Source organism: Bufo gargarizans, chromosome 2 (genome assembly GCF_014858855.1).
Source record: "Bufo gargarizans isolate SCDJY-AF-19 chromosome 2, ASM1485885v1, whole genome shotgun sequence".
Classification (NCBI taxonomy): Eukaryota; Metazoa; Chordata; class Amphibia; order Anura; family Bufonidae; genus Bufo; species Bufo gargarizans.
In genome coordinates, this window is record NC_058081.1 from 219618811 (window position 1) to 219762989 (window position 144179).

Here is a 144179-nt window from a genome sequence, read left to right on the forward strand (position 1 = left end):
AAATGAATGGATCTGCATCTACAGCTCATCTCTCATTCTAGGAGCTGAGCTGCAGTACGCTGGCAGCAGAGACTGCACAGTGGGCATAGCCTTCTGGTTCAGCTCCATACCCTGTATAGTTTCCCGCACTGAGGCTGCCCAAAACAACTGATCGGTGGGGATGCTGGGAGTTGGACCCCCACGATCTCATATTGATGACTTATCCTGAGCATAGGTCATCAGGACTGTGGCCCAACCAATTTAATAAAATCTCTGTATGTATCTGTGTGATGCTGGAGGTATACAGAGGTACAGAATGAGCACATAGATTTATATACTACACAGATCCATAATACAGCTGCATGTATGAGCACTTTTTGTCATAAAATGTTTTAAATTACTTGCAATCCAATATCAATATTTGTAAATTACATATTACTGTAATACTATCATAACATTACTATTGTCATTTATTATTTATTTATCTATTATTTTTGATTCAACCTTTTGATGCAAATCATGCATTGAGTCTTTTACTGGAAGGTTCAAGGATTGCTCTGTGAATGTGATCTCAATATGTATGAAGAATATGAAGAATGCAAGGTTTAAAACATTCACTTCTTCATTCCATTAATGCAGATGAAAAGTGAGCGACGAGGTGAAAATAGAGTTTCAGCTTCATCTGATATCAAACAGCTCATCGTCTCTATTGCTATCCGTTTAGAGGAACATGGACAGCATTCATCTCCTCTTCTTTTTCTGTAGACACAGTAGTCCTCTGCAAGAATTTGCCTTTCCCAGTGGATTTTATCCTCCTAAAATAAGAATACATAATAGAAACAACATTAACATTATAAAATATCCCACGGCTGTGGGGTCAGCAACATCTGAGCGGTTGTGAAACTACAACCCTTAGCATGTTCCATTCACATCTATGGGAGTTGCAAAAACAGACAACCATGCTGGTACCTGGAGCCCTCTTCTCTAAGGTAAGTCCCTTGTTTGAGAAGAGTGAATTACAAATGTCTGCTAGAAAGGAATGAGTGAAATCAATACTCTAAAGAGGTTGACAGGCCCAATACCAGTTGTATCAGTCTGCAGAATTTGGAATTTTTAACTCTATCATTTCCAAAAACACATGGCTTGGAGAGAAGATGGCTGGTCTTCTCTCCTATTGATTCCACTAGCCTCAGCTATTTAGTCTATGTGATGTCTCAAAAAAAACATGTGCTCAATAGAGATGTGCTTATAAACAAAGACCCTTTTTTTGGCCCAGAACATATTTGTAAATATTAATAACCAATAGCCAAATGCTATAAAGTTCTGTTTTTGGCCTATTATTTATTAAAATATAACTTTTATTATGGTCCTGTTTAAAATAAAATAAAATAAACAGAAAACAATGTGTGTTTATTTACAAACAAAGCCTAAGGCGATCCTTAACCTCTTAAGGAACCTGCCATTTTTCACCTTAAGGACCAGGCCATTTTTTGCAAATCTGACCAGTGTCACTTTATGTGGTGATAACTTTAAAACACTTTACTTATCCAAGGCATTCTGAGATTGTTTTCTCATCACATATTTTACTTCATGACACTGGTAAATTTGAGTCAAAGTATTTCATTTTTATTTAGAAAAAAAAATCCAAATTTACTAAAAAGTTTGAAAAATTTGCAATTTTCTAAATTTGAATTTCTCTGCTTTAAAAAAAGATAGTGATACCTCCTAAAATATTTATTACTTTACATTTCCCATAAGTCTACTTCATGTTTGGATCATTTTGTAAATTACATTTTCTGGATGTTAGAAGGTTTAGAAGCAAATCTTCCAAAACCCACTTTTTAAAGACCAGTTCAGGTCTGAAGTCACTTTGTGTGGTTTACATAATAGAAACCACACCATAAATGGCCCCATTTTAGAAACTACACCCCTCAAGGTATACAAAACTGATTTTACAAACTTTGTTAACCTTTTAGGTGTTTCACAAGAGATAAAGGAAAATGTAGATGACATTTCAGAATTTCACTTTTTTGGCAGATTTTCCATTTCAATCCATTTTTTTCTGCTAACAAAGCAAGGGTTAACAGCCAAACAAAACTCAATATTTATTGCCCTGATTCTGTAGTTTACAGCAACACCCCATATGTGGTCGTAAAGTACCGTACAGGCGCAGGAGGAAAGGAGCGCTATATGGTTTTTGGAAGGCAGATTTCACTGGGATAATTTGAACTTGCCATGTCACATTTGAAGACTTCCCAGATGAACCCCTAGAGTAGAAACTCCAAAAAAGTGACGCCATTTTGGAAACTACTGGATAAGGTGGCAGTTTTGTTGGTACTATTTGAGGGTACAGGTAACATAAAATAGCTGTTTTGGCACCGTTTGTATTTTTTATTTACAATGTTCATCTGACTGTTCATGTTCAGTTTTACATAATAAAGCATTTTTGAAAAAAATTTTTTTCAGTGTCTTCATATTCTGAAAGCCATATTTTTATTTTATTTTTTTTGGGCGACTGTCTTATGTAGAGTATCATATTTTTTGGTATGAGATGCCGTTTTGATTGGCACTATTTTGGGGTGCATATCACTTTTTGATCGCTTGCTATTACACTTTTTGTGATGTAAGGTGACAAAAAATGGCTTTTTTTACACACTTTCTATTTAATTTTTTTTTACGGTGTTCACCTGAGGGGTTAGGTCATGTAATATTTTTATACAGCAAGTTCTTACGGACGCGGTGATACCTAATATGTATAATTTTTTTTATTTATTTGAGGCCTCATGCACACGTTGTTCTGGTCCGCATCCGAGCAGCAGTTTTTGCGGCCACAAAAGATGCGGACAGCACTCCGTGTGCTGTCCACATCCATTGCTCTGTTCCATGGCCCTGCAAAAAAATATAACCTGTCCTATTTTTGTCTGTTTTGCAGACAAGAATAGGCATTTCTACAATGGACCGCCTGTTCCATTCCGCAAAATGCTGAAGGCACACGGGCGGCTTCCGTGTTTTGCGGATCTGAAATTTGCGGATCGCAAAAAACTGAATGGTCGTGTACATGAGGCCTAAGTTTTACACAATAACAGCATTTTTGAAATAAGAAAAAATCTCCATATTCTGAGAGCCATAGTTTATTTTTATTTTTTGGTCGATTATCTTAGGTAGGGTCTCATTTTTTACGGGATAAGATGATGGTTTGATGGCATTGTTTTGGGGTGCATATGACTTTTTGATCACTTGCTATTACACTTTTTGTGATGTAGGGTGACAAAAAATGGCTTTTTTTACACCGTTTTTATTAAATTTTTATTACGATGTTCACCTAAGAGGTTAGGTCATGTGGTATTTTTATAGAGGCGGTCGATACGGATGCGGCGATACCTAATATTTTCACTTCAACTTTTGGGGTCTAATCCCCTTTACAATGCATTACAATACTTCTGTATTGTAATGCATTGGCTGAAGTATATTACTCAATGTAATACACTTACAGCCTTCCTGCCTTTTAGTCACGGGTCAGAGCACTAGGGAAGGGGTATGGGTGTCTGAGGGAGACTAAGTGCAGCTGATGGGGTTAACTGCAGCTAATATTATATATTTTTTTCAATTGGTCTTTATTAGAAATGTTGTACCGTTGTCTTGTCAGCCTTGAGTTTCTCTAGTAGCAGGAGCTGATGGCTCCTTATCTCTGCTCTCTGACCTTATAAACACCACCATAACTAAATCCTTATCTTACTGATAAGAATGTGGCTCAGGCTACTTTCACACTGGCGTTTTGGCTTTCCGTTTCTGAGATCCGTATCAGGGCTCTCACAAGCGGCCCAAAACGGATCAGTTTTGCCCTAATGCATTCTGAATGGAAAAGGATCCGCTCAGAATGCATCAGTTTGCTTCCATTCAGTCTCCATTCCGCTTTGGAGGCGGACACCAAAACGCTTCTTTTAGCGTTTTGGTGTCCGTCTGACGAAACTGAGCCAAATGGATCCATTCTGACACCCAATGTAAGTCAGTGGGGACGGATCCGTTTTCTCTGACACAATCTGGTACAATAGAAAACAGATCCGTCCTCCATTGACTTTCAAAACGGATCCGTCTTGTTAAAGATAATACAGACGTATCCGTTCTGAACGGATGCAGGCGGTTGTATTTTCTGAACGGATCAGTCCGTGCAGATCCATGACGGATCCGCACCAAACGCGAGTGTAAAAGTAGCCTTAAATAAGGGTTTGTAACCTTTTAGTCATTTAGCTATAAGGGTTATTAGATGACTGGCACAAAAGATGCACACAACTAGAAAAACTGTTAACCCTTTGTGACAGAACGATTGAAAAAATCTTTTTTAGCTCAAAGTGAGTAAAATGCAATTTAAAAAAATTCCCCTGAATGTGTACATAGCCTTAAAGTTAAAGGGTCTATCCAGGGAACATAATCCTTTTAAAGGGGATCTCTCCCACCTCCTTCCCATGCCCCTCTTAGCAGTGATTGATGAGCTGCTCTGTATCTGCATACACAGCAGCCAGCCATCAGTCACAGAGGAGAAGGAGGGGGTGTATACCTCATGCACACAGCAGACTTGTAACTATGAGTCTTCTTTCTTTGATCTATCATACAAGATACTTGTGCTGCTGAGGCCAGTGATTGGCTGCAGTTATGTGTTGTAGTCCATATGACAATAGGCCCTGCAGTCCTGGAAACAAAGACTGGCGAGGAGCACCAAAATGGTGGTGCTGCAGCGGTATACTACCCGCAACAGCCAGAGGAATAAGTAACACAATGCATAGTGGTAAATTAATATAAAGAAGCATGTCTCTCACTGTAATACTGAACATGTCTTTCAATGTAATACTGACCATTGTGCTATTTTGAAGATTGCAAATATCACCATGATAGCCGTAATGGCGCCAACAGCAACATTAACACAAATAGTATATACACCTGTCGTAGAAAACAAGCAAAGGTTAGTAAAATCTAACCCAGGACCAGAAATTTATAACGAGTTATTACAGTTTTACGTGAAAGTCGTTCATTGACCCAAGACACAACTTGTTTTTCAGTTTTCAATTATTTTTTTTAATAAAAGATGGTAACCTAATACAAATGTTGACAAGTGTCCATTAAAGGGGTTGTCCCACAAAAAATATTCCACAGTTTTCAAACCAGCACCTGGATCTGAATACTTTTTGTAATTGCAAGTAATTAAAAATGTAGCATAGCCACTGAGTTATTCAATAAACTGTATCTGTATAGCACCACCTGCTGTTTATTCTTTTCTTATTTCTTTGTCCTGCTCACTGAGAAGGTCGCACATGCTCAGTTTAATCCTTCCACTGCCTCCTAAGCTGTGATAGGGAGAGCTGAGACACGCCCCCTGAGCTGCAGCAGAAAAGACACTCCCCTTGAGCTGCCAGCTTGATATAAATGTAGCAGAGCAATAAATGTGGAGATCTCTGGATCCATGTGAGGTACAGGGCTGGTTCTAGCTTTGTTAGAAATAGACTGTCATGTATATGACATGTATTTGTCATGTATATGATTTTCATTTTTTACATTAGTCATGGGATAACCCCTTCAAGCAATATGCCTAGATGTACTAATCACTCGAAAAAGGGGTGGGGATAGGAAGGAAGGGGTATGGCTTCACAGCAAGAGGCATGGATTAAGATGCACTTTTTGAGCCCAAATTGTGCCACAATTCTGGCATAAGATCCTGTCTCAAAGTAAGCCAACCAATAGTTGGTATTGAGCTGGACAACACTGTCTAGCTCTGCAGCAGATTTATCATCCAGCCCGGGATTCGAAATCTGCCCCTATGGGCGTCCGTCATATTAGGTGCCACATTGTATCTGTGTTTTCTTTCATTTTCATTCACACAGCACTAGTAACAACAGATTAATAGCAGTACCTGCACATGGTGTGACTTCTGCTTCATGTGACCCATCACTTTTTACAGAACGATTGTCATTCCTCTCGGTGCAGTTAATTCCTATATTGTAAGGCCAGGGAGCTGACTTGAACGTTTCTGTGAATACATATAACTATATACTGTATATACTGTTTGTATTGTCCTGCCAGTAAGAATCAACATATGAGAAATGGCTTTCTTCTCACCTGCACTAAACACATTACACATTTTGAAAAATAAGATTAAAGTAACACCAGGGGGCGCAATTCCATGTATGTAATACCAGAAATGGGAGCATAAAAAAAAATAATTACTGTAGTTGAAAATGTGCCATGTAATAAATAATCGTGAGACAACCTATCTAATGATGATATATTTTTAGCTGCATACTTACTGTTGATACATCCATCAGATAATTGTATCCACGCACTGGCATCCTGACACTGTAGAACTCCATGGCTTGTGTTTTCGGCATGACCATCACATTCAAAGATGTAATTAAATTCTTGGCCTACTGGAAATGTTGACTCAGACAAGTCTAGTTTTGCATTCTTTACAGTTGGTGGTGGACCACAGTAATCTAGAAAACACAAATGCCATACTTTTACTGGACGTAATTTACAGTTTAATCCTATACAATTAGAATTATCATTAGAATAACATGCAGATTCTAGTGGATTTGTATATATTTGATAGTTTATAACTATTCTGCCTGTATATAATCAATGCTTTTTATAAAAATGGTAGTGCTATGATCAAGACAAAATAGTCGTACACATCAGATAAATGGGACTGTCTGACCATTTAATGCAGGCATCCTCAAACTGCGGTCCTCCGGCTGTGGCAAAACTACAACTCCCAGCATGCCCGAACAGCCTACAGCAGGGATGCTCAACCTGTGGCCCTCCAGCTGTTGTAAAACTACAACTCCCACAATGCCCTTCTGTAGGATGATAGCTGTAGGCTGTCAGGGAATGATGGGAGTTGTAGTTTTGCAACAGCTGGAGGGCCGCAGGTTGAGCATACCTGGCCTACAGGTATCGGCCTACAGAAGGGCATTGTGGGAGTTGTAGTTTTACAACAGCTAGAGGGCCGCAGTTTGAGGATGCCTGATCTAATGTGTATGGGGGTTTCCCCTTTCTGCCCTGCCATCTGCCATTGGGTGTCCCCTATACACATCAGATTGATGTTAAAGTGCCTGACTCATTTAATTTTCAGGAAAATAAGCCACTTTAAGAGGTTTCCGCATAGACTTTCTCCTCATTCAGGACACATGCAGGCTTAGGCAAGCCAAGCTTGCATATGTATGGAGGAGTTGGGAGGGACAGTGGTCGGTCAAGCGAGTATTCAGCTGACAGCTATCTGTGTATGGCTAGCCTTAGGGTCCTTTTAAATGCGCAAGTCGAATTTTGCTAGTTTGCTACATGTATATATTGCAATTATTGAGGAGTGTGTATGTGGGGGGAGGGGGGTTCTTACAAACAATCTAGTGAGCAAATTCTTACAAACAATCAGGTGAGCTAATTTTGAACTAATTGGATTCATTACCAATTTCACAAAACGTCATCCTCCAAACCAATCTGAAGTTTTAGTGATTGTTTTTTCGGACTAATTGCGGAAAAAGGGCGCCCAGTGCCATTTGATTGTGAATATTGGTGAAGAAAAACATGAGGGAGAAAGATCACATGGATGATCACATGACACTAAGAGGAAGTGGGAAGAGGGTTTAGCCTGATTGGCTTAGAGGCTGATAGACAGTCTGGATCAGCCAATCAGGGGGCAGTAGGCAGACAGACTCTTATGCGAGCAATCTAGATGTACTAAGGAGACTATAGGGAGAGAATATGGAGATATATTGGGTAGATATATTTTAGGGCATTTGATCAGGGAAAGCTTTGAGGGAGTGAGGGGCTTGTTACCCATATGTATAACTGCAGCATAAACGATATCCCCCTGATATTTATCTTAGAGCAGATGCTCACCCTGATGCAACAAGGGACAGTGGGAGAAGAACAGCTTACGTGTTTTGCTGGCTGCCCTGTAGCGGTCCCATGGGAGAGGAAGTGACGCATGAGGAGCTGCCACTGGAGGAGGAGTCACTTGTGCAGGTGGACAAGGATGATGATGACACTGGCCATGATGACCAATCGTTTTAGTAGAGAGTGGAGCCAAAAAGAGCTTGCTGGTGAGAATGGCAAGCTGTATGCTTGCTTGCTTACGTACTGACAGGCGTACAGTGGCGTAACTATAATTCTATGGGCCCCAGTGCAAACTTTGGATTGGCCTCCCCATTATAGGTTTGAATTTTGCCTGCTTCAACGCTGTATATATTTCATTTTGCCACCTGACTGTATATACATGCCATGATAACGTGGCGGTGGAGAGAGTATGGGGATATGCGCAGCCGCACTAGCATTTATAATGCAAAGCAGAGGGGATTGGCTGAAAGCACTTTTGCCCCCCCCCCCCACCGGGCCCAGTCGCGGTCGCACCGTCTGCGACAGCGATCGTTATGCCCCTGCAGGCGTATAATTCACATAAAGCAATCTGATGATTATTGGATAGCCATTCTATTAGACCCTAACTATCAAGGCAAACTAGGGGAATGTGGCTGAGGCCGATGAATAGATCCGCCCTTGCTGATGGTGCTCCATCATATCACTGCCACCATCTGCCTGCCTACCATCATGTTCCGTACCATATGGTTTCTGTAGTTGCCATCATGCCATTGCCGCTGTCTGCTTGCCTACCATCATTGTCTGTATCGTATGGTTGCTGCCACCCTCATGCAACTAGTGCAGTCTATCTGCCTACCATCATGTTCCATATTGTATGGCTGCTGCTGCTGCCATCATGCTACTGTCTGCCTGCCTGCCTACCATCATATTCCTTACCACATAGCTGCTGCCATACTGCTGCCACCACCATCATGCCATTACCGCTGTCTGCCTGCCTAACATCATATTCCTTACCATATAGAGGCTGCCATAATACTGCCACTGCCATCATGCCATTACTGCTGTCTGCCTGCTTACCATCATGTTCTGTATCATATGGCTTCTGTCGCCATCATGCCACTACTGTTGTCTGCCTGCCTACCATCATGTTCTGTACTGTATGGCTGCTGCTGCCACTGTAGCTGCTACTCCCTGCTGCTAATCTCCCTACTGCCACTTCCATTACCTCTATACAGCCGCCACTATAACTACTACCCTTAAACAGCAGCACACACATCTACTGCCTTGTCTGTTTCACGTTTGGCTGCTGCCACTACTGCTGCGGCCTCATGCCACTATTACCATACCATTTCCACATCCACACTGTACTGCTGCTCCCAATTATTATTATGATCTGTTTGCATTTAGATTCTTCAGTAACAGAACTGTCTCATAATTGTTGTGTCACTATTGCACTGAAAAGTGGTGGCATCATAACAACAGGGACCCTGCCTTGTACCTCTAAACCTTCACCATCAAGTGCACCTCAACTGTCAGCAGGCAGGAGAACCGCAGAACTGGAGCGTGCTCGGAAGGGAAGGGTGCACCCCCTCAATGCACGGCGGCCCAGGAAGCTTCAGAACCAAGAGTATAACTACTACACCCATTCGGTCACCCACATTCATGCTTCTGCGACCTGGTTGCTGTATTTGTGAGCCTCTCTCCCTTATAGGGATAGGGCTGCAGTAATCCATGATTTTACCAAGCCTTAGGGTCCATTCACACGTCCGCAAATGGGTCCGCATCCGTTCCGCAATATCTGGAACGGGTGCGTTCCCATTCATTCTCTATGGGTCCGGAAGAGATGCAGAGGGCACACTATGTGCTCTCCGCATCTGCATTTTCGGAGTGCGGCACTGAACTTCCGGGCTTCGACCGGGAACTTCTGGCCTGTGGCTCCGCTAAAAAATAGAACATGTCGTATACTTGTCCGCAATTGTGGACAAGAATAGGCAGTTCTATGGGGAGTGCTGGCCGGGTGTATTGCGGATTACGGACGTGTGAATGGACTCTTAGCTCTACTACAAAATATTAACAATATTATTATTACTACCTCCTGTTGGTATAGTTTCATTCATAGTATTTGAGACTTCACAGTGAGATGAATCATTTCCGATCTCTGTATTTGTGGTTGTGCTGTCAGACCCTGCAATACAATCAGTAGATACAGTCAATGAGAATTCAATCTATGACGTCATTTATTACTACAAAACATAAAAATAATATGGTACTTCACCTCTTTGTGCACCTTGAAGTACATGTACATCATAGGTATGAGGCCGGTACAGTTGACACCTGCCTATTGCAGCTGGCATCAGAGGTGACCTTCCCTCAGTGCAATCACAAAGTGCCACGTGGTTGTCTTGGCGGTCAGAGCCTTGTGAAAGCCCCAAGACCTGCCATGTTAGAACTCCTATTATAGCTGTGTTTGACATGGGTGTAAGCAGCTGTACTGTGTGTTCCAGAACTGTGTTTGTTTGGTGTGTGTAGCAGTGCTACGTGTATATATGTCAGCTGTGCTTGTCAAGGGTTGTATGCAACTATGCAGTGTGTATGTCAGCTGTGTAGCAGAGTTGTGTTTATTAGGTGTGTATAGTAGTGTTTGTTTGCATATATGTCAGATGTGTAGCAGAGTTGTGTTTGTCATGTAGTGGATGCAGCTGTGTAGCAAAGCTCTGTTTGTCAGATGTGTATTCAGCAATGCTGTGTGTGTTAATGACCTTGACCCCTCCACTTCAATAAAGGGAATCTGTCACCAGTTTTACACTGTCCTCACTTTTAAATCCTAACAGCTCCAGCATATGCCAATGAGTCCCCATAATTATGAGCTATGAGCTCATGAAGCTCATGAATATTAAGGACTCTTTATTATGCATTGGAGCCAGTGCAAGATTTTGGCAAAATGGCTGGGTCAATTAACGAAAGTGACCCAGCATTGTGCTAAGGGGATCTATCACTAGTATATGCTGCCCTTAGTTAATACACCATAAAACTGGTTATAGATTCCCTTTAAACCTCCAGGGAAGAGTTAATAAGTAGAATTTTTTTCAAAATTATTGTTGTCTAAACCTGGGGTGCGTCTTATAGTCAGGTGTGTCTTATAGTATGGAAAATACATTATATAAGAGGGGCACTTGACACCTAATTGTTTATACTGTAGAGGACACTGTGGCTGCACTCACCAGCCGGAGGGTGGGGGTTGAGGAAGAACAATGTCCCGCCACTCACTCGCCAGTGTAGGGGAGAACGGCTCCTGCTACATTCAGTCAGCGCCCAGATTGAAGCACTGGGATGTGTGGGCAGTATCAAGCAGGGCAGGGAAAGAAAGAAGACGTCTCACCAGAATTCATTCCACTGTGCATTCAGCAGTTTAGCTGAGAATGGCTCCTGCTACACTGACCTGCGCGTTTGGCTCAGCTGCTCCTGCTTCACCAACCTGTGGCTGGCCGCTCCTTCTGCATTCAGCACCTACATCGAAGCGATGTTCAGTAATGTATAGCATGATGTCGGTGCTGCAAGCACAAGGGGGTCCATGCTTAGTGGCTCTTGTGCCAAGCGGTTCCTGCTGCCTAAGCGCAAGAGAGAGGGGAATTCCACCAGTGTCTATGAAAGTAGATATTAAAAGGGACTTCCAAATTGGTTTGTCCTGAACATTTTGTGTATTCAAATAGCTGATGCCTAGACAGATTATAGTCAGTGCCCTAGAACAAGAATTATGCCCTTAAAGGGGTTGTCCGGGTTCAGATCTGAACCCGGACATACCCACAATTTCATCCAGGCAGCCACCCTAATATGAGCATTGGAGCATTTCATGCTCCGATGCTCTCCTTTGCCCTGAGCAGGGAAAAGGCATTTTTGGAGCCCGGTGACGTCACCGGTATTAATTAGTGGGCTTTAGCACTGCCCTAGCCTGTTAAACAGCTAGGGCAGTGCTAAAGCCGGTCCATCAGAGCCGGTGATGTCACCGGGAACACTGCTGGGCGAAAGCCTCCACCTAGCAGTGTAAAAACACAAGCACAATAGCCCTTGCCCTGCGCGATCCAGTGAAGGGCAAGAGAAAACATCGGAGCATCGGGGGCTGCCTAGGTGAAAATGTGGGTATCCCCTTTAAGTGGATGTAGTTTTATATCAGTCACCATCCTGGGAGGGACTATCTTCTAGTATTCTCATATTTCTGGACTTTTCTCATTTTTTGCTACCAGAATTTCTGGACTATAAAAGACAACTACGACATACCATTCAAAATGGTACTGTATTAGCATGGCCTAATTCTATGCATCTGTCCAAATTCAGTTGGGCACAACTTAAAAAGCTTGGTGTATGTTTGGATTGTAACTTAGGAAGTCTGAAGAATCCTCTAGTGAATACTTGTGGGACGTTTCCCTTTAAAGGTTTTTTTTCCGATGGCCTGTCCTCCAGGAAAGGCCGTCAATATCAGATCAGTAAGGCTCCAAAACACTAGTCAAGCATTTGAGAGTAGAGTAGAGTAGAAATTGGCGCTGGAGGAGCTACACAGCTCCGCCCATTGTGTAGTGGTTGGAGCTGGTTACTGCAGCGCTGCTCCCTTTTGAAGTCAATGGGAGCAGTGGTGCACTAGCCGGCTCTGTACACTACACAATGTGACTAATCCCTCATGAAATAGAAAATTCATACTTACCTCTGGCGCTGCATGGGCATGGTCACGTGCTCCGCTTCAGCCAATGACTGGCTTCAGCAGTGATGTGCCACTTGTGCCACATCACTGCTGAAGCCAGTTATTGGCTGCAAAGGAGCCTGTGACCATACATATGCAGTGCCAGAGGTAAACACTTCGGAGACTGGAACATGGACACAACAGAGGCAGCGATTGGGACCAGAGTGGCAGAGAGAAGTTTAGTATGAACTTTCTGTTTCAGGAGGCAATTAAAGAAGTCATTATTGTGGGAAAACTGCTTTAAGCATTCTCTCCGGTCTGCCGCAGTACACATGTTTTATTATGCACTCACAAAGAAGTAGAAATGACTCATCCTAAATTAATAACTTACTGCGGCAATAGCAAAACTCTGATATCCACCTATTATTTCCATTAGAATTATCACACGTGTAGGTCAGATAGTTGGTAATGCCAGCAAAGTGGTCTGGATCACAGTTGTATGTCAGTTCTGTACCAGCCAGAAACCTTTCAGCAGTCAGGTTTGTGATGGCTGAGTCTGGGGGATAGTTACACATTTCTGTTGAAAAGGAAATACATAAAGACTTTTATTTAGTCATGCTTTTTCATTTGATTATTATTATTACCATTATATATGATCATTATCATACAGATAAGGTGCAATTTTTTAAATGATTGCATTATACTCATTTTGGGCTAAAAATACTTTTTTCAATTGGTCTTTATTAAAAATACTAAGCCGTTCATTCACAGGGTTAAGTTTTTTTGTAGCTGTGTGAATGTATTTTTTTGTGCCTGTCATCTAATAAACCTTATCTCTCAATTACTAAGAGGTCATGAACACTTATTTAGGCCATGTTCTTATCAGTAAGATAAGGATTGAGTTTGTGTTCATAGGTCAGAGATTAGGTCAGCTTAGCTGCCCCACAGAGCAGAGAGAAAATTCAAATCTTGGTGCTAGAGAAACTCAGCCCTGAACAGAGAAAAGAGATCCACATTTTTAATAAAGACCAATTGAAAATATGATTTTAGCTCAAAATGAGTTAGGGCTTTTTCACACGATTGATTGATAATGCTGCGTGCCTCTCTGTGATCTTTTTACTACAAAAGCACAGTGAGATAAAGTTGTCAGCGTGATTTTGTAGTAAAAAGATCAGAGAGGCACGGAGCATTATCAATCATGTTAATGCTCCGTGTCTCTGCTGTCCGGAGCGGGGCTTGGCACTCTTTCACGCAGCAGATTACCCGCACAGAATCCGCTCGTGTGAAAGAGCCCTTAGGGATCCAAATGTTTAATAAAGACCAATTGAAATAATGATTTTTGGCTCAAAATGAGTACAGTGCAATAATGGGAATTGCCTCCAAAGGTGTAAATAGCCTATGTACCTGTCATTCTCGAACAGTTATCAGAATAAAGCTGGATTTACACAGGCCCACTGAGTGGCCGATTGTTGGGACGTGTTCCTTCCCGACAGTCGGCTGCTCATTCAGTGAAGGAGACTGCTGTTTAGACAGCACAATCTGCTGCCCAGAAGCCATGACCGGTGGAGCCTGCATAAACAACAGGATCACCCGATAAATGCTCATTCATGGGGTGATCGGTGGCACATTTACATGACCAGATTGTTGGAAATGACCACTCGCAGGAACGGGTGTTCCCGATAAAATGGGTAATTTTCGGGCCGTGTAAATGCACCTTACGAATTTTGGTGCAAATTTACTAATCCTGTCTAATATTTAGACAGCCTAGACTTTAACCAGTCAAATTTATCACATTGGCTTACTTTATTTGATAGCATTGGTGCATCTTGCTTGAAGGTAGCCACTTATGTCTAACTTTACAACATTTTTTGGTTGTTTTATGTTGCGTAAAATTTTTGCCACAGCATTGGAGCACACAGATCCATTTTAAGCCATACCCTTTCCTTATAAGCCATACCCCTTCTATAATGAGGCACAAAAATAGTCTAAAAACAGACAATATTTATTGTGCAAGGTAATGCTACTTTCACTCTAGGGTTGGCTTTCTGTTTGTGAGATCCGTTCAGGGCTCTCAAAGTGGTCCAAAACAAATCAGTTTTGCCGTAATGCATTCTGAATGGAAAAGGATCCGCTCAGAATGCATCAGTTTGGCTCAGTTCAGTCACCATTCCTCTCTGGAGGCGGACATCAAAATTCTGCCTGACACAATAGAAAACAGATCCATCCCCCATTGACTCTCAATGGTGTTCAAGACGGATCAGTCATGGCTATAGAAGACATAATACAACCGGATCTATTCATGACGGATGCATGGGGTTGTATTAATGTAACGGAAGCGTTTTTGCAGATCCATGACGGATCTGCAAAAAACGCTAGTGTGAAAGTAGCCTAAGTGTACCAGTGTTCTGGTGCACATTGAGACAAGAGTTTTATCTCATTAGTAAATCCCCCCTACTATGGTGTACTTGAGAAATAAAAGTATTTCTGACCTACTGTATATGTTACATGCATGATACATTTTGAGTTTAACTTTATTTGGCCATGAATCTGCTTGGAAGATCATTCAGGATAAGAGAGAGTAGGGATAGAGACAGGTTTCAGATGGAGTTCACTGTGAATGGGACAGAGCAACTTGCAATGTATGTGATAGGAAATGGGAGCAAAATTTGTAAGATTTATTGGAAAAATGCTTTTTTACACCAAAATAAGCACAGTGCAATAATAAGCTAACAAATTCATAGCTGTCCATATCCTTTAAGAACATTAAAAATAAGATTTTATGTTGAGGACATTATGTGGGGAATTTACCAAAACTGGCGTTTTATACCCCTGTCTTAGTCTAAAGTGCACTGCGGTAAGATGCAACAAATTTGTGAAATGGTCAGTCTACTTTCAAAAAACCTTGCATAAATCAACAGTATAGGGGATATAATAATGGTTATAATATACAGTACAGACCAAAAGTTTGGACACACCTTCTCATTCAAAGAGTTTTCTTTATTTTCATGACTATGAAAATCGTAGATTCACACTGAAGGCATCAAAACTATGAATTAACACATGTGGAATTATATACATAACAAAAAAGTGTGAAACAACTGAAAATATGTAATATTCTAGGTTCTTCAAAGTAGCCACCTTTTGCTTTGATTACTGCTTTGCACACTCTTGGCATTCTCTTGATGAGCTTCAAGAGGTAGTCACCTGAAATGGTCTTCCAACAGTCTTGAAGGAGTTCCCAGAGATGCTTAGCACTTGTTGGCCCTTTTGCCTTCACTCTGCGGTCCAGCTCACCCCAAACCATCTCGATTGGGTTCAGGTCCCGAGACTGCGGAGGCCAGGTCATCTGGCGCAGCACCCCATCACTCTCCTTCATGGTCAAATAGCCCTTACACAGCCTAGAGGTGTGTTTGGGGTCATTGTCCTGTTGAAAAATAAATTATGGTCCAACTAAACGCAAACCGGATTGAATAGCATGCCGCTGCAAGATGCTGTGGTAGCCATGCTGGTTCAGTATGCCTTCAATTTTGAATAAATCCCCAACAGTGTCACCAGCAAAGCACCCCCACACCATCATACCTCCTCCTCCATGCTTCACGGTGGGAACCAGGCATGTAGAGTCCATCCGTTCACCTTCTCTGCATCGCACAAAGACACGGTTGGAACCAAAGATCTCAAATTTGGACTCATCAGACCAAAGCACAGATTTCCACTGGTCTAATGTCCATTCCTTGTGTTCTTTAGCCCAAACAAGTCTCTTCTGCTTGTTGCCTGTCCTTAGCAGTGGTTTACTAGCAGATATTCCACAATGAAGGCCTGATTCACGCAGTCTCCTCTTAACAGTTGTTCTAGAGATGTGTCTGCTGCTAGAACTCTGTGTGGCATTGACCTGGTCTCTAATCTGAGCTGCTGTTAACCTGCGATTGGTCTTCCTTTCCTGGGGCGGTCCGCATGTGAGCCAGTTTCTTTGTAGCGCTTGATGGTTTTTGTTACTGCACTTGGGGACACTTTCAAAGTTTTCCCAATTTTTCGGACTGACTGACCTTCATTTCTTAAAGTAATAATGGCCACTCATTTTTCTTTACTTAGCTGCTTTTTTCTTGCCATAATACAAATTCTAACAGTCTATTCAGTAGGACTATCAGCTGTGTATCCACCTGACTTCTCCACAACTCAACTGATGGTCCCAACCCCATTTATAAGGCAAGAAATCCCACTTATTAAACCTGACAGGGCACACCTGTGAAGTGAAAACCATTACAGATGACTACCTCTTGAAGCTCATCAAGAGAATGCCAAGAGTGTGCAAAGCAGTAATCAAAGCAAAAGGTGGCTACTTTGAAGAACCTAGAACATTACATATTTTCAGTTGTCTCACATTTTTTGGAATGTATATAATTCTAGTGTTAATTCATAGTTTTGATGCCTTCAGTGTGAATCTACAATTTTCATAGTCATGAACATAAAGAAAACTCTTTGAATGAGAAGGTGTGTCCAAACTTTTGGTCTGTACTGTATGTTATTAGAGAAAAATACATTTTTCTACACGTCATAGCTCTTTTTCATCCCTCATCCATCTTCTACTCTAACATTAACTCTGAATTCTCTGCTTAATCCATCTTGTATGACAGATTGTCATCTTACTCAAGGATCACATTACAGCTGCCTGTAGAATGCTATGGAAGAGGGTAGAGAGACACAGATACAGAGGCTGTAGCAGCTAATCTTGTTATATCTCACCCAAGGTGTTTTATTCACATCAATATTGCTAAGTACTTCTCAATAATGTCCTATATTCTGCTTTTGAGTGAGTGAGAGAGAGATAGGAGCAGAAGCTCCTGCTTTCTCCCTGCGTAGTCTTTGGGAGACATCATAGCAGTTAATCTATACCAAGTAGTTTTGGGACAGCTGGGAATTAGTCATAGAGCATGCAGAGGGGAAACTGCTAAAAGATTTGCCTTTGCATGGGGCATAACAATAAATCTATACTGGCTGAAATATGATTAATGATAATGCAAAATAAAACTGACTCTCTAGACTTCTTTTTTTTAATTTATTTTTAATAACTTTCTTTTTTGGATGTAAAAGGCAAATGGCATACATTTGAGAAATCACATTGTATGCAGTATACAACTATGTCTCAGGCATATCACATAATGTACATCCTTTTATAGCATATGATTACATTTGAAGAAGATATTCATGTCAGTTCTTATATCCCCCCCCCCAACATCCCCCCAACTAGACTTCTTTTTGTTGAAAAATTGTAAATTACATAACAATGTAGGCTATATTTGATTGTTATATACAAATCCAGATAGTCTCCAAAGTACACTGTCCACTTGGAAATCAATCATCCACTGTCCAGAAGATTTCAACCACACCATGTGCTGTCCACATCCGAATGTCCATTCCGCGGCTCGGCAAAAACGAGGACATGTCCTATTCTTGTCAGTTTTACAGACAAGGATAGGACAGTTCCATAGAGGGATGGGCGTACTGTCCGCAAAATGCAGAACCCACACAGACAATAACCGTGTTTTGAAGATCTACAAAAACAACACAGGACTTGTGCATGAGCCCTAAACAGTTGTGATGGGTGCTGTGGGGCACCACATGGCAGGCTCCAAAGTAGCTGCTACAGATATGTCCATATATGCAATGCATAATGTATTCGCTACTGGCTACCAAGAAATAGAAATTGTATATGTTCTTGGGACATCTTCGAATAATCATGGGTATCTAATACTGGGAACCAATGAAGTTTGAGTAGAGGTGAAAAACCTGCAGTCTCTGGGCTGCATGCTGGGAACTGTTCCAGATCTTACTGAGTGAATACTTATATTTCCTTTACGCTGTGCAGCAGCAGGGGCACAAACCTCACAAGCTAACCCAAAAACACTCTTATTATATTCCTTTACTGGTCTCTGGTTATCACCAGATATATTGGCATTAACCCCCTATCTGCCCTAGAACACCAGGGATACTGACAAGAACTCTTTCACTTCCCTAGACCACCTGGGATGCTGATAATTTCCCCCTTCATTTTCATCAGCAGGGATACAGACATTGACTCTTCCACTGCCCTAGACTTTGATTCTGTAACTACTATTTATCTGGATGCTAGGTGGTCTTTCATGTCTGGCAGCTTAAAGGCAAATCATTAGAGTGCTGCATATTAATATTTATTATGCAGCATTAATGAGATGGGGGGGTTTATAAAGCTGTGAGTTGTGAACAGTGCTGGCTTCATACGAACAACTGGAGCTACATACAAGATACATTTTCAGCACTGTCATAATAATATATCTATATTAGGGACGCTCAATTTGTGGCCCTCCAGATGTTGCAAAACTACAACTCCCAGCATGATCTAATTGCTGTAGGCTGTCCATGCATGTGTCACGGCTGAGGATGGGGAAAACCCTCAGCCGTGCAATGCCAGAAGATGTTAGGCTGCTCGGCCAGGACGACAGGATTAGGGAGCAGGTCACCTCCTAAAGCGTCCCTAACCTGACCCTAACTCCTAGCTGCATGGGCCGACCTTTAAGGTAGGAGGACCCATGCTCAGGAACCTCGGATCCCTAACTCACCCTCCGACCGGTCCCTGAACTAAGAGTCAGGGTAAGACGGCCTATTCTTTCTGGACACGGAGGAACAGGGGTCTCACTGGCCAAGCTGCAGGGAAAAGGGGGAACACTAACAGTCTTACGGATATGGCAGGTGAACTGAACTAGTTCCACCTACCTGCCACAGCCTTGCTGACTGGATCCCTGTGCTGGCAAGCTGATGTCCACAGAACATGAAATGAACCCAGCAAACACATATCCACGCACAGGAATCCAGATCCATAAGCTGCACCAAACAACAAAGGAAAATCCCAACTGAACATCACGAAGACATCACACATAAATATGACATAAACTTAATGTGACATAAATCTTATGACCACAAGGGTGGCCCCCACTGGCAGGTGGAAAACACAGGAGGCTGCTCCAGCTAAGCATGGCTGAAGCAACCCTCAGACATGTGCTAAACACTGAGGCTTTATAGGCCCAAGGAGCCACACCCAACAAAGACACCCAGAGCCCACACACACTGGCAAGGGAGTTAACCCTTCCAGCACCAGGGAAGGGAAACACAAACTTAAAGGGAAAGTGTCCAACCCAAGAACACACTGTGGCTGTTGCCGCAGGCAACGACATGGGTGGCAACCATGTCCTGGGAGTCAGTCTGAAGGCCGGGACACTGCCACCACATGTACACGTCCAACCAAACGTTGCCACGGGCAACCACAGTGAAGGGAAGATGTCAGTGCACACCACACATAACACAGAGTGCACACCAGACATACAAAAGTGCATACATACACGCACACAACTCCAAGGCAACCGCACACATACCTGTTGTCCGCGGCAACCGCACCTGAGGCAAACAGCAAAATGCCTCCAGCTGCGGTTGACACAACAACCCAAACCGCGGGCAACTGTATGCGGCTCCCAAGGAGTCACGGCCATAAACATGGTCGTGACAGCATGCTGAGAGTTGTAGTTTTGCAACAGCTGGAGGGCTGCAGGTTGAACATCCCTGATCGATATGAAATGAAGATGAAGGTAAAAGATTACTGTGTCTTTAATAGTCACAAACCGAGATGGAAGTATCACAACATTATCTTAACCACTTCACATCCGGCCATTTCCCCCTTCCTGACAGCCATTTTTTGCAAATCTAAAGTGTCACTTTATGTGGTAATAACTTTAAAATGCTTTTACTTATCCTGGGCATTCTGAGACTGTTTTCTTGTCACATGTTGTACTTCATGACAGTGGTAAAATTGAGTCAAAAAGTTTCATTTTTAATTATAAAAAAATACCAAATTTATCAAAGATTTGGAAAAAAATCATCAAATTTCAATTTCATCTTTTATAATAGATAGTAATATCTCCAAAAATAGTTATTACTTTACATTTCCCATATGTCTACTTCATGTTTGGATCATTTTTTGAATGTCATTTTATTTTTTGGGGACGTTAGAAGGCTTAGAAGTTTAACCCCTTAAGGACCAGGCTCATTTTCACCTTAAGGACCAGGCCATTTTTTGCAAATCTGACCAGTGTCACTTTAAGTGCTCATAACTTTAAAACGCTTCGACTTACCCAGGCCGTTCTGAGATTGTTTTTTCGTCACATATTGTACTTCATGACACTGCTAAAATTGGGTCAAAAAAGTTAATTTTTTTGCATAAAAAAATACATTTTTTACCAAAAATTTAGAAAAATTAGCAAATTTCAAAGTTTCAGTTTCTCTACTTCTGTAATACATTGTAATACCCCCAAAAATTGTGATGACTTTACATTCCCCATATGTCTACTTCATGTTTGTAGCATTTTGGGAATGATATTTTATTTTTTGGGGATGTTACAAGGCTTAGAAGTTTAGAAGCAAATTTTGAAATTTTTGAGAAATCTTCAAAATCCCACTTTTTATGGACCAGTTCAGGTTTGCAGTCATATTGTGAGGCTTAGATAATAGAAACCTCCCAAAAATGACCCCATTCTAGAAACTACACCCCTCAAGGTATTCAAAACTGTTTTTTCAAACTTTATTAACCCTTTAGGTCTTCCACAAGAGTTGATGGCAGATGGAGAAACAATTTTGAAATTTCTATTTTTTGGAAAATTTTCCAATATAATCAATTTTTTCCAGGAGTAAAACAAGGGTTAACTGCCAAACAACACTCAAAATGGGTTGCCCTGATTCTGTAGTTTGCAGAAACACCCCATATGTGGTTGTAAACTACTGTTTGGCCGAACGGTAGCACATAGAAGGAGGGGAACACCATATGGGTTTTGGAAGGCAGATTTTGCAGGACTGGTTTTGTTTATACCATGTCCCATTTGAAGCCCCCTGTTGCACCCCTAGAATAGAAATTTCAAAAAAGTGACTCCATCTAAGAAAGTACACCCCTCAAGGTATTCAAAACTGAGTTTACAAACTTTGTTAACCCTTTAGGTGTTCCACAAGAGTTAATGGCAGATGGAGAAACAATTTTGAAATTTCTATTTTTTGGAAAATTTTCCAATATAATCAATTTTTTCCAGGAGTAAAACAAGGGTTAACTGCCAAACAACACTCAAAATGGGTTGCCCTGATTCTGTAGTTTACAGAAACACCCCATATGTGGTCGTAAACTACTATTTGGCCGAACGGGAGCACATAGAAGGAGGGGAACACCATATGGGTTTTGGAAGGCAGATTTTGCTGGACTGGTTTTGTTTATACCATGTCCCATTTGAAGCCCCCTGTTGCACCCCTAGAATAGAAATTTCAAAAAAGTGACTCCATCTAAGAAAGTACACCCCTCAAGGTATTCAAAACTGGGTTTACAAACTTTGTTAACCCTTTAGGTGTTCCACAAGAGTTAATGGCAGATGGAGAAACAATTTTGAAATTTCTATTTTTTGGAAAATTTTCCAATATAATCAATTTTTTCCAGGAGTAAAACAAGGGTTAACTGCCAAACAACACTCAAAATGGGTTGCCCTGATTCTGTAGTTTGCAAAAACACCCCATATGTGGTCGTAAACTACTGTTTGGCCGAACGGTAGCACATAGAAGGAGGGGAACACCATATGGGTTTTGGAAGGCAGATTTTGCAGGACTGGTTTTGTTTATACCATGTCCCATTTGAAGCCCCCTGTTGCACCCCTAGAATAGAAATTTCAAAAAAGTGACTCCATCTAAGAAAGTACACCCCTCAAGGTATTCAAAACTGGGTTTACAAACTTTGTTAACCCTTTAGGTGTTCCACAAGAGTTAATGGCAGATGGAGAAACAATTTTGAAATTTCTATTTTTTGGAAAATTTTCCAATATAATCAATTTTTTCCAGGAGTAAAACAAGGGTTAACTGCCAAACAACACTCAAAATGGGTTGCCCTGATTCTGTAGTTTGCAAAAACACCCCATATGTGGTCGTAAACTACTGTTTGGCCGAACGGTAGCACATAGAAGGAGGGGAACACCATATGGGTTTTGGAAGGCAGATTTTGCAGGACTGGTTTTGTTTATACCATGTCCCATTTGAAGCCCCCTGTTGCACCCCTAGAATAGAAATTTCAAAAAAGTGACTCCATCTAAGAAAGTACACCCCTCAAGGTATTCAAAACTGGGTTTACAAACTTTGTTAACCCTTTAGGTGTTCCACAAGAGTTAATGGCAGATGGAGAAACAATTTTGAAATTTCTATTTTTTGGAAAATTTTCCAATATAATCAGTTTTTTCCAGGAGTAAAACAAGGGTTAACTGCCAAACAACACTCAAAATGGGTTGCCCTGATTCTGTAGTTTGCAAAAACACCCCATATGTGGTCGTAAACTACTGTTTGGCCGAACGGTAGCACATAGAAGGAGGGGAACACCATATGGGTTTTGGAAGGCAGATTTTGCAGGACTGGTTTTGTTTATACCATGTCCCATTTGAAGCCCCCTGTTGCACCCCTAGAATAGAAATTTCAAAAAAGTGACTCCATCTAAGAAAGTACACCCCTCAAGGTATTCAAAACTGGGTTTACAAACTTTGTTAACCCTTTAGGTGTTCCACAAGAGTTAATGGCAGATGGAGAAACAATTTAGAAATTTCTATTTTTTGGAAAATTTTCCAATATAATCAGTTTTTTCCAGGAGTAAAACAAGGGTTAACTGCCAAACAAAACTCAAAATGGGTTGCCCTGATTCTGTAGTTTGCAAAAACACCCCAAATGTGGTCGTAAACTACTGTTTGGCTAAACGGCAGGACATAGAAGAAGGGGAACGCCATACGGTTTTTGGAAGGCAGATTTTGCTGGACTGGTTTATTTACACCATGTACCCTTTCAAGCCCCCTGATGCACCCCTAGAGTAGAAACTCCATAAAAGTGACCCCATCTAGGAAACTACGGGATAAGGTGGTTGTTGTTTTGGGACAATTTTTGGGGTAAATTAGATTTTTGGTTGCTCTATATTACTCTTTTTTGAGGCAATGTAACAAAAAAATTTAATTCTAAAATTGTTTCTACATTCGCTATTTAGTTTTGTGGAACACCTAAAGGGTTAACATAGTTTGTAAAGTAATTTTTGAATACCTTGAGGGGTGTAGTTTCTTAGATGGGGTCACTTTTTTGGAGTTTCTAGTCTAGGCTACATCAGGGGGGGCTTCTAATGGGACATGGTGTAAAAAAAAAAAACTGTCCATCAAAATCTGCCTTCCAGAAACCGTATGGAGTTCCCTTCGTTCTATGCCCTGCCGTGCGGCTATATAGCCATTTACGACCACAAACTACAGAATTGGGGCAATAAATGTTTAGTTTTGTTTGGCTGTTAACCCTTGCTTTATTACCGGCAAAATGGATTTAAATTAAAATTTTGCCCAAAAATAGGTGTTTTGGCACCGTTTTTATTTTATATTTTTAACACCGTTCATCCGAGGCGTTTGGTAAAAAGTTATTTTTATAGCGACGACTTTTACGCACGCGACGATGCCCAATATGTATGGCTCTCAGACTTTGGAGACACTAAGCAGGCATCCTAAAACTGCGGCCCTCCAGATGTTGTAAAACTACAATTCCCACCATGCCCTGATGATGGCTGTAGGTTGTCTGGGCATGCTGGGAGTTATAGTTTTACAACATCTGGAGGGCCGCAGTTTGAGGATGCCTGCACTAAAACTAATATTTTTTGGGGAAAGAAAAATTGTTTTCGTGTCTCCAAAGTCTGAGAGCCATAGTGTTTTATGTTCTCTAGTGAACTGTTGGGGATTATAAAAATTTAGTACTCCATGGAAGTGTGATACTCCCTGAAGCAATCGATAATGCAGAGGCCCGGATGATCGGGGCATGTGTCACATTGAGTTGTGGTGTCCTTCCGTATCCCCCTCTTGTGACACACTCTGCACTTTTTTTGGGTTCGTCCCTTCTTTCCAGTATGGGGGACCACACCTGGAAAGTGTTGGCCAGGGACGATCCGGGCGCCTCCAGTTCCCGAGGTACTCCGGCCTGCTCTTTCCCAGTCCGAAAAGATCAGGTCTTTGAGGACTGCCTCATAGAATTGGAGGAATGTCCCTGTGCTGCCAGCGCTTCGGGATAGTACAAAAGAGTTGTACATGGCAACCTGCACCATGTAGACCGCAACTTTTTTGTACCATGCCCGGGTTTTGCTCATGGCGTTATATGGCGTGAGGACTTGATCAGAGAGATCAACTCCTCCCATATACCGATTGTAGTCGACGATACAATCGGGCTTGAGGACCGTTGCCGCGGTACCTCGCACAGGGACTGGGGTGGTGCTGTTACCGTGGATTGTGGACAGCATAAGGACATCCCTCTTGTCCTTATACCTGACCAGCAACAGGTTTCCACTGGTAAGTGCACGGGTCTCACCCCTGGGGATAGGTACCTGGAGGGGGTAGGCAGGGAGGCCGCGTTGATTTTTCCGCACGGTCCCACAAGCGAACGTGGATCTGGCGGCAAGGGACCTGAACAAGGGAATGCTGGTATAAAAGTTGTCCACGTACAAGTGGTAACCCTTATCCAGCAGTGGGTACATAAGGTCCCACACGAGTTTCCCGGTAACACCCAGAGTGGGGGGACATTCTGGTGGTTGAATCCGGGAATCTCGCCCCTCGTACACACGAAATTTGTAAGTGTACCCTGAGGTACTCTCACAAATTTTGTATAGCCTCACGCCATACCTCGCCCGCTTTGTGGGAATGTATTGGCGGAAACTGAGTCTCCCCTTGAACGCAACGAGAGACTCATCAACCGCGACCTCCCTTCCAGGTACGTAGGCCTGCTGAAATGTGGCCCCAAAGTGATCGATGACCGGCCGTATCTTGTACAGCCGGTCATAGGCAGGATCACCTCGGGGTGGACATGCTGCATTATCGGAATAATGCAGACATTTCCGGATGGCCTCAAACCGGTGACGTATCATGACCATACTGTACAGTGGGGTCTGGTACAGGATGTCCCCACTCCAGTATTGCCTGACACTGGGTTTTTGGACTAGACCCATATGCAGCACGAGGCCCCAAAATGTCCTCATTTCGGCTGCACTGACCGGCGTCCAGCCACCGGGTCTAGCCAAAACTGAGCCTGGGTTTTGAGCGACGAACTGTTGGGCGTACAGATTCGTCTGCTCCACCATCAAATTCACCAGTGGGTTACTGAAAAAAAAACTAAAAAAGTCTATTTCAGTAAACCCCACTGTGGGAATCTGGATTCCAGGATTGCCAGCGAAATCCGGAATCTCAGGCTCAAAGTCCACTGGGGGACACCAGCTAAGTTCATCGGCAGGGGGCTCCGGTGAACTTATTTGGTGGGCCGGGAAACCAGTACGAACCCCAGGGCGGCTCGTACTAGGGTGGGCCACAGGATCCCTAGCATGTGTGGCCCCTGGCTCCGCCTGGCGGCGTCTCCGCTGCCTTGGTGGCTCATCGTCATCCGATGATGATGAGGAGGATGCGGATGACAAAAGGAACGTGGGGTCATCCTCATCCTCACTGGGGCTCTCAGAGTCGGAGGCAATCTGGGCATATGCCTCCTCGGCCGAGAACACCCGGCGGGCCATGGGTGTGTGTGTGTGCGTGTGTATGTGCGTGCGTGTAAACCTTTATTCTATGTGCGTGTGTGTGGGGGCACGGGTGTTCACGTACTAAAAAGTCCAGGCAAAAAAAAGTGTTAGGAAAAAAAAAAAAAAAAAAAGTTCAAACTTGCTGATCTGCGGTTCAACGCTGATCAGCGGTCGGTGGGGTGGTGGGGCGGGCGATGCGCTAACAGTGGACGGACGCTAAAAAGTGCCGGCCAGTCAGCGCACGCAGAAAAAAAAAAAAAGTGGTGGTGGGGGAATGGTCTGGTGGTGGGGGGAGGGGGTTGGTGGGGGGGGGGGGGGGCTGGTGGTGGGGGGATGCGGGGGGGGCAAGTGGCAGGGGGGGTCTGGGGTCTGAAAGTTGAAAAAAAAAAGTTTGGAATAAATGTGCTTTTTTTTTTTTTTTTTTTTTCTAACTTTTCCCTTCTATCCCTGCCTAAAGGTGCCTCTCCCTCACTGACCCTAACCTACCTGGGTGGCGATGGGTGCAGGAGGGTGATGGATGCCGATTTAGGGGGACACAGGAGCTGGTGCTGGACGATGCTGCACGGTCAGGGTGCTGGACAGGAAGAGGAGGGGAGAGAGGAGCGCAGGAAGTTTGAATCTCGCGCCTCTCTCCCCTGCACCAATCAGCACCCTGGACAGCGGCGTTCAGCACCAGGGCCAGCTCCGCCTCTGCAAATCCTCGGACTGCGATTGGTGGTGTAAAATTACGCCACCGATCGCAGTCTTTTTCCGGTTCATCGGGTCACAGGACACCCGAATGGACCGGAAACGCAGAAAACCGCAGGTCTGAATTGACCTGCGGTTTTCTGCGATCGCCGATACGGGGGGGTCCAATGACCCCCCCCTGCGTTGTTACGGGATGCCGGCTGAATGATTTCAGCCGAAATCCCGTTTCGATTAACCCCCGCGGCGCCGGAATTCAGATTTTAAGTCAGGACGTACCGGTACGTCCTCGGTCCTTAAGGACTCGGGAAATAGGGCGTACCGGTACGTCCTCGGTCCTTAAGGGGTTAATAGCAAATCTTGAAATTTTTTTGAAAATTTCCAAAACCCACTTTGTAAGGACCAGTTCAGGTCTGAAGTCACTTTGTGAAGCTTACATAATAGAAATCCCCACAAAATGAGCCCATTTTAGAAACAACGCCCCTCAAGGTATTCAAAACTGATTTTACAAACGATGTTAACCCTTTAGGTGTTCCACAAGAATTAAAGGAAAATGGAGATTTTCCATTTTAATAATTTTTTTCCAGTTACAAAGTAAGGGTTAACAGCCAAACAAAGCTCAATATTTATTGCCCTGATTCTGTAGTTTACAGAAACACCCCATATGTGGTCGTAAACTGCTGTATGGCTACACGGCAGACCGCAGAAGGAAAGGAACACCATATGGTTTTTGGAAGGCAGATTTTGCTGGACTGGTTTTTTGACACCATGTCCCATTTGAAGCCCCCCTGATGCACCCCTAGAGTAGAAACTCCAAAAAAGTGACCCATTTTTGAAAATACTCCCGTCAAGGTATTTAAAACTGATTTTATAAACTTTGGTAACCCTTTAGGTGTTCCACAAGAGTTGTTGGAATATGGAGATAAAATTTCAGAATTTCTATATTTTGCCAAATTTCCATTGTAATTCATTTTTTCCAGTAACAAAGCAAAGGTTAACAGACAAACAAAACTCAATATTTATTGCCCTGATTCTGTAGTTTACAAAAACACCCCATATGTGGTCGTAAACTGCTGTATGGCCACACGGCAGGGTGCAGTAGGAAAGGAATGCCATATGGTTTTTGAAAGGCAGATTTTGAAGACCCCCTGATGCACCCCATGAGTAGAAAATCCAAAAAAGTGAACTCATTTAATAAACTACACCCCTCAAAATATTTAAAACTGATTTTATAAACTTTGTTAACCCTTTAGGTGTTCCACAAGAATTAATAAAAAATTTAGATGAGATTTCTGAATTTCACTTTTTGGGCAAATTTTAAATTTATTGCCCTGATTCTGTAGTTTACAGAAACACCCCATATGTGGTCATAATCTGCTGTACGGGCCCACAGCAAGGCACAGGAAGAAAGGAGCGCCATGTGGTTTTTGGAAGGCAGATTTTGCTGGACTGTTTTTTTGACACCATGTCACATTTGAAGACCCCCTGATGCACCCCTAGAGTAGAAACTTCAAAAAAGTGACCGCATTTTGGAAACTACGGGATAAGGTGGCAGTTTTGTTGGTACTATTTTAGGGTATATATGATTTTTGGTTGCTCTATATTACACTTTTTGTGAGGCAAGATAACAAAAAATGGCACAGTTTTTATTTTTTGTCATTTACAATGTTCATCTGACAGGTTAGATTATGGGCCATTTTTATAGAGCAGGTTGTTACGGACGCGACAATACCACATATGACTATTTTTGGGGGTTGTTTGTTTTAGTTTTACATAATAAAGCATTTTTGAATAAAAAAATATAATAATTTATATATTATAATCTACATTCTGAAAGCCATATTTTATTTTTAGTTTTTTGGGCGATTGTCTTATGTAGGGGCTATTTTTTTTTCGGTATGAGATGACTGTTTGATTGGTACTATTTTAGGATGCATATGACTGTTTGATCGCTTGGTATTACACTTTTTGTCACACTTTTTATTTTTTACTATGTTCATCTGAGGGGTTAGGTAATGTAATATTTTTATACAGCAGATTCTTATGGAGGCGGCAATACCTAATATCTATGCTTTTTTATTTATTTAAGTTTTATACAATAATATCATTTTTGAAACAAAAAAAATTATAATTTTAGCGTCTCCATAGTCTGAGAGCCATAGTTTGTTTTATTTTCTGGGCGATTGTCTTAGGTAGGGTATAATTTTTGCGGGATGAGATGACGGTTTGATTGGTACTATTTTTGGGTGCATATGATAGCATTTTTTAAACAAACTTGTTTTTATTTTAGTGTCTCCATATTCTAAGAGCCATAGTTAGTTTTTGGGGGGGCGATTGTCTTAGGTAGGGGCTCATTTTTTGCAGGATGAGGTGACTGTTAGATTGGTACTATTTTGGAGGGCATACACTTTTTGATCGCTTAGTGTTGCACTTTTAGTGATGTAAGTGATGTAAGGTGACATCCCCGTGCGCATGCACCGGCCCCGGCCTAACTTACGTTCTTGCCGTGATCACAGCGCATCACGGCAAGAACGTAAGTTAGGCCGGGGCCGGCGCATGCGCACAGTAAACTGTGATGCCCTGGCCAGACTGTGGTCATTCAATGCGCACGCGCCGATATCGCGGTCATCGGCGCATGCGCAGGATTACGGACGGGAAGAGGGAGGTTAGAGCAGAGACCAAGGGCGGGCAGACGCAGTGGAGGGGGAGTGGATTCGTATAAAAATGACCCAGGGGCCTGGGCACCTTCACAGCCTAATTTGCATATGGATTAAAAGTGTTTTTTGGCAGAACGATGATAGCAAGCAACATACGGTAAGCACAGTTTTAATAGGGGGGATGCAATGGACATAAGTCTGTTGTTAGGTTAATACGATCAATCGGCGTGAAAGAATCCCTTTAATTTGGGGATTTTTTTTATTTTTTAAAATTGTAATACACTTAATTTTTTTTATTTACATTTTTTTTCTTTTTCACTTTGTGTCCCCCATTAGGTTATACAAGACCTCTGGGGGCCATTTGACTTCACTTAAAAAAATTTCACTATTGATTTCTCCTGTAACTGGGGCTGACATAGTAGCCCCAGTTACAGGGGAAATACACCCCCCAGAGAGGCTGTACAGCGGTATACTGCGCTGTACAGCCTCAGTGCAGGGCTGATCGAGGTCTGTGAAAGATCCGACAGCTCCTGCACACACCCGGTCCCGGTGGTCACATGACCACCAGGCCGGGACAGGAAGCGCTCGGTTAGCACTGTGTATGCAGCGATCTAGAAGGCGGGGACACCTAGGAACTGTCCCTGCCTTCTCTCTGGGTTGCAGCTGCGATCTCTGAATGGACGTTCCAGAACGTCCATTCAGAGTTGAACATCCACCCATAAGACGTTTATATCCTATGGGTGGATGTGAAGTGGTTAACAAAATACTACAGCATGAGGCATACTGATGTTTCCATTAAGATAAACAATGTTGCTTTTTGTTGTTAAAAAAAAAGCATTTTATTTTACACTTCCATCAGAAGGGGATATTTTGAAACCATTTTTTTTTTATATTTTTAGAATTTTTGTCTGTACACAAAGCACTGAGAGATACCTGTCTATATAGATAGGGAACCCACTGTCAGGTAACTGCTAGTGTGAGGGTAAGATGTTATCTGCTGTTGTAATAGTACACTAATAGAATTGGGATGACAATATGATAGCTTTCTTGTTCTCTTGATAGGCCTAGATAAAGATGGCCACAGAAGAGCACTGCACTTATCAGTGTGATGTGTATGCGCTAATTGAGTAGCTTATGCCCTTCCCTCTCTGGCCATAGTGAAAGGTCTGTCTGAGAAAGTCAAGTGAGGCTGTTTGCTGTACTAAACTCCAAACAAAGGAGGAAGTTAAAGAGCCAGGCCAGGAAGTAGAATGCGTCGAGTGATCCACACATTCTGTTGTAAAACATTGCACAGGATATTCAAATACAGGCTTTTTTTGTTGTTGGTAGTGTCCTTTTAAATACTTCGCAACCATCATCAACTTCAGTACAGTAAACAGAAACCTGTGGCTTGAGAAGGAACTCAGAAGCAGCAAACCACAATCTAACCACTGGAAGAAACAGACAATTTATTAATGGTTTGTGAGACAAAACAAGCATGAGAGAGTGCCATCACTTTCTCTACAACACTACATTGCATTCTACAACTACTGTAGGGAAAATAATACAATCTACAGAACACCGATCCCAAGCCCGAACTTCTGTGAAGAAGTTCGGCTTTGGGTACCAAACATGCCCGATTTTTCTCACGCGAGTGCAAAACGCATTACAATATTTTACACTCGCGCGGATAAATCGCGTGTGTTCCTGCAACGCACCCGCACATTTTCCCGCAACGCCTATCTGAAAGAGGCCTTAGAGGCTCAGCTCTCCCCGCAACTGATTTTGATTGACCAGGCAGTGTAAACGTGATCGCACCTGGTCCTTTCAATCAAAGTAGAGAGGTTGCAGAGAGAGCAGAGCGTCTAGGTCAGTCGTGGCTAACCTCCGGCACTCCAGCTGTGGTGAAAACTCCCAGCATGCTTCATTCATTTCGGTGGAGTTCTGAGAACAGCCAGAGGTTAGTCATCACAGGTCTAGATGCTACAGCGATGCCCATGTTGCTCCTAGAGGCTCATTTGCATATATTGAAACATTTATGTTCTCAGTAATGCGGGCACATATGAACATGGGACCAACACAGATGTCTTCAGCTGCCAGGTGCACATGTAACAGGTCAGCCAGTGTCATAGGGACAAATCTGCTGACAGATGTCATTTAAATGTATAAATTAGTTGTTTTACTGAATCTTTTCCCATAAAGCTATATATTAATCTGCTCAGCTCCTTCTGCTCTATAACATGCTGCTGGCAGATTATACTGCATGGTGACAGGTTCCCTTTAACCGTCGACAGTACATTTTTTATGTTCCCGAACACATTGTGACAGCTGCTTTTTTAATGGTAGCTCAGCATAATTGACATGGTAACTTTATTCAAGCCATTGGTTATAAATGATGTATGCAGTTTTATTAAATATTAACCCTTTAGCGACAGGCAATTTTAGTTTTTCCCTACTGTACTTCCAAGAGCAATAACTTTTTTTTGTTCACATAGCCATATGAGGGTTTATTTTTTGTAGGACAAGTTGGATTTTTTAACGGCACCATTTAATTTGCCAAAGCTTTTGCTGGAAAATGGGCAAAACTATTTGTGGGGTGAAACTGCAAAAAATGCAATTCTGCCAGTTTTTGGGGATTTTCTTTTCACAGCATTTGCTATGCGCTGTAAATGACTTGACAATCTTATTCTGCAGGTAAATACAATTAAGACAAAACCAAATTTATATAGTTTATATTGTGTTTTACTATGTTAAATGACAGCTGTAAGTTTTTTATTTTATTTTTCCATCTACAGAGCTGTGAGGGCTCATTTATAGCAGCCCACCCTGGGGTAGGAAGAGGGGTAGGCGCCAGCTCGCTACCCATAAAGGGGATGTAAACAGGGCTGCATCTGTGGCCATTCATGTCCATAAGGTTCATGCCCATAGTCCTGAAACTTATGAGGCAGTAGAGTGACGCAAGAGGTCGTGAGGACATCACAGGGACCTCCTGCTCTTGCGCAATCACATTATCACGCAAGACCTGGCACAGAATCGGTTATTTCATGGGGACCACCTGTGCCAGAAAGCAGCATTCAGGCCACAGATTGGAAGAGGTAGACTATAGCACAGATGTTGTCGAACGGGAGTGAGGCAAGTTTTTTTTAGTTTTTAATTATACTAATGGCACTATATACTAATGGAAGGTGCCTTATATACTGGTACTAGGGTTGGCACTAGTGGGAGCATTATATACTAACACTACAGGGGGCATTATATACTGGCTGTACAAGGGAGAACATTATATACTGGTACTAGAGTGTAAAGCACTGTGGAATATGGTGGCGCTATGTAAAATATTATTATTATTATTATTATTATTACAGGGGTGCATTATATTCTGTCTGTACAGGGGAGAACATTATACACTGGTACTAGAGAGGGGGGCATTATATACTGGCTGTGCAGGGGGGAGATTATATACTGCCACTACAGGATGGAGGAACATTATATACTGGCTTTTCAGGAAACATAATACATATATACTGGCACTGTAGGGGGGCGAAAAGGCATTATTTACTGGCACTATGGGGGGCATTTTATATATATATATATATATATATATATAGGCACTATGGAGAGATGGAGGAGCATTGTATACTGGCGCTATAGGGGTATTATATACTGGCACTATAAGGGGGTATGAATAAGCATTATACAATGGCACTACAAAGGGGGGAAGGTGAAGCATTATATTCTTGTGCCAAATGGGGGAGGCTTTATATGTACTTGAACTATGAGGGTGTGTGTGTGTGTATATATATATATATATACAGACGTGGACAAAATTGTTGGTACCCTTTGGTCAATGAAAGAAAAAGTCACAATGGTCACAGAAATAACTTTAATCTGACAAAAGTAATAATAAATTAAAATTCTATAAATGTTAACCAATGAAAGTCAGACATTGTTTTTCAACCATGCTTCAACAGAATTATGTAAAAAAATAAACTCATGAAACAGGCATGGACAAAAATGATGGTACCCCTAACTTAATATTTTGTTGCGCAACCTTTTGAGGCAATCACTGCAATCAAACGCTTCCTGTAACTGTCAATGAGACATCTGCACCTCTCAGCAGGTATTTTGGCCCACTCCTCATGAGCAAACTGCTCCAGTTGTGTCCGGTTTGAAGGGTGCCTTTTCCAGACTGCATGTTTCAGCTCCTTCCAAAGATGCTCAATAGGATTGAGGTCAGGGCTCATAGAAGGCCACTTTAGAATAGTCCAATTTTTTCCTCTTAGCCATTCTTGGGTGTTTTTAGCGGTGTGTTTTGGGTCATTGTCCTGTTGCAAGACCCATGACCTGCGACTGAGACCAAGCTTTCTGACACTGGCTAGTACATTTCTCTCTAGAATTCCTTGATAGTCTTGAGATTTCATTGTACCCTGCACAGATTCAAGACACCCTGTGCCAGACGCAGCAAAGCAGCCCCAGAACATAACAGAGCCTCCTCCATGTTTCACAGTAGGGACAGTGTTCTTTTCTTGATATGCTTCATTTTTTCGTCTGTGAACATACAGCTGATGTGCCTTGGCAAAAACTTCGATTTTTGTCTCATCTGTCCACAGGACATTCTCCCAGAAGCTTTGTGGCTTGTCAACATGTAGTTTGGCATATTCCAGTCTTGCTTTTTTATGATTCGTTTTCAACAATGGTGTCCTCCTTGGTCGTCTCCCATGTAGTCCACTTTGGCTCAAACAACGACGGATGGTGCGATCTGACACTGATGTTCCTTGAGCATGAAGTTCACCTTGAATCTCTTTAGAAGTCTTTCTAGGCTCTTTTGTTACCATTCGGATTATCCGTCTCTTAGATTTGTCATCAATTTTCCTCCTGCGGCCACGTCCAGGGAGGTTGGCTACAGTCCCATGGATCTTAAACTTATGAATAATATGTGCAACTGTACTCACAGGAACATCTAGTTGCTTGGAGATGGTCTTATAGCCTTTACCTTTAACATGCTTGTCTATAATTTTCTTTCTGATCTCTTGAGACAGCTCTTTCCTTTGCTTCCTCTGGTCCATGTCGAGTGTGGTACACACCATATCACCAAACAACACAGTGATTACCTGGAGCCATATATATAGGCCCAATGGCTGATTACAAGGTTGTAGACACCTGTGATGCTAATTAGTGGACACACCTTGAATTAACATGTCCCTTTGGTCACATTATGTTCTGTGTTTTCTAGGGGTACCATCATTTTTGTCCATGCCTGTTTCATGAGTTTATTTTTTTACATAATTCTGTTGAAGCATGGTTGAAAAACAATGTCTGACTTTCATTGGTTAACATTTATAGAATTTTAATTTATTATTACTTTTGTCAGATTAAAGTTATTTCTGTGACCATTGTGACTTTTTCTTTCATTGACCAAAGGGTACCAACAATTTTGTCCACGTCTGTATATATATATATATATACCGTATATATCCACTATGAGGGGGCAGAGGAGCATTATGTACTGGCACTACAGGGGGCATATATACACAATAGCATTATGTACTGGAACTATGGGGGGAGCATTATATATATTATAATACAGGGAGCACCACAGAGGAGTTATAACTGCAGGGGGCATTAGAGCTACAGGGGCACTGCAGGAGGGACATTATAAATATTGGGGGCCCTACGGTGGCTATATTATTACTGGGGGTATTGTGGGAGCATTATTATTATTGTTCATAATATGGAGGGCATTGCTAGTCTGGGAGCACTATTACTATGGGGGACTACTACTACTACTGCACCTCATTAGTAGTGCACTACTACTGTGCACTACTACTGTGGGGAGCACTTCTACTAATGAGGACAGTCTGGGAGCACTATTACTATGGGGGACTACACTACTACTAATGAGGACAATCTGGGAGCACTATTACTATGGGGGACTATCTCTATGGCACTGTTATTTTTGACAGTATAGTGTTTATGTGTATGGAGGGAGCACAGCAGGCACAGTATTGAGAGTAGCAGCAGGATGATACATTGGTCTGTATAAATTTGGGGAATGAACACTGCTTAAACTTGAGGTCTGATCTGGGGTTTGTATAAATTTGGGGGCTGAATTGCTAACTCTGTTACAGCCCTCATCTACCATGTGCCATATAGTTATACTGGTATTCTTATGTTGTAGAGGGGGCTGCAAAGACCAAAGATGTCTGCCCGTGATAGCCTTAAGAAAATGGAGAAGAAAAGGAAAGTGAACAACTTGATTCCGAGTTACCTGATCAGCCCTTGACTGCTTCTTTTAAATGTGTTTTCATTTCTTTATTAGGAAGTAATGTCGCTTTCAGGGGAAGCACAATTTTCTTGTTCCCCCTAGGCACCGAAATACCTTGTCCTGGCCCTGATAACAGGTCCCCCATACACAACTATCAGTGACTGACAGCTATCTATGTATACACACTTACACAGAGAATGTTATCAGTCACTGATAACATGTCCCCCATATACAACTATCAGTGACTGACAGCTATCTATACAGTTGCAAGAAAAAGTATGTGAACCCTTTGGAATGATATGGATTTCTGCACAAATTGGTCATAAAATGTGATCTGATCTTCATCTAAGTCACAACAATAGACAATCACAGTCTGCTCAAACTAATAATACACAAAGAATTAAATGTTACCATGTTTTTATTGAACATACCATGTAAACATTTACAGTGCAGGTGGAAAAAATATGTGAACCCTTGGATTTAATAACTGGTTGAATCTCCTTTGGCAGCAGTAACTTCAACCAAACGTTTCCTGTAGTTGCAGATCAGACGTGCACAACGGTCAGGACTAATTCTTGACCATTCCTCTTTACAGAACTGTTTCAGTTCAACAATATTCTTGGGATGTCTGGTGTGAATCGCTTTCTTGAGGTCATGCAATAGCATCTCAATCAGGACTCTGACTGGGCCACTCCAGAAGACGTATTTTCTTCTGTTTAAGCCTTCTGTTTCTGTTGTTGATTTACCTCTATGCTTTGGGTTGTTGTCCTGTTGCAACACCCATCTTCTGTTGAGCTTCAGATGATGGACAGATGGCCTTAAGTTCTCCTGCAAAATGTCTTGATAAACTTGTGAATTCATTTTTTCTTCGATGATAGCAAACAGTCCAGGCCCTGACGCAGCAAAGCAGCCCCAAACTATGATGCCCCCACCACCATACTTCACAGTTGGGCCTCCTGCACACGAACGTTGTGTGCATCCGTGGCCGTTGTGCCGTTTTCCGTTTTTTTTCACGGACCCATTGACTTTCAATGGGTCCGTGGAAAAATCGGAAAATGCACCGTTTGGCAGCCGCATCCGTGAGCCGTGTTTCCTGGCCGTGAAAAAAATATGACCTGTCCTATTTTTTTCACGGCCAACGGTTCACGGGCCCATTCAAGTCAATGGGTCCGTGAAAGAACACGGATGCACACAAGATTGGCATCCGTGTCCGTGATCCGTGGCCGTAGGTTTTAGTTTCATACAGACGGATCCGAAGATCCGTCTGCATAAAAGCTTTTTCTGATCTAAGTTTTCACTTCGTGAAAACTCATTTCCGACAGTATATTCTAACACAGAAGCGTTCCCATGGTGATGGGGACGCTTCTAGTTAGAATACACTGCAAACTTTGTACAAGACTCCCCCTGCTGCCTGGCAGCACCCGATCTCTTACAGGGGGATATGATAGTACAATTAACCCCATCATATCCCCCTGTAAGAGATCAGGGCTGCCAGGCAGCAGGGGGCAGACCCCCCCCCCCCCTCCCCAGTTTGAATATCATTGTGCGGCCCCCCCCCTCCCCTGTTGTTAACTCGTTGGTGGCCAGTGTGCGCACCCCCCTCCCTCCCTCCCTCTATTGTTTTAATACATTGGGGCCAGTGTGCGCGCCCCCCCCCCCAACCCCCCCTCCCTCCCTCTATTGTTTTAATACATTGGGGCCAGTGTGCGCACCCCCCCAACCCCCCCCCCCCCCCCCTCCCTCCCTCTATTGTAATCATCATCGGTGGCAGCGGAGTAGAAGATTTTCATACTTACCTGCTTCTTGCTGCTGCGATGTCTGCGTCCGGCCGGGAGCTCCTCCTACTGGTAAGTGACAGCAATGCGCCGCACAGACCTGTCACTTACCAGTAGGAGGAGCTCCCGGCCGGACGCAGACATCGCAGCAGCAAGAAGCAGGTAAGTATGAAAATCTTCTACTCCGCTGCCACCGATGATGATTACAATAGAGGGAGGGAGGGGGGGGGGGGGGTTGGGGGGGTGCGCACACTGGCCCCAATGTATTAAAACAATAGAGGGAGGGAGGGGGGGTTGGGGGGGCGCGCGCACACTGGCCCCAATGTATTAAAACAATAGAGGGAGGGAGGGGGGGTTGGGGGGGGGGCGCGCACACTGGCCCCAATGTATTAAAACAATAGAGGGAGGGAGGGAGGGGGGTGCGCACACTGGCCACCAACGAGTTAACAACAGGGGAGGGGGGGCCCACTGGCCACCAATGAGTTAAAAACAGGGGGGGGGGGTCTGCCCCCTGCTGCCTGGCAGCACCTGCCAGGCAGCAGGGGGCAGTCATGTACACCGTTTTTTTGTATATTCTAACCTGAAGCGTCTCCATCACCATGGGAACGCTTCTGTGTTAGAATATACTGTCGGAAATGAGTTTCACGATGTAGCTCATATCCGACAGTATATTCTAACATAGAGGCGTTCCCATGGTGATGGGGACGCTACAAGTTAAAATATACCATCGGATTGGAGAAAACTCCAATCCGATGGTATAACAGAACTCCAGACTTTACATTGAAAGTCAATGGGGACGGATCCGTTTGAAATGGCACCATATTGTGTCAACATCAAACGGATCCGTCCCCATTGACTTGCATTGTAATTCAGGACGGATCCGTTTGGCTCCGCACGGCCAGGCGGACACCAAAATGACTTTTTTTTCATGTCCGTGGATCCTCCAAAAATCAAGGAAGACCCACGGACGGAAAAACGGTCACGGATCACGGACCTACGGACCCCGTTTTTGCGGACCGTGTAAAAAAACGTTCGTGTGCAGGAGGCCTTGGGATGAGGTTTTCATGTTGGTGTGCTGGACCTTTTTTTCTCCATACATAGTGTTGTGTGTTTCTTCCAAACAACTCAACTTTGGTTTAATCTGTCCACAGAATATTTTGCCACTACTGTTGTGGAACATCCAGGTGCTCTTGTGCAAACTGTAAACGTGCAGCAATGTTTTTTTTTGGACAGCAGTGGCTTCCTCTGTGGTATCCTCCCATAAAATCCATTCTTGTTTAGTGTTTTACGTATCGTAGATTCGCTAACAGGGATGATAGCATATGCCAGAGACTTTTGTAAGTCTTTAGCTGGCACGCTAGGATTCTTCTTTACCTCATAGAGCAATCTGCGCTGTGCTCTTGCAGTCATCTTTACAGGACGAACACTCCTAGGGAGAGTAGCAGCAGTGCTGAACTTTCTCCATTTATAGACCATTTGTCTTACCGTGGACTGATGAACAGCAAGGCTTTTGGATATACTTTTATAACCCTTTCCAGCTTTATGCAAGTCAACAATTCTTAATTGTAGGTCTTCTGAGAGCTATTTTGTGCGAGGCATCATTCACATTAGGCAATGCTTCTTGTGAAAAGCAAACCCAGGACTGGTGTGTGTTTTTTATAGGGCAGGGCAGCTGTAACTAACACCTCCAATCTCATCTCATTGATTGGACTCCACTTGGCTGACACCTCACTCCAATTAGCTCTTGGAGATGTCATTAGTCTAGGGGTTCACATACTTTCTCTACCTGCACTGTGAATGTTTACATGGTGTGTTCAATAAAAACATGGTAACATTTAATTCTTTGTGTGTTATTAGTTTAGGCAGACTGTGATTGTCTATTGTTGTGACTTAGATGAAGATCAGATCACATTTTATGACCAAGTTGTGCAGAAATCCATATCATTCCAAAGGGTTCACATACTTTTTCCTGCAACTGTATATACACACTTACACAGAGAATGCTATAAATCACTGATAACACCTCCCCCAAGTACAACTATCGGTGACTGACATCTGCAGATTTTGCAGTCAATTGTTGGGATGAAAGTGTTTCTTCTCGGCAATCGCCTGCTCGTTAGCAGAGGACACTGCTTCTATTACATGCAGTGATCTCATCCTCAGTGTTGGAAAGAGTGAGCTAATGTCATCGCTCGTACCCATACTGAATCACTGTTTGCCGGCAGCAGATTGTGATTACACAGCACTATTTTTAAACCTGCTGTAAATACACTTACACAGAGAATATTATCAATCACTGATAACACCTCCCCTGTGCACAACTATCAGTAACTGACAGCTGATATATACAGTTACACAGAGAATGCTATCAATCTCTGAACATCTCCCCATGTACAGCTATCAGTGACTGACAGCTATTTATGTATACAAACTTACACAGAGAATGCTATCAATCTCTGATAACATCTCCCCATGTACAGCTATCAGTGACTGACAGCTATTTATGTATACAAACTTACACAGAGAATGCTATCAATCACTGACAACACTTCCCTGTGTACTGACAGCTATCTATGTGTACACACTTAGGGCTCATGCACACGACCGTATGTATTTTGCGGTCCTCAAAAAACAGATCCGCAAAAAATACGGATGACATCCATGTGCACTCCATATTTTGCAGAACGGAACAGCTGGCCCTTCATAGAAAAGTAATATCCTTGTCCGTAATGCGGACATAAATAGGACATGTTCTATTTTTTTGCGGAACAGAAATATGGTCATACGGAAATGGAAGCACATTCACACACAGTTTTTTTGCTGAGCTGACCCATTGAAGTGAATGGCTCCGCATACACGGAAATAAAATACATTTGTGTGCATGAGCCCTCACACAGATAATGCTATCAATCACTAACAGCACCTCCCCAGTTTACAGATATCAGTGACTGACAGCTATCTATGTGTACAAACTTACACAGAGAATGCTGGCAATCACTGATAACACCTCCGCCGAGTACAACTATCAGTGACTGACAGCTATCTCTGTATACACACTTACATAAAAAAATGCTATTAATCACTGATAACACCTCCCCACATACAATTATCAGTTTGTCAGTCAGTGTTTGGCGCCGTCTGTGTGGTTATACACCTCCCTTTCTTACTTTCTTCATTTTTATGTAACGATTACTCATACATACATAACCACTGATAGCAGCCTTCCCATATCTCTAATTTTATCTACTTTATGATTATGTCCAGCCTTAGATGCCCTACAGTTGTTCTCTGATCCCTCTGGACTCCCATCCAGGGGTTTCTCTGATTAAGACTCTTTTTTAATTTTTCCATTGCCTGAATCAATAACTGATAACACCTCCACCGTGTACAGATATGAGTGACTGACAGCTATCTATGTATACTCACTTACACAGAGAATGCTATCAATCATTGATTACACCTAACCTGTGTACAGCTAACAGTACATGACAGCTATCTCGGTATACACACTTACACATAGAACACTATCAATCACTGATAACACATCCCCTGTGTACAACTATCTATGTATACAGATAATACTATCAATCACTGATAACACTTTCCCGTGTACAACTATCAGTGACTGACAGCTATCTATGTATATATACCTACACAGTGAATGCTATCAATCACTCACAACACCTCCCCCGTGCACAACTATCAGTGGCTGACAGCTATCTATGTATATACACTTACACAGAGAATACTATCAATCACTGATAACACCTAACCTGTGTACAGATATCAGTGACTGGCAGCTATCTATGTATATACACTTACACAGAGAATGCTATCAATCACTGATAACACCTAACCTGTGTACAGCTATCAGTGACTGACCGCTATCTATGTATACTCACTTACACAGAGAATGCTATCAATCATTGATAACACCTAACCTGTGTACAGCTAACAGTACATGACAGCTATCTCGGTATACACACTTACACAGAGAATGCTATCAATCACTGATAACACATCCCCTGTGTACAACTATCTATGTATACACACGTATACAGATAATACTATCAATCACTGATAACACTTTCCCATGTACAACTATCAGTGACTGACAGCTATCTATGTATATACACCTACACAGAGAATGCTATCAATCACTCACAACACCTCCCCCGTGCTCAACTATCAGTGGCTGACAGCTATCTCTGTATACACACTTACACAGAGAATACTATTAACCATTGATAACACCTCCCCCGTGCACAACTATCAGTGACTGACAGCTATCTCTGTATACACACTTACACAGAGAATGCTATCAATCACTGATAACACCTAACCTGTGTACAGCTAACAGTACATGACAGCTTTCTCTGTATACACACTTACACATAGAACAGTATCAATCACTGATAACACATCTCCTGTGAACAACTATCAGTGGCTGACAGCTATCTATGTATACACACGTATACAGATAATACTATCAATCACTGATAACACTTTCCCATGTACAACTATCAGTGACTGACAGCTATCTCTGTATATACACTTACACAGAGAATGCTATCAATCACTCACAACACCTCCCCGTGCACAACTATCAGTGACTGACATAAGAAACAAAGGAAAACAATCTGGCACTGGATAAATTCATTGTTGCCACGTCTTTATTTCTCATATTCACGATACATAGTACATACAGCGGACATCTCCTCACACCACCTCCGGTCAAGTTGACATGTTTCAAACCCTAAGGTTCTTAATCATAGCCTTTAGAGGCTATGGTGAAGAACCTTAGGGTATCTCTGTATACACACTTACACAGAGAATGCTATCAATCACTGAAAATACCTCCCCTGTGTACAACTATCAGTGACTGACAGCTATCTCTGTATACACACTTACACAGAGAATACTATCGATCACTGATAACACCTCCCCTATGTACAACTATCAGTGACTGACAGCTATCTCTGTATATACACTTACACAGAGAATACTATTAATCACTAATAACACCTAACCTGTGTAAATCTATCAGTACATGACAGCTATCTAGCTATGACAGCTAGATTAGACTATACAGGCTACTGAGGAGGGTGATAGGCTCCCCGAAATGCGTCTAACTATGGCTACTTTCACACTGGCGTTTTGGCTTTCAGTTTGTGAGATCCGTCATGAGCTCTCACAAGCAGTCCAAAACGGATCAGTTTTGCCCTAATGCATGCTGAAAGGAAAAGGATCCGCTAAGAATGTACCAGTTTGCCTCTGATTAGTCTCCATTCCGCTCTGGAGGCGGACACCAAAACGCTGCCTTCAGCGTTTTGCTGTCCGCTTGACGAAACTGAGCAAAACAGATCCGTCCTGGCACACAATGTAAGTTAATGGGGATGGATCCATTTTCACTGACACAATCTGACACAATAGAAAACGGATCCGTCTCCCATTGACTTTCAATGGAGTTCATGATGGATCCGTCTTGGCTATGTTACAGATAATACAAACGGATCCGTTCGTGACAGATGCATGCGGTTGTATTTATGTAACGGATCAGTTTTTGCAGATCCCTGACGGATCTGGCCAAAACGCGAGTCTGAAAGTAGCCTATACCGTATAATTTCTTTATATCACACTGGCAACACTGGCCATCCACTGATTATTATTGCTTGTTTATAAGCATCAGTACAGCAAACTATTATAGCAAGCAAAACATCATTGCTCATATGACATATAATTCAATCTGTAACCACAAGATCCAGGATGCCTTTTGATGTGCGACAAATTTACACAAACAGTAGCTACAGACATTCCAGAAGCCGATGCAGTTGTACAGTCCTCTAGTGGATTGTAATCCCTATCAGCAGGTGGCACTATACAGATACAGTTCACTGAATAACTCAGTAGCTAATATGAATTTGTAATTACATGCAATTACAAAAGTGTTCAGACCCAGGTGCTGGTTTGAAAATTGTGGAATTGTTTTCATGTGACAACCCCTTTAACCCCTTAGTGACCAAGCCTGTTTGGGCCTTTATGACCAAGCGTTTTTCTTCCTTTTTTCATGGTCTCGTTCCAAGAGCTATAACTTTTTTATTTTTTCGTCTATATAGCTTTATGAGGGCTTGTTTTTTACGGGACAAGTTGTAGTTTTTAATGGCACCATTTTGGGGTACACATAACTTTCTGATTAACTTTTATTAACTCTTTCTGGGAGGGAGATGTGGGAAAATAGCAATACTGCACTGCGTTTTTACATTATAAATTTTACGGCGTTCATTTTTCGGTACAAATAACATAATATCTTTATTCTCTGGGTCAGTACGATTACAGTGATACTAAATACTTATAATTTTTTTTACGTTTTACTACTTTTTTTTCAATAAAACCCCTTTTATTAACAAAAAAAATGATTTTGCATTGCCACTTCACAAGACCCATAACTTTTTTTTTTCTTTTTCTATGGAGTTGTGTGAGGGCTTGATTTTTGAGGGACAACTTGTATTTTTCATTGGTATCGTTTTGGAGTAAATGGCGCTTTTTGATCGCTTGTTATTACGTTTTTTTCAGTGGAAACTAAGAATAAATTAGAAATTCTGTCTTTTTTTTATTTTTATTTTTTACGGCGTTCACCATAGGGGATAATTTATGTATAATTTATGTAGTCCGGGTCGTTACGGACGCGACAATACCAAACATATGGGGGATATTTTTTTTTGGCAATTTTTTTCATTGAAAAGCGTATTTTCAATGGAAAAAAAAGCATATTTTTTTATTTTATGGAATTTTTTTTATTTAATAAATGTGTATTTTTTTAAAAAAAATTTTACTACTTAAAAGTCCCACAAGGGGACTATAATATACAGTATTTTGATTGCTTTTAAAACGTAATGCATTATCTCTATAAATGCATTACATTTCAATAGCAATGCTATTCAAACCTTGACCAGCAGGCTGCGCCAGAGAGGCACAGCCTGCTGGAGAGAACTGAAGACAGGCTCGGGGCCCTGAACGGAAGCAAGGTAAGCTTCCGAACACATCAGCACCCCGCGATCTTATTTTCGGGGTGCTGATGGGAGACAGAGGGAGTCCGCTCCCTCTGTCACCACTTTACATGCAGCGGGCGCCATTGAGCCTGGCATGTAAAGGGTTAAACAGCCCGGATCGGCACTCCTGCCGGTCCGGGCTGTTAGAGCAGGGTCCCGGCTCTCATGTGAGAGCCGGGTCCGCGCTCCCCGCTGCACGGGGGAGCCGTGCAGCGCTTAGGCCCCTTAGTGACCGCCGTAAAAACACGTATGGGTGGTCACTAAGGGGTTAAACAAGTGACGTGTTCCAATGTTCTGATAAGAATGTATATTTTTACCTGCGTCATCTATACAGAATGTAAGTTTCATACCAATGCACCATCCTTTAAGTTATATGGTGTTTCCACGACCAAATAAGTATACTGTATAACAATCTAAAAGTTTATTTAATTTACATATTTGGACACAGCTGTATTTATGTGATTTCTCTAGACCAGGCATGGCCAACCTGCGGCTCTCCAGCTGTTGTAAAACTACAACTCCCACCATGCCCTGCTGTAGGCTGATAGCTGTAGACTGTCCAGCTGGAGAGCCTCAGGTTGGCCATCCCTGCTCTAGACTATTGCTGTAAATATTTTTTAATATTCAAAAAACATATGGACATTTAACTAGTCAAGGGGACAATTTACAGTATATTGGCTAATATACAGTATATAAGGTGTTATATTTGATTCCATTACATAATTCAGATTATATTGTCCATTATTTTTATTCTATTATTACATTTTGTATTATTTTTATATTATATATATATATTTTAATCTATTTTATATTTATATCTGCTGACAAATTATTAAACTATTGCTTAATATATATATAGTTTATGCCTTGAGGGCTGACTATTTTAGATGAACTTATCTTTGGCATAGGCCTGAGAGAAGAAGGCTGTACATATGGGGCAACCGACTAGGTCCTTTACTCCCGATATGTTCTGTAATGCCATCTATGGATTGAAGGATTGTGGCAAAGCAGGAAACATAAGGCGACCTGAGCAGAGAAATTAAGGCAATGTCTGACAGCAACCCATGTTTTTATGTACATAGAAATAAAGGTATCGGGAAGAGTATTATTAAGAAGATGAGGTAGACAGATGAGTTTTGAGATGCATGCAGCTTTTTTTTTTTATTAAAGGGAATCTGTCAGCTCCAAAACACACTTCAAACTGGTGGATAGTGTAAGTGATGCAGAGTCCGGGTATGTCATTTTTATCTTCATGTTCACTTACATTCCGGTGCTGTACTCTGACAAACCAGCAGGAAAATGCATTGAGAGGAGTCCTCTTTGAGTCCTCTCCATTATATGACCATTAATGGCCAGTTTGTGGCACAAATATATGGGTAATTTTGGAGTAAATATAAACGCCTTGGTAAAGTTATCATTTTAATGATATTACCCCAGACTATAGTGTCTGTTTGTAGTTGAGCATAAAAATCAATTTCAGGTGGTTGAATAAAGTTTTGAAGGGGATCATACATTAGTCACTCAGTATGCCATTTTAAAAAGGAAAGTTCTGAACTAGGTGGGTTGGGCAGAGTCTGTAAGAAGCAAAGCTTCTGATTTGTTAACATCGATTGAGAAATCTATAGTAGCCCCTTTGGTATTTATGAAACAAAAAACTGTCAGGCTCAGTTCCTCTGTACAATTTAAGATATCATGGAACCTCTGCCACCTATGCAGGTGCCTCAACAAAGGTTTTAAGGTGACGTTGAAAATGAAGGGGTATGAATGCCTACTGTGTCTAGCTCCTCATTCCAATGATAGGTATGGGTGAGTTATGGTTGTTAGTGGTTAAGCTACTTTGAACCTGAGTTTGCATTAAGTGGAAGAAATGTTGGCACTGATATCCAAAATATTGAAAGTATAAAGCGCTGCAGAATTTGTTGGCGCTATATAAATAAAGCTTATTATTATTTATTACAAACCGGATTCCAAAAAAGTTGGGACACTAAACAAATTGTGAATAAAAACTGAATGCAATGATGTGGAGATGGCAAATGTCAATATTTTATTTGCAATAGAACGGAGATGACAGATCAAACGTTTAATCCGAGTAAATGTATCATTTTAAACGAAAAATATGTTGATTCAAAATTTCACGGTGTCCACAAATCCCAAAAAAGTTGGGACAAGTAGCAATAACAGGCTGGAAAAAGTAAATTTGAGCATAACGAAGAGCTGGAAGACCAATTAACACTAATTAGGTCAATTGGCAACATGATTGGGTATAAAAAGAGCTTCTCAGAGTGGCAGTGTCTCTCAGAAGCCAAGATGGGTAGAGGATCACCAATTCCCTGTCATGGAACCATGAACCAGACGTACAACAAGAGAGAAGTGGAAATAAGAAAATCAAGCTGTAAGGCAAAAGTCCAAACGGATGGCTAAACCGAAGCAGGGTCTTGCGAAGCCAGAGGTCAGGAACCAGAAGGGTAGTCAGACGAAGCCTGGATCGGGAACCAGCAGGGTAGTCAGATGAAGCCTGGATCAGGAACCAGCAGGGTAGTCAGACGAAGCCAGGATCAGGAACCAGAAGCAGCAGCAGTCTTAGAAGCATGTGAACACAGGAGGACCAAGCAAGGAACTGAAGCCACAGACCTCCTATATATATGAGCTAGGCATCCAGCTCCTCCCAGTGGGAAGGAGAAGCCGCAGGGTGGGAGGCTACAAGAAACCCAGAAACCAAGATGGCCGCCAGCACATGTCAAACGAAGGAGAACAGCAAGAAGGTAAGACCATGACAGTACCTCCCCCTCAAGGGCCCCTCCTCCGCGGAGTAAAGAACGGTTTCTGAGGGAAGCGTGCGTGGAAGGCTCGGAGCAAGGCAGGAGCATGGACATCTGCGGAGGGAACCCAGGAACGCTCCTCTGGACCATAACCACGCCAATGAACCAAAAACTGCACCCGACCGCGGACCAGGCGTGAGTCCAGGATATTGCTCACCTCATACTCCTCACGATTGCCCACTTGGACCGGACGAGGCCGAGGGACCGAGGAAGTGAAACGATTACACACCAGTGGCTTCAACAGGGAGACATGAAACACGTTGGAGATCCGCATGCCAGGAGGAAGCGCAAGGGCATAGGCTACCGGGTTTACCCTGCGAAGCACTCGGAAGGGACCAACAAAGCGAGGCGCCAGCTTGGGAGTGGGCACTCGAAGGTTGAGGTTGCGGGTGGACAACCATACGCGGTCTCCGACCTGGTAGGAAGGAGCGGGCGCTCGTCTGCGATCAGCCTGGAGTCTCTGGCGCTGCGCAGAGACCTCAAGGGACCTCTGGATCTGTACCCAAGAAGCACGTAGGACGGAAAGGTGATCCTCCACAGCCGGAATATCCTGGGGAGAGAATACCTCCGGTAACACGGCAGGTTGGAACCCATAATTGGCCATGAAGGGAGACGTCCCAGAGGAAGAGTTCACCGCCGTGTTCCTGGCAAACTCAGCCCAAGGCAGGAGGTCAACCCAATTGTCTTGGTGATCGGAGACATAGCAACGAAGGAATTGCTCCAAGGCCTGATTGGATCGTTCTGCGGCCCCATTGGACTGAGGGTGGTAGGCCGAGGAGAAAGAGAGATGAATCCCCAACTGGGAGCAAAAGGCGCGCCAGAACCTGGACACAAACTGACTCCCCCGATCCGACACAATCTCCTTGGGCAAACTGTGCAACCGGAAGACCTCCCTGGCAAAAATCGTGGCCAACTCTTGTGCAGAGGGTAACTTCTTGAGAGGAACACAGTGGCACATTTTGGAAAACCGATCCACAATCATGAGAATGACCGTATGGCCTCGGGATGCAGGGAGGTCCACAATGAAATCCATCCCCAGGTGTGACCATGGACGCTCCCCGGTGGCTATGGGTTGCAAAAGGCCCAACGGAAGGTGCCGAGGGGACTTACTCTGGGCACAAACGGAGCATGCCGCTACATATGCGGCGATGTCGGAACGTAGAGAAGGCCACCAGAACAGACGTGAAACAGCCCAGGACAGCTGATTCTTTCCAGGATGCCCCGCGGCCTTGGAGTTATGGTAGGTTCGCAACAACCGAGTGCGCAACTCCTCAGGCACAAAACATCTGCCGTTGGGTCTCCCAGAGGGAGCACCAGATTGAGCCGCCAAAATCTGCTCACCCAGGGGAGAGGTCAGGCTGGTGCGAATGGCGGCCAGGATCTGATTCGGAGGTATGACCGAAGTCGGAATCGACTCCTCCCCGGACAGCTCAGAGTACTGCCGTGATAAGGCATCCGCTCTGATGTTCTTGGAACCGGGTAGGTAGGAGACCACGTAATTAAAACGTGACAAGAACAGAGCCCATCTGGCCTGATGTGGTGTCAATCTCTTGGCCTCAGAGAGGTAGGTCAGATTCTTGTGGTCCGTCAGGATGAGAACCGGAACCACCGAGCCCTCGAGCAAGTGCCTCCATTCTTTAAGGGCCTGCACGATGGCCAATAACTCCCTGTCACCAATCTGATAGTTGCACTCCGCGGAAGACAGTTTCCGGGAGTAAAACCCACAAGGAAGCAGAGGACCCTCTGGTGTTCTACGCTGAGACAGAAGGGCGCCTACTCCCATCTCAGACGCGTCCACCTCGAGGACAAAAGGCAACCCAGGGTTGGGATGCGACAGAATCGGAGCCGACACAAAGGCGGACTTTAGAGCCTCAAAAGCTCGGATGGCCTCGAGCGGCCAGACCTGGGGATTACTGCCCTTCCTGGTCAGATCCGTGAGAGGCTTGGCTAGCATGGAAAAGTCCCTGATGAACTTCCGATAATAATTGGCGAAGCCCAAAAAGCGCTGCAGGGCACGAAGACCACTGGGCTGGGGCCACTGTAAGACAGCCGAAACCTTCTCAGGATCCATGGAGAACCCCTCAGCGGAAATGATGTAACCTAAGAAGGTTACCTGGGATCGGTGAAATTCGCATTTCTCAAGCTTACCGAACAGCTTGTTCTCTCGTAACCGTTGCAACACTCGTCTGACATCCAGAATGTGGGCCTCCATGGATTCAGAATATACCAAGATGTCATCCAAATAGACCACCACACACTGCTGCAACAGGTCACGGAAAACATCGTTGATGAATTCCTGGAAGACTGCGGGCGCATTGCACAACCCAAAGGGCATAACCAAGGATTCATAATGACCGGTCCTGGTGTTAAACGCGGTCTTCCACTCATCGCCCGCCTTGATCCTTACCAGGTTATATGCCGCCCTCAGGTCGAGTTTGGTAAAGACCGTGGCCCCTTTGAGGCGATCGAACAGTTCGGAAATCAAGGGTATCGGGTAAGCGTTCTTGATCGTGATGCGATTGAGACCCCTGTAATCGATGCAAGGCCTCAACTCACCGCCCTTCTTTTTCACAAAGAAAAATCCAGCCCTTGCCGGGGACGAGGATTTGCGAATGTGTCCGCGTGAAAGCGCCTCCCTGACGTACTCCTCCATGGCCTCATTCTCCGCTACTGACAGTGGATAGACTTTGCCACGAGGAGGAACGGCACCAGGTTGTAACTCTATGGCACAATCGTATGGGCGGTGCGGAGGTAGGGCAACCGCACGCACCTTATCGAATACATCCCGGTACTCCTCGTATTCAGGAGGCAACAGAGTCCGAGGAAGTACACAGCAACTTGACAGGCCCATGGATGCAACTAGCCCCACACTGCGGTGACCACGAGAGGATCTCGGCCGATCTCCAATCGAAAGTCGGATTATGCTTCTGGAGCCAGGGGTACCCCAAGACCACCGAGTAGTGTGGAGACGAAATAACCTGGAGACAGACCGACTCTCTGTGAACGGCACCAATGGCCATCCCCACTGGAAGGGTCTCCTGAGTCACGTGTGGCGGCAGAAGGGGTCTGCCGTCTATCGCCTCAAGAGCCAGTGGGGAACCTCGAGGCTGCAGAGGAATGGAATTGGCGGCAGCGAACACACTATCAATGAACAAACCACCAGCACCAGAGTCCACCAACGCCTGGGTCGTCACCGAGCCCCCGACCCAGGAGAGGACAACAGTAATCAGTGGTTTGTCAACACGGGAAACCGGGGACGAGGAGACTCCACCCAAGATCTGCCCCCGACAGGATCTCAGGTGCGAGCGTTTCCCGGACGGTTCGGGCATGCCAACCGAAAATGCCCACCGAGACCACAGTACATGCATCGGCCCTCGCGTCTCCGGAGTACCCTCTCCCCCTCGGACAGGCGAGCAAACCCCAGCTGCATGGGTTCACCCCCAGACAAGTCATCCCCAGGAGGCGTGGGAGGAGAGGGAGGCACGGGTGGGACAGCAAACGTAGGCGCCAATCTGTTAGAAGACCTCCGCAGGCTCTCCTTAAAGGAAGGTCTCTCCCTGAGTCTGGTGTCAATCAAAATCAGGAAAGAAATAAGAGACTCGAGCTCCACTGGTAGGTCCTTAGCTGCAACCTCATCCTTCAAGGCATCCGAGAGACCATGAGAGAAAGCAGCGACCAGAGCCTCATTATTCCAGCCCACCTCTGCTGCCAGGGTACGAAACTCAATGGCGTATTCAGCTACGGATCGTGAACCCTGTCTGATGGACATAAGGAGCTTCGCAGCAGAGGCAGCACGAGCCGGCACATCGAATACCTTCCGAAGAGAAGCAACAAAACCGGAAAACTCGGCAACCACCGGATTGTTGTTCTCCCATAAAGGGCTGGCCCAGGCCAAGGCCTTGTCCGAGAGCAGCGAGATCAAGAAGCCCACCTTTGATCTCTCAGTAGGAAAGGCATGTGGCAGCAACTCGAAATAAATGCCCACCTGGTTAAGGAAACCTCGGCACTGAGTTGGCTCTCCCCCAAAGCGCTGTGGAAGGGGGGCAGAACCGGTCATACCCCGAAACACCGCAGGCGCAGCAACAGGTGTCGGGGTAGACTCTGGCGCAACAACCGGAGCGGCAGTAGGAGCGGGCCCAGGAGCGACAACCGACCCATCGGCAACGGAAGCTAAATGAGCCGTGCGTTCAAGCAGGGTTTGCAACGCCACAGCGAACCGACCCAACAGGTGATCCTGCTGATCAAGTCTGGCAACCAGCGTAGGTAGCGAGGATGGCCCTGTACCGTCAGAATTCATGGCTTGGTCCTAATGTCATGGAACCATGAACCAGACGTACAACAAGAGAGAAGTGGAAATAAGAAGGCTTTATTGAAAATCAAGCTGTAAGGCAAAAGTCCAAACGGATGGCTAAACCGAAGCAGGGTCTTGCGAAGCCAGAGGTCAGGAACCAGAAGGGTAGTCAGACGAAGCCTGGATCGGGAACCAGCAGGGTAGTCAGATGAAGCCTGGATCAGGAACCAGCAGGGTAGTCAGACGAAGCCAGGATCAGGAACCAGAAGCAGCAGCAGTCTTAGAAGCATGTGAACACAGGAGGACCAAGCAAGGAACTGAAGCCACAGACCTCCTATATATATGAGCTAGGCATTCAGCTCCTCCCAGTGGGAAGGAGAAGCCGCAGGGTGGGAGGCTACAAGAAACCCAGAAACCAAGATGGCCGCCAGCACATGTCAAACGAAGGAGAACAGCAAGAAGGTAAGACCATGACATTCCCACAATGTTGCGCAGAAAGATAGTGGAGCAATATCAGAAAGGTGTTACCCAGCGAAAAATTGCAAAGACTCTGCATCTATCATCATCAACTGTGCATAACATCATCCGAAGATTCAGAGAATCTGGAAAAATCTCTGTGCGTAAGGGTCAAGGCCGTAAAACCATACTGGATGCCCGTGATCTCCGGGCCCTTAAACAACACTGCACCACAAACAGGAATGCTACTGTAAAGGAAATCACAGAATGGGCTCAGGAATACTTCCAGAAACCATTGTCAGTGAACACAATCCACCGTTCCATCCGCCGTTGCCAGCTAAAACTCTACAGTGCAAAGAAGAAGCAATTTCTAAGCAAGATCCACAAGCTCAGGCGTTTTCACTGGGCCAGGGATCATTTAAAATGGAGTGTGGCAAAATGGAAGACTGTTCTGTGGTCAGACGAGTTACGATTCAAAGTTATTTTTGGAAATCTGGGACGCCATGTCATCCGGACCAAAGAGGACAAGGACAACCCAAGTTGTTATCAACGCTCAGTTCAGAAGCCTGCATCTCTGATGGTATGGGGTTGCATGAGTGCTTGTGGCATGGGCAGCTTGCATGTCTGGAAAGGCACCATCAATGCAGAAAAATATATTCAGGTTCTAGAACAACATATGCTCCCATCCAGACATCATCTCTTTCAGGGAAGACCCTGCATTTTTCAACAAGATAATACCAGACCACATTCTGCATCAATCACAACATCATGGCTGCGTAGGAGAAGGTTCCGAGTGCTGAAATGGCCAGTCTGCAGTCCAGATCTTTCACCTATAGAGAACATTTGGCGCATCATAATGAGGAAGGTGCAACAAAGAAGGCCCAAGACGATTGAACAGTTAGAGGCCTGTATTAGACAAGAATGGGAGAGCATTCCTATTTCTAAACTTGAGAAACTGGTCTCCTCGGTCCCCAGACGTCTGTTGAGTGTTGTAAGAAGAAGGGGAGATGCCACACAGTGGTGAAAATGGCCTTGTCCCAACTTTTTGGGGATTTGTTGACACCATGAAATTCTGATTCAACATATTTTTACCTTAAAATGGTACATTTTCTCAGTTTAAACTTTTGTTCCATGATTTATGTTCTATTCTGAATAAAATATTAGAAGTTGGCACCTCCACATCATTGCATTCAGTTTTTATTCACGATTTGTATAGTGTCCCAACTTTTTTGGAATCCGGTTTGTATAAAGCATAAGGAAATATTTAAGAATTTCCAGGAGTCCAAAGGCTGAGTAAAGGGAGGGTAGGAACGTTAGATTGGCATGCCTGTACTGTCGCCACTATAACTGTTTTTACTGCTTTAGTGAAGTGTCTGCCCGTAACAAAGCCTAGTTTTTGGAGGGTGTTAACCAGTTGGGGAGGAATCAAAGAGGTATATTGGAGAATATTTTCCAGCATCGAACAGGTTTTATTTGGCTTTGGAAGGTGTATTGTCTGTGCTTCATGGAAGCCTTCCACAAAGGATCCTCACTAATAGATGGATTTCAGTGAAGAGGTTAGTAAGGGGGTGATCTGGGGTTGAATAAATTATAATATTCCACTGACTGTCCATGCCGAATGGGCCCTTTAGATTGATTATTCAGAGATGGGACCTAACAAAAAGGTTAATTTGTGTAACGGACTTTGAGGATGGACCTACTGTGCTAACTAAAGGCATCGGGCTCTGGCCTTCATTGCAGAGGACCCACCAGGCCACTACCTCCTGGAATAGTTCTGGTGTAGTTGGTAGCTGAACTGTGGAGGTCAGGGCAGGCAGAGTTTGTGCGTATCCATGAAAAAAATCTGAGGTCAGGGCAGGCAGCTGAGGGTCAATATGGTTAGCAGGTAGTAGTCAGGATGGGCAGTGGAGAATCAGAGCTGCTAAACAGGCAGAGTTCAGTATATGGGTAGATAAACAGAATAAGCACACCTTCACTTAATAAGACTAGAATGCCTAAAGCTAGATAGGGAGGTTGTTTTAAATACCCAGAAATGACCTGTGGCAGGATGGGAAAGACTGAGTACACACACTGGCCTTTTAAGAGACAGGGAGTGCATAGGCTCTAAGGCTGAAGGGCTGTAAGAAGATCTGTATCTAAGATCTTTTTGTATATTTGGCTTTCTGTTGAACTTGCCTGTGTATGAAATTATATGGCTATGTATGACTACTCTTTAAGTGTGCCACATGAGAGGGTGATCACCCAAGGAAGACAGCATCTCATCTATGAAATTGCCACTGGATTGTAAGTTACAGTGGTGCTTGAAAGTTTGTGAACCCTTCATAATTTAGTATTTTATAAGTTTGACCTAAAACGAAATCAGATTTTGATCTGGAAGGGAACCTACCAATATAATAGAGCTGAAGCTGTTTTGTATAGAGGAATCGGCTAGAATTCCTCCAAGCCGATGTGGAGGACTAATGAACAATTGTTGAAAATGTTTGTTTACTTGCAATTAATGCTGCACATTGGTGTCACACCAGATACTGGAAGAAAAGGTTCACATACTTTTGCCACTCATAGACATGCGATATTGGATCATGTTTCTTAATAATTTGGTTATCTTTATCTACTTTTAGGACTCAAGCACCACGGTATTTCCAAAATCCTCAGAGGTAAAGAGATCTCTTGTTTCTACTGACCATTCCAGGAGGTCCTTGGGTTGTGGTAATTGTCATGGGGTTATGGTCAGAAGTGGTTAAATGGTTGTGAGCTCCATAGTGGAGCAGATATCATTGTAGAATAAAATGGATGTTATCAGGAAGTAAACAATACAGAAGTGAGTATAATGGACATAGGAATAATAGGTATTACCCTGTGTAAAACAGACACCAAGGGAACACATAGAGAAAACTGTTGCATAACAGTGAGTATAAGTGTGAAGGCTCTTTGGTCATTTGTGGTGGCGGAGGATCGATCCAGGTATGGGGGGAGGATAGTTTTGAAGTTGCTCCCAGGATGACATTGTCTAAACTTTTGTTTAGGAGGAACTTGTACAGGTCAGAGTAAAAAGGTTGCATTGGGACACATAGATTTAGAAGCGTATATTTGATGCTGTTTTTAAGACGGGAGTTGTATAAAAATTAGGATCAGCTTTTTCCACAAACAAGGTATATTGTAAGAAGTTGTGGAATAGAATATCTAGTCCCCTTGACGTAGATGTAAAATTGGCAGATTAACAGTGACCAATCCATGCTACCCTAAGTGAGCTTTTTGACATCTTATAGACGGCTTAAAAGGGGTTGTCCTTTTTCAACAACTTATCCCCTGTCCACACAATAGGAAATATGTGTCTGATAGGCTGGGTGCAACTGCTAGCCCTCGCCAATCACTAGAACATTGGCCTGTGTTTGGCCATTTGAATGGCGTGTAGGACACACATGCGTGATGCTACTCCTTTCAACTCTATGGGACTGCTGGAGATAGTGTCTTGCTACAGTTGAAACCAGAAGTTTACATACACTATAAAAAAAGACACATAGGCATGTTTTTCTCAATATCTGACATTAAATCAGAATAAATCTTTCCTGTTTTTGGTCAGCTAGGATTACCATAATTACTATTATTTGCCAAATACCAGAATAATGAGAGAGAGACTCTTAAGGCATTTGTATTACTTTCTGCAATGTCAAAAGTTTACATACACTAAGATTACTATGCCTTTAAACAATTCTGGACTGTCCATATGATGATGTCATGAGTTAATTAGAGACACACCTGTGGATGTATTTAAATTCACACCTGAATCACACTGCTTCTTTGTGCAGCATCATGGGAAAGTGTAAAGAAATCAGCCAAGATATCAGGAAGAGAATTGTGGAATATTGTTGAGCGCGAATATTCGAATAGCGAATATTAATTGCGAATATCGCAACTTCGCTAATTCGCGAATATTACGAATATAGTGCTATATATTCGCTATATCGAATATTCAGCATTTTTTAACATCTAAAAACATTATTCCTCCCTGCTTCTTTCTTGTGGGTCAATGAGTCATTGGCCCACAATCAACTTAAGCAGGAAGGAATCATGTTTTCTTATGGAAAATAAAATGACGAATATTCTAAAAAGCAAATATATAGCAATATAGGGAATATATTCATTTTTTAGAATATTAGCATTTTTTTTCCCAATCTGTACGGTCGCTCGCATACCCCTCCCCAACAAGCGTCCCCGTCACCATGGGAATACCTGTGGGTTCGAAAATACAATCGGATCTGAGTTTTCCCTGAGATCGTGAAAACTCAGATCCGATGGTATATTCTAACCCACAGGCGTTCCCATGGTGACGGGGACGCTTGTTGGGGAGGAGTATGCGAACGACCGTACAGATTGGAGAAAAAAAGACTAATATTCTAAATAACGAATATATTCGCTATATTGCTATAACTTAGTTTTTTAGAATATTCATCATATTCAAAATTTTTATAAGTTATAGCAATATAGCGAATATTCGTGAAATACACATATAGACTGCAATTTAGCTAATATAGTGCTATAGTATTTTTTTTTAATAGTGTAATTTTTTTTCCAAATCTGAACTTCAGAAGAGACAAAAAAAAATTGACTTAAAAAAAAAATACTATAGCACTATATTAGCTAAATTACAGTCTATTTGTGTATTTTACGAATATTTGCTATATTGCTATAACTTCATTTTTTAGAATATTCATAATATTCTAAAACAAGAATATATAGCAATATAGCGAATATTCGTAAAATACACATATTAGCCAATAGCCATAGCCAACCAATAGGAAAGTTGCCTTATACAGTTAAAAGAAAATCGCAATACTCGAATAATTAAATCGCATATTATTCGCGATAAATAGAATAATGACGAATATTCGATTTCGGCGACTATAAGACGAATATTCAATCGAATATTTGCAAAATATCACGAAATCGAATATGGCACCTTCCGCTCATCACTATTGTGGACTTGCACAAGTCTGGCTCAACCTTAAGTGCAATTTCAAGATACCTTAAGATGCCTTGTTCATCTGTACAAACAATTATACGGAAGTACAAACAAGATGGGAATATCCAGCCATCATACCGCTCAGGAAGGAGACGGGTTCTGTGTCCCATTGATGAACGTGCTTTGGTCTGACGTGTGCATATCAACCCAAGAACAAAAGTAAAAGACCTTGTGAAGATGATTGCGGAAGCTGGTAAGATTGTGTCAATGTCTATAGTGAAACGAGTACTGTATCAACATGGGCTGAAAGGCACTGTGTCAGGAAGAAGCCATTACTCCAAAAGAAACATAAAAAAGCCAGATTAATGTTTGCAAATGCACACAGGAACAAAGAACTACATTTTTGGAGACATGTCCTGTGGTCTGACGAAACTAATATTGAAATTTTTGGCCATAATGACCATCATTACGTTTGGAGGAAAAAAGGGAGAAGCTTGGAAGCCTAAGTACACCATCCCAACTGTGAAACACAGCATCATGTTGTGGGGTTGTTTTTCTGCAGGAGGGACTGGTGCACTTCACAAAATAGATAATAACAAAAAATAGTTGTGGAATCGCACTCACCAGATCTCGAGGTCATCCGGCATGCAACAACCTACCTGGAGTCCAAGATTCATTAGGGCTCCTAAGTAACAAGTCCAAGAAAGAAGATAGAGGCAGCATATCCGGTACAAAAATCCCTTTAATGGGAGCCGCCAAGTGAACAAGCGTGCAACAGGTCGTGACGTTTCGGCTGATTCACAGCCTTTATCAAACACAATAGGTGTTTGATAAAGGCTGTGAATCAGCCGAAACGTCACGACCTGTTGCACGCTTGTTCACTTGGCGGCTCCCATTAAAGGGATTTTTGTACTGGATATGCTGCCTCCATCTTCCATCTTCTTTCTTGGGACTTTTCACAAAATTATGTGGAAATACTGAAGCTACATCTCAAGACATCAGCCAGAAAGTTAAAGCTTGGGCGGAAATGGGTCTTCCAAATGAACAGTGACCCAGAGAATACTGCCAAACTGGTTACAAAGTGGCTTAAGGATAACAAAGTCAATGTTTTGGAGTGGCCATCACAAAGCCCTGATCTCAATCCTATTAAAAATTTATGATCAAAGCTGAAAAGGCAGGTGCAATCAAGGCGACCAACAAACATGGCTCAGTTACACCAGTTTTGTCAGGATGAATGTGGCCAAATTCCGACCAACTATTGTGAGAAGCTTGTCGGAGGATATCCAAAACATTTGACCCAAGTCATACAGTTTAAGGGCAATGGTACTAAATCTTAATGAAATGTATCTAAACCTTTGGCTTTGCAGAATGTAATAAAAAATGCCTTAAAACATTCTCTCTCTCTCTCTCTCTCTCTCTCTCTCTCTCTCATTAATCTGGTATTTGGGAAATAATAATTATGTTAATCCTAATTGACCAAAAACAGGAAAGGTTTATTCTGATTTCATGTCAGATTTTGAGAAAAACATGCATATGTGTCTTTTTTTATAGTGTATGTAAACTTCTGGTTTCAACTGTATCTGCAGCCCCATAGAGTTGAATGGAGCGGCAGCGAACATGTGTGTCCACTGCTCCATTTAAACAGGTGAACATAAGCCCCAATTCTGGTGATCTGTGGGGGCCCCAGCAGTTGGACCCCTGACTATCAAACACTTATCCTCTATCCTGGGGAGAGGGGATACATTTTTGTAATGGGATACCCCTTTTAACTCCACTGTCTTTTAATATTATTTTTTGCTACATATAATTTATTGGTAGAAAATTTTTGAAGAAAGAATCTTTTTCCATAGCTTATGAATTTAGAAACCGAAGAAGAAGTAAAACCACGTACTAGCTGACCATAAGCCTGTCCTTGTTCACGTAAAGGATGAATCATATCACTCATCTCAACCAAACACATTGACATTTAATTTCTAAGAGCATTGAGGTTTCAGAGGTCTTTGATCTCATACCTCAGCCAAGTCATTTGAGTGAACAGAGATCGGAGCCCTTTACTTGCTAAAACATTATTTTAACGCTTTACATTTTCGAAGGAAATATTTTGAGTTAAATAAAAAAAAGCAGCTGTTTCATATACTTGTATTATGACTAATCGGGGGAAAACATTAAAATACTCTTTAGGCTTCTTTGCCTGTTTTTTTTTACCTTTGTGGCTGGATGATTAAGCTGACTTCGTATAAATCAGCAGCCAGTGTTTAAGGGAGAGCTTCTCACACACTCATCTACCAGATTAAATTGGTGACTTTTACAGAAATCACCTACAGATTATTTCCATGGTTAAAAAAAATAAGAAACAGAATTTCAGCATAATCTTAGATCAACCATAGTATTTGTATTGTAGAACTGTCAAAATATTTTTTTAGCTTAGATCTTTTAATTATCATTGTCCATGAAAATGTCATGGCAGCAAAGCAGTGTGCACAGTGGCTTCAATGTCATGAAGACCAGGCCACTGACCCACCAATTTATGCAGGTCTGACAAAGGGTTAACAAACCTCATGATTACTGAAGTTTAGAGGATGACAGAATTACAGATATAGAAGACACCAAGTGTTTTAAACTATAACATAAACCTGCAGACTAAACATTAATTTTGAATGACGAAATGCTTGTTCGTTGGGTGATTGCATCTTTCATAAGGCACATAAAATCCCAGTTCGGTGTTAGCACATGGCCCTGTGCAAAATGGATGGATGCTGAAAAACAAGTATACTGTATGGGAACCAATAATCATAGTATCGGTGATGCCCAACCTACGGCCCGTGGGCCAAATGCGGCCCGTGAAGCCGTGTCATGCGGCCCGCGCAGTAACAAGACTTTATCAGCGCAGGACGCGCTGTGAACGGCACAGGCAGCAAAGCGATGCTGCCTGTGCCTGCAATCTCCTAGCTAATTTATTTACTGCACTTGCCTCTGTGAAATTGAAGAGAAGCGCCGTAATCTCGCACAGGTGCACTGGCAGAGGCATCGAAGTGCGCATGCACCGTCTTCCTGGTCTCTGCCAGTGCGCCTGTGCAAGATTACGGCGCTTCTCTTCAATTTCACAGAGGCAGGTGCAGTAAAAAAATTAGCTAGGAAGCGGCTCTGGATGGGGAGGATATCTGTGGATGACACTGAGGGGGATATCTGTGGATGACACTGAGGGGGGATATCTGTGGGTGACACTGAGGGGGCATATCTGTGGATGACACTGAGGGGGCATATCTGTGGATAACACTGAGGGGGCATATCTGTGGATGACACTGGGAGGGATATATGTGGATGACACTGAGGGGGGATATCTGTGGATGACACTGATGGGGGATATCTGTGGATGACACTGAGGGGGGATATCTGTGCATGACACTGAGGGGGGATATCTGTGCATGACACTGGGGGGGATATCTGTGCATGACACTGAGGGGGATATCTGTGGGTGACACTGAGGGGGCATATCTGTGGGTGACACTGAGAGGGCATATCTGTGGATGACACTGAGGGGGCATATCTGTGGATAACACTGAGGGGGCATATCTGTGGATGACACTGGGAGGGATATCTGTGGATGACACTGAGGGGGGATATCTGTGGATGACACTGAGGGGGGATATCTGTAGATGACACTGAGGGGGGATATCTGTGCATGACACTGAGGGGGGATATCTGTGCATGACACTGGGGGGGATATCTGTGGATGACACTGAGGGGGATATCTGTGGATGACACTTAGGGGGATCTGTGGATGACACTGAGGGGGATATCTGTGCATGACACTGGGGGGGATATCTGTGGATGACACTGAGGGGGGATATCTGTGGATGACACTGAGGGGGGATATCTGTGGATGACACTGAGGGGGGATATCTGTGGATGACACTGAGGGGGGATATCTGTGGATGACACTGAGGGGGGATATCTGTGGATGACACTTAGGGGGATCTAGCGAGGGGTGTGGGGATGTTGGGGTGGGAGGTCCTGGAGGGGTGTTTGGGTGGGAGCTCTGGAAGGGGTGGGAGGTCCAATAAGTATGTGGGAGTGGGGGGGCCATACATTGTTTTGCTATGGAGCCCAGTCATTTCTAGCTACACCCCTAATTGGTAAGACTGGGTGGGCACTGGAGCGATAGGGCGCCCTGCTGTAGGAGAAGCCGGCAGGAGATGAAAGGAGGAGGGGCCAGGTCCTGGTGGTGTCGGGCACACGGCGCAAGCATGGCGGTGGAGGATCTGACTGAAGCCTAAAGACCAAACATCAAGGTAGACCTGCAGAAGAAGCGCAGTATGTGATGTATACATGTGTGTAATGTATGTAGAGCAGTGTGTGATGATCACATACTGCACTACATACATTACACACATGTATACATCACATGCCCCCTCACAGTAATAATGCCAAGATATGTGCCCTCTTCACAGTAGTAATGCTCACACATGCCCCCTCACAGTAGACTTTGGTGCAATGAGGGAGTCACCATTGTTCTTGTTGCACCCAAGGTATGCATCTTTCTGTGGGCAGCCCCTCTTTCGCTGCTTTGACAGAGCCAGGTAATGACAAATCTGTCGACAGACTTTGTCCATAGGAACAACATGATTGTACCAGCAGCTCTATTTGGTACACAAGTACCATATTACATGATGTCTCTCGGCCAATCAACCCAAGAGGTGCAGTAATTAGTATACGGCACATTTAAATTTCACCCCAGAATTCACCCAGTAAAGCACAGTGCCATCTTATAGATCGCCTTAATAAAACAGCAAGAGATTGCTTTAAAATTTGGTATAAAAAGTAAAGTTCAGGTGCTAGGATTCTATTAAATATTTACTAGGAAATACTAAACTACTTGCTGAGGGCGAGTAGTCATCATTTTTAACTAATAATCTTTGCCATTGTAAACTGTAGAATTTTCTTGGAAAATAGGCATTTCGATCTATGAAAATATGCAAGTATTATCCAGGTATTGTACAATAACTTATTGCGGTAACTTCCATCATACATACAGTATGCTAAGATAATGTAAATGATGCTATATAACATATGTGCCGTTTGGGTGTTAGTGCCAGTAGTTGGCGCCGGAACTACACAGCTCTATCAATGGAGGCAGCGTTGTAGTAACACACTCCCTCCAATACACAGTTGACAGAGCTGTGTGGTTCCAGTTCTGACTTCTGGTGACAGAGCGTCAGCCAAACAGCTGATCGGTGGGGGAGCGGGGTGTCAGACCCTGACGATCAGCTAGTCTTGAGGATTGGGCATTAGTAAAAACTGGACAACCTCTTTAATACACCATGTCCTTATTACAAAGAATAGAACAAATCCTACAGCCTAAATTCCTTCTCAAATATATCTTACAGAAGCACTTATGTCCTTACCTCCCCCCGACACGAATCTCATCATTGATGGCAATGTCAGTCCAAGAATGGCTATGTATAAATCCATTACAGAATGTAGAGTAGGGCAAATAAATGAACAGCCAAGTTAAAAATGACTTAGGATGATCTTACCCACAATCTGTCATAAGTCATAATATGCAGGTACAGAAAAGGTCCTTCAAACCAGGAAATTGTAGAGGAAGTGGTTATTCAGTGTGTGTAAATTCCAGCAAGACAATACTTTCATTAAAATGACTAAGGGGCTTTCTCAGTGTGCGCTTTAATTCTTTGAAATATATTGAGATGGCTGAATGTAGAAAATATGAGCAACTGCCATTTTCTGCAGAGTTTTTACGTGACTACTTCTACAACATATTGATACAAAGATGTACCACGATAAAAATATATAAACTTATCTAAAAAGTAATACATCATAATTTTTTATTGTATTTTTATATCTATATTATAGATCTAATCATCCTTTTAGATCTATATTATAGATCTAAAAGTTTACTGAACGTACCGTGACCCTTTAACATGCTGACTGTAGACTGCACTGTATTTCATGATGACAGGTTCCCTTTAAGGTGCTTGGATACAGTGATCCGACTGTGTGTTAGCAATAGTAGCAATCTATTTACCATCGCTTATCTATATAGGGCAATTGTATGAACATTCTCAGGAATATTCTGTATATGTAATTACACTAATTCATTTGATGACATTTTCTTGCAATATATGTATTACATGAACTTTAGGAACATATGAATGTCAAACAGTTTTGCAGTGGATTTTGGAATATTGGAATAAATAGGGACACATAATTGCTAGGTGAATAATAATAATAATGATAATGTGATTTTACAGAAAAATATGACCAATGGTGTACAGCATAATAAAAGACATATACAGCTTATACAAATAGTAAATAAGTCAATAAGCTTACCATGTAAGAAACACTCACCAGGATCATGGTAAGGTCTTGTTGTGTGTGCCAAGATGGTGGCTTACAATAACAGTATTTTCCCTTTAAGATCAGAGATGTGGTGTGTTAATCAACACTTTCTACTACTAATGTCCTTTTGGGACTATTTACACCACTTTCACTGCTCCTACCTACTTAACTAAGACTTAGCTTTTATTTCATATTATTTAATAGATATGGTGTAGATAACTAATGTTAAAATACTCAGTGGTCACTAGCCAATTGCCTATCCCTTTGGATTACCCTGTCAGGACCGTCATCTGACTGGGTTTAAACGCACTTTCACTACCAGGCTGCGCGCTTGCCTGTATTTATTATTGTTAAGTGCGATTCATTTTATTTCTCTGTGATGGCCTAGTGAACAGCTGCCATAAAATTCAGAGCCTCACGCTGCCCCCCGACATGTTTCGCCGTGTCCCGGCGTCTTCAGGGGTTAGGGCAGAGTGTACGCGTGTCCTCCTTGCGACCAGCTAATATAGCCTTTGTTTGTGACATCATTATTGGGAGCCCCACTAGGGGGCGTGATGGAAAATTTCCCTTCCCACGTGCTGATTGGATGCACGCCGTGGTTCAGCTTACTTTCGTCATAGCTACCGCCCCTTGACCTCGGCTGCTTCTCTTCAATTGGTCCTCGTCATTAGCAGGCGTCTGTTTACATCGTAGCTCCGCCCATCTCACGTCGGCTGCCACCTTCCAATTGGTCCACGTCATCAGACGCGGTGACGCATGTACTTGCGCGACCGCGTCACGTGGTCCACGTCATCAGGTGCGGCCGGTTCGTATACTTGCTTTCCAATTTTCAGCTATTGCGCATGCTCGCCGACTTAGTCATCAGCCTTCTCACTACACTGAACTCAACGCATCGCTGATGCGCATGTTCACGGACTTAGATTCCGGCTGTGATAGTGCTTCTCTCTGGAGGTTCCTTTCAGGAGGTATTTGCATTATGCCAATCCCTTACTATTATATCTATCTTGGGTGTATATGTCTACTGGTAGCTACTCCCACATTATGATTTTTATGTATCGCTATATTTAATCCCTCTGCTTTCTCTGATGGCCTTATATATCTTTATTCTTTCTGTTGTCTTTTATATATTGAGGTTACTTGCAGAGAAGATCAATCAGTGGGGATTATTAGCTGCTTTAGGGAATATCGGGTGCTATCATAGGATATAGGGGACATGGGGAGGGGAGGGAGGAGGGGAAAAAAGGGAGACAAGTTTAATTGCTCCACATCTTACCTCCCATATCTTTAGAGTTGGTAAGTTACCTATTGAATGCATCTCTATACTTCAGCTAAATGAGTTGTTGATTATATTTCATTAGGTATATTTTGTGGTGTTCTTCATCTATCTCCTTCTAGATTAATTAATTTCAGTTCACTGGTTATTTTTACACCTTCAATATTTTCTCTCCCTTTTTATCCCCTGAGTATGATTTTATTCTTAGTTATATACCTTCCAATGTGTATTCCCTATATTCGATTTCCATGAGGTTCCCAAGTGTAGGCTATTTTCTCATATTACAGTTCCATAATTGAGTTTTTTTATATTTTTTTTTTAAATATATTTGTTGTATTATATTATTATTTTATTTGTGTATATCATTTTTTCACAAGGAGGTTGCTCATTTTCTGGTTAAAATATTTTTATCTCATTTACTACTTAAGTTGGTAGTTCTTTTAATTTCTTTTATTTTCTTCTCTTAGGTGGGGGTATTGGTAACCTACAGAAAGGACGAATACGTGAACCCTTCATTTAGCCCTTTTGGGGCTAGACTATTTAGTAAGTATATCCATTTCGTTTCTTCTTGTTGGAGCTTTTTGTCTATATCTCCTTTACGTGGTCCTGATTTGACTCTCATCAGTCCCCAAAATTTGAAATCGGTGTTATGGCCAGTATATAATAGTAAGGGATTGGCATAATGCAAATACCTCCTGAAAGGAACCTCCAGAGAGAAGCACTATCACAGCCGGAATCTAAGTCCGTGAACATGCGCATCAGCGATGCGTTGAGTTCAGTGTAGTGAGAAGGCTGATGACTAAGTCGGCGAGCATGCGCAATAGCTGAAAATTGGAAAGCAAGTATACGAACCGGCCGCACCTGATGACGTGGACCACGTGACGCGGTCGCGCAAGTACATGCGTCACCGCGTCTGATGACGTGGACCAATTGGAAGGTGGCAGCCGACGTGAGATGGGCGGAGCTACGATGTAAACAGACGCCTGCTAATGACGAGGACCAATTGAAGAGAAGCAGCCGAGGTCAAGGGGCGGTAGCTATGACGAAAGTAAGCTGAACCACGGCGTGCATCCAATCAGCACGTGGGAAGGGAAATTTTCCATCACGCCCCCTAGTGGGGCTCCCAATAATGATGTCACAAACAAAGGCTATATTAGCTGGTCGCAAGGAGGACACGCGTACACTCTGCCCTAACCCCTGAAGACGCCGGGACACGGCGAAACATGTCGGGGGGCAGCGTGAGGCTCTGAATTTTATGGCAGCTGTTCACTAGGCCATCACAGAGAAATAAAATGAATCGCACTTAACAATAATAAATACAGGCAAGCGCGCAGCCTGGTAGTGAAAGTGCGTTTAAACCCAGTCAGATGACGGTCCTGACAGGGTAATCCAAAGGGATAGGCAATTGGCTAGTGACCACTGAGTATTTTAACATTAGTTATCTACACCATATCTATTAAATAATATGAAATAAAAGCTAAGTCTTAGTTAAGTAGGTAGGAGCAGTGAAAGTGGTGTAAATAGTCCCAAAAGGACATTAGTAGTAGAAGATGGTGGCTTACTCTCAATGACACACCCTCGACAATTATATTGTCCATCAACAACACTACAAAAATTTTCAGTGTAGCCCAGGCCTTACTTAGCTACTGCTCTCTGGAATGAGGCCAAATCTAAGTTTTAAACCATTGCAGATTTGGATAACTGGGAACATGGACACCCTGAGTATTTATCATATTGACCAACAGCCACCAAAGAGCTGTTCTGCAGTAGCTCTGACAACGTAGGTTAGGGTGGGTTCACATCTGCGTTCTGGATTCCATTATGGCTTTCCGTTATAACATGGTTATAACAGAAAATAACGAAATCCATAAGACGGAAGTCAAAATGGAAGTCTTTAAGAGGCATTCCGTTTTGACCCGTCTTCATAGAAGTCTATGGGAATCATAACAGATCTGTCTAGTTCCCCTTATGCAAGACGGAAAACAAAGTCCTGTCGACAGGACTTTTTTCTCCGTTCTGCATAACGGAAACGGGACATATCCGTTATGACTCCCATAGATTTCTATTAAGACGGAATGCCTTTTAAAAGGCTTCTGTTTTGCATTCCGTCATAATACAAGTCTATGGGCAGTATAACGGATCCATCCTTCCGTCTTTTGGATTCCGTTTTTTTCCATTATAACCATGTTATAACGGAAAGCCATAACGGAATCCAGAATGCAGATGTGAACCCACCCTTAGCACAGAAACTACTACTTGGTGTAGTGAGTGGAGTTGCCTTGTTCTGTTACTAGAGGAGCTACTATCAAACAGCTGATCGGCGAGGTGTGGGGTGTTGGACCCCCTGATCAGATGCTGATGGCCTATCCTAAAGGTTAGGCTATCAATATAAACCCAGTAAAGACCAGTGAACCCTTTTAACTGTATTCCCACCGGATAATGGGGATACAGATGTACTTATTATTTATCACACTAGACCATGAAGATATCGTAACCACTGAACCACTAGGGACTGTGATATACATAAAAGAAGGTGTATTGCTCTCATTAAGAGTACCAATAAGACTCTTGCAGGTTTGATAGCTTTTAATAGCTAACAACAATAGAAGCATTGATGTAACATAGCAAGTGTTTCCGACAACCCAGGTCTCTTCGTCAGGCATAATATAATGAAGTGAAATACTGTAATAGACAGAACATCAAAAAGAGCTTGAGAATGAGTCCTTAATTAGCTTACATATAAACGCTGTGAAAGTTGTATGATCTCTAAACTGATGTTATCTCAGAGACCTAGAGAGATCTTGTAATGTATATGTAATAAATAAGGGCTGTATCACACCAACATATTATCTGACCAATATCTGTTCAAACAGACCAATAGTTGGTGTGTATGACAAAAGATTTGTGTGTATAATTGTCCATCTGACCAATATACGATTTTCTATCCCTTGCTGAGTATATCACTCACATTAAGTGATACGAAGGTTTGATCCTGAAGTAGCTGGAGTGAAACCCAGGTCGGGTATATTTGGACTTTTGGTGATGATCGATTTTATGCTGTTTAAAAAGTTTTTCCTGTGAATGAAAAAATTGTCCTTGTTATATCTTATGTTGCGGAACGTCACAATATAATTTTCTGATTGTGGATTTTGGACGAAGATACTTTTCTGCTGTTGATGGTGCTCCATTGAAAGAGTGACAAAACAAACTTGAAAGCAGGATAAGACCGAGAAAAAAGATCAGAAGAAGGAGAAAGAAATATACTTACCTTTATTATACTTACAAAGCTAAAAACATAACAAGCATTCAGATCTGTGCAGGCTGGTCTGAATGCTTGTGATGTTTTTAGCTTTGTGAGTAAAATAAATGAATTTTTATAATCACACACCTTAAGTGCTTCACTATCCTCCGCGTTTCTCTGGTTTATAAGGGAACAGGGATCCATGAGAAGATCAAGGAATACCAAAGAAGGTGTTTGCTGAAGCCTATGGAGATGTGGGGACACAAGTGGTGATAAATACGCACACTGTGAATGGAATCTTGTGAGTATATCTCTTCTTTACGGTTTTAAAACACAGTGGCAGTACTTCACCATATGGAGTTTCTATTTGTACCCTGCGGGCACTTGTAGATCTGAGGAGGATTTTTTCACATCTTGTGAACCTGGTGAAAACCCAGCTTTTCCCTTTAAATCCGAGGAGAGAAGTTTGTAGAAGAGAGAAAAAGAAAAGTAATATTCTTTTGGCAGCACAGTCTCTTTTTTTGATTAAACTTTGACTGATAGTACCCGATTTCTCCTGACTGTTGAGGTGGCGCTAGAGTCAAAAACTGGGGATTGAGGTTTTTATTGGCTGGGTGAACTTGATTGATGCTCAGTTCGTTTGTATGCACGGGTTGTCACCTGAGTGCATTAGAATAAAACATTTCCATTTTTGCTATTGATTCTGCACCTCTAACTCAGAAATGTTTATCTCAAGTGGTGCATGATATCAGATTAAGAGAAGGTGAATTTTATCGAGAATTTATTTCATGTTTTGTGTTGGAGGGTCTCCCTGCTCTGGTAGTTCTGGGTTTACAGTGGTTAAGCAAGCACAATCCAACCATCAATTGGCAAGCTAGGCAGATTCTGGATAGGAGTGATTATTGCATTTACAATTGTCTGAATACATCTTTTTCTTTTTAACTACTAAGACATTACCCTCTTTTATATCAGATTTTGCCGATGTATTTTCTGAGAGTGGATGCCAGGATTTACCTCTGCATCGGGAATATGATTGTCCTATCAACTTTTTTCCCGGAGCTAAGTTGCCAAAATCTACATTGTATAATCTTTCTGGACCTGAAAGACTGGCCATGAGAGAGTATTTTGCCAAGAGTTTGGCTAATGGACACATAAGACCTTCCAAGTCTCCAGTGGCAAAGACGGAGGTCTTTGGCCATGTCTGGACTTCCGTGAACTCAATCAGATTACTGTCCGTGATCCTTATCCGCTTCCTTTGATTCCCGATTTGTTTAACCAGATTGTTGGTGCCAAGGTGTTCTCCAAGTTGGACTTAAGGGGGGCATATAATCTGGATAGGATCAAGGAAGGGGATGAATGGAAGACAGCTTTTAATACTCCTGAGGGGCACTTTGAGAACCTGGTCATGCCTTTTGGGTTGACCAATGCTCCTGCAGTTATCCAGCATTTTGTGAATGACATTTTTCATCACCTTGTGGGGAGGTTTGTAGTTGTGTATTTGGATGACATTCTAATTTATTCTCCAGACGTGGAGATACATCAGGATCACGTTGGACAGGTGTTACAGATTGTAAGAGATAATAAATTTTACGCAAAATTAGAGAAGTGTGTTTTTACTGTACACGAGGTGCAGTTTTTGGGCTATCTGCTGCCATCTTTGGGTTTTCAAATGGATCCAGAGAAAGTCAATGTTGTATTGGACTGGGATCAACCCGAAAATCTGAAGGCTCTTATGCGGTTTTTGGGATTCACCAACTATTACTCAAAATGTATTCAGAACTATTCGACAATAGTAAAACCCTTAACTGACATGACTAAGAAAGGGACAGATGTTTCAGTGTGGTCTGATTCGGTGTTGCGAGCCTTTTATGCGATTAAGAAATGCTTCTCTTCTGCCCTTATATTGGTGCAGCCCGATGTGTTACAACCTTTTATTGTGGAAGTGGGCGTGTCCGAGGTGGGGGTAGGAGCAGTTTTATCACAGGACCTGTCACCTGGTAAATGGCATCTGTAACCGAACGCCTAGCACCCCGACCAGGTACCTCCGTCGATAGATGCTCCTAGTGCTTCCAGAGGACTCCAAGCACTCCACTTGACACTGTCAGCGCTGCAGACCCCACGAACCGCCGAAGCTTGGTGGAGGTCTCGCCGTCTCCTACCCCCCCCTGGACCTACGACAAGGCTCCAGGCTCCAGTGGGTGAACCTCTCCTAAATGCAGAGACAGGAACCAGGAACAAGCTCTTACAAGAGCTTATACTCAGGGGAGTATTGTGATATAGCAATCCCCAAGAGTGTAGTTATCGCATTCCCCAAACATGAGCCAAAACTTCATGAAGGCAACTGACTGTACTTGCACGTACAGCCTCTTTTATTCACAAACCACAAACATAGTACTGCCCACAGGGTTTTGAAATACAACCAATCAATATATTACAACACATACAATGTAAGTACAGCAACCAATCGTTCACGCCCCTAGGGGACCAGAAGGAAGACTGTGACACAGGACAGATATGTAGCAATTCAGGATACACAGACACAACACATCCCCACAATGCATCATGGTTTCCTCCTCTCTGCCCTGGAGACACCCGAGGAGCAATCCAATTATCTCTCAGGACAAAGGGAAATCGCCAATACACATGTGGAGACAACAGGACAGAAATCACCATTTAAACACACAATGGGACAATGGCACAATGGGAAAATAGAAACACACCCAGCATATTCCTCCCCTCTGTCTAGGAGACAATTGAGTCAATTTCTGTATCCACTCAACTATCTCCCAAGCTGAAAAGTTACACTTCTTATAAATTGTTACAACTTTGTGAGTTTACATTGTCCATACATATAACTTACATCAATTTAACCAGTATAACTTAGGGACAAACCTATCCAAAATTCACTTGAATAGGTTCAGGGGTTTAAAAGTTAGTAAAAGTATCTTAAAGGGCCGTAATCCTGAGGAAAGAGGCTGGTAAACAGGCCTCTCCAAAACCCAGTGGCGAGGTTGGTTTCGCCACAGCGTCCATGTGCCTTTTTCTCTAAAAAAAAACTCTTCTGCAGAAATAAATTATGATGTGGGTAACAGAAAGTTACTGGCCATTAAGTTGGCTTTTGAGGAATGGCATCATTGGTTGGAAGAAGAGATTCATCCGATCACGGTGTTCACTGATCACAAAAACCTGGCTTACCTGGAGTCGGCTAAATGACTGAACCCAAGGCAGGCCAAATGGTCTTTGTTTTTCACCAGATTCAATTACACTGTCACCTATCGTCCTGGGGTTAAGAACATCAAGGCAGATGCCTTGTCACATAGTTTACCTGGAGTTGGTCATTTTGAAAATCCGAGTCCTATACTGTCGGAAGGGGTGGTGATATCTGCTCTTTACCCTGACCTAGAGGAAGGTGTTAGAGGCCCAGGGAGACACACCGGATTCTTGTTCCTCTGGGAAACTGTTTGTACCATCGGAATTGTGTCATAAGGTGTTTGAGGAACATCACTGTACAGTTCTTACGGGACACCCTGGGAGAAGATCCACTGCCGACCTCATCTCTTGTAGATTCTGGTGTCCAGGGTTGCGTAAGTGTGTTGAGGACTATGTGTCAGCCTGTAGTACCTGTGCACTCGTTAAGGTGACACATATTCGGCCTTCTGGATCTCTACTTCTGTTGCTCATCCTGTCCAGACCATGGACTCACTTATCCATGGATTTTTTCACTGATCTACCTAATTCTTCAGGAAAGACAGTTTTTTCTGGTGGTAGTTGATCGCTTTAGTAAAATGGTGCACTTTACAGCGTTGCCGGGTATACCTAATGCTAAAACACTTACACAAGTGTTTGTTGACAACATTGTGAAACTCCATGGCATTACCTCTGATGTGGCCTCGGATCATGGGATTCAGTTTGTTTCCAGATTCTAGAAGGCGTTCTGTACTCGACTGGGGGTACAACTGTCCTTTTCTTCGGCTTTTCATCCTCAGTCGAACGGACAGATGGAGCGCACTAATCAGAGTCTGGAGACTTACTTGAAATGTTTTGTCTCTGAGAACCAGGAGGAGTGGTCTTTGTTTTTGTCTTTGGCAGAGTTTGCCATAAATAATCGTAGACAGGAGTCCACTGGGTAGATGCCGTTTTTTGGGGCATATGGGTTTCACCCGCAGTTCGGCACATTTTCTGGTTCAGATACTTATGGTATCCCTGAGGAGGAACATTTTTCGTCATCATTGTCATCTATATGGCGGAAAATTCAAGATAACTTGATGAATATGGGAAACAAGTATAAACGTCTGGCTGACAGGAAACGTATGAATGGTCCGGACCTAAGAGTGGGTGATTCTGTGTGGCTGTTCACAAGAAACATTAAGTTGAAGGTACCTTCTTGGAAGTTGGGTCCAAGGTTTATTGGTCCATATAAGATCACTGCCATTATTAATCCTATAGCTTTTTGTCTAGAACTTCCTCAGGCCCGGAAATTCTTAATGTGTTTCATAAATCTTTGTTGAAGAGATATGTTGAACCTTTGGAGCCATCTTCCTTTCCACCTGCTCCTGTCGTCATGGTGGACGGTAGTTTGGAATTTCAGATCGCCAAGATAATTGACTCTCAAGCTCTCCGTAGATCTCTTCAGTATCTTCTTCACTGGAAGGGTTATGGACCTGAGGAGAGGATGTGGGTATCGGCTTCTGATGTGAATGACAGTTGTTTGGTAAAAGCTTTTGTCACAACGAGACAGCTGAGAAGCTCTGACAGAAGCCTTTCAGAACCTCCTCCTTGAGTTTCTTTGTTGTGATGTTCAGTTCCTCATCTCGTTAGCCTCTCTCAGCTGTCATGTAGTTGGACTGATTGCATCCCTTTAAATTCCGCCCCATAATGCATTACTGGGCGGCTTATACTACTTCCTGGAGTGTGTGTGCATGCTGATCTTGTTTTCCAGTCTGCTACAAAGTTAAGTGCTGAACATTTATCTGTTATTTTCTGTTTGCTGGATCCCAGGTGACCCTGACTCCCTCCGTGTCTGGTGTAGGGAGCCGGTGGTCGCGCCCCCTCACTATTGTAGGGTGTTCAGGGGTTATATAGTCGAGGTACGTGGATATTCAACCATCCACCTCTGGGATCTTTGCATAGGCTGAGCAGCCAGGGAAAGTCTCAGGTCTTGTGCAGGGGTCTCCCTTTTTGTTCCTTAGCTTTGGATCCAGTGAGTCATATATGCATGTTGCTTTGTCTTGTTTCCTGTACACCGTCCGTGACATTATAAGCCGCCAAAACCGTCTCAAGCATGGATCCGGTTTCACTTTTGGCTGAACGCTTCCAGGGTCTTTCATTGGAGGTAGCTGATCTCCGTAAGACTTTTTCTCAGCTTCAAGTGACTGGTTCAGCTTGCGTTCATGGAGTTTGTTCTGAGCCTAAGATCTCGCTCCCGGATACGTTCTCTGGGGGTAGTGAGAATTTTGTGCGTTTTAGAGAGGCTTGCAAACTCCATTTTCGCCTTCTTCCCCATTCCTCTGGTGATGAGGAACGGAGGGTGGGGATCATTATATCGCTGCTCAGGGGTAACGCTCAGTCTTGGGCCTTTTCGCTGCCGGAGGGGGCACGGCCTCCCCGTTCAGTGGATGAATTCTTTTTAGCCCTGGGTCAGATATATGATGATCCGGATCGTATTGCCCTGGCTGAGTCTAGACTACGTCTATTATGCCAGGGTAAACAATCCGCAGAGATATACTGCTCAGAATTTCGGAGATGGGCAGCTGATACTGGTTGGAATGATGCTGCACTCCGAAGTCAATTTTGCCATGGTCTTTCAGAGGGATTGAAAGATGCATTTGCCTTTCATGAGAGGCCTATTTCTTTGGACTCTGCTATGTTTCAGGCCGTTCGTATTGTCAGGCGTCTTAGAGAGAGAGGAGAGATGTCCCCTTCCTGTCATACTCAGTCCCAGGGCAGTGCAGCGGTCTCATTCTGTGCGCAGGGGTCTCAGTCGCTGTCAGCCCCTTCTGAGCAGGAGTCCATGCAGCTGGGGTTGATTGCTTCTGACAATAGAAGATTCAGCTCGCATGGGAGGGTTTGTTTTTCTTGTGGAGGTATAAATCATTTGGAAAATGTTTGTCCTTCTAGGAGATTCAGGCAGTTTTCTGGGAGTAATAAAGAAACAAACAGGAAAAAATCTTTTAAAAATGTTCCGTCTGTTACTATTGGCAGGGTTGAGGTGGAGATTGAAGGTTTTCCGTTTGCTTGTAGTTCCCGTTTTGTCCTGCCGGCTAGGGTGGCGCTAGAGAGCAAGAACATTTTTTGTGAGATTTTTGTGGATAGTGGAGCAGCTGTCAATCTCATTGATAATCAATTTGCAATAACTCATGGTTTCCAGGTGCGCATGTTGAGGATGTGTCATGTTTCGTCCTTAGCGGTTTGCCTACTCCTCTAGTGTTGGGGCTAACCTGGCTCACTAAACATAACCCCACCATTGATTGGCAAGCGAGGCAAATAAATGGTTGGAGTGACTTTTGCAGAGACAATTGCCTCACGACATCTGTTTCTGAGGTTGCTACTAAGACGGTACCATCTTTTCTCTCTGAATTTTCGGATGTCTTCTCCGTGTGGAGACTCAGGATTTGTCCCCGCACAGGGAGTACGATTGCCCTATTAATCTCATCCCAGGTGCCAAACTGCCTAAATCTCGTGTATACAATCTTTCCCAACCTGAGAGGATCGCTATGCGTGCTTATATCTCTGAGAGTCTGAGAAAAGGACACATACGACCCTCGAAGTCACCTGTTGCCGCTGGTTCTTTAAGACCTTGTCTGGATTTCAGGGAGCTGAACAGTATCACTATTCGTGACCCTTATCCGCTTCCTCTGATCCCGGACCTGTTTAACCAGGTTGTTGGGGCTAAAGTCTGTTCCAAATTAGATCTAAGATGGGGAATACAACCTGGTCAGGGTCAGAGAAGGAGACGAATGGAAGATGGCCTTCAATACCCCTGAGGGCCATTTTGAGAATTTGGTTATGCCTTTTGGTTTGATGAATGCCCAAGCCGTTTTTCAGCATTTCGTGAACAGCATTTTTTATCATTTGATGGGAAAATTTGTATTAGTGTATTTGGATGACATTTTGATTTTTTTTCCTGATTTCAAGACTCATAAGGAACATTTACGTCAGGTCTTGCTCATCCTGCGGGAGAATAAATTATATACGAAACAGGAAAAATGTGTGTTTGCGGTTCCAGAAATTCAATTTCTGGGGTTTCTTCTCTCCGCTTCTGGTTTTCGCATGGACCCCGAGAAGGTCCGCGCTGTGCTTGAGTGAGAGCTTCCTGAGAATCAGAAGGCGCTGATGCGTTTTTTGGGCTTTGCCAATTATTACAGGAAGTTTATTTTGAATTATTCCTCTATTGTTAAACCACTCACTGATATGACCAGAAAGGGGGTAGATTTTACTTCTTGGTCAGTAGAGGCGCGTAAGGATTTTTCTAATATCAAGGAGAGTTTTGCTTCCGCTCCCATCTTAGTGCAACCTGATATTTCTTTACCCTTCATAGTTGAGGTTGATGCTTCTGAGGTGGGTGTGGGGGCGGTCTTGTCTCAGGGTTCCTCTCCTGCCAAATGGCGACCGTGTGCCTTTTTCTCGAAAAAACTCTCCTCCGCAGAGAGAAATTACAATGTGGGAGATAGGGAATTGTTGGCCATCAAGTTGGCTTTTGAGGAGTGGCCCCCTTGGCTAGAGGGAGCCAGACACCCTATTACCGTATTTACTGACCATAAAAATCTTGCCTACTTGGAGTCAGCCAAGCGTCTGAACCCGAGACAGGCCAGATGGTCTTTGTTCTTTTCTAGGTTTAATTTTGTTGTCACGTTCCGCCCTGGAGTTAAGAATGTGAAGGCAGATGCCCTGTCACGTTGTTTTCTGGGAGGCGGGAATTTTGAAGACCCGGGTCCCATTTTGGCTGAAGGTGTGGTGGTCTCTGCTCTTTTTTCTGAATTGGAGGCAGAGGTGCAGGCAGCCCAGTCAGAGGCTCCTGATCTTTGTCCTCCTGGGAGGTTGTTTTTGCCTATCGCTTTAAGACACAAGATTTTTAAGGAACACCATGATACGGTCCTTGCTGGGCACCCGGGGGCAAGAGCCACACTGAATCTCATCGCTCGGAGATTCTGGTGGCCTGTGCTTCGTAAGTCGGTTGAGGGTTTTGTGGCAGCCTGCGAGACTTGCGCTTGTGCCAAAGTCCCTCATTCACGGCCATCAGGTCCTCTCCTTCCCTTACCCATTCCTTCCCGTCCTTGGACACATCTGTCCATGGACTTCATAACGGACCTGCCTCGTTCCTCAGGGAAGACTGTGATTCTGGTGGTGGTGGACTGTTTTAGCAAAATGGTGCATTTCATCCCTTTTCCTGGTTTGCCCAATGCTAAGACGCTGGCGCAGGCATTTATTGATCACATTGTCAAATTGCACGGTATTCCTTCAGACATAGTCTCTGATAGGGGCACGCAGTTTGTTTCCAGATTCTGGAAGGCTTTCTGTTCTCGCTTGGGGGTTTGGTTGTCATTCTCTTCTGCTTTCCACCCGCAGTCGAATGGCCAGACAGAGCGCGTCAATCAGAATCTGGAGACATATCTGCGCTGTTTTGTGGCGGAGAATCAAGAGGATTGGTGTTCTTTTTTGTCCCTTGCTGAGTTTGCTTTAAATAACCGTCGTCAGGAGTCCTCTGATAAGTCACCATTTTTTGGTGCATATGGGTTTCATCCGCAGTTTGGGACTTTCTCGGGAGAGGGGTCTTCTGGTTTACCTGATGAGGACAGATTCTCCTCGTCTTTGTCATCTATTTGGCAAAAGATTCAGGATAATCTAAAGAGCATGAGTGAGAGATATAAGCGTGTGGCAGATAAGAGACGTGTGCTTGGTCCGGACCTGAATGTTGGTGATCTGGTGTGGTTGTCTACCAAGAATATCAAATTGAAGGTTCCCTCCTGGAAGTTGGGTCCTAGGTTTATTAGGCCTTACAAAATCCTGTCTGTCATCAATCCTGTTGCCTACCGTCTTGATCTTCCTCAGACTTGGAAGATCCATAATGTTTTTCATAAGTCCTTATTGAAACCTTATGTTCAACCCATTGTACCCTCGCCTTTGCCTCCTCGTCCGATTATGGTTGATGGGAATCTTGAATTTCTGGTCTCTAGGATTGTGGATTCTCGGCTTGTCCGCGGTTCTCTCCAGTACCTTGTTCATTGGGAGGGTTATTGTCCTGAGGAGAGGATGTGGGTCCCAGTGACGGACATTAAGGCCTCTCGTCTCATCAGGGCTTTCCATAGGTCCCATCCTGGGAAGGTGGGCTCTGAGTGTCCAGAGTCCACTCGTAGAGGGAGGGGTACTGTCACAACCAGACAGCTGAGAAGCACTGACAGAAGCCTTTCAGAACCTCCTCCTTGAGTTTCTTTGTTGTGATGTTCAGTTCCTCATCTCGTTAGCCTCTCTCAGCTGTCATGTAGTTGGACTGATTGCATCCCTTTAAATCCGCCCCATAATGCATTACTGGGCGGCTTATACTACTTCCTGGAGTGTGTGTGCATGCTGATCTTGTTTTCCAGTCTGCTACAAAGTTAAGTGCTGAACATTTATCTGTTATTTTCTGTTTGCTGGATCCCAGGTGACCCTGACTCCCTCCGTGTCTGGTGTAGGGAGCCGGTGGTCGTGTCCCCTTACTATTGTAGGGTGTTCAGGGGTTATATAGTCGAGGTACGTGGATATGCAACCATCCACCTCTGGGATCTTTGCATAGGCTGAGCAGCCAGGGAAAGTCTCAGGTCTTGTGCAGGGGTCTCCCTTTTTGTTCCTTAGCTTTGGATCCAGTGACTCATATATGCATGTTGCTTTGTCTTGTTTCCTGTACACCGTCCGTGACAGCTTTTCACAGGTCTCACCCAGATAAGGTCGGTCCTGGGTGCCTGGAGGTCACCCGTAGAAGGGGGGATACTTTGACAGACGTACCTAGACGTATGGACGTCCCGGCGACAGTGAGTGGCAGGAGATCTGTGAGCCTGCAACACGTGGTTTGATCTGATAGGTTTTCCTTGTGGATCGATAGGTGTCTGTGTTGTTCCAGGTGTTGCCTCCAGGTGTTGATTATGTGGTCATTTAACCTTCCTTATTTATAGTTGCTTCTCCCACTATGCTGTGCATTTTATAGCTTTGGTGCCTGTGGATTGTTTGTGGTTGGTTCTTGGCTGAGTTCCTTGTGTTTCTATAGCCTTATTGAAGTTAAGTGTTTCCTTTCACTTTTGTATTTTATTTGGGTTCTATTTGTTGCATTTCCCAATTTTTTATATTAGGCGTGAAGTAGACTCCTGTTTGTCCTTCCTTTTGGAGGAACAGGTAGTCTCGTCTCTGCCATTAGTACCAGGGTTCTATAGGGCTAGATAGGATTCTAGTTTTCCTGCGTATGAACTCACCTACCTTTGGGGTCTGTTCATACTGGTAGTCAGTCAGGATTTTGGTTAGGGGGGTGTCCATCTTTCTTCCCTAGTCCTCAGGCCTGATTCCCTGTTTTTCCCTTCCCTCCTATGCTCGGTGTGGTGTTTCCCTCCCACACCGGAGCATGACAAAACTGTTCTGTTAGGGGCCTCTATCTTTGAGAAACAGGACAGAAACTTAAAGAAAGTATGAGGTCCGATTGCCATACAATTTAAGAGAAGAAGATACATTTTCCTGTAGCTAGGCATTTTTGTAGCTCAGGACACAATGAAGAACACATGAAGGTAGTCATATTAACATGCAATTTCAAAACTCCAAGAGGCAGAAGAATTTGGGATTACAAATGTATGACAAAGAAAAATGGGCTGAATGTGTCCCAAGGATTTATGGCACACTACAGGACCTAAAGAGTTCAGTCTAGAGATAGTGGGGGCACCAGGTCTCTGAGATAACATCAATTTAGACACCATAAAACTTTCACACCATTTATCTGTAATATAATTAAAGGGAACCTATCACATTGGGTATCTGAGTTGAATATATCTGAGTTGAATACACCATGTCATAGAGTTGGAGGAGCTGAGCAGATTGATATATAGTTTTGTGGGAGAGGATTCAGTATAATTTATATTTTATTCATTTAAATTGCTCCTCATTCTGGACTGTGAAGTCAAGGAGGTGGTCCTACCAGTGACTGACAGCCTTCCCTTTATGACTGTGTAAACAGAGATAGCTGTCAATCACTGATAGGACCGCCTCCCTGACTTCAAGGTCCTGAATGAGCAGGAATTTAAATGTATGAAATACAAATTTTACTAAATCCTTTCTGACAAAACTACACTCTAAACTGCTCAGCTCCTCCTGCTCTATAACATGTTGCCTTCAGCTCAAACACTATTTTTTTTACTCAAAACATATATAAAACATTTAATCAAACAATATATCATAAACCACACAAACTATATTCACAATAAGTTCATAAATTGATAAAACTAGTCATATTAAAAGAAGATAGAGTACTGGGACCTATAATTCCGATACGACCACCTATAGTCCAGAAATTTGCAAAGAAAGTATCCAGCCCAGTTCAGGTGAAGTATGGTAGACTTTATTCTAACGTCTAAAAACCGTACAGCAAGTGTAAATCTACGCGTTTCAGACCTCTTGAATATATGGGTCCTTCCTTATGACAAGCATGAATATGAAGTGGGAGCACCTCCATATGTATCCTGAAACTAACCCCAGGTTGATAGATATCACCTGGGAGGAGGAGACATTGGGAGGCGTTCCCCTACAAATTAGATGAGTTAAAAAACCTACAGGCCAAAGCGTGAAAAAAAACTGTGGAAAGAGGCTGAGGTATAAATCCTGACACTAAAACAATAGTGATGAATAGAATTCAGTGTTCATAAATAAACAACATGGGAATGTATATAAATTAGAAAAACAGATATAGCATATAATCAGTACTGCAAAATGAGGTCATGACGTTTGTTAAGTCCCTGTGGCTGGCGGGATCCCAGCTGGAAGATCCAGAAGGCTTCCCTTTTCAGGAGTTTCCTTCTGTGATCTCCCCCCCTGGGTGGCAAATGGACCCTTTCTATGCCTTTAACTTTTAAACAAGACACATCACCCGCATGTGCAATTGCAAAATGCAGGCTAGCTGCAGAGACATTGCGGTCCCTGTAGTGTGGCACGTCGGATATATGTTTACGTATCCAATTTTTTAAAGGATTGACAGTGCAGCCTACATATTGCAAAAAAACACAATTGCATGTGATAAGATAGACCACATGTCTAGTATTACAATTGATGTAGGATTGTATTTTATATTCTTTATTGTTTACGGTAGATCAAAAAGTTTTCTCAGTAGTGGTGTGCTCACAACAAATACATTTCTTGTGTCAACATTTAAAGCTACCTTTGTAGTGGAGCCATGTGGGTTGTGGCTTTTCCCTATCTGAGAAAAATTGCCTAAAGTAGACACAGTATCTGACCAGTTGTCATCAAAATTGAGGATATGGAAATATTTTTTCATAATCCTGCAAATGGCAGGAAATTTTTGGCTGAACTGTGTAATGAAATAGGTGGCCTGTTTGTTGTTACCAATATTTCCAAAATGTCTGGATTTTGGAAAAATTCGGGGAAGACTAGGGATTGTCTACTCATATCGGAAACCATTTTGGTAGCCCGCTCTATATTGATGCGTGAATATTCTCTGCGTAGGAGTCTGTCACTTATATTGGAGGCTTCCCTCTCAAAGCCATCTTGGTCAGAGCAATTGCGGCGAGCACGAATCAATTCCCCTTTAGGGATATTGCGAATGGTGTGAGAGGGGTGACATGAGTGGGCTAGTAGTGTGGTATTTCCAGCAAGCTGTTTCCGAAAAGTAGACGTGCTGACTCTGTGGGTGGAAATATTCCCCCTCAGGCACAAATCCAAAAACGGAATTTCAGTGTCATTAGTTTGTAAAACAAATTGTATACAGTCAACCCTAGAGTTGAAATGTCTAATAAGCTCTGGTATGGACGCCACATCACCAGACCATACCATCAGCAGGTCATCAATGTAACGTCCATACCAGAGCAAATGATCCAAAAAGGGAGAGGTGTCGATGAGGAGAAAGTGACCCTCCCACCATGCCATAAATATATTTGCAATGGAGGGAGAGAACTTGGCCCCCATCGACACCCCCCGACACCTGCAAATAAAAGGTATCATCAAATAAAAAATAATTGTGCCTGAGGAGGAAGACCACCACCAGAATAGCATATTCCCTTAGTACCGCAGTGTAATCACTATAATGGTCAAAAAACCAACTGAGGTGATCGCCAGGTTATGGGGGATGTTGGTATAGAGGGACGTAATATCGGCTGTTATCCACGAATGCCCCTCCCTCCGATCAAAATCTGAAAAAGCCTGTAACACAGATCTTGTATCCTTTAAGAAGCCAGGGATTAATGGTACCAGGGGTTGTAAAAGAGAATCCACCCACTCAGAAAAGCGCTCGGAATAAGAGCCTATTCCAGTCACTATGGGTCTGAGGGGTGGAGGGAATACATTTTTGTGGACTTTGGGGAGCGCAAGAAACATATAGTATATATATATAGTATATATATAGTACCTATAGTATACACTAAAGCACAGAATCTAGGATTACAAATAGCACCAACCGTAAGAAATCATAACAACAAAAAATTTACATCCAGTAATTGGATGTCATTAAAAGTTTTTTTCCGATGTGGTAGGTGCTTTAATTGTAAACAAACAGTCAAATCCACAGCAAATGACTATCAATGGGAAATAAAAGAACTACTCACATGCAACACCAAGGCAGTAATTTGCTTGATAGAATGTCTGTGTTCTATGCAATACGTAGGGAGAACCAAAAGGACTCTAAAATAAGAATTGCTGAACACATTAATTAATAATATTAAAAAAGGTTATGAAAAACATAATTTATCTGATCACTTCAAAAAACACCACAATAGCAATCCATGTGGCTTAAAATATATAGCACTTGAAAAAGTTACTGAGAACTGGAGAGGAGGTAATTTTATTTCCCAAATGTCTAGGTGTGAATCAAAGAATATATCCGATTTGGGGTCTCTGGCACCAAGGGGTCTTAATTCAGAATTGGAAATTTTTGTAACATAGGGTGATGGTGTCTGTTGCATTAACTATCGGTGTCATGTTATAATTCATTCCACTGATAAGTTCACACCCTCACCCAACATAAGCAACAATACAGACCTTTTTATTTTATTGTATTTTCAGTTTTTTATTTATTTTTAACTCTATTAACTGGCATATTGATACTCATATTCATGCTTTCATTTTGCTAAAAAAGTGATTTTTGTATTATGCAAATGAACCCTGAAGGTGCCCAGAGGGGCGTTATTCATCACCATCTAAGCCCAGTAATGCCCCCCGGCTCTTGCCCTCAGGAGCGGTTGGATGGCACAGGCACAGGCAGTAGGCGGCACTGCGCCTGCGCGAGATTTCAGACGGACGAATTGAAGATTCCAGGTGTGTGGCTTGAATGAATTAGTTGACGTAGCAGAGGGGGCGGCGTCGTTAAACTAGGCTGTGGGACGATACTGCATAACGAGGAGGCGTGCTTGGGCTCTAAACTAAGGCGGCCTGGGCACTGCAGGGGGGCGTTACTGGGTTTAGAGGGTGATGACTAACGCCCCTCTGGGCACCTTCGGGGTTCAGTTGCATAATACAAAAATCAGGAAATAAGGTATTTTATTAAACATGGCAATGGTGACCGCTTAATATGGTCAAACCAGGTGACAGATTCCCTTTAATGTGAAGATTTAATGTATATAAATTATTATTTGATACAGGCTAAGTATCAAAAATGCCATAGTAGTAATATAAAGTATAATTTTATAAAAAATCTGTAGTACCTTGCCATCTACAAAATCCGACACACTTATATCACTATATTACTAATGATCTGGTGGCGGTTGTGGCAGTGTGTACGGGAACATATTACAAGCAAAGCGAACACGGACATTATCAACAATTGAAGTCGGCGTTCCAGTAATCTTAGAACTCATGCGCTGGAAAAGACACAGCCGAGAAAGGGATAGCGGAGATCTGCGCTGCGTAATCAAAGCGACAGCAGTGAGCAATCCGAAGCAGGCTGTGGGATGTACAGCGAACATTCACGTTGAGACACTGAGAGACTGGAACACAAGGCGGCTGAAGAGCTGCAGGAGGCCTTGAGTAATACCTGACATTACCAGGGGCGGACTGGGCCGGGGGGCAGGGGGGCAATTGCCCCCCGGGCCTCCCTGGCTTGCTGTCCCGGCCGGCCGGCCGGGCCGGAATAAACATCCGCTTTATGCCAGGGAGACGGGGAGCAGGGGAGCAGTGGAGGCGTGTTGCGGCAGCCTATCAGACAGGCCGCCGGACCGGCGCAGGCGGCGCGATGACGTCATCGGCGCGATGACGTCATCGCGCCACCTGCGCCGGTCCTGCGGCCTAACTGAGCCGCTGCCAGTAAAGTGATTGCAGTGTGTGCTGGCGCCTGGCTGGAGGCGGGACCGGAGTAGTCCAGAGAAGCAGGGAGGTAAGTATGTCTGACTGACATTTTTTTTTTTTCTTTATTTTTGTCCCTATCTGGCTACTACTGGGCTGGCACTTTATGAGGGGGGTGGGGGGCAGGGGGCACAATCTGGCTAGTGGTGGCTACTCCTGGCACATTATAGGGGGGCCCCCCCCTAATCTGGCTACTACTGCCAGTGGTAGCCAGATTAGGGGGGGGGGGCCCTATAATGTGCCAGGAGTAGCCACCACTAGCCAGATTGTGCCCCCCTGCCCCCCACCCCCCTCATAAAGTGCCAGCCCAGTAGTCTACTGGGCTGGCACTTTATGAGGGGGGTGGGGGGCAGGGGGGCACAATCTGGCTACTCCTGGCACATTATAGAGGGGCCCCTATCTGGCTACTCCTGGCACATTAGTGGGGGGGCCCTATCTGGCTACTGGCACATTAGTGGGGGGCCTATGGCTACTGGCAGATTATAGGGGGGGCCTATGGCTACTGGCACATTATGGGGGACCTATGGCTACTGGCACATTATGGGGGACCTATGGCTACTGGCACATTATGGGGGACCTATGGCTACTGGCAGATTACAGGGGGGGCTATGGCTACTGGCAGATTATAGGGGGGGGGCTATGGCTACTGGCAGATTATAGGGGGGCTATGGCTACTGGCAGATTATAAGGGGGGGCTATGGCTACTGGCAGATTATAGGGGGGGCTATGGCTACTGGCAGATTATAGGGGGGCTATGGCTACTGGCAGATTATAGGGGACCTATGGCTACTGGCACATTATGGGGGACCTATGGCTACTGGCAGATTACAGGGGGGGCTATGGCTACTGGCAGATTATAGGGGGGGCTATGGCTACTGGCAGATTATAGGGGGGGGCTATGGCTACTGGCAGATTATAGGGGGGGCTATGGCTACTGGCAGATTATAGGGGGGCTATGGCTACTGGCAGATTATAGGGGGGCTATGGCTACTGGCAGATTATAGGGGGGGCTATGGCTACTGGCAGATTATAGGGGGGGCTATGGCTACTGGCAGATTATAGGGGGGCTATGGCTACTGGCAGATTATAGGGGACCTATGGCTACTGGCACATTATGGGGGACCTATGGCTACTGGCAGATTACAGGGGGGGCTATGGCTACTGGCAGATTATAGGGGGGGCTATGGCTACTGGCAGATTATAGGGGGGGCTATGGCTACTGGCAGATTATAGGGGGGCTATGGCTACTGGCAGATTATAGGGGGGGCTATGGCTACTGGCAGATTATAGGGGGGGCTATGGCTACTGGCAGATTATAGGGGGGCTATGGCTACTGGCAGATTATAGGGGGGGCTATGGCTACTGGCAGATTATAGGGGGGACTATGGCTACTGGCAGATTATAGGGGGGCTATGGCTACTGGCAGATTATAGGGGACCTATGGCTACTGGCACATTATGGGGGGGCATATGGCTACAGGCACATTATAGGGGGGCCCTATGTGGCTACTGGCACATTATAGGGGGGCCCTATGTGGCTACTGGCACATTATAGGGGGGCCCTATCTGGCTACTGGCACATTATAGGGGGGCCCTATCTGGCTACTGGCACATTATAGGGGGCACTATGGGGACATTAGCTCAACTGGGGATATTACAAGGGGGTATTTTGTGCACTGTCTATTATAAGGAGAATTATTTCTACTGGGGGGGGTGGGGCATTATGGTGGGCTTTATTACTCCCCCATGGTATGACCCCCTAGTAGCAGCCCCAGCCTCTCCCTGCTCTGTGACCCCTCTGCCCCTTCTCCAAATCCTTATTATGAAATCTTTCTCATTAGGATAAAACACAACATCAGCTCCGCCGAGCCCCCGGCCAAAGCGTGGAAGTGGCGTCCGAGATCCCCAAGGGTCAAGTAACTGTAAGTTTTCAAATGAAATATGTTTATGTTATACACATATATCCTACACTGTGCCACACAATATACAGTTTCTCCTGCAAAAGTCATCAAGTGTCATGGGGGGGACACAGAGCAGCGCCCAGCGGGGAGGAGAGAATACACGGATGCAACACTGTATCAGCCAGAAAATGACACTTTCGGCATTATACCAAAAATGCTATTTTCGGCTGATGTGTTTCGGCGGCCGATATATCGGAGCATGCCTAGTTTATTTTGTTTTACTGTGTTCTAATTTACATGGCTGACGAAAGTTGGGGGGGGGGGGGGGTTGGCTCAGTGGGCCTCTGGGTGTTACTTGCCCCCTGGGCCAAAAGTTGCCAGTCAGCCCCTGGACATTACTATATAATAACGGCCACATATTGTAATCTGCAAGCTTGGATCATTCTAACTACCTAACAAGTTGACTGTGATTAGCAGTTGAATTCCAACACATGTATGTGCACTAATGCGCAAACTGCACTAATGTGAACAGACTGCAACAAAGAGTTACGGACATCGTATTGCTTGTCCACATCAGATGAACGAATTACTTTATAAATAAAACTATTGCTAAAAACATATTGTTGAATCTCAAATCACATGCCCAAATATCAGTGAACAACCGCATTATTATATGTTTTTATTTTTTTATTTTTTTATGCGTGAGCTCCGCATTGTAGAAGGACCCGTTTTATCAATTCATGAACTTATTGTGAATATAGTTTGGGGGATTTATGATATATTGTTCAATTAAATGTTTTTATATATATATGTTTTGAGTAAAAATACTTGCTAAATATTGTGAGGCAGCTATTCTGTTTTATATATTTGTGACAATCTTTGAGACTGGTGGGTGGCCAGTAGGCCGGGCTCCAATAAGACGGTGAGCGTCCTCAATCTTTTTGTATAGTATTTTTTATGGGACAGGTTCACTTTAAGGACTCTAAATTCTTCTTGATATTCTGTTGTTTCTCTGATGTTCATTAATTTCACCAGGTCTCTGCTTTTTTGTATATATAGTGCTGTTTCTTCAGACACTTCATTATATTATGCCAGACGAAGAGACCTGAATTTCCTGGAAAGTTTTCTATGTAACATCATTGCTTCTATTGTTGTTAGCCATTAAAAGGTATCATACCTGCAAGAGTCTTATTTTGTTTTTTCTTAGGCCTCTTGCACACAACCGTTGTTCTGGTCCGCATCCAAGCCACAGTTTTTGCGGCTCAGGTGCAGACCTATTCACTTCAATGGGGCAGCAAAAGATGCGGACAGCACTCCAGTGTGCTGTCAGCATCCGTTGCTCCGTTACGTAGCCCAGACAAAAAAAATAATAACATGTCCTATTCTTGGCCGTTTTGCGGACAAGACTAGGTATTTCTACAATGGGTTCGAATCTGACCAAGGACAACATCTGCATGAAGTTTGTATTTTCTCCCCATGTTTGGGTGTTTTTTTCTGAGAGTTTTGGTCCTAAAGCAAACATAATTTTAACTGAAAACTTTTACATGTGTACATATTGCCACATCTATAATGATGACCTGCTCTATAAAAAATATCACATGACCTAACCCCTCAGTTTGTCACCTTACATCACAAAAAATGTAATAGCAAGCGATCAAAAGTCATATGCACCCCAAAATAGTGCCAATCAAACCGTCATCTCATCCCACAAAAATTATACCCTACCTAAGACAATTGCCCAAAAAATTAAAAAAGATGGCTCTCAGACTATGGAGACACTAAAACATGTTGTTTTAAAAATGCTGTTATTGTGTAAAACTTAAATTAAAAAAAATATGATGTATGGCCGCGTCCGTAAAAACCTGCTGTATAAAAATACCGCATGAACTAATTCCTGAGGTGAACGCAATTTTTTTTTATAAAAACGGTGTAAAAAAGCAATTTTTTGTCACCATACATCACAAAAAGTGAATTACTAAGCAATCAAAAAGTCATACGCACCGCAAAATTGTACTAATCAAACTGTTATCTCATCCCACAGAAAATGAGATCCTACCTAAGACAATCGCCCCCCCCCCAAAAAAAAAACTATGGCTCGCGCCAGTTCACAGCACAGCTGACAGCAGGAGGAAGAGGATCGCAATGTGAGGAGCAGCGCCATACAGGAGCAGGAGAGGTAAGTGGGTTTTTTATTTTTGTGATCTGAGGCTGAATTGTGGCTGGGGTCTGCTCACATATGGCTGGGGGCTGAGTACATATGGCTGGGGGCTATGTACATATGGCTGGGGGCTGAAATGAGGCATGGGGGTCTCATCTGAGGTCTGATTGGGGGTCTTCTATAAACTAAAGAATCAGGGTAATAAATATTGAGTTTTGTTTGGCTGTTAACACTTGCTTTGTTACTGGAAATAATGGATTAAAATGGAAAATCTGCCCAAAAAGTGAAATTCTGAATTTTATCTACATTTTCCTTTAATTCTTGTGGAACACCTAGAGGGTTAAGAAAGTTTGTAAAATCTATTTTGAATACCTTGAGCGGTGTAGTGTCTAAAATTGAGTCTTTTTTGGGTGGTTTCTATTATGTAAGCCTCACAAAATTTCTAAAACCCACTTTTTCAGGACCAGTTCAGGTCTGAAGTCACTTTGTGAGGTTTACATAGAAAACCACCCATAAATGACCCCATTTTACAAACTACACCCCCAAGGTATGCAAAGCAGATTTTGCAAGCTTTGTTAACCCTTTAGGTGTTCCACAAGAATGAATGGAAAATTGAGATAAAATTTCAAAATTTCACTTTATTGGCAGATTTTACATTTGAATACATTTTTTTCTGTTACAAAACAAGGGTTAACAGCAAAACTTAATATTTACGGCCCTGATTCTGTAGTTTACAGAAACACACCATAAGTGGTCGTAAACTGCTGTACAGGCACACGGCAGGGCGCAGAAGGAAAGGAATGCCATACGGTTTTTGGAAGGCAGATTTTGCTGGACTGATTTTTTGACACCATGTCCCATTTGAAGCCCTCCCATGTCCCTCCCCCCCCAGTATTAAGCATTGGTGGCGCAGTGCGCCTCCCCCCCCAAGCCCCCCCCAGTATTAAGCATTGGTGGCGCAGTGCGCCCCCCTCCCCCCCAATATTAAGCAGTGGTGGCGCATAGGGCCCCCCCACCCCAGTCGCAGTGCGCCCCCCGACCCCAGTCGCAGTGCGCCCCCCCCCCCCCACAGGATCCCCTCTCCCCTGCTCCTCCGATCGGAGCCCCAGCAGTGTAATGCTGGGGCTCCGATCGGTTACCATGGCAGCCAGGACGCTATTGAAGCCCTGGCTGCCATGATAAGCTCCATGCTGCTGTGTGCACAAAGCACACAGCAGCAGGGACAGTGTGAGCTCCTATTCACCCTGATAGATCTCTAGGGGTTCTAGTCCCTAAGGGGGCTAAAAGTTAAAAAAAAAAAAAAAAAGTTACAAAAATAAAAACACCAAAATATTAAATATAAATGAAAAAGAAAGATTTACAAAAAAACAAACAAAATACACATTAACAATAAACATTAATTTTCAGCAGATTTGTGGGAATTTGGCGCCCCCCCCCCCCCCCCAGAATATCGGTATAAATTATCGGCCTGAAAGTTCACAAATTATCGGTATCGGTATCGGCCCTAAAAAATCAATATCGGTCGATCCCTAGTAGAAACTCCATAAAAGTGACCCCATTTTAGAAACTACACCCCTCAAGGTATACAAAACTGATTTTGCTAACTTTGTTAACCCTTTAGGTGTTCCAAAAGAATCAATGGAAAATAGAGATTACATTTAAAAATTTCACTTTTTTGGCAGATTTTCAATTTTAATAATTTTTTTCCGCCAACAAAGCAAGGGTTAACAGCCAAACAAAGCTCAATATTTATTGCCCTGATTCTGTAGTTTACACAAAAAAAACATATGTGGTCGTAAACTGCTGTTCAGGCACACAGCATTGCGCAGAAGGAAAGGAACGCCATATGGTTTTTGAAAGGCAGATTTTGCTGGACTGCTTTTTTGACACCATGTCCCATTTAAAGCCCCCCTGATGCACCCCTAGAGTAGAAACTCCAAAAAGTGACCCCATTTTAGAAACTACACCCCTCAAGGTATACAAAACAGATTTTCCAAACTTTGTTAACCCTTTAGGTGTTCCACAAGAATTAATGGAAAATAGAGATGAAATTTCAAAATTTCACTTTTTTGGCAGATTTTTCATTTTAATCATTTTTTTCCGCTAACAAAGCAAAGGTTAACAGCCAAACAAAGCTCAATATTTATATCACGATCGGCGTGACTATCACATACGTGACACAGAGGGAGGGAAAGAGGAAGGCCCTGCCCAAGTGAGATGGAAGGTGGTGACCCCTGACTCACCTTGCGGCTGGCACCTGGCTGCCCTGACGTCCCTAGACGGGTTCCTCACCCGTACGCCGATCACGTGCCTAAAACCCTGGCTTTCCCTAAGATGAGCCCTAGATAGTGAACAGGGCAGTGGGAACACTAGTCCGCACCACTAGCTCTAAAGGAAAACACCAAGGGGAGGACAGACAATACAGACTCAACATATAATCCCAGGTGGGCGACAACAGGAGACAACAAAAAGCCCAACAGGGATCCGGAGGGTAGCACTCTGGAACAACAACCATGATTCACAGCTCCAGTGGGTCAGTATAGAAGTCCAGGCAGGAAGCTCTATAACTGGCAACTAGAGAAGTGTGAGAGGAGAATATAAGGAGGTTGGGAGTGGCAGACAAGAAACAGCTGAGGAGGAGAAGCTACGGATCCCTGAGTGAGACAAAAAGGATAGCAAGGCAAACACAGAAAACAATCACTAAGAAACAACGTGATCTTTAGACATAGAGCGCGCAGCCACCCGCTGCGACTTCCTGACCCCGGGTATAACGGAGTCAGACGTGGCTCTTGACACCCTCGTGACAGTACCCCCCCTTTCACAAGGGGCCTCCGGACACTCAGGACCAGGTCTCTCAGGATGAGAGGCATGGAAAGCCTGAATTAACCTGTTGGCGTTTACCTCTGACGCTGGAACCCACATTCTTTCCTCGGGACCGTAACCCCTCCAATGCACCAGATACTGAAGAGAGCAGCGGACCCGACGAGAATCAACAATTCTGGATATTTGAAACTCCAGATTACCATCCACAATAACAGGAGGAGGTGGCAGCGGTGATGGTTCTAGAGGTGGAACATACTTCTTGAGTAACGACTTATGGAAGACGTTATGGATCTTAAAAGTCTGAGGTAGCTCCAGGCGAAAAGCCACAGGGTTAATGACGGCTACTATTTTATAAGGACCAATGAACCTAGGGCCCAGTTTCCAAGAGGGAACCTTCAACTTAATATTCCTAGTAGACAACCACACAGTCATTCACTCCTAGGTCCGGACCTGGCGACCGTTTCTTATCGGCCATGCATTTATATTTACCACTCATATTTTTCAAGTTAGCTTGCACCTTCTGCCATACCGATGAAAGAGATGAAGAAAACCGTTCCTCTTCGGGAACCCCAGAAGACCCCCCCTCTTTGAAAGTACAAAATTGGGGATGAAAACCGTATGCACCAAGAAATGGTGACTTGCCAGTGGATTCCTGACAGCGATTATTTATGGCAAACTCGGCTAACGGTAAATATGATGACCACACCTCTTGGTTTTCAGACACAAAACACCTTAAATATGTTTCTAGGTTTTGGTTGGTACGCTCAGTCTGTCCATTCGACTGAGGATGGAAAGCTGAGGAAAAGGACAAGTGTATCCTCAAACAGGAACAAAAAGCTTTCCAAAACTTAGAAATAAACTGGGTTCCCCGATCCGAAACCACATCGGAAGGGACCCCGTGAAGCTTCACGATTTCACTGATAAACACCTGAGCAAGAGTCTTAGCATTAGGAAGTGCAGGTAGCGCAATAAAGTGTACCATTTTGCTAAACCTGTCTACTACTACTAAGATAACTGTTTTACCCGCAGACAACGGTAAGTCAGTGATGAAATCCATTGACAGATGTGTCCATGGCCTATTGGGGATGAAAAGTGGCAATAAAGACCCTGCTGGACGTGTATGAGAGACTTTCGCGCGTGCACAAGTAGAACAAGTAGACACGAAATCCATTACATCCTGACGCAACCTTGGCCACCAAAAACGACGAGACAATAGTTCCAAGGTTGCTTTACTACCCGGGTGCCCAGCAAGTGCCGAATTATGATGTTCCTTTAATAATTCAAGACGCAGGTTTAACGGTACAAACAATTTCTCTGAGGGGCAAGAGGCCGGGGCGTCCCCCTGGGCCTCTAACACCTTTCCTTCTAGAACAGAGTGTACAGCACAGACAACCACTCCTCTTTGTAAAATAGGTACCGGATCACTAACATTACCCCCTCCAGGGAAACTACGAGATAATGCGTCTGCCTTGGTATTTTTTGCCCCAGGACGATAGGTGATTACAAAGTTAAATCTGGTAAAGAATAGCGACCACCTAGCTTGTCTAGGGGTGAGACGCTTAGCCGATTCTAGGTACAGAAGGTTTTTGTGATCCGTAATCACCGTGACGGGGTGGATTGCTCCCTCTAAGAAGTGACGCCACTCTTCAAACGCCAGTTTAATCGCCAACAGTTCCCTATTTCCAATATCATAGTTCTTTTCTGCTGTAGATAACTTTTTGGAAAAGAAAGCGCAAGGACGCCATTTGCCAGGAGACGGACCCTGAGACAATACAGCCCCCACTCCCACCTCTAACGCATCTACTTCAACAATAAAAGGCTGGGAGACATCAGGTTGAATTAGGTGCCAAGGTAAATCTCTCTTTTAGAGAGGAAAATGCAATTTTAGCGGCGTCAGACCATTTAGAAAAATCAGTCCCCTTCCTAGTCATGTCAGTAAGGGGTTTAACGATCACTGAATAATTTTTAATGAACTTTCTATAGAAATTTGCGAAACCCAAAAACCGTTGTAGAGCTTTAAGGTTCTCAGGAAGATCCCAATCTAAAATTGCCTGGACCTTCCTAGGATCCATACGGAAACCTGAAGCAGATAATAGATATCCCAGGAACTGTATTTCCTGAACGGCGAAGACACATTTTTCAATTTTCGCATATAATTTATTCGTCCGTAGGACCTGCAGTACTTGCCTGACATGTACTTCATGTGTTTTCAGATCAGCCGAATAAATTAAGATATCATCTAGGTATATGACTACAAACCTGCCGATGAGATGACTAAAAATATCATTAACGAAATGTTGGAAGACAGCAGGGGCATTGGTCAGACCGAAAGGCATGACTAAATTTTCATAATGCCCCTCAGGGGTGTTAAAAGCTGTCTTCCACTCATCCCCTTCCTTGATACGAATCAGATTGTAGGCCCCCCTAAGATCAAGTTTGGAGAACCACCTAGCACCCGCAATCTGATTAAAAAGGTCAGGAATGAGAGGAAGAGGGTATGGGTCTCGGATGGTTATCCGGTTTAGCTCACGGAAATCTAGGCAAGGATGCAGGCCCCCATCTCTCTTTTTAACAAAGAAAAACCCTGCAGCCACGGGTGAAGAAGAGGGTCTGATGTGTCCCTTAGCCAGACTCTCGGAGATATAATCTTTCATGGCTTGTCTCTCGGGACCCGAAAGATTATACAACCTGGACTTGGGTAATTTTGCACCGGGAATCAGGTTAACCGGGCAATCATAAGGACGATGAGGTGGTAGCTTCTGACAACCCTTTTCAGAAAAAACGTCCTCAAAGTCCGAAATAAATGTAGGTAGGGAAGCTATGGAGGCGATTAAGCAATTGTTATTTAAGCAACTCTCTCTGCAATGCTCACTCCACTCCAATATCTCCCTGGCCTGCCAATCCACCACTGGATTGTGCGCTACCAACCAGGGAAGACCCAATACCACAGGAGAGGGAAGGCCCTCCAGAACGTAACATGAAAGACACTCATTATGGTGGTCCCCTACCCGAAGGTGTAAGTTATGGACAATGTGAGTGAGGTTTCTCTGAGACAGAGGAGCAGAATCAATAGCGAATATGGGAATAGGTCTCTGCAGCGTACAGAGAGACAAACCCATAGTGCGGGCAAAATGGGCATCTATCAAATTTACCCCTGCTCCACTGTCTAGAAAAAAAGAAATAGACTCCGTCTTAACACCAAAAACAATAACCGCTGGCAACACAAATTGAGATGTTCGTATGGAGGAAACATATACCCCCCGGCTGACATCCTCCGCACAGCCTGGGGTTAGTAGTTTTCCGACAGTCTTTTGTTTTTGAGAAAGGAGGGACAGACATTAATGAAATGACCCCTCCCCCCACAGAAAAAACAAGCCCCCCACCTACGGCGAACCTCAGGAGGACGGACCTGACGAGAAGTTCCTCCTAGCTGCATAGGCTCATCTAAGTCAGTACAGACTAACTGCTGCTTGGGAGAGGTTACCAATTGCTCAGGAATTTTCGATCTCTCCCTAAGACGTCTATCTATTCTGATAGAGAGGGACATAACAGCATCAAGGGAAAGGGGGGTCTCATACAGCGCCAGCGCATCCTTAACCCTTTCAGATAACCCAGAGCAGAACTGACTCCTGAGAGCCGGGTCGTTCCACTGAGTATCCGTAGCCCACCTACGGAACTCTGAGCAATATTCCTCTGCTGGCCGATCTCCCTGTAGGAGTCTCCGTAACTTCGACTCAGCCAGGGCGACTCGGTCAGGGTCATCATATATGAGACCCAAAGCCCCAAAAAATCCCTCCACTGACCGGAGAGCCTGGGAACCAGGGGGTAACGAGAACGCCCAGGATTGCGGGTCCCCCTGAAGCAGGGAAATAACAATCCCCACCCGCTGTTCTTCATTACCTGAGGAGTAAGGGCGCAGCTTAAAATATAATTTGCAGGCCTCACGGAACGTCACAAATTTGTCCCTTCCCCCAGAAAATCTGTCAGGAAGAACAACCTTGGGTTCTGTAACAACCTGGTTACCCATAGCAACCGCTGGGCTTGCGGTCTGCTGCATTTGCTGCTGTTGTTGGAGGACAGACGCCTTCAATCCTGCCACCTCCAAAGACAGGCCTTGAAGCTGTTTTGCCAAAGCAGCAATAGGATCCATATTGGATTCTAAGTAGAGAGAGAAAAAAAAAAAAAATTTCTCCCAAAAAATAAGGGCCAGTTATAATATCGCGATCGGCGTGACTATCACATACGTGACACAGAGGGAGGGAAAGAGGAAGGCCCTGCCCAAGTGAGAGGGAAGGTGGTGACCCCTGACTCACCTTGCGGCTGGCACCTGGCTGCCCTGACGTCCCTAGACGGGTTCCTCACCCGTACGCCGATCACGTGCCTAAAACCCTGGCTTTCCCTAAGATGAGCCCTAGATAGTGAACAGGGCGGTGGGAACACTAGTCCGCACCACTAGCTCTAAAGGAAAACACCAAGGGGAGGACAGACAATACAGACTTAACATATAATCCCAGGTGGGCGACAACAGGAGACAACAAAAAGATCAACAGGGATCCGGAGGGTAGCACTCTGGAACAACAACCAGGATTCACAGCTCCAGTGGGTCAGTATAGAAGTCCAGGCAGGAAGCTCTATAACTGGCAACTAGAGAAGTGTGAGAGGAGAATATAAGGAGGTTGGGAGTGGCAGACAAGAAACAGCTGAGGAGGAGAAGCTACGGATCCCTGAGTGAGACAAAAAGGATAGCAAGGCAAACACAGAAAACAATCACTAAGAAACAACGTGATCTTTAGACATAGAGCGCGCAGCCACCCGCTGCGACTTCCTGACCCCGGGTATAACGGAGTCAGACGTGGCTCTTGACACCCTCGTGACAATTTATTGCCCTGATTCTGTAGTTTACAGCAACACCCCATATGTGGTCGTAAACTGCTGTACGGGCACACGGCATTGCGCAGAAGGAACGGAACGCCATATGGTTTTTAGAAGGCAGATTTAGCTGGACTGCTTTTTTGACACCATGTCCCATTTGAAGCCCCCCTGATGCACCCCTAAAGTAGAAACTCCAAAAAAGTGACCCCATTTTGGAAACTACGGGATAAGATGGCAATTTTGTTGGTTCTATTTTAGGGTACATATGATTTTTGGTTGCTCTATATTACACTTTTTGTGAGGCAAGGTAACAAGAAATAGCTGTTTAGGAACCGTTTTTAATTTTTTGTTATTTACAACATTCACCTGAGGGGTTAGGTCATGTTATATTTTTATAGAGCAGGTTCTTACGGATGCGGCGATACCTAATATGTCTACTTTTTTTTTTTTTATTTAAGTTTTACACAATGATTTCATTTTTGAAACAAAAAATATCATGCTTTAGTGTCTCCATAGTCTGAGAGCCATAGTTTTTTTCCGTTTTTGGGCGATTATCTTAGGTAGGGTATGATTTTTGCGGGATGAGATGACGGTTTGATTGGCACTATTTTGGGGTGCGTAATACTTTTTGATCACTTCCTATTACACTTTTTGTGATGTAAGGTGACAAAAAATTGCTTTTTTTTACAGATTTTTACCTGAGGGGTTAGGTCATGTGGTACTTTTATAGAACCGGCCGTTACAGACGTGGCGATACCTAATATGTCTACTTTTTTTATTTTTTATTTAAGTTTTACACAATGATTTCATTTTTGAAACAAAAAATATCATGCTTTAGTGTCTCCATAGTCTGAGAGCCATAGTTTTTTCAGTTTTTGGGCGATTATCTTAGGTAGAGTACCATTTTTTGGGATGAGATGATGGTTTGATTGGCACTATTTTGGGGTGCATATGACTTTTTGATCGCTTGCTATTACACTTTTTGTGATGTAAGGTGACAAAAAATAGATTTTTTTATACCGTTTTTTAAGTTTTACACAATAACAGCATTTTTTTTAACAAAAAAATTATGTTTTAGTGTCTCCATATTCTGAGCCATAGTTTTTTTTTTTTTTTTGGGCGATTGTCTTAGGTAGGGGCTAATTTTTTGCAGGATGAAGTGACAGTTAGATTGGTACTATTTTGGCGGGCATACACCTTTTTGATCGCTTGGTGTTGTACTTTGAGCACAGTTTTAATTTTTTTATTTTTACAGTGTTCATCTGAAGGGTTAGGTCATGTGATATGTTTATAGAGCCGGTCGATATGGACGCGACGATACCTAATATGTCTACTTTTCTTTTTTTCCCTATTAAAAAAAAAAAAAAATTGTTACTTTATTTGGGAAAAATAAAAATCTTTAGGGGAAAAACTTTATTTTTTCAACTTTATTTTTCACTTTATTTTTTGTCCCACTTTGGGACTTCAACTTTTGGGGGTCTGATCTCCAGCCGGTGAAATCCAGGGGTCTGGATCTCACAGGCTCTCCACCAGAAGGCTTCCTTCCATGCCATCGGTCCCCGTCACAGCAGCATGGGGAACCGATGGCAGCACCAATCCCCGCCGGACATCACATGTGCCCCCGCCGGCTCATGCAGCAGGGGTCTGGCTATCAGTGACTGCCAGACCCCTGCCGCGAATTGGGCGGGTGCAGCTCCTGCAGCTCCCCATGAAGTACATGTACATTATGGGTCTTTAAGTCCCGCAAAGAAATGACGTACATGTACGTCATGGGTCCTTAAGGGGTTAAAGACCAAACCATAAGATAGGCTATCAATATCAGACAGTTGGGGGTTCTCTCCATCAACCAACTGTGTGAAAAGGCTTTGGTGGACCTGCGAGTGCTGCTCTTCATTACATGCATGCCGCCTAGCTTATAGTGACGGTGCAGTGTAAGAACAGCTTCTTCTTCCATTCACTTGAATGTGATGCATGAGCCGTTGACTTAATGTAAAAAATGGAACCTGTATCCAATTCTGGGAGACCAGAAAAGTCTTATCCAAAGAGAGACCATGGGAAAGTCATTCTTGAACTTTCAGGGCAGAAAATGAATCCTGTCTGTTGTACATGCATGGACTGTCATGATTTTGGAGAAAAGAAAATCGCTCAGCTGTAGCAGTCTGTAGTTTTGCAGTGAATTGTAAATAGATGCAATTTCAAAGTATATACTGCAGGTATTAAACTACTGAGAAAGCAATATTTATCAAATGTCCAAAAGACGAAGATCTCCTCAAGGTGCATTCCTTTTGCAAGGCACAGTCATGATTGCTGAGATGCTAACTTGCAGCTTCAGGGCCCATGCCCAAGGCCATTTTCTTGAATTCATGTTGTACGGATATGTAATTTGGCAAGACGGAACAGTAGGTTCACTTTGCCACCATACAGGGTCTATACACATGGCTTTTCTGTGATGACAGAGGACTTTAAAAGGAGTCTGTCACCTCCATATGGCCATATACAGTGCTTACATGGCTCTGTAGCACACCTATACAGGATTGTAACGGTACCTTTGTCCTTACAGGAAAATGGGCCACAGCACTCTATTCATAAAATGGCAAGGGTGGGTGCACGTCCAGGTTGTGTTCTAAAGCTCCACCTCCAGAACTATAAATCTCACAAATATTTAGGACAGCACTCCTTAGGTAGTGAAAAGATAATGATTTTATTTCATGTTATTTCAGCCGGAATAGGTGGTATGTCAGTTGCAACGTTTCAGGCTTAATAATCGCCCTTCATCAGGCACTCTGAGGACCACACTGTGTATACAGCCGGCGCAAGGGTACGTTCCCTTGTCTGCATTGCTTCCAGTGCTCAAATATAATTAAAGGACCCAATATTTATCACCCACATACTGGACGAACATATCCGGTGGACGTTTTTTTCACCTGTGAGTCTACTAATGTGGTGTATCTAATTAAATGTCCTTGTGGGTTACTATATATTGGTGAGACTATGCAAACTATCAGAGATCGCATTGGAAAGCATAAGTCCACTATTAGGACTAAGAACTTATTGCTCCCAATTCCCTCCCATTTTGAAAAATATAAACACACTATCGCCCGATTGAAATTCCAGGTAATAGAACGGGTCGTTATATCCAGAAGGGGAGGGGATATTAAGAAGTTATTACTACGTCGGGAGGCCTATTGGATCCATACCCTAGACACCCTGCACCCCAAAGGTCTTAACAGGGATTATGAAATCACACATATTTAAGATCCTTTGTCAACTAATGCATCATTCCTGTTTAATTTGGTGATCTAATATATATCATTATTATTTTTTAGACATCGTCTACTCAATGAAGGATCTCTCATCTGAGATGGTATCTATAACATATAATACAATTTAAGTGTCTTGATACATTGCCGCTACATGGTTTCTTTTTTTTGTTTTGTTACTTTTTTGCTACTTTCCATGTACCACCCCTTCCGGGGTCTGATGTCACTGGGAGGTTCCTTATCCCTGGCATTATAGGTGTATATAAACCTGTGTTTTGTGATGGACATTTACTTGTTGAAAAAGGCTACCATAGCCGAAACGCGTCCTCGCATACAGGACATATTGTTACTTTGTCAATAAATTCGTTACAAGCATCAAGTCACGTCTGCTGGGATCCTTTACTCCATTGCACGTGGAAACTGGTCCTGGTCCCGCGCGGCGTGCATTCAAGCGAGTGCTGACCGATTTATCTTCATATGGAGGTGACAGACTCCCTTTACATTCGTCATATTCGCTAATTCTACCAAGCCAACCATAGTAAACCAGGTCCAAGTTGAAATCGCAATTCGATTATTATAACTTGAATTAATCGAATTGCGATTTCAACTTATACAGTCTACCATGTTTGGTTTGTTATCGCGATAATACGTCATTTAAATAATCGTGTTTGTGCGTCCGTACGTACGTGAGTATGCACGTGCGTGCCTGTCTTTGGATCGCAAGGGGAGTGGAGAGAGACCGATTAGAGACAGAGATTTTGAAAAGTTTATTTGAAAATGGCAAAGAGCAATTTCAATCAAGAAGAGCTGGAAGCTTTGATCACTGTAAGTAATTCTACCGAAAAAAGTATGTCACTGTTATAGGGGAGGCCACAGTTCTAGTCACTGTTATAGGGGAGGCCACAGTTCTAGTCACTGTTATAGGGGAGGCCACAGTTCTAGTCACTGTTATAGGGGAGGCCACAGTTCTAGTCACTGTTATAGGGGAGGCCACAGTTCTAGTCACTGTTATAGGGGAGGCCACAGTTTCTAGTCACTGTTATAGGGGAGGCCACAGTTCTAGTCACTGTTATAGGGGAGGCCACAGTTCTAGTCACTGTTATAGGGGAGGCCACAGTTCTAGTCACTGTTATAGGGGCGGCCACAGTTCTAGTCACTGTTATAGGGGAGGCCACAGTTCTAGTCACTGTTATAGGGGAGGCCACAGTTCTAGTCACTGTTATAGGGGGAGGCCACAGTTCTAGTCACTGTTATAGGGGAGGCCACAGTTCTAGTCACTGTATAGGGGAGGCCACAGTTCTAGTCCTGTTATAGGGGGAGGCCCACAGTTCTAGTCACTGTTATAGGGGAGGCCACAGTTCGAGTCACTGTTATAGGTGAGGCCACAGTTCTAGTCACTGTTATAGGGGGAGGCCACAGTTCTAGTCACTGTTATAAGGGGAGGCCACAGTTCTAGTCACTGTTATAGGGGAGGCCACAGTTCTAGTCACTGTTATAGGGGAGGCCACAGTTCTAGTCACTGTTATAGGGGAGGCCACAGTTCTAGTCACTGTTAAAGGGGCGGCCACAGTTCTAGTCACTGTTATAGGGGAGGCCACAGTTCTAGTCACTGTATAGGGGAGGCCACAGTCTAGTCACTGTTATAGGGGAGGCCACAGTTCTAGTCACTGTTATAGGGGAGGCCACAGTTCTAGTCATGTTATAGGGGAGGCCCAGTTCTAGTCCTGTTAAAGGGCCAAGTTCTAGTCACTGTTATAGGGGAGGCCACAGTTCTAGTCACTGTTATAAGGGAGGGCCACAGTTCTAGTCACTGTTATAGGGGAGGCCACAGTTCTAGTCACTGTGATAGGGGGAGGCCACAGTTCTAGTCACTGTTATAGGGGAGGCCACAGTTCTAGTCACTGTTATAGGGGAGGCCACAGTTCTAGTCACTGTTATAGGGGAGGCCACAGTTCTAGTCACTGTTATAGGGGAGGCCACAGTTCTAGTCACTGTTATAGGGGAGGCCACAGTTCTAGTCACTGTTATAGGGGAGGCCACAGTTCTAGTCACTGTTATAGGGGAGGCCACAGTTCTAGTCACTGTTATAGGGGAGGCCACAGTTCTAGTCACTGTTCTAGGGGAGGCCACAGTTCTAGTCACTGTTATAGGGGAGGCCACAGTTCTAGTCACTGTTATAGGGGAGGCCACAGTTCTAGTCACTGTTATAGGGGAGGCCACAGTTCTAGTCACTGTTATAGGGGAGGCCACAGTTCTAGTCACTGTTATAAGGGGAGGCCACAGTTCTAGTCACTGTTATAGGGGAGGCCACAGTTCTAGTCACTGTTATAGGGGAGGCCACAGTTCTAGTCACTGTTATAGGGGAGGCCACAGTTCTAGTCACTGTTATAAGGGGAGGCCACAGTTCTAGTCACTGTTATAGGGGAGGCCACAGTTCTAGTCACTGTTATAAGGGGAGGCCACAGTTCTAGTCACTGTTATAGGGGAGGCCACAGTTCTAGTCACTGTTATAGGGGAGGCCACAGTTCTAGTCACTGTTATAGGGGAGGCCACAGTTCTAGTCACTGTTATAGGGGAGGCCACAGTTCTAGTCACTGTTATAGGGGAGGCCACAGTTCTAGTCACTGTTATAGGGGAGGCCACAGTTCTAGTCACTGTTATAGGGGAGGCCACAGTTCTAGTCACTGTTATAGGGGAGGCCACAGTTCTAGTCACTGTTTAGGGAGGCCACAGTTCTAGTCACTGTTAGGGGGGCCACAGTTCTAGTCACTGTTATAGGGGAGGCCACGTTCTAGTCACTGTTATAGGGGAGGCCACAGTTCTAGTCACTGTTATAGGGGAGGCCACAGTTCTAGTCACTGTTATAGGGGAGGCCACAGTTATAGTCTGTTATAGGGGAGGCCACAGTTCTAGTCACTGTATAAGGGGCGGCCACAGTTCTAGTCACTGTTATAGGGAGGCCACAGTTCTAGTCACTGTTATAGGGGAGGCCACAGTTCTAGTCACTGTTTAGGGGAGGCCACAGTTCTAGTCACTGTTATAGGGAGGCCACAGTTCTAGTCACTGTTATAGGGGAGGCCACAGTTCTAGTCACTGTTATAGGGGAGGCCACAGTTTCTAGTCACTGTTATAGGGGAGGCCACAGTTCTAGTCCACTGTTAATAGGGGAGGGCCACAGTTCTAGTCACTGTTATAGGGGAGGCCACAGTTCTAGTCACTGTTATAGGGGAGGCCACAGTTCTAGTCACTGTTATAGGGGAGGCCACAGTTCTATCACTGTTATAGGGGAGGCCACAGTTCTAGTCACTGTTATAGGGGAGGCCACAGTTCTAGTCACTGTTATAGGGGAGGCCACAGTTCTAGTCACTGTTATAGGGGAGGCCACAGTTCTAGTCACTGTTATAGGGGAGGCCACAGTTCTAGTCACTGTTATAGGGGAGGCCACAGTTCTAGTCACTGTTATAGGGGAGGCCACAGTTCTAGTCACTGTTATAGGGGAGGCCACAGTTCTAGTCACTGTTATAGGGGAGGCCACAGTTCTAGTTCACTGTTATAGGGAGGCCACAGTTCTAGTCACTGTTATAGGGGAGGCCACCAGTTCTAGTCACGTTATAGGGAGGCCACAGTTCTAGTCACTGTTATAGGGGAGGCCACAGTTCTAGTCACTGTTATAGGGGAGGCCACAGTTCTAGTCACTGTTATAGGGGAGGCCACAGTTCTAGTCACTGTTATAGGGAGGCCACAGTTCTAGTCACTGTTATAGGGGAGGCCACAGTTCTAGTCACTGTTATAGGGGAGGCCACAGTTCTAGTCACTGTTATAGGGGAGGCCACAGTTCTAGTCACTGTTATAGGGGAGGCCACAGTTCTAGTCACTGTTATAGGGGAGGCCACAGTTCTAGTCACTGTTATAGGGGAGGCCACAGTTCTAGTCACTGTTATAGGGGAGGCCACAGTTCTAGTCACTGTTATAGGGGAGGCCACAGTTCTAGTCACTGTTATAAGGGGAGGCCACAGTTCTAGTCACTGTTATAGGGGAGGCCACAGTCTAGTCACTGTTATAGGGGAGGCCACAGTTCTAGTCACTGTTATAGGGGAGGCCACAGTTCTAGTCACTGTTATAGGGGAGGCCACAGTTCTAGTCACTGTTATAGGGGAGGCCACAGTTCTAGTCACTGTTATAGGGGAGGCCACAGTTTAGTCACTGTTATAGGGGCGGCCACAGTTCTAGTCACTGTTATAGGGAGGCCACAGTTTCTAGTCACTGTTATAGGGGAGGCCACAGTTCTAGTCACTGTTATAGGGGAGGCCACAGTTCTAGTCACTGTTATAGGGGATGGCCACAGTTCTAGTCACTGTTATAGGGGAGGCCACAGTTCTAGTCACTGTTATAGGGGAGGCCACAGTTCTAGTCAATGTTATAGGGGAGGCCACAGTTCTAGTCACTGTTATAGGGGAGGCCACAGTTCTAGTCACTGTTATAGGGGCGGCCACAGTTCTAGTCACTGTTATAGGGGAGGCCACAGTTCTAGTCACTGTTAAAGGGGCGGCCACAGTTCTAGTCACTGCTTATGGGGGATAGGCCACAGTCTGGTTCCCTGTTATAGGGACGGCCACAGTTCTAGTCACTGTTATAGGGGAGGCCACAGTTCTAGTCACTGTATAGGGAGGCCACAGTTCTAGTCACTGTTAAGGGGAGGCCACAGTTCTAGTCACTGTTATAGGGGAGGGCCACAGTTCTAGTCACTGTTATAGGGGAGGCAACAGTTCTAGTCACTGTTATAGGGGAGGCCACAGTTCTAGTCACTGTTATAGGGGAGGCCACAGTTCTAGTCACTGTTATAGGGGAGGCCACAGTTCTAGTCACTGTTATAGGGGAGGCCACAGTTCTAGTCACTGTTATAGGGGAGGCCACAGTTCTAGTCACTGTTATAGGGGAGGCCACAGTTCTAGTCACTGTTATAGGGGAGGCCACAGTTCTAGTCACTGTTATAGGGGAGGCCACAGTTCTAGTCACTGTTATAGGGGAGGCCACAGTTCTAGTCACTGTATAGAGGGAGAGGCCACAGTTATAGTCACTGTTATAGGGGAGGCCACAGTTCTAGTCACTGTTATAGGGGAGGCCACAGTTCTAGTCACTGTTATAGGGGAGGCCACAGTTCTAGTCACTGTTATAGGGGAGGCCACAGTTCTAGTCACTGTTATAGGGGAGGCCACAGTTCTAGTCACTGTTATAGGGGAGGCCACAGTTCTAGTCACTGTTATAGGGGGAGGCCACAGTTCTAGTCACTGTTATAGGGGCAGGCCACAGTTCTAGTCACTGTTATAGGGGAGGCCACAGTTCTAGTCACTGTTATAGGGGAGGCCACAGTTCTAGTCACTGTTATAGGGGAGGCCACAGTTCTAGTCACTGTATAGGGGAGGCCAACAGTTCTAGTCACTGTTATAGGGGAGGGCCACAGTTTCTAGTCACTGTTATAGGGGAGGCCACAGTTCTAGTCACTGTTATAGGGGAGGCCACAGATTCTAGTCACTGTTATAGGGGAGGCCACAGTTTCTAGTCACTGTTATAGGGGCGGCCACAGTTCTAGTCACTGTTATAGGGGAGGCCACAGTTCTAGTCACTGTTATAGGGGAGGCCACAGTTCTAGTCACTGTTAAGGTGGATGGCCACAGTTCTAGTCACTGTTATAGGGGAGGCCACAGTTCTAGTCACTGTTATAGGGGAGGGCCACAGTTCTAGTCACTGTTATAGGGGATGCCACAGTTCTAGTCACTGTTATAGGGGAGGCCAACAGTTCTAGTCACTGTTATAGGGGAGGCCACAGTTCTAGTCCACTGTTATAGGGGAGGCCACAGTTCTCTAGTCACTGTTATAGGGGAGGCCACAGTTCTAGTCACTGTTATAGGGGAGGCCACAGTTCTAGTCACTGTTATAGGGGAGGCCACAGTTCTAGTCACTGTTATAGGGGAGGCCCACAGTTCTAGTCACTGTTATAGGGGAGGCCACAGTTCTAGTCACTGTTATAGGGGAGGCCACAGTTCTAGTCACTGTTAAGGGGAGGCCACAGTTCTAGTCACTGTTATAGGGGAGGCCACAGTTCTAGTCACTGTTAAGGGGAGGCCACAGTTCTAGTCACTGTATAGGGGAGGCCACAGTTCTAGTCACTGTTATAGGGGAGGCCACAGTTCTAGTCACTGTTATAGGGGCGGCCACAGTTCTAGTCACTGTTATAGGGGAGGCCACAGTTCTAGTCACTGTTATAGGGGAGGCCACAGTTCTAGTCACTGTTATAAGGGGAGGCCACAGTTCTAGTCACTGTTATAGGGGAGGCCACAGTTCTAGTCACTGTTATAGGGGAGGCCACAGTTCTAGTCACTGTTATAGGGGAGGCCACAGTTCTAGTCACTGTTATAGGGGAGGCCACAGTTCTAGTCACTGTTATAGGGGAGGCCACAGTTCTAGTCACTGTTATAGGGGAGGCCACAGTTCTAGTCACTGTTATAGGGGAGGCCACAGTTCTAGTCACTGTTATAGGGGAGGCCACAGTTCTAGTCAGCTGTTTATAGGGGATGGCCACAGTTCTAGTCACTGGTATAGGGGAGGCCCAGGTTCTGTCCACTGTTATAGGGTGCCACAGTTCTATTCACTGTTATGGGAGGCCAGGTTTCACTTAAGGGCGGCCACAGTTCTAGTCACTGTTATAGGGGAGGCCACAGTTCTAGTCACTGTTATAGGGGACGGCCACAGTTCTAGTCACTGTTATAGGGGATGGCCACAGTTCTAGTCACTGTTATAGGGGAGGCCACAAGGTTTCCTAGGCACTGTTATAAGGGGAGGCCACAGTGTCTAGTCACTGTTATAGGGGGCGGCCACAGTTTCGAGTCACTGTTATAGGGGAGGCCACAGGATCTAGTCACTGTTATAGGGGAGGCCATCAGTTCTAAGTCACTGTTATAGGGGAGGCCAACAGTTCTAGGTCACTGTTATAGGGGAGGCACAGTTCTAGTCACTGTTATAGGGGAGGCCACAGGTCTAGTCACTGTATAAGGGGAGGCGGCACAGTTCTAGTCACTGTTATAGGGGGCGGCCACAGTTCTAGTCACTGTTATAGGGGAGGCCACAGTCTAGTCACTGTTATAGGGGAGGCCACAGTTCTAGTCACTGTTATAGGGGAGGCCACAGTTCTAGTCACTGTTATAGGGGAGGCCACAGTTCTAGTCACTGTTATAGGGGAGGCCACAGTTCTAGTCACTGTTATAGGGGAGGCCACAGTTCTAGTCACTGTTAAAGGGCGGCCACAGTTCTAGTCACTGTTATAGGGCAGGCCACAGATCTAGTCACTGTTATAGGGGAGGCCACAGTTCTAGTCACTGTTATAGGGGAGGCCACAGTTCTAGTCACTGTTATAGGGGAGGCCACAGTTCTAGTCACTGTTATAGGGGAGGCCACAGTTCTAGTCACTGTTAAAGGGGCGGCCACAGTTCTAGTCACTGTTAAAGGGGCGGCCACAGTTCTGGTCACTGTTATAGGGGAGGCCACAGTTCTAGTCACTGTTATAGGGGAGGCCACAGTTCTAGTCACTGTTATAGGGGAGGCCACAGTTCTAGTCACTGTTATAGGGGAGGCCACAGTTCTAGTCACTGTTATAGGGGAGGCCACAGTTCTAGTCACTGTTATAGGGGAGGCCACAGTTCTAGTCACTGTTATAGGGGAGGCCACAGTTCTAGTCACTCTTAAAGGGGCGGCCACAGTTCTAGTCACTGTTATAGGGGAGGCCACAGTTTAAGTCACTGTTAAAGGGGCGGCCACAGTTCTAGTCACTGTTATAGGGGAGGCCACAGTTTAAGTCACTGTTAAAGGGGCGGCCACAGTTCTAGTCACTCTTAAAGGGGCGGCCACAGTTCTGGTCACTGTTAAAGGGGAGGCCACTATTCAAGTCACTCTTAAAGGGGCGGCCACAGTTCAAGTCACTGTTAAAGGGGCGGTCACTATTCAAGTCACTCTTAAAGGGGCGGCCACAGTTCTAGTCACTGTTATAGGGGAGGCCACAGTTCTAGTCACTGTTATAGGGAAGGCCACAGTTTAAGTCACTGTTATAGGGGAGGCCACAGTTCTAGTCACTCTTAAAGGGGCGGCCATAGTTCTAGTCACTGTTATAGGGGAGGCCACAGTTCTAGTCACTGTTATAGGGGAGGCCACAGTTTAAGTCACTGTTAAAGGGGCGGCCACAGTTCTAGTCACTCTTAAAGGGGCGGCCACAGTTCTGGTCACTGTTAAAGGGGAGGCCACTATTCAAGTCACTCTTAAAGGGGCAGCCACAGTTCAAGTCACTGTTAAAGGGGCGGTCACTATTCAAGTCACTCTTAAAGGGGCGGCCACAGTTCTAGTCACTGTTATAGGGGAGGCCACAGTTCTAGTCACTGTTATAGGGGAGGCCACAGTTTAAGTCACTGTTATAGGGGAGGCCACAGTTCTAGTCACTGTTATAGGGGAGGCCACAGTTTAAGTCACTGTTAAAGGGGCGGCCACAGTTCTAGTCACTGTTATAGGGGAGGCCACAGTTTAAGTCACTGTTAAAGGGGCGGCCACAGTTCTAGTCACTCTTAAAGGGGCGGCCACAGTTCTGGTCACTGTTAAAGGGGAGGCCACTATTCAAGTCACTCTTAAAGGGGCGGCCACAGTTCAAGTCACTGTTAAAGGGGCGGTCACTATTCAAGTCACTCTTAAAGGGGCGGCCACAGTTCTAGTCACTGTTATAGGGGAGGCCATAGTTTAAGTCACTGTTAAAGGGGCGGCCACAGTTTTAGTCACTGTTATACGGGAGGCCACAGTTTAAGTCACTGTTAAAGGGGCGGCCACAGTTCTAGTCACTCTTAAAGGGGCGGCCACAGTTCTGGTCACTGTTAAAGGGGAGGCCACTATTCAAGTCACTCTTAAAGGGGTGGCCACAGTTCAAGTCACTGTTAAAGGGGCGGTCACTATTCAAGTCACTCTTAAAGGGGCGGCCACAGTTCTAGTCACTGTTATAGTGGAGGCCATATTTTAGGTCACTGTTAAAGGGGCGGCCACAGTTCTAGTCACTGTTATAGGGGAGGCCACAGTTTAAGTCACTGTTAAAGGGGCGGCCACAGTTCTAGTCACTCTTAAAGGGGCGGCCACAGTTCTGGTCACTGTTAAAGGGGAGGCCACTATTCAAGTCACTCTTAAAGGGGCGGCCACAGTTCAAGTCACTGTTAAAGGGGCGGTCACTATTCAAGTCACTCTTAAAGGGGCGGCCACAGTTCTAGTCACTGTTATAGGGGAGGCCATAGTTTAAGTCACTGTTAAAGGGGCGGCCACAGTTCTAGTCACTCTTAAAGGGGCGGCCACAGTTCTGGTCACTGTTAAAGGGGCGGTCACTATTCAAGTCACTCTTAAAGGGGCGGCCACAGTTCAAGTCACTGTTAAAGGGGCGGTCACTATTCAAGTCACTCTTAAAGGGGCAGCCACAGTTCTAGTCACTGTTAAAGGGGCGGTCACTATTCAAGTCACTCTTAAAGGGGCGGCCACAGTTCTAGTGACTGTTAAAGGGGAGGCCACTATTCAAGTCACTCTTAAAGGGGCGGCCACAGTTCAAGTCACTGTTAAAGGTGCGGCTCACTATTCAAGTCACTCTTAAAGGGACGGCCACAGTTCTAGTCACTGTTAAAGGGGCGGTCACTATTCAAGTCACTCTTAAAGGGGCGGCCACAGTTCTAGTCACTGTTAAAAGGGAGGCCACTATTCAAGTCACTCTTAAAGGGGCGGCCACAGTTCTAGTCACTGTTAAAGGGGAGGCCACTATTCAAGTCACTCTTAAAGGGGCCTCCACAGTTCAAGTCACTGTTAAAGGGGCAGTCACTATTCAAGTCACTCTTAAAGGGGCGGCCACAGTTCTAGTCACTCTTAAAGGGGCGGCCACAGTTCTGGTCACTGTTAAAGGGGAGGCCACTATTCAAGTCACTGTTAAAAGGGCGGTCACTATTCAAGTCACTCTTAAAGGGGCGGCCACAGTTCAAGTCACTGTTAAAGGGGCGGTCACTATTCAAGTCACTCTTAAAGGGGCGGCCACAGTTCTAGTCACTGTTAAAGGGGAGGCCACAGTTCTAGTCACTGTTAAAGGGGCGGTCACTATTCAAGTCACTCTTAAAGGGGCGGCCACATTTGTAGTCACCGTTAAAGGGGCGGTCACTATTCAAGTCACTCTTAAAGGGGCGGCCACAGTTCTAGTCACTGTTAAAGGGGCGGTCACTATTCAAGTCACTCTTAAAGGGGCGGCCACAGTTCTAGTCACTGTTAAAGGGGAGGCCACAGTTCAAGTCACTGTTAAAGGAGCGGTCACTATTCAAGTCACTCTTAAAGGGGCGGCCACAGTTCTAGTGGCTGTTAAAGGGGAGGCCACTATTCAAGTCACTGTTAAAGGGGCGGCCACAGTTCTAGTCACTGTTAAAGGGGAGGCCACAGTTCTAGTCATTGTTAAAGGGGCGGCCACAGTTCTAGTCACTGTTAAAGGGGAGGCCACAGTTCTAGTCATTGTTAAAGGGGCGGCCACAGTTCTAGTCACTTTTAAATGGGCGGTCACTATTCAAGTCACTCTTAAAGGGGCAGCCACAGTTCTAGTCACTGTTAAAGGGGAGGCCACTATTTAAGTCACTCTTAAAGGGGTGGCCACAGTTAAAGTCACTGTTAAAGGGGCGGTCACTATTCAAGTCACTCTTAAAGGGGCGGCCACATTTCTAGTCACTGTTAAAGGGGAGGCCACAGTTCAAGTCACTGTTAAAGGGGCGGTCACTATTCAAGTTCTAGTCACTGTTAAAGGGGAGGCCACAGTTTAAGTTACTGTTACAGGGGCAGCCACTATTCAAGTCACTCTTTAAGGGGCGATCACTATTCAAGTCACTCTTAAAGGTTAGGCCACTATTCAAGTCACTCTTAAAGGGCGGCCACAGTTCTAGTCACTGTTAAAGGGGAGGCCACTATTCAAGTCACTGTCAAAGGGGCGGCCACAGTTCAAGTCACTGTTAAAGGGGCGGTCACTATTCAAGTCACTCTTAAAGAGGCGGCCACAGTTCTAGTCACTGTTAAAGGGGAGGCCACAGTTTAAGTCACTGTTAAAGGGGCGGTCACTATTCAAGTCACTCTTTAAGGGGCGGTCACTATTCAAGTCACTCTTAAAGAGGCAGCCACTATTCAAGTCACTCTTAAAGGGGCGGCCACAGTTCAAGTCACTGTTAAAGGGGCGGTCACTATTCAAGTAACTGTTAAAGGGGCGGCCACAGTTCTAGTCACTGTTAAAGGGGCGGTCACTATTCAAGTCACTGTTAAAGGGGTGGCCACAGTTCTAGTCACTGTTAAAGGGGCGGTCACTATTCAAGTCACTCTTAAAGGGGCGGCCACAGTTCTAGTGACTGTTAAAGGGGAGGCCACTATTCAAGTCACTCTTAAAGGGGCGGCCACAGTTCAAGTCACTGTTAAAGGGGCGGTCACTATGCAAGTCACTCTTAAAGGGGCGTCCACAGTTCTAGTCACTGTTAAAGGGGAGGCCACTATTCAAGTCACTCTTAAAGGGGCGGCCACAGTTCAAGTCACTGTTAAAGGGGCGGTCACTATTCAAGTCACTGTTAAAGGGGCGGCCACAGTTCTAGTCACTGTTAAAGGGGAGGCCACTATTCAAGTCACTCTTAAAGGGGCGGCCACAGTTCTAGTCACTGTTAAAAGGGGGGCCACACTTCTAGTCACTGTTAAAGGAGAGGCCACAGTTCTAGTCACTGTTAAAGGGGAGTACACTGTCAAAGTCACTGTTAAAGGGGCGGCCACTGTGGAGTTTAGTTCTTATAGTTGCCTTGAATATAAATGTTTTGTTTTTTTATTTTACTTTCATATAGTTCCATAGGGAACTATATAAATATTTACTCTTTTACCGTTTTGATATTAAATTTTGTTTTTGATGGTTGACATGACTATAATTACTAATAATTGTATTTTACAACTTTGGGATTACATCCTTTCATTGTTATCTTGCAGACTATGTTGGAGAAGGGATACGATGATATAAAATGCCGTTTAGAGAAACAGGCTATAGTACGGAGAGAAGCACGCCGGCTGTGGCATTTGCATGGAAAGGTTCATTCCAAAAATGCAATGTTAAAAAAATGGTCCGACCTAAAGTGCCACAGGATGGATCTCATCAAAGAGGTCAGAGACAAAAACTGTCCAGGTACGATGCTTACATTAATTTTCTATCACCCACCTATTGTTATTTATGTGTTCAGTTGTGCAAATAAGTATTTATATCCCTTTACAACTGATAACCTAGTTCAGTGGTGTCGAACCGATGGGACGGGTGCTAGAGGCGGCACTCAGAGCCCTCTCTGTGGGCTGCATACCCTTGAAAAGGTCTAAGGCGTACTAATTGGCTTTAGACATTTCCTACCATACAGCTTCGCAGGCATATTGAATGTAGGCAGGCTGTTACAGCAAAATGATAATTGTGTGGAAGACAGACTATACTGGTATTCAGGTACAATGGGAACGTTGGAAATTTGCAATAAATAATTTAGTTGGGTTTCTCTTCTGCCTAAAAGTTCTCCAGCACGGATTTAGTAAATGTTGGGACAGGTAGCTGATTATCCCTTTACAATATATACAAACACTCGCAGCAAGATACAGATATATGATGTAAACCCTTATCCAATGTCAAAACAGTAGACTTGGTCCACCTCATTTCAATAACCCTGCAACAGTACCTTGCGAACCAATACCCCCCGCTACCTCATCCTAGCTATTAACATACTCAACTGTAAACCATCTGAAAGACTTCTTTCATAGTTTCATCTAACACCAAATCATGTGAAATCAAACATAGGGGTAATCATTATGCCATCCAGATCCTACCATAGATTAATTTGTGTACTGTTTTTTTTTTTTGCTTTGCTTGTTTATCTTGGAATTTTTGAAAAATTTGTTCATTACAGGTGTGCCTCTTCCTAAAGTGCGCGCTAAGCGATCCAATAAGAAGAAGGTGGTGGAAGAGGAGATGATGGAGGATGAGGAGCAGGAAGAGGAGCAGGCAGGACCATCAGGGCATCAGGCCCATAGCCCACCGGAGGCAGATAATGTCCAGGAGGATGAGGAGGAGGAAGATGAGGTGGTGACCACCCCCCACCAGGAGGGTAAATATATTCTGTTGATGTTTTAATTTAAAAAATGTCGCCACTCACATACAGGTGTCAGTTTAGTCTTCACCACAGGCAGATTTTATTCAAGAAAACAATTATAAACAAGTTCAACCTCTAATTGTTATTCAGACTTCAGATATTGCATAACCTAAAGCCCCCCACTTTGCGTTCGCTTCAAGCAGTGTAACAAAAATATTAGTATATCACCACTCTTTAGACCATGCTCATTTCTCTGCAGGTTCAGTTTTCACATCTCCTGTCCACACTTGAAAAGAACAGCATTTTTAATCCAAACTTTATTAAAAAGGCTTGATGGAGTACAGGAGTGACCTGTGCCGCTATATCTGTCTGGGTACTCAGTCCAAAAACACAGACCCTAATTAATTCCACGTAAAGTTTTTTTTACAGCTAGCTGATGTTACTGGTGTACTGATTTCCGTAAAGTATCTGAATGAGGCATACTGTTTAATATTGGATGTAATGAGCATCCAAAATATAAAAATTTTCTTAGACTAAAAAATAAAGTGCACAAAACCATATTAATATTTATCTAAAAAATTGTGTAAAAACTATGAAACTGTCAACAAAGAACGTACAACACACAACAGTAATATAAAACATGAACAATATAAAGTAATTAATCTACATAAAAAGCATCAACTTAACTACTAAGTCCATAACCCTAAAGTCTACAGAACTATTATTAATCCTAACTAAACCAATATATAATGGATTAACATAGTAACATAGTACATAAGGCCGAAAAAATACATCTGTCCATCCAGTTCGGCCTGTCATCCTGCAAGTTGATCCAGAGGAAGGCAAAAAAAAAAACTGTGAGGTAGAAGCCAATTTTCACCACTTTAGGGGAATAAAAAATTATTTCCCAACTCCAAACAGGCAATCAGAATAACTCCCTGGATCAACGACCCCTCTCTAGTAGCTATAACCTGCAATATTATTACGCTCCAGAAATACATCCAGGCCCCTCTTGAATTCTTTTATTGTACTCACCATCACCACCTTCTCAGGCAGAGAGTTCCATAGTCTCACTTGCCCCATTCCAGTCATTACTTTAGTTGCCCTCCTCTGGATCCTCTCCAGCTCTGCTATGTCTGCCTTGTTCACAGGAGCCCAGAACTGCACACAGTACTCCATGTGTGGTCTGACTGGCGATTTGTAAAGTGGTAGGACTATGTTCTTATCACGGGCATCTATGCCCCTTTTGATGCAACCCATTATCTTATTGGTCTTGGCAGCAGCTGCCGGACACTGGTTTATGCAGCTTAGTTTGCTATTTATTAAAATTCCTAGGTCCTTTTCCATGTCAGTGTTACTGAGTGTTTTACCATCTAGTATGTACAGGTGACTTGCATTATTCCTTCCCATGTGTATAACCTTACATTTGTCAGTGTTAAACCTCATCTGCCACTTATCTGCCCAAGCCTCCAATCTATCCAGATCCCTCTGTAGTAGTATACTGTCCTCTGTAGTGTGTATATATATATATATATATATATATATATATATATACAGTACAGACCAAAAGTTTGGACACACCTTCTCATTCAAAGAGTTTTCTTTATTTTCATGACTATGAAAATTGTAGATTTACACTGAAGGCATCAAAACTATGAATTAACACATGTGGAATTATATACATAACAAAAAAGTGTGAAACAACTGAAAATATGTTATATTCTAGGTTTTTCAAAGTAGCCACCTTTTTCTTTGATTACTGCTTTGCACACTCTTGGCATTCTCTTGATGAGCTTCAAGAGGTAGTCACCTGAAATGGTTTTCACTTCACAGGTATGCCCTGTCAGGTTTAATAAGTGGGATTTATTGCCTTATATATGGGGTTGGGACCATCAGTTGCGTTGTGGAGAAGTCAGGGGGATACACAGCTGATAGTCCTACTGAATAGACTGTTAGAATTTGTATTATGGCAAGAAAAAAGCAGCTAAGTAAAGAAAAACGAGTCGCCATCATTACTTTAAGAAATGAAGGTCAGTCAGTCCGAAAAATTGGGAAAACTTTGAAAGTGTCCCCAAGTGCAGTCACAAAAACCATCAAGCGCTACAAAGAAACTGGCTCACATGCGGACCGTCCCAGGAAAGGAAGACCAAGAGTCACCTCTGCTGCGGAGGATAAGTTCATCCGAGTCACCAGCCTCAGAAATCGCAGGTTAGCAGCAGCTCAGATTAGAGACTAGGTCAATGCCACACAGAGTTCTAGCAGGAGACACATCTCTAGAACACCTGTTAAGAGGAGACTGTGTGAATCAGGCCTTCATGGTAGAATATCTGCTAGGAAACCACTGCTAAGGACAGGCAACAAGCAGAAGAGACATGTTTGGGCTAAAGAACACAAGGAATGGACATTAGACCAGTGGAAATCTGTGCTTTGGTCTGATGAGTCCAAATTTGAGATCTTTGGTTCCAACCACCGTGTCTTTGCGTGACGCAGAAAAGGTGAACGGATGGACTCTACATGCCTGGTTCCCACCGTGAAGCATGGAGGAGGAGGTGTGATGGTGTGGGGGTGCTTTGCTGGTGACACTGTTGGGGATTTATTTAAAATTGAAGGCATACTGAACCAGCATGGCTACCACAGCATCTTGCAGCGGCATGCTATTCCATCCAGTTTGCGTTTAGTTGGACCATCATTTATTTTTCAACAGGACAATGACCCCAAACACACCTCCAGGCTGTGTAAGGGCTATTTGACCATGAAGGAGAGTGATGCGGTGCTGCACCAGATGACCTGGCCTCCACAGTCACCGGACCTGAACCCAATCGAGATGGTTTGGGGTGAGCTGGACCGCAGAGTGAAGGCAAAAGGGGCAACAAGTGCTAAGCATCTCTGGGAACAGCCTTCAAGACTGTTGGAAGACCATTTCAGGTGACTACCTCTTGAAGCTCATCAAGAGAATGCCAAGAGTGTGCAAAGCAGTAATCAAAGCAAAAGGTGGCTACTATGAAGAACCTAGAATATGACATATTTTCAGTTGTTTCACACTTTTTTGTTATGTATATAATTCCACATGTGTTAATTCATAGTTTTGATGCCTTCAGTGTGAATCTACAATTTTCATAGTCATGAAAATAAAGAAAACTCTTTGAATGAGAATGTGTGTCCAAACTTTTGGTCTGTACTGTATATACAGTATACTGTCCTCTTCAGTGTAAATTACTTTACACAGTTTATTTTCATCTGCAAAAATTGATTACTATGCAAGCCTTCTACAAGATCATTAATAAATATATTGAAGAGAATAGGGCCCAATACTGACCCCTGAGGTACCCCACTAGTGACAGTGACCCAGTCTGAGTGTGTACCATTAATAACCACCTTCTATTTTATATCACTGAGCCAGTTACTTACCCACATACAGACGTTTTCTCCCAGTCCGAGCATTCTCCTTTTATGTACTGTCATGGTCTTACCTTCTTACTACTCTCCTTCGTTTGACATGTGCTGGCGGCCATCTTGGTTTCTGGGTTTCTTGTAGCCTCCCACCCTGCGGCTTCTCCTTCCCACTGGGAGGAGCTGGATGCCTAGCTCATATATATAGGAGGTCTGTGGCTTCAGTTCCTTGCTTGGTCCTCCTGTGTTCACATGCTTCTAAGACTGCTGCTGCTTCTGGTTCCTGATCCTGGCCTCGTCTGACTACCCCGTTGGTTCCTGATCCTGGCTTCGTCTGACTACCCCGATGGTTCCTGATCCTGGCTTCGTCTGACTACCCTTCTGGTTCCTGACCTCTGTCTCCGCAAGACCCTGCTTCGGTTTAGCCATCCGTTTGGACTTTTGCTTACGGCTTGCTTTTCAATAAAACCTTCTTATTTTACACTTATCTCTTGTTGTACGTCTGGTTCATGGTTCCATGACATTAGGACCAAGCCATGAATTCTGACGGTACAGGGCCATCCTCGCTACCTACGCTGGTTGCCAGACTTGATCAGCAGGATCACCTGTTGGGTCGGTTCGCTGTGGCGTTGCAAACCCTGCTTGAACGCACGGCTCATTTCGCTTCCGTTGCCGATGGGTCGGTTGTCGCTCCTGGGCCCGTTCCTACTGCCGCTCCGGTTGTTGCGCCAGAGTCTACCCTGACACCTGTTGCTGCGCCTGCGGTGTCTCGGGGTATGAGCGGTTCTGCCCCCCTTCCACAGGAGAGCCAACTCAGTGCCGAGGTTTCCTTAACCAGGTGGGCATTTATTTCGAGTTGCTGCCACATGCCTTTCCTACTGAGAGATCAAAGGTGGGCTTCTTGATCTCGCTGCTCTCGGACAAGGCCTTGGCCTGGGCCAGCCCTTTATGGGAGAACAACAATCCGGTGGTTGCCGAGTTTTCCGGTTTTGTTGCTTCTCTTCGGAAGGTATTCGATGTGCCGGCTCGTGCTGCCTCTGCTGCGAAGCTCCTTATGTCCATCAGACAGGGTTCACGATCCGTAGCTGAATACGCCATTGAGTTTCGTACCCTGGCAGCAGAGGTGGGCTGGAATAATGAGGCTCTGGTCGCTGCTTTCTCTCATGGTCTTTCGGATGCCTTGAAGGATGAGGTTGCAGCTAAGGACCTACCAGTGGAGCTCGAGTCTCTTATTTCTTTCCTGATTTTGATTGACACCAGACTCAGGGAGAGACCTTCCTTTAAGGAGAGCCTGCGGAGGTCTTCTAACAGATTGGCGCCTACGTTTGCTGTCCCACCCGTGCCTCCCTCTCCTCCCACGCCTCCTGGGGATGACTTGTCTGGGGGTGAACCCATGCAGCTGGGGTTTGCTCGCCTGTCCGAGGGGGAGAGGGTACTCCGGAGACGCGAGGGCCGATGCATGTACTGTGGTCTCGGTGGGCATTTTCGGTTGGCATGTCCGAACCGTCCGGGAAACGCTCGCACCTGAGATCCTGTCGGGGGCAGATCTTGGGTGGAGTCTCCTCGTCCCCGGTTTCCCGTGTTGACAAACCACTGATCACTGTTGTCCTCTCCTGGGTCGGGGGCTCGGTGACGACCCAGGCGTTGGTGGACTCTGGTGCTGGTGGTTTGTTCATTGATAGTGTGTTCGCTGCCGCCAATTCCATTCCTCTGCAGCCTCGAGGTTCCCCACTGGCTCTTGAGGCGATAGACGGCAGACCCCTTCTGCCGCCACACGTGACTCATGAGACCCTTCCAGTGGGGATAGCCATTGGTGCCGTTCACAGAGAGTCGGTCTGTTTCCAGGTGATTTCGTCTCCACACTACTCGGTGGTCTTGGGGTACCCCTGGCTCCAGAAGCATAATCCGACTTTCGATTGGAGATCGGCCGAGATCCTCTCGTGGTCACCGCAGTGTGGGGCTAGTTGCATCCATGGGCCTGTCAAGTTGCTGTGTACTTCCTCGGACTCTCTGTTGCCTCCTGAATATGAAGAGTACCGGGATGTATTCGATAAGGTGCGCGCGGTTGCCCTACCTCCGCACCGCCCATACGATTGTGCCATAGAGTTACAATCTGGTGCCGTTCCTCCTCGTGGCAAAGTCTATCCACTGTCGGTAGCGGAGAATGAGGCCATGGAGGAGTACGTGAGGGAGGCGCTTTCACGCGGACACATTCGCAAATCCTCGTCCCCGGCAGGGGCTGGATTTTTCTTTGTGAAAAAGAAGGGCGGTGAGTTGAGGCCTTGCATCGATTACAGGGGTCTCAATCGCATCACGATCAAGAACGCTTACCCGATACCCTTGATTTCCGAGCTGTTCGATCGCCTCAAAGGGGCCACGGTCTTTACCAAACTCGACCTGAGGGCGGCATATAACCTGGTAAGGATCAAGGCGGGCGATGAGTGGAAGACCGCGTTTAACACCAGGACCGGTCATTATGAATCCTTGGTTATGCCCTTTGGGTTGTGCAATGCGCCCGCAGTCTTCCAGGAATTCATCAACGATGTTTTCCGTGACCTGTTGCAGCAGTGTGTGGTGGTCTATTTGGATGACATCTTGGTATATTCTGAATCCATGGAGGCCCACATTATGGATGTCAGACGAGTGTTGCAACGGTTACGAGAGAACAGGCTGTTCGGTAAGCTTGAGAAATGCGAATTTCACCGATCCCAGGTAACCTTCTTAGGTTACATCATTTCCGCTGAGGGGTTCTCCATGGATCCTGAGAAGGTTTCGGCTGTCTTACAGTGGCCCCAGCCCAGTGGTCTCCGTGCCCTGCAGCGCTTTTTGGGCTTCGCCAATTATTATCGGAAGTTCATCAGGGACTTTTCTATGCTAGCCAAGCCGCTCACGGATCTGACCAGGAAGGGCAGTAATTTCCAGGTCTGGCCGCTCGAGGCCATCCGAGCGTTTGAGGCTCTAAAGTCCGCCTTTGTGTCGGCTCCGATTCTGTCGCATCCCAACCCTGGGTTGCCCTTTGTCCTCGAGGTGGACGCGTCTGAGATGGGAGTAGGCGCCCTCCTGTCTCAGCGTAGAACACCAGAGGGTCCTCTGCTTCCTTGTGGGTTTTACTCCCGGAAACTGTCTTCCGCAGAGTGCAACTATCAGATTGGTGACAGGGAGTTATTGGCCATCGTGCAGGCCCTTAAAGAATGGAGGCACTTGCTCGAGGGTTCGGTGGTTCCGGTTCTCATCCTGACGGACCACAAGAATCTGACCTACCTTTCTGAGGCCAAGAGATTGACACCACGTCAGGCCAGATGGGCTCTGTTCTTGTCACGTTTTAATTACGTGGTCTCCTACCTACCCGGTTCCAAGAACATCAGAGCGGATGCCTTATCACGGCAGTACTCTGAGCTGTCCGGGGAGGAGTCGATTCCGACTTCGGTCATACCTCCGAATCAGATCCTGGCCGCCATTCGCACCAGCCTGACCTCTCCCCTGGGTGAGCAGATTTTGGCGGCTCAATCTGGTGCTCCCTCTGGGAGACCCAACGGCAGGTGTTTTGTGCCTGAGGAGTTGCGCATTCGGTTGTTGCGAACCTACCATAACTCCAAGGCCGCGGGGCATCCTGGAAAGAATCAGCTGTCCTGGGCTGTTTCACGTCTGTTCTGGTGGCCTTCTCTACGTTCCGACATCGCCGCATATGTAGCGGCATGCTCCGTTTGTGCCCAGAGTAAGTCCCCTCGGCACCTTCCGTTGGGCCTTTTGCAACCCATAGCCACCGGGGAGCGCCCATGGTCACACCTGGGGATGGATTTCATTGTGGACCTCCCTGCATCCCGAGGCCATACGGTCATTCTCATGATTGTGGATCGGTTTTCCAAAATGTGCCACTGTGTTCCTCTCAAGAAGTTACCCTCTGCACAAGAGTTGGCCACGATTTTCGCCAGGGAGGTCTTCCGGTTGCACGGTTTGCCCAAGGAGATTGTGTCGGATCGGGGGAGTCAGTTTGTGTCCAGGTTCTGGCGCGCCTTTTGCTCCCAGTTGGGGATTCATCTCTCTTTCTCCTCGGCCTACCACCCTCAGTCCAATGGGGCCACAGAACGATCCAATCAGGCCTTGGAGCAATTCCTTCGTTGCTATGTCTCCGATCACCAAGACAATTGGGTTGACCTCCTGCCTTGGGCTGAGTTTGCCAGGAACACGGCAGTGAACTCTTCCTCTGGGACGTCTCCCTTCATGGTCAATTATGGGTTCCAACCTGCCGTGTTACCGGAGGTATTCTCTCCCCAGGATATTCCGGCTGTGGAGGATCACCTTTCCGTCCTACGTGCTTCTTGGGTACAGATCCAGAGGTCCCTTGAGGTCTCTGCGCAGCGCCAGAGACTCCAGGCTGATCGCAGACGAGCGCCCGCTCCTTCCTACCAGGTCGGAGACCGTGTATGGTTGTCCACCCGCAACCTCAACCTTCGAGTGCCCACTCCCAAGCTGGCGCCTCGTTTTGTTGGTCCCTTCCGAGTGCTTCGCAGGGTAAACCCGGTAGCCTATGCCCTTGCGCTTCCTCCTGGCATGCGGATCTCCAACGTGTTTCATGTCTCCCTGTTGAAGCCATTGGTGTGTAATCGTTTCACTTCCTCGGTTCCTCGGCCCCGTCCGGTCCAAGTGGGCAATCGTGAGGAATATGAGGTGAGCAATATCCTGGACTCACGCCTGGTCCGCGGTCGGTTGCAGTTTTTGGTCCATTGGCGTGGTTATGGTCCAGAGGAGCGTTCCTGGGTTCCCTCCGCAGATGTCCATGCTCCTGCTTTGCTCCGAGCCTTCCACGCACGCTTCCCTCAGAAACCGTTCCTTACTCCGCGGAGGAGGGGCCCTTGAGGGGAAGGTACTGTCATGGTCTTACCTTCTTACTACTCTCCTTCGTTTGACATGTGCTGGCGGCCATCTTGGTTTCTGGGTTTCTTGTAGCCTCCCACCCTGCGGCTTCTCCTTCCCACTGGGAGGAGCTGGATGCCTAGCTCATATATATAGGAGGTCTGTGGCTTCAGTTCCTTGCTTGGTCCTCCTGTGTTCACATGCTTCTAAGACTGCTGCTGCTTCTGGTTCCTGATCCTGGCCTCGTCTGACTACCCCGTTGGTTCCTGATCCTGGCTTCGTCTGACTACCCCATTGGTTCCTGATCCTGGCTTCGTCTGACTACCCTTCTGGTTCCTGACCTCTGTCTCCGCAAGACCCTGCTTCGGTTTAGCCATCCGTTTGGACTTTTGCTTACGGCTTGCTTTTCAATAAAACCTTCTTATTTTACACTTATCTCTTGTTGTACGTCTGGTTCATGGTTCCATGACATGTACTAACCTTTTATGTGGTACAGTGTCAAATGCTTTGGAGAAGTCCAGATATACGACATCCATTGATTCACCGCTGTCAAGTCTAGAACTTACCTCCTCATACAAAACTGATTAAATTAGTTTGACATGACTGATCCCTCATGAAGCCATGCTGATATGGCGCTATTTGCTTATTTCCGTTGAGGTACTCCAAGATAGCATCTCTCAGAAAACCTTCAAACAGTTTACCAACAACAGATGTTAAACTTACCGGCCTATAGTTTCCAGGCTCTGTTTTTGACCCTTTTTGAATATTGGCACTACATTTGCTATGCGCCAATCCTGTGGGACATTCCCTGTCAGTATAGAGTCTGAAAATATCAGAAATAAGAGTCTGGCTATGACATTACTTAGTTCCCTTAGGATACGGGGGTGTATGCCATCTGGTCCTGGCGATTTGTCTATTTTAATCTTTTTAAGTTGCTGATGTACTTCTTCCTGGGTCAGACAGGGCTTTATCTGCTTTATACACCAAACAATGATTGTCTTTTAAAGTAGATTTAAAATGTATATTTCCTTTACTTTTACAGCAATAAACAACTTAATTAAAGAGATGAAAAATGTGCAGCGGGAGCAGTGTGAAAGGATGAAAAAGTTGAGGGCGCAGCTGATGAGAAGGATAAGGGATGAGCTGACCCTAGCAGAGGAGGCCAACCAAAAGGCCATGGCTGGACTGCTCCCAAAAATTAAAAAATTGCCTTAATTTTTTTTTTCATTAGTTTTTTGGGACTTTTATATTTTAATATTTTTTTTTATTTAAAGATTGTTTTATAAAACTTTATTGTTCTATAAAATTTATAGAACAATATTCTCCATCTTCGTTTTAGCTACCTATTCATCAACTTCGCTAATTCCAGCAATCAAATAGGAAAGTTTACTATAGAGACAGCTAAGTTTAATTCGCTATGCGATTATATTACTTTGCTTTTTAAAAAAATAAAAAAAATAGAATAATTATAATACCTGATAATTATTATAATTATTCTATTTATAAAAAAAAAGCAAAGTAATATAATCGCATAGCGAATTAAACTTAGCTGTCTCTATAGTAAACTTTCCTATTTGATTGCTAGAATTAACGAAGTTGATGAATAGGTAGCTAAAACGAAGATGGAGAATACTTAGTTATCTTCGTTTTGTGGAATATGACGAATACATTTGTCATATTCGCTAATTCTGCCAAGCCAACCATAGTAAACCAGGTCCAAGTTGAAATCGCAATTCGATTATTATAACTTGAATTAATCGAATTGCGATTTCAACGTAATTCTCAAATCGGACAGTACATTCTTGTATATGGAGACGTTCCCATGGTGATGGGGACGCTCCATGAGCACGGAAGTCGGCAGAAGCGGCAACGGGCACTGACTGGAGCAGCCAGGAATCCTAAGGACAGGCAAGAACAACTTTAGGGAAGTGGGAAAGAAAAAAATATAACAATAAAAAATAAAAAAAAAGAATATTCGAAAAATCGAATTTATAGCACTATATTCGCGAATTAGCAAAGTGCCGATATTCGCTAAAAAAAATCGATATTCTCATATTCGCGCTCAACACTAATTCTGACCACTGCTGAATGGGCTGCAGTACATCAGCACAGGTACTACCCAGTGTAGGGAGCCTGCAGAAAACAATGGATCAGTGGTGTTTCGGATGTTGGACTTTGACCTATCTGATATTGATGGATTGATTATTCTGGAGGATAGGTTATCAATATCTAAAAGATGGAATATCCCTTCAAGGTATATTTGTTGAGGTTATATTTACTTTGTTAAAACAGTTCCTCATTTCAGTAAAGTTACATTTACCATAAGTGTAATGTAACACCTTGCTTCTTTTTGAAAACAAATAGCTTTCAGAAAGGTGTTTCACAAAACATGATGACTGAACAATCCTGTGAATTGCTGAAGATAAAGACAAAAAGGCTGTTGCAATTTAAAGATTTCTAGATGAAAGAGGGAAACACAGCAAAGAGTTTTGTATGATTTCTGTGAATTTTATGCAGCTAATAGATTAGTGAGCCATGGTGGGTATATTAGTAGAGGGAAACATGTAGGATCAACCAAATCTTCACCTGCACCTTCTTTGGCAAATTCCTTTAAAAACCGGACAAGCCCTATTACACGCCATCACACAACTTAAAGAGGATTCCTTGGGCTTGAGATGAGGGCTTGGGCATAAGACCAGCTCTCTTTTCATAACATACAGTGTTCAGCTCCAAGTCTGAAAATATGTTGATCGAAGCTGCTTCATTCTCCTAAGGGCTTGTTCACACCGTGTGAAGCCCGTGCCCATGCTGTGGACTGCAAATTTCAGTCCACAATGCACGGACACCGTCCGTAGGGCAGTCGCATGGGGATTCGTCTGTTCCGCAAAAAGATAGAGCAAGTTCTATCTTTTTGCAGTGTGGAGGCATGGAACGGATCCCCAGAAAGCACTCCGTAGTGCAGGGATGGCCAACCTGAGGCTCTCCAGCTGTTGCAAAACTACAAGTCCCAGCATGCCCAGACTGACTACAGCTAGCAGCCTACAGCAGGGCATGGTGGGAGTTGTAGTTTTACAACAGCTGGAGAGCCGCAGGTTAGCAATGCCTGCCGTAGTGCATCCGTTGTGTTCCGTTCCGTGCTTTCATTCCGTATCTCTGAATTTGCGGACCCATTGAGGTGAATGGGTCCACATCCGTGATGCAGAATGCACATGGAACGGTGCCCGTGTATTGCGGATCAGGAAATGCGGTCCACAATACGGTAAAGGGCAGCACATGTTCATGTGAATGAGCCCTAACATTGAACTTACAGAGGTTAAGAAACACAGCACATCGCTGCTCCTGCCTGTCCTCGCTCCTCTCCACTGTAAAGTACTGTAGACAAGCACAAAGTTTGGGGGAGGGCTGTTTTAGCTGAAAAATAATAAAATCAATAAACAAAAATATTATTATGGTTATTTGTAGCAGTTTAAAAAAATGAATTGAAGGTTTACTACAAATCCCACAAGGTTGTATAGGGAGTTGGAGGTCCCAAGTGGCTAGACAGGGGACCCTCCTTTCCTCTACAGTAGGAATATACTAGAGTGTATGGCTGTCTACTGAAGAGAGACCACCTAGAACAGCAAGTAGCAGATCCTGTACGAGATTCCACTCTCCTACAGACTACAAGCAGTTTGTGTACCAGCCCTCAGAAAGGAAAACATCTACAGAAAGTTTATCCGACAGAAAGGGATTGTGGACTACTTTTGGCAAAGAAGGTAATCACCACCAATCTGGTTATAGCCTCCTCTGCATGTTGTGGGAACTCTATAAGCTACAAGCTGCCCACCATAACGAACTGGAGCGACCCAACATTGCATATGCAAATAGGGCAGCCATGATGACATAGCCCCTATATTTGCATAATTTTATAAATAACAGTAATAACCTGGAAACAGATGGACATGGTATGATTCAAAGAATCTTCTGGCATGTCAGGAGACAAGACAAGATAAGATCTTGATTGGAGGAAGATCCAACAGTATCAATTGAAGAAACCTATAAAAGAAAAGAAAACAACATTAGTAGCCCATTCACATAAGTACCTGAAGAGAAACCGTACCTACACGCTGATTTGACCATGAAAGATCTTCTAAAACAACTTATCCACAAAGCGGAGTCAAGAGGAGGTGAAAAATTACTAAAAAGGTGCCTCCAGATCAATCATCATACCAAAGATGAAGCTCCAGGATCATTTATACAAGACTGCAACGCAAGCAGGAGCGCAAGCGTCGAACCACAGGACCGTATCTATGTCACCAGCGCACGCATGCGCGGTGACGAACCAGTAAGTTCCGCGCCACAGAAGAGGAGAAAGAAAGAAGAACCTATATGCCACCACCAGAGATTGGAAAGCAGTAAAGGGGCAAGATTCAAGCTGTGACAGCCAGCGCAAGGAAGGAGGAGAAGAAAATGGCAACATCACATCAACAATGTTCCCCCAATGGCAGGAGCAAAGCACAAGCATCCAACGCTCACAGACCAACCAACAACACTTCGGAGGGTGAGACACAACAAGCATCCACAACCTATAGTGGTTGTAATTTACAGTGCACTTTAAACCAGGACAAGAAACAAAGCTTGAATCCAGACATTTTCTCAGATGAGAAGGTTCAACTATTTAAGGATTTTATTAATGTCATATAACATAAGGAATCCATTCTGAATATTAACCCATAGGATACCAGTGCCGTACATGTACAGCACTGGAAACTGGGACACAAATCCCAGCGCCTTACAGCTACAGCGCTCTGATCGGGCGGGCGAAGGAGCTGCGCCCGCCCGATCAGCTGCAGGGGTCTGGCAGTCTCTGATAGCCGGACTCCTGCTGTATGCTGTAAAAACACTGATGCCTGCGCATTAACCCTTGCACTGCTGCGGTCAGCGCTGACCGCGGCACGTGTGGTATCCTGCTGGGTGTGAGGTGTCGATCGGGTCCCCGCGCTGTTGTGACGGGGAGTCGGTGCTAGGGAAGGCAGCCCGATGACTTCCTTAGGCATCGTGACTGCCTTCCGTGAAAGCCTGTGAGATCCAGCCCCCTGGATCTCACAGGCAGGAAGCTGTAAGTGTATTACAGTGAGTAATACACTTACAGCCAATGCATTACAATACAGAAGTATTGTAATGTATTGTAAAGAGGATCAGACCCACAAAAGTTGAAGTCCCAGAGTGGGACAAAAAATAAACTGAAAAAAGAAGTAAAAAAATTAAAGTTTTACAAAAAAAATGAAAAAGTTTCAAGTAAAAAAAGCATCCTTTTCCCAAAATAAAGTAAAAAAATAGGGAAAAAAAGAAAAGTAGACATATTGGGTAACACCGTGTCCGCATCGACCGGCTCTATAAAAATATCACATAATCCACCCCGTCAGGTGAACGCCGTAAAAAGGTAAATAAAAACAGTGTAAAAAAAGCCACTTTCTGGCCACCTTGCCTCCCAAAAAGTGTAAGGCTGCTTTCACACTAGCGTTCGCTGGTCCGCTCGTGAGCTCCGTTTGAAGGGGCTCACGAGCGGACCCGAACGCAGCCGTCCAGCCCTGATGCTGTCTGAATGGAGCGGATCCGCTCAGACTGCATCAGTCTGGCGGCGTTCAGCCTCCGCTCCGCTCGCCTCCGCACGGACAGGCGGACAGCTGAACGCTGCTTGCAGCGTTCGGGTGTCCGCCTGGCCGCGCGGAGGCGTGCGGATCCGTCCAGACTTTCAATGTAAGTCAATGGGGACGGATCCGTTTGAAGATGCCACAATGTGGCTCAATCTTCAAGCGGATCCGTCCCCCATTGACTTTACATTGAAAGTCTGGACGGATCCGTACGAGGCTATTTTCACACTTAGCTGTTATATGCTAAAAATAATGCAGACGGATCCGTTCTGAACGGAGCCTCCGTCTGCATTATTATGAGCGGATCCGTTCAGAACGGATCCGCCCGAACGCTAGTGTGAAAGTAGCCTAATACCAAGTGATCAAAAAGTCACACGACCATTTTTTTTTCCGTTTACGGGCCGTTTTTTGCATTCCGTATACGGTCCATATACGGAACCATTCATTTCAATGTTCCAGCAAAAAAAACGAAATGTACTCCGTATGGATTCCGTTTCCGTATTTCCATTTTTCCGTTCCGTTGAAAGATAGAACATGTCCTATTATTGCCCGCAAATCACCTTCCGTGGCTCCATTCAAGTCAATGGGTCCGCAAAAAAAATTGAACACATACGGAAATGCATCCTTATGTCTTCCGTATCTGTTCTGTTTTTTGCGGAACCATCTATGGAAAATGTTATGCCCAGCCCAATTTTCATTTTAATTTTAATTACTGTATATGCCATATGGAAAAACGGAACCGAAACGGAAACAAAAAACGAAACAACGGATCCGGAAAAAATGGCCCGCAAAACACTGAAAAAGCCATACGGTCATATGAAAGAGGCCTAAAACTTAACAAAGATAAAAATGATAGACATATTAGGTATCACCGCGTCTGTAACAACCTGCTCTATAACAATATCACATTATATGCCCCCTCAGGGGAATGCTATAAAATAAAAAAACTATGGCAAAACAGCAATTTTTTTCACTTTGCCTCCCAAAAAGTGTAACACCAAGTGATCAAAAAGTCTTATGTACCCCAAAATAGTACCAATCAAACAGTCATCTCATCCCGCAAAAAATGCATATTGCGGGCCACAATGCGCGAACACCAACTGTGGGGCAGCCGCAGCGGGTCGTGGACCCATTCACTTTAATAGGTCCACGATCTGCCCGTTCTGCAAAAAGATAGCACATGTTCTATCTTTTTGCGGAACAGAAGTACGGTACAAAACCCCACAGAAGCACTCCGTAGTGCTTCCATAGGGTTCTGTTCCATGCTTCCGTTCCGCACAATTCCACATCTCCGGATTTACGGACCCATTGAAATGAATGGGTCCGCCTCTGTGATGCGGAATGCCCACGGAACGGTGCCTGTGTATTTTGGATCCGCAAATGCGATCCGCAATACGGCAACGGGCAGCACACGTTCATGTGCAGGAGGCCTAAGACAATCTCCCAAAAAATAAAAAATAGGGCTCTCAGAAAATGGTAACACAAAAACAAGATTTTATTCTATTCAAAAATGATTTTACTGTGTAAAATGTAACAAACATAAAAAATCTACCAATAAAGTGACATTTCACCTCCCCTGTCCTTTAATTCCTGTGGAACACCTCAAGGGTTAACAAAGTTTGTGACAACAGTTTTAAATAATTTGAGGGGTGTAGTTTCTAAAATGGGGTCATTTATGGGTGGTTTACATTACATAAGCCCCTCAAAATCACTTTGGTGAATTGGTGCTTAAAAAAATGGTTTTGGAAATTTTGTTGAAAATGAGAAAAATGGCTTCTAAACTTCTAAGCCTTCTAACATCCTAAAAAACAAAATGACATTTACAAATTCATGCCAACATAAAGCAGACATATGGGGAATGTTGATTGATAACCATTTTATGAGGTAATACTATCTGTCTTAAAAGTAGAGAAATTCAAATTTAGATAATTGTGAATTTTTCCAAAATTTTTGAAAACAATCTCAGTATGGCTTGGATAAGTAAAAGCATTCCAAAGTTATTACCACATAAAGTGACACAATCGGCCTGGGATTTAAGGTGAAAAGTGGCCCGGTAATGAAAGGGTTAATGATGTTTGGTCAGCAACAAATATTTATTTATATTCTGATACATACAACATAGATAACAAAGACACATAATTACAATTATAATTTCTACAGCTTACAGGTGTATGGTACCAGCTTTAGAATTTGGCACATGAATAAAGGAGACATCCGTCGAAACATTTATTGGGGTCATTTATAAAACTGGTGTAAAGTAGAACTGACTTAGTTGCCCATAGCAACCAATCAGATTCCACCTTTCATTTTTGAAAGCTTCTTTGGAAAATGAAAGATGGAATCTGATTGGTTGCTATGGACAACTAAGCCAGTTCTACTTTACACCAGTTTGATAATTGAGGATAGAAAAAGACTTCAACAAAAATCCTTTTTGAATTGGAGCCAAGCTTTCAGAATATATTCAGCGGTATTACGTAAAAAAAAAAAAACAGTGGTCTTTTTCACCACTTGGACAGTATACTGGAAGCATACAGAAATTTAGGTTTATCCTAACGTTAATTGGGGATCAAAAGATGTCGGTCTCTGGATTAATTTAATGTTACCCCAGCGCAGGGGCAGATTGGCCATAGACCTTACAGGGAAATTTTACGTTGGGCTGATGCCCAGGGGGCCACCTGGGCCCTCCTCACGGCCGGCCAGTAGAAGTTTTTAGGGATGTATTTTGTGCTGGACTGTGGTATTAGGCTCTGTCAGGGTGGTATAATGTGCCAAATATGGTATTGCTGGTCCTGCCTCTCATCACTTTGGACCCAACTACAAAGCGGAACCACTTTAAGTATTTTTTCCAGGGTAATTTTTTAATTCCCAGTACGCCCCTGCTTCAGAGAATGAATCTTTTTTGTCAACATCCTAACTTACCTTACATCAGAAAGGGAATATGCTTTCCATTCAATGAACGCACTGTCACGGAAGGTGTGCAGGAAACTAGAAAACACAAAATGAATATACGACTGACTGGATCCAAAACTAAGGAACAAAAAGGGAGAGCCCTGCATCAGACCTGGCTCTCTCCCTGACTGCTCAGCCTATGCGAAAATCCCAATGGTAGATGATCGCATATCCTCGTACCTCGACTGTATAACACCTGAACACCCTATAATAGTGAGGGGACACGACCACCGGCTCCCTACTCTAGATATGGAGGGAGTCAGGGTCACCTGGGATCCAGCAAACAGAAAGACACAAATAAATGAACAAAACTTATCTTGTAGAAGACTCAGAAGTAGGAACCGCATGCACACACTCCAGGAAGTTGTATAAACCGCAAAGTGATGCACTATGGGAAAAGGATTTAAAGGGATGCAATCTGTGCAACTACATGACAGCTGAGAGAGGCTAACGAGATGAGAAAATGAAAGTAAAACAAAGGAACCTCAAGGAGGAGGTTCTAGACGTCTGTCAGAGCTTCTCAGATGTCTGGTGGTGACAGTACCCCTCCTTCTATGAGTGGACTCCGGACACTCAGAGAACACCTTCTCAGGATGGGACCTATGGAAAGCCCTGATGAGACGAGTGGCCTTAATGTCCGTCACTGGGACCCAAATCCTCTCCTCAGGACCATAACCCTCCCAATGAACGAGGTACTGGAGAGAACCGCGGACAACACGAGAATCCACAATCCTAGAGACCTGAAATTCAAGATTACCATCAACCACAATCGGAGGAGGAGGCAAAGACGAGGGTACAATGGGTTGGACATAAGGTTTTAATAAGGACTTATGAAAAACATTATGGATCTTCCAAGTCTGAGGAAGATCAAAACGGTAGGCAACAGGATTGATGACAGACAGGATTTTGTAAGGCCCAATAAACTTAGGACCCAACTTCCAGGAGGGAACCTTCAATTTGATATTCTTAGTAGACAACCACACCAGATCACCAACATTCAGGTTCGGATCAGGCACACGTCTCTTATCCGCTACACGCTTATATCTCTCACTCATGCTCTTTATCCTGAATCTTTTGCCAAATAGATGACAACGATGAGGAGAATCTGTCCTCATCAGGTAAACCAGAAGACCCCTCTCCCGAGAATGTCCCAAACTGCAGATGAAACCCATATGCACCAAAAAATGGTGACTTATCAGAGGACTCCTGACGACGGTTATTTAAAGCAAACTCAGCAAGAGACAAAAAAGAACACCAATCCTCCTGATTCTCCGCCACAAAACAGCGCAGATATGTCTCCAGATTCTGATTGACGCTCTCTGTCTGGCCATTCGACTGCGGGTGGAAAGCAGAAGAGAATGACAACCGAACCCCCAAGCGAGAACAGAAAGCCTTCCAGAATCTGGAAACAAACTGCGTGCCCCTATCAGAGACTATGTCTGAAGGAATACCATGCAATTTGACAATGTGATCAATAAATGCCTGCGCCAGCGTCTTAGCATTGGGCAAGCCAGGAAAAGGGATGAAATGCACTATTTTGCTAAAACGGTCCACCACCACCAGAATCACAGTCTTCCCCGAGGAACGAGGCAGGTCTGTAATGAAGTCCATGGACAGATGTGTCCAAGGACGGGCAGGAATGGGTAAGGGAAGGAGAGGACCTGATGGCCGTGAATGAGGGACTTTGGCATCAGCGCAGGTCTCGCAGGCTGCCACAAAACCCTCAACCGACTTACGAAGCGCCGGCCACCAGAATCTCCGAGCGATGAGATCCACTGTGGCTCTTGCCCCCGGGTGCCCAGCAAGGACCGTATCGTGGTGTTCCTTAAAAATCTTGTGTCTTAAAGCGAGAGGCACAAACAACCTCCCAGGAGGACAAAGATCAGGAGCCTCTGACTGGGTTACCTGAACCTCTGCCTCTCATTCAGGATAAAGAGCAGAGACCACCACACCTTCAGCCAAAATGGGACCCGGGTCTTCAAAATTCCCACCTCCCGGAAAACAACGTGACAGGGCATCCGCCTTCACATTCTTAACCCCAGGGCGGAACGTGACAACAAAATTAAACCTGGAAAAGAACAAAGACCATCTGGCCTGTCTCGGGTTCAGACGCTTGGCTGACTCCAAGTAGGCCAGATTCTTATTGTCAGTAAACACGGTAATAGGGTGTCTGGCTCCCTCTAGCCAATGGCGCCATTCCTCAAAAGCCAATTTGATGGCCAACAACTCCCTATCTCCCACATCGTAATTTCTCTCTGCGGAGGAGAGTTTTTTCGAGAAAAAGGCACACGGTCGCCATTTGTCAGGAGAGGGACCCTGAGACAAGACCGCACCACACCCACCTCAGAAGCATCAACCTTAACTATGAAGGGTAGAGAAATATCAGGTTGTACCAAGATGGGAGCAGAAGCAAAACTCTCCTTGATATTAGAAAAGGCCTTACGCGCCTCTACCGACTAGGAGGAAAAATATTTTGAAGCCTTTTCTAACTTCATTCAGTGGATAGTGGAAGCACATTCATCTGGTGGTCATGTGATCCATTATCTAGATAACTTTTTATTTATAGGTAAAGATGGCACAGATGAATGCATGGTCCTTCTATCAAAATTGAAGGAAATTTCGCACAATTTTAACATTCCCCTAGCAGAAATTATAGACACATTCAACTTGGAATTCAGAATTCCTGAGGAAGAAATACAATCCGCAAAGTCTGTATAAGTCTGTATTTTGTTAACCACTGAGAAGACAACATTAAAAAAGTTACAATCCGCATTGGGTTCTCTAAATGTTATTGCTAGAGAAAAATCATATGGGAAGGGTATTCTCTAAAAGAACATATATAGATAAAAACAGGCACTCACCAATTGGTATGTCTATAGTAACTATTTTATATTCATTAAAACACATAAAATATATGACTAAAAATACAATGTAATATACTGAGGTTCAGGATCCGCTTACATAGATATATTCATAAATGGATAAACAATATATACTGTTCCGCCTATTTTGCATTATAATGTGCTGTAAAGATTGTACTGAAATATTATGTTTGACGTTGCTGCCATCTAGTGGTCAAAGTTAGTTTCTTCTTCGCCAGAACTTTACAGGAAGTGTATTGTTCTCTGAGCCAGAGGCAGTAACCTTTAACCTGGAACTGTATTTCCTCCATTTCATCACTGCTCCTGGATCTTGCAGGCTGCATGCAGAGGAGCTCTTGATTTATTCCTGGACTAATGGTGGAATTGTCTGTGAGTACTCTCACTGATGAAGTGAGGCTACTGTATTATGTGTAATGTACTGATACATATGTTTTGTTTATGTTTATATTGTAGTTTTACAAAGTTATTCAGAAAAGAGAATACAAACAGATCTGATGTCTCACGTTTCTTGACTTCTGAATTATTGTTAAGCTGTCTGACTAGTGTTATACAACAGTCAATAACGCAAACCAGAACAGTAAAAAGACAACCCACGTGGCGGTCTGGAATAAACTGAGACGCCATTACTGCAGCATGAGTCTAAGATCAGGAACAAAGTACCAAGCTGATGCCACGTTACCGCCGACACAGCAAGGCAGGGAGACCATTCCCAGTGCCCAGCAAGACGATGCAAAGTCTTATGTGTCCAGAACTTCACGGGCTAGCAAGATGTCCTCAGCAAGTTCCTCAGCAGTTAGAGCTCGTGCCAAGGCAGAAGCTGCCCGCGTCCAGCTACAGTACGCAGAAAAAGAAGCCATGATGATGCAGGAGTTAGCAGCAAAGAAAGCTGCCATAGCACAAGAGAGAGCTAAAGAGGCAGCCATGGAAGCAGCTAGGGAAGCTGCCATAGCACAAGAAAGAGCAGCTAGGGAAGCTGCCATAGCACAAGAGAGAGCTAAAGAGGCAGCTATGGAAGCAGCTAGGGAAGCTGCCATAGCACAAGAAAGAGCAGCTAGGGAAGCTGCCATAGCACAAGAAGAAGCGGTTTTAGAATCAAAATTGCTCATCCTGCAGCGACAGACTGCAGCTGCTGCTGCTGAAGCAGAGGCCGCTGCCTACATGGGAACAAGTCGGTCAGGAAGTGAAAGATCATATAAAGACTCAGAGGTTCCAGAAAAACCTCTATACTCTGCAGATCGTACAAATGAGTACCTCCAGAACCTTACTGATGCGCATACAAAGGAACAGTCTCTTAAACCTGAAGCAAAGGAATTCAGGCCGAGATCAACATACCCCCTGAGTAGGCCCAATCAACCTCATGAGGTCAGCGACTGCCAGCAAACCAAGAAGGAAGCACCAGAAACCCCTAAGAACAAAAAACAAGTGTTCCCATCACCTCAACCTACAGATTACATGCGCGAACAACAATGTGCAGTGGATGTCACCAAATATCTCATCCGCAAAGAAATGGTTAGCTCAGGCTTTCTCCAATTTGATGACTGTCCTGAAAACTATTGGGCATGGAAATCTTCCTTTCTGAATGCCACTGAAGGTCTGAACTTATCACCAGCAGAAATGATTAATTTAATGATAAAATGGCTTGGCACCGAGTCAGCAGAGCACGCTAAGAGGATGAGAAGAGCAAACCTGTTTAACCCTGCAGCAGGACTCAACATGACCTGGAGAAGACTAGAAGAAACGTATGGATCCCCAGAGGTAATAGAAGGAGCACTGTTGAATAAACTTGAAGTCTTTCCCAAGGTGGGCTACAGAGACAACGTGCGGCTACAAGAACTAAGTGATCTTCTACTAGAGATAGAATATGCCAAAGAGGATGGCTACTTGCAAGGACTTTCGTATCTAGATACAGCTAGAGGCACTAATCCCATAGTAGAGAAGCTACCTTCAAATCTGCAAGACAAGTGGATGTCTGTGGGAGGTAAATTCAAAGAAGATTATGGAGTCTCTTTTCCCCCTTTCTCTGTGTTTTCTAGGTTTGTCCGACAGCAAGCGAAAATCCGAAGTGATCCCAGTTTCGCCTTCACCACCAGCGGCAATCAATCACACAGACCAGAGAGACCTCACAGACCTCACGGTAGGACCTATGTATCCACACACAAAACAGCTGTACCTTCAGAAGTCACAGACTACCAAAGCACCCACAAGGTACACACCATAGAAAACCCTGATAGACATTGTCCAATACACAAAAAAACACATCCACTAAAGAAATGCAAAGGCTTTAGAAGCAAACCCATCGCAGAGCGGATGTCCTTCCTTAAACAAAACGGCATCTGTTTCAAGTGCTGCGGATCTACTTATTACATTGCCAAAGACTGCAAAATACCAGTAGAATGTACAGAATGTGGCAGTGAGAGACATATTGCAGCTTTGCACCCCGGCCCTGCTCCTGCCCCACTAGAGACTGTAGAACCCAGGAAAGATCAGGGCAGGGAGCAACAAGAGACCTCACTCTCCTCTGTAATGTCCAATTGCACCGAAGTATGTGGACAAGGCAAGAGTGCACGATCATGCTCTAAAATCTGTCTAGTGACTGTGTATCCCACTGGCAAGAGAGAAAGGGCAGTGAAAATGTATGCAGTGCTAGATTAACAGAGTAACAGATCCCTTGCAAAGTCAGATTTCTTTGATATCTTTAACCTTAAGGCAAGTGCAGTTCCATACACTCTAAGGACATGTGCAGGGACAATTGAAACCACAGGGAGAAGAGCTACTGACTTTACCATTGAATCCTTCAATAAGAAAGTGCAGTTCCCACTTCCTACCCTAATAGAGTGTGGCATGATACCTGACGACAAAACTGAGATTCCATCTCCAGAAGTAGCTCATCACCACCCCCACCTCCGCTCAATTGCTCACCTAATCCCAGCTGTTGAGCCAGATGTTTCTATCCTTCTACTTCTTGGAAGAGATATCCTTCAGGTACACAAGGTACGCCAGCAAATCAATGGACCTTATAATGCCCCTTATGCACAGAGACTGGACCTGGGGTGGGTCATTGTAGGAGAAGTTTGCCTGGGGACAGTGCACCAGCCTGACAACGTTAGCACTTTGAAGACGTCTGTGTTAACAAATGGACGCACATCCCTTCTCAGTCCCTGTCACAACAACTTCATTGTCAAGGAAAGCTTTGGCAGGTCAACACAACACTGTGACTTTTCTACACTATATGGTAAAGAAGAAGTCAACTCCAACATTGAGACAGACAATCTAGGGATAACAGTATTTCAGAGAACTAAAGATGATGATAAACAGGCCCTCTCTATAGAAGATCAGATCTTCTTGCAGATTATGGATAAAGAAGCTTACCAAGATGACAATCACAGTTGGGTGGCTCCTCTCCCCTTTCGCACACCCAGACGTGTTTTGCCTAGTAACAGGGAGCAAGCCATGAAGCGTTTGCATTCACTCAGCAAAACACTGCAGAGAAAGCCAGAAGTGAAAAGAGATTTCACTGAATTCATTAAGGGGATGCTAGACAATAATCACGCTGAAGTTGCAGGACCACTTGAGACAGACAGGGAACACTGGTATCTACCAATGTTTGGTGTTTACCATCCACACAAACCTAACCAAATCAGGATAGTTTTTGATTCCAGTGCAGAGTATAAAGGAGTGTCTTTAAATGACGTACTGTTGAGTGGCCCTGACCTAAACAATACTTTGATAGGTGTCCTCATGCGCTTCAGGAAAGAGCCCGTTGCTTTCACAGCAGATGTGCAACAAATGTTTTATTGCTTTCTTGTCAGAGAAGACCACAGAGACTTTCTACGTTTTCTCTGGTACAAAGACAATGACATAGACAAAGAAATTGTCGAGTACAGAATGAAAGTGCATGTATTTGGCAATAGCCCCTCTCCTGCCGTCGCTATATACTGCATGCAAAAGGCTGCCCAGAAAAATGCAGAGTGCTATGGACAAGAAGCCAAACACTTTGTATTGAGACATTTCTATGTAGATGATGGACTCGCTTCTGCTAGCACACCTGAAGATGCAATATCCATCCTTATCAAAGCAAAACAAATGCTGGCAGAATCCAATCTGCGTCTTCATAAAATCGCTTCCAACAGCCAAAAAGTAATGGAAGCCTTCCCTGTAGCAGACAGAGCTAAGGACCTTAAAGATCTTTGCCTAGGTACAGACGCCCTTCCCTTGCAGAAAAGCCTAGGCCTAAGTTGGGATCTAGAAAATGATAGTTTTGTTTTCAGAGTTTCTTCAGAGGAAAAGCCTTTTACACGTAGAGGCATTCTATCCACGGTAAATAGCCTCTATGATCCCCTAGGGTTTGTATCACCTGTGACAATAAGAGGTAAGGCCTTAGTTCGTGAACTGTCATCTGGGAAAAATGAATGGGATGCATTGCTTCCACAAGAGAGACTAAGTGAGTGGGTTCAATGGACAGAATCCTTGCAAGCGTTAGAGCACCTAAAGATAGACAGATGCTATGTGCCCATATCTCTATCATCAGCTTGCAGGAAAGAACTGTGCATCTTCTCAGACGCATCCACTACAGCTATAGGTGCAGTAGCTTACTTGAAAGTAATTGATGCAGAAAATGTGTGTCGTGTTGGATTTGTCATGGGAAAGTCCAAATTAAGCCCAAAACCAGCCCACACTATTCCTCGTTTAGAGTTGTGTGCTGCTGTACTTGCAGTTGAAATGTCTGAGCTAATCACAGATCAACTAGACACTGATTTTGATGCTGTGAAATTCTTCACTGATAGCAAGACTGTCCTAGGGTACATTTGCAACACCACTAGGAGGTTCTATCTGTATGTCTCCAACAGAGTGAATAGAATCAGGCAGTCTACACACCCAGATCAGTGGTCCTATGTATCTACAGAGCAAAACCCTGCAGATTATGCCACTAGGCCTACTCAAGCAGCATGCCTTCAGAACTCCATTTGGTTCTCAGGCCCATCCTTTCTGTACCAACCACACTGTGAGGATATAGACACTGCTAATGTTTTTCCACTCATAGAGCCTGAAGCTGACCCTGAAATTAGATTTGAAATTACGAGCTTCAGCACCAGAGCTTCTGAAGCCACACTTCACTCACATCGCTTTGATAGATTTTTTTTGCTGGAAGATATTAGTTAAGACCCTAGCCAGACTCATCCATGTCGCTAAAACCTTCCAGAGGGAAACCAGCAGCAATCAGGTCAGAAGGTGGGAAAGTTTCCATGAACAAGTCAATCTAGAAGAACTTGCTCAGGCAAAGTCTGTTATAATCTCTTCTGTTCAAAGCAAACATTTCCAGAAGGAAATTGACTGCATCAAAAAACAAAAGACATTCCCAAAACAAAGCCGTCTTAGGAAGCTTAGCCCCTTTTTAGACAAAAATGGGTTGTTGAGAGTAGGTGGACGTTTGTCTCTTGCAGAACTTTCAGAGGAAGAGAAACAGCCTGTCATTATACCTTATAATCACCACATTGCAACACTGTTTGTTAGGTACTATCATGAACAAGTAGTTCACCAAGGGCGACACATCACAGAGGGTGCAATTAGATCCGCAGGTTTCTGGATTCTTGGTGGCAAACGCTTGGTATCAGCTGTTATACACAAATGTGTCATCTGCCGCAAGCTGCGAGGAAGATTACAAAGTCAAAAGATGGCAGAGCTACCAGAGGACAGAGTAATTGCTCAACCACCTTTCACCAATGTGGGCTTAGATGTATTTGGTCCGTGGTCTGTCTTAACCCGCCGCACTAGAGGAGGCAGCGCAGACAGTAAACGATGGGCAGTCCTTTTCACTTGTTTGTCCACCCGAGCTGTACACATAGAGCTACTTGAAACCATGTCAACATCAAGCTTTATTAATGCTTTGAGGAGATTCTTCTCAATTCGTGGCCCAGCAAAACTGCTCCGTTCTGACAGAGGAACAAACTTTGTAGGAGCCTGCAAGGAACTTAACATTTGTGCCAGCGAATCACAATTGCAAGACTTTCTCCAAGACAGAGGATGTACATGGGTCTTTAATCCTCCACACTCTTCACACATGGGTGGTGTCTGGGAGAGACTTATAGGTATTGCCAGGCGAATCTTGGACGCTATGTTGCTACAAACTAAAACTGCTCACTTGACCCATGAGACTTTAAGCACCTTTATGGCAGAGGTTACAGCTATTATGAATGCCAGGCCTATAGTTCCTGTGTCCTCAGACCCTGATACACCTATGGTCCTTACCCCAGCAATGTTGTTGACTCAAAAGGTGAACTCTTTGTCTGCTCCATCCGGAACCATAAGTACAACACAAGTTCATGCTAAACAATGGAAGCAAGTACAATGCTTGGCAGACACCTTTTGGAAAAGATGGAAGAGGGAGTATCTGTCAAATCTGCAACGCCGTAGGAAATGGACTGAGGATCGCCCAAATGTAAAAGTGGGTGATGTTGTTCTGTTGAAGGACAGCCAAGAGAGCAGGAACGAGTGGCCTGTAGGACTTATTGTCAATGCTCTACCAAGCAGGGATGGCAATGTTAGGAAGGTGGAGGTCAAGATTGCAAAGAATGGGACTTCCAAAATGTATCTTAGACCTATAACTGATGTCATAGTTTTAGTTTCAGATTAGCTAGGATTCCATTTCCTGTTTATATGTTTTTTCTGCATAGCAGTAGTTATTTAGGTAGTGACATAATAATAATTATGCCAGACAGGGAGTGTTCCGCCTATTTTGCATTATAATGTGCTGTAAAGATTGTACTGAAATATTATGTTTGACGTTGCTGCCATCTAGTGGTCAAAGTTAGTTTCTTCTTCGCCAGAACTTTACAGGAAGTGTATTGTTCTCTGAGCCAGAGGCAGTAACCTTTAACCTGGAACTGTATTTCCTCCATTTCATCACTGCTCCTGGATCTTGCAGGCTGCATGCAGAGGAGCTCTTGATTTATTCCTGGACTAATGGTGGAATTGTCTGTGAGTACTCTCACTGATGAAGTGAGGCTACTGTATTATGTGTAATGTACTGATACATATGTTTTGTTTATGTTTATATTGTAGTTTTACAAAGTTATTCAGAAAAGAGAATACAAACAGATCTGATGTCTCACGTTTCTTGACTTCTGAATTATTGTTAAGCTGTCTGACTAGTGTTATACAACAGTCAATAACGCAAACCAGAACATATACAAATCAGATTGTGCCAAAAGTTAGTATTATACTCTAGTATAATAGTGTCCTGTGACTGTAAAATAAAATTTAATATAAGTGTTCTGTGAACGATAAGTGCAGTTCTCCTGTAAAGAAAGTCCTTCTCCAAAGAAAAAGATTTTTGGTGATAAAGATTTGTATAGAAACCTTGCAATGAATTAGTATCTTCTTATAACTTTTTGCATATAACGTGTATCCAATGCTGTTGTTATGAAAAGAGAGAGTCTTTTAATTTGTAGCAGCATATGAAATCCACACTTGCAGTAGTATAAGGTAACTCAAGATCGGGTTTGGTTTTTGGGGCGTCCCCCTCTTCCTCAACCCTCTTACCTTGTCTTCAAAGTGTAGCTGCCCTGAAAGTTTTGCCGTTCCTGCGCTCGCTAAGTCCGGTAATCACTGCTTGCTGTTTCGTGTTCTCTGGTCTTCAGCGTTCCACGTGGTGTAATTACGTCTCGCCTTCCAGGAAAACACTCAGCTGGAGTCGCGAAATCTCGCGATAACTTCGACTGGTTTCTGTTTCAGCCGTATCCAGACCAGCGCATAAGTTTTCTAATGACTAAATAGTCCCTTAGATTCGGCTCGGGTTTTTAGGTGGGTAGTTCGTCGTTCTCAAGGACCAGCCAGACGCGTTTCGAGGGGTCTCCCTCTTCCTCAGTGGCTATGATACGAATGTTACTACCCCCTTCTTTAAGTACTCTATTTCCACAGATCCCACCAAAAACCCGGCATGGACTTGTTATAACCTCAGTTTAGTTCTATAGACTATACAACTTATACATACAAAATTTATTTAATATAATTTAAAACATAAGTTTTATAGATATATACTGATAAAATTGTATAAAATTAATAAAATTAATAAAATTAATAAAAAATCAATAAAAAATCAATAAAAAATCATCAGACTGGAAAAACTCTTCATTTTACTTGTGTGTGAATATTTTCAAATTACTCTCTGTGTCTCTATATTAAAGACGCAATAAAAAACGCATCCCACTCAAAAAACGCATATGCGTTTTTCATGCGTTTTGGGTGCGTTTTTTGTAAATTTTACTTCCCCTTGTCTTCTTTAGTTGTACCATATACATTATTTCTTAAGAAAAGAGATTCATTCCATTCTCCACATTTCTTTGACCTAACTGGGGTCTCTTAGAATTCTCTGGGATCCTAGAGTCGTATATATTCTCTAAAAGAACGTACGCAGCCACAAAAGCTAAGTATTCCCCATACACTCACATTAGAATTACCAAACTGATAGATGACTTTCCAATCTGGATGCAATTTTTTTTAAAATTTTTATGGAAATACATTTTAGCAAGAAGAATTCATTGATTCATTCATATTATTTACAGAAGCTGTGGGTCAGTAGGTTATGGAGCCTATTTTAACAAAACTTGGCCAGCAGGAAGATGGCTTCATGCTTGGGTGTCAAACACATTGATAAAAAACATTGTCTTTTTAATATTATTCCCAGTATTGGTATCATAAACCATATGGAAAGCAGAATTTCAATACAAAAGAATTTTAATATACTCGGACAATAAAAGGGTGTTATTCACTATCAATAGTCGCAAATCAGAACCTGTGGTTCAATTACTAAGACAATTAGTATTAATATGTGTACAGAAAAGCATATGGTTAATGGCTAAATACATTGAGGGAAGATTTAATTGTATTGCAGACTCTATCCCAACGGAAATTCGAGACGTTCAGAGAATTAGTGCTAGCTGCAGGGAGAACAGGAATACCATGCCCAACACACTTAAGGAAAATGATTTGTGAATAATTAACAAACTAGTTCTAAGTTCTTTAGCCCCATGAAGATGAGCTGCATATGAATCTGAATGGTAAATTCAGAGAGAATTTTGCTCTGCCAATAACATGCATTATTTAGAAGAAAAACAAGACAATTCTTTTCATAATTAGATTAGTTAAAAAGGGCGTTAAAGCAGACTCTATATTAAAAACGGTATCTGAAGTCTCGTTTTTCTTGAAAATCAATGGTATAAACTGTTTGATCAAACAGATTATTAAAGGATTGAAAATAAATAATAAAAATTAATGAAAAAACAAGTCTATTATCGTTAGATTTATCAAAGAGTTACCTAATATCTGTTCTTCTCATGATGTCCAAGTTTTTACAACAGCCTTTTTGATGACATTCTTCGCAGCACTTAGAATGAGCGAAATCACAGCTGCAAATTCAGAGGCACCAATTTTTATTAAAGACCTAGAAATTTTCTAAAAATCACATAAAAATTATTATTAAAAAATCAAAAACAGATCAATTGGGCAAGGGCTCATGGATACAATTAAATACATTCCAAAATATATCACTTTGACCAATAAGAGCAGGGTCCGCAAAAAAAAAAAGCAACGCATACGGAATGTACTCCGTATGTCTTCCATATCCGTTTTTGCGGAACCATCTATTTAAAATGTTAGGCACCGCCCAATTTCTTCTATGTAATTACTGTATATGCCATACGGAAAAACGGAACGGAAAAACGGAACAGAAACACAATGGAAACAAAAAACAGAACAACAGATCCATAAAAAACAAACTGCAAAACACTGAAAAAGCCATACGGTCGTGTGCAGGAGGCCTAATAGTAATAATTCATCCTCTCAGGTTTAAACAAAATAATCTGGATAATCGGCCATTCCTTGATATCTCTAGCTAAGAAACGAGCTACAATAAGAAATAGCTCAAAGAACCTGGTACTTAATGAAGATTGTTTCACCTTTTAAAAAAGTGTTAAAGGGCTTCTGTCACATCTACACCTGGTGCAGGCGCATTGAGGATGGAGCGGCCGAGCGAGCGTCCTCCTCTCAGTGCGCCCGCGCCGACTGAAGACTGGTGCAGCGCAGGCGTGAGATTTAGAAGGCAGACAGGGCTAGCCAGCAGACGAGAGCGCTCGCTGGCCCTGTCAATCAGCAGGAGGAGAGGGCGTTTATTTGAAAGGAGGATGCGGCTGCTACCAGCAAGTAGCCGCCCTACTTGCTGGTAGAGAGGTAATTTACATATTATAAAAGTGTGTTTTTTTAAGAAACTACTGAACGAAAAAGAGTAAGAGGACTATATATTGATAAATCGCAGTATAAGGATTATAAGTAGCCAAAAAATGAAAAATGACTTTAGTGGGGTGACAGAAGCCCTTTAATGGCTTTAGAGTTAAGAATTTGTTAATGGAATGCAGATGCTTGACGGAGAATTGGCTAATACCAAATCTAATAATACTACAAGTTGGCATACATATCGGGAGAGTAAAAACACACAAATTATGTTAAAAGAAATAAAAGATAACCTTGGGAAAATTCACAGCATGTTTCAAGATGTTGTCAATATCTTTTTAGACTTAATTCCCAATTTGGCAGGTTGCAAGGGTGAATTGACAAAATAAGGAAAAGGAACAAATGGAAAAATACATAAGTTCAATTAATAGATTTTCGTATATGAACTCGAGGGTTTCATTAAAAGACTCTATAATGACTGTTTATGTGACATCGATTGTGATATATTTAACGTAGGCTTACAAAATATGATAGAGGCTTGGGATGCTTGGATTCAGCCATTTAGCTTACACTTTATGGCATCTGGGAAAGTCACTCATGTTATTGAATGGACTATTTGTTTTATTAAAGGGGTTGTCTGGGTTCAGAGCTGAACTTGGACATATCCCAATTAGCGGCCACAGTATTATTAGTGCCCCCTTCCCCACTTTTGTGCAAAAAAAAAAATGAAACTCATCTCATCTATTTGATTGCACCATGGGGATCACTCGCTGTGCACTGGATGAGGAGGACAGGACCTGCGCTCCAGCGTGATGACGTTACGCAGGTCCTGCTGCTTCCAGTCAATGCTGTCAAACGTCATTATGCAGGAGAGCAGGTCCTGTCCTGCGCATCCAGTGAGCAGCGAGTGTTCCCTGCAGCGTGATCAAATGGATGAGGTGAGTTTTATTTTTTAACAAGCAGAAGAGGGGGAAAAGGCGGTATGCCACTCAATTTATATCCGCCAACCCGTGAAGCTTTTATGCCCAGTCTTTCCGGTGGAAACCCGTCCAAGTTTCCGAATTTAAAACTTTTCTGGGCCTTCTCCTCAACATGGGCCTAACAAAAAAGCATGAATTGCTGTCATATTGGTCCACGAACCCAATGCATCACATGCCCATGTTCTCTGCTGCCATGTCCAGGACACGATTTGAGACCATCCTGCGTTTCCTGCACTTTAGTGACAACAGCACCTCTCGTCCCAGAGGCCACCCAGCTTTTGACCGGCTCCACAAAATTTGGCCCCTCATAGACCACCTTAACACCAAATTTGCAGATTTGTATACCCCTGAGCAAAACATCTGCATAGACGAGTCCCTTATACATTTTACCGGGCGCCTTGGCTTCAAACAATACGTCCCAAGCAAGCGCGCCCGGTATGGGGTCAAATTGTATAAGCTCTGTGAAAGGGCCACAGGCTATACCCACAAATTTCGTGTCTATGAGGGTAAAGATCAGACCCTGGAGCCGGTCGTTTGCCCTGACTACCTGGGGAGCAGTGGGAAGACAGTCTGGGACTTGGTGTCACCCTTATTTGGCAAGGGGTACCATCTTTATGTGGACAATTTTTACACAAGTGTGCCCCTCTTCAGGCATTTGTTTTTAGAACAGATTGGCTGCTGTGGCTCGTTACCACCCGTCTTGCAAGGGGGGAGAGGGCTGCCTTGTGTAACGAAGAACTGCTCGCGGTGAAATGGAGAGACAAGCGTGACGTTTAAATGCTCTCCTCCATTCACGCAGACACGACAATACAAATTGAACGAGCAACCAGTGTCATTAAAAAGCCCCTCTCGGTCCACGACTATAATTTGCTCATGGGAGGGGTGGACTTCAATGACCAGATGTTGGCTCCTTATTTAGTGTCCCGCCGCACCAGACGCTGGTATAAGAAGGTGTCTGTATATTTAATTCAATTGGCACTGTATAATAGTTTTGTTCTCCACAGTAAGGCTGGGGGAACAGGATCCTTCCTCAAATTTCAGGAAGAGATCATCAAGAACCTCCTGTATCCAGGAGGTTCCGTGGCCCCATCCACCAGTGTAGTGAGCCGTCTACACGAGCGACATTTCCCCAATGTCGTTGCTGGTACCTCAACACAAGCGCCACCCCGAAAAAGATGTTGTGTCTGTAGCAGGAGTGGAATAAGGCGTGACACCAGCTATTTCTGTCCTGACTGCCCTGACCACCCTACCCTATGCTTAGGGGAGTGTTTCCGGAAGTACCACACACAGGTACACTTAGCATAGGGATTGCGTTACATAGGACAGGCACACAGGGCTCTTAGGGCCCTTTCACACAGAGCTGCTGCAAACCTCCTTTCACCTGGGACAAAGTGCATAATGTACTTCGCCACATCTCTGGGCGATTTGCACTTTGCACATTGTCCCATGGGGAAGGAGAGGTTTGTCCTATAAAAAGGTAAAAAAAAAAAGCAAAACAAAAAAAAATCACCGGTAAGCAAAAAAGTTAATGTTCTGTTCCAAAAGATCAATAAAGTTTATAAAAGTTAATGTTCTGTTCAAATGTTATTATAAAGTTCATGTTAATAAATTTATTGCGTTGCGGCCTGGTTTTT

At 44.0% G+C, this 144179-nt stretch overlaps 1 protein-coding gene across 1 annotated transcript; it reads right to left on the reverse strand.

The window, feature by feature from the left end:
* Positions 1-267: 267 nt before the first annotated feature.
* On the reverse strand, positions 268-62589 carry LOC122925382. The gene is made up of 7 exons (XM_044276737.1): positions 62458-62589; positions 12903-13088; positions 9932-10024; positions 6276-6461; positions 5882-5998; positions 4830-4914; positions 268-794 (listed from the first exon to the last, which is right to left on the reverse strand). The coding sequence occupies exons 1-7, from the start codon at positions 62522-62524 to the stop codon at positions 692-694; spliced, it is 837 nt and encodes a 278-aa protein (XP_044132672.1). The 5' UTR covers positions 62525-62589; the 3' UTR covers positions 268-691.
* Between the last annotated feature and the right edge of the window lie 81590 nt (positions 62590-144179).

Bases quoted from the DNA above. Each gene is read 5' to 3' on its own strand.
- LOC122925382 (XM_044276737.1), bottom strand. From the start codon at position 62,524: ATGGATTTATACATAGCCATTCTTGGACTGACATTGCCATCAATGATG. The intron at 4,915-5,881 runs GTACTGCTATTA...TTTCTACGACAG, and splicing joins AGAAGTCACACCATGTGCAG to GTGTATATACTATTTGTGTT. The intron at 795-4,829 runs GTCAGTATTACA...TTCTTATTTTAG, and splicing joins ATCTTCAAAATAGCACAATG to GAGGATAAAATCCACTGGGA.